Below are 144179 nucleotides of genomic sequence, written 5' to 3'. Positions count from 1 at the left end.
TTTTATTGGCACCAAAAAAAGTAAAAACAGAAAATAATAAAAATGATTGTAAATTAAAAACTGAACATAAATTATTATACTAATAAGGATGTAGTGTAGTGTGATAATGGGTCCCGGTCTCAGCATATGCTGGACATCGAGGTCCAGCGCTGATTTTCAGACAGGGTCCTAGACAGACCTCGGGCGGACGCAAGGACTACTCATACTCCAAGTTCATGTCTTCGCCATGCCTGGTTGTCCTCTACAGAGCTAGCTATTTCTGCATTTTCAATGCAATACTACAAAGATTAACTATATAGTATAAGTATATACGGGACGAAAATCAAATTCAGCTAGGTCTCATCTCTGGAAAACCGCGTTTTAGGTAGAAATGTATTTTAAACCTACTGTTTTAAACTTGGTGTGTGTTGCCATCTTTTGATGGACGGCTGAACTAACCCGACACCTAAATACGTCGCGACCACAAAATATAAAATGCCTTAAAACTGGCAAAATGGTTTCAGGAAAAGGTGTTTAAAAACTGCAATAAACTGGTTATGTTGGTTGGCGTATGGTTTATTATACTGCATGTGCTTCACGGTGGTCCGGTAATGACTGCCTCGTAATGATAGCAATAGAATTATAATGCTACAACTGGCGGCTTACACACAGAACTAAAAATAAGAGGAATAGAATTCTTATTTTGCATATTACCTTCCAAAATCAATGTCGGCACTTTTTTGCCTTTTCTGCTATTATGACGCACATTAATTTTATTTTTCTATAAGTAGGTTTAAATAAATTACGGTAGGTACTCACCAATCATAAGAGCAGGTATGTACCTAATCTTTTTATCCATAATCTCAGCAATCACACAATTTATTAATCAATTAGCTACGTTGCATACCGCGACGAGGAAATAAATATATATGGATTTTTAGCGATATAGCGCCTTGGCTCGAGTGACATTTATATTCCACTTATTATTAGTTCTGTAGGCTTGTGCTGTACGCTTACGCCACTCCCTGGAACAGTATGAACACGCTCTGCAGGAGATCGGTTGCAAATCGGCATAAACAAACATTACATTAAATACATTAAATTATGTTTATGTGCAACTGGACGTTTCTATTTTCCTTCTAGGGCAAACCTAGTTAAGTTTATATAGGTTCTGGTGCCAGCTCTTTGAGAAAGTTTCGTTAAATTACATATTAGAAATGTTAGTTAAATAATCCTTCAAAGTCAACATACTTATTTACGTTTAGTTCAAACGAGTAAACCTTGATACGATGCCTTTTTAAATTTAATAGTAAAAGAAAAGAAAAAAAAGAAAGAAAGAAAGGTGTTGTAGGTGAAAGGATTAATTGAACTATTTAATTTTCAAACAAAAATAGACAGAAAAGTATTTCAAGAAGGCAGGAAGCGACATGGCATAGGCTATGGGGTTGAACTGCTGTAGATAGGATCAGCGGGCTATTTAGTAAAATAACGGAGATCGGACATAGTACAGCTAACCAAAAATTCAATTTATGAAATAGGTACTAGCGCCCAGTCCCGGCTCCGCATGGGTACAGTTTTCAAAATAACTCTCCTGTGGACAGTAGGGTAAAAAGGTCTCAAGGGCACTTTACACACATTTTTCAGCTCCTTTTCCCAAAAACTGTATACTTAGTACCCGCGCGAAGCCGGGGCGCGTCGACGCGACGTATAGAGTAAATAGTATTTCATAATATCTTTTAAATGGAATGTCCGATTTCAATAATTCAATAAGTAATCTACATGTATTGAAACAGTCTTGAATATGAAAGATTTATTATGATTAGGATTAATGCAAAGGTATGGATATCATGCATTATTTCATCGGAATATTCACTTGATTTGATTAGATTAGGTTATTATTTCTAAATGTAAGGTATAATGCAAATTATGAAGGAACAAGAATTTTGCGTTTCAATGAATTTTAGTTCTGTATTTTGCCGTCGTATCGCAATGATGAATTCAGGGAAACGAGTTTTTTTATCTAAGTTCTGTACTTCAAGAACAAAGATCGACGCATACGTAACAAGACATCATAGAGGGAAGAGTTGCAAGAATGTGCAGCTATAAGCAGTAAATAATATTCTAGATTCTTCCGGAAGCGCTAGAGTACCTAGTAAAGTAAAAATGAAGGTAGGTAAGTACGTACCTAGAAGTGGTTGACGGAGTGAAGTGCGCAGAGTTGAAAAATATAATATTGTATAGGTACTTAAACCTCTTTTCCACTGACAAACTAAACCGACATAGTTCGAGGATTATTATTCTGCAAGTTGAAATGGCAATGGCTGGAACATTTGAGAGAGAAAAGTCCTCGAGTGACGACCATGAACCGGAAGACGAAGCGTTGGCAGGCTTCTCACTAGGTGGACTGACGATATCGCAAGAGTCGCGGGTATCCAGTGGATGCAAGTGGCTGTCGTTCATTATGTACGGCGTTCTAAGAGGGAGACCATTGTTCAACCGTTTCCGGCTGAAAATTATGAGTCTCTTTTTCAGTTTTTCAGAATTTTCCTTTACCAGTGTTGTGAGGTTTTCATTTTTCCCAATTTTTTTTGCCAAATTTCGTCAATCATGTCACCTAGAACTAACCGTATATGTTTTAACGTCCTCGATATTAGTATGAAATACACTTTCAAAAAAATGGTCTTGATGTGCTTTTGATCGCAATACTAAGAAGTTAAGAATAAGAATGGTTTATTAGCTGATAAAATAGATACACATACAGAAACACTGACTTAATATACACATCCATGCCTTGCCTATTCCTACCAGCCACTCAACTAGATATGTGTTGCAAAAAGATCTGAAGATGATTTCTTAACGGTTGCAAAAGACCATTAATTCATACCTTTCATTCATTCTACACGCGTCCGTTTCTCTTACCTAAATACGGATGTGTAACGTTTAAGTTTTAATTATAATTTATTATAATTAAAAAAATGTCATGCTAACCTTATTGTGACAAAAACAACTTTGTCTAAAACGCAGATTTTCGTCATTTTAAAAATAACTTGTTTTGTCCCGTTTTCATACTGCGAGTGAGGAGTCAAATTATGCAAAATACAGAAAATAAGTATTACGGTATAGATCACAGACAAACTATAATACCGGCCAAGAGCGTGTCGGACACGCCCAAAATAGGGTTAAGTAATATTTTTCTAAGGATTTCATATTTTATAACGAAATCTTCCAAGTTTAGGTATATTTTATACCTTAGGCTGCTATTTAAGAGTAAAACAACTAATAATTCTCAAACAAACTTAGCCGTTGTAGTTCTCCTTGAAAGTTTGATATACTTACTACCATCCTGAATTTTTTCAAATTTTTCCACCCACCGGTTTCGATTTTAGAGGGGGGGGGACGGGGACGCTCGGTTTTAATGAAAATTTGCACTTTAAAGTTGAATATTTCGCAAAAAAAATCAATGAATCGAAAAATCATCGTAGCGAACCCCTAATGGTTTTAAAAGACCTATCCAACAATACCCCACACTATTGGGGTTGGATGAGAAAAAAAAAATCACCCCCACTTTACGTCTATTGGAGGTACCCTAATACATTTTTTTCAGTTTTTTATTGTACCATCAGCCAAAGTTACTTGTGACTTCTATCAAATGAATATGTCGCTTAAGTCGAACTTTCAAGTTGACAGACACGTCTATTTGGCATTATTGTTTTATGGCATGCAAACGATTATCAGCTTTAGGGTGGTAGACCACATATTTCTCCTCCTCCTTTGTTTTGAAGTCGGTTAACAAATAGAGACGGCGTCACATGTAACCGTCAGTTAACACTAATCAATGGATGGTGAAACAGCCCCTTAAAGTTAAAATAAAATTTGACGTAACTTAGATATAACTTAGTCTCTCAGCATTATATATATAAATATTATTTCACAGCACGGTGCCCTTTAACTCATTGGGCATGCATTCAGTTGAATATATTAGTCCTTATCAGCGGTATCAGGACGCCAGCTCCAAGCGAGTGGGTGCGTATCGCCTCCCGCGCCGCGGCACAGTTGTCACCTATCGATCCTGTGCACATCACTATTAATTAAAATTCACAATTCATTTAATTTAAAATAAAATACCCGTTAATAAAAAAAGTGGACCAATTTCTAGTGAAACCATCTATGTAGATATAATGAATATCACTCTGAATTAAATAACTGCTATCGGTATTGCTAAAATTATCTCGACGTCTCGGCTACATTACTTCAATGGCCGTGGTCACGAATAGACAAGACTCAGTAAGTAGACCACGGCCGCTACAATGCAGTCCAAACGCCGACGAAGTTTTAGCAGAAAAGGTAGTCGTGATTAAATTTCTAAAATTATTTATTAATTATATAGTGAGAATCGCGAAAGTTTTTAAAATATTGTTTCAATGTATGATAAAGAACCTCAATCGTGGGCAACTGATTATACAGTTACAGAAACTCTAATTACTGCGCTCCATTGACATTGACAATGTTTTGAGTGAGTTTTGAGTCAACACAATGTCAACATAATCAAAACCAAAGCAACGTTATACAATTTTTATATTTAGTGGTTTACATAATCAAGATGAAGACAATTAGTGTACAGCAACCGATAAATTTAAAAGTAGTGCCCCTGGAACTGGACTTTACGACGCTAGTTTCAGAATCACCGAGACAAGAGAAGAAAGTTAAAGAAATTAAGATTCCTAAGATAAATTTTGGTAGGAGAGCTTCTGTGGTGCCGGCACCTCCTCCCATCAGAAATTATTCCAATCAGGTAATACTGAACAGAATGTTCTATTTTATTTCTGAAGTACCTAATTGCGCTATTGTTATACATAATATTCACTTATTATACAAGTGGGTTGAACTTGGACATCTTATAGCGTGATATCGGTAGCTAAAAACAAAAACTTATGACAATTTTCAGTTGTGACATGAAAATTAATCATTAAATTATATGAGTAAATTTTGGTAAGACGACGAAACTGTTCCTTGTTCGTCATTTTGTATGATTCATCTAACAGTTAACGTGGTTGAATTTTTGAACACTCTTATACACTCGACAATTTTTGATTTTCAATACTAAAAATTAGTCACTTTTATTTTATCTTACTTTTGTTAATAATTTTAAATTATTGACAAAAGTATTTTGGTAAAACATATATAAAAATAAATAAATATCATGGGACACTTGACACCAATTGACCTAGTCCCAAACTAAGCAAAGCTTGTACTATGGATACTAGGCAACGGATAAACAATACATACTAAAATACATATTAAACACCCAAGACCCGAGAACAAACATTCGTATTATTCATACAAATATCTGCCCTGGCCTGATAGATACATACATATGACTAATTATTGCATTTGACATTGAATGAAATATAATAATATATCTATAATATCACTTCACTTTATTATTACTTCGTCTATTCGCTGTTTGAAATTGTATTGTATCTATACCTACGTTTGTCCAATCTCTCAGTGTTGTTAAAAATAATTATGTATTACTTATCTTAAAATGTGACATCTTCATAGAATATTTATCAGTCTTTTGTGAAATGTTATTCTGAATTTAATTTTGAATTGTATATGCATGATTTAGGCTAAGTTTTATTTTCATTGTACACAATTTTGCATGATACTTGTATCTGTTGAAAGCAAATAAAGAAACTGAACTGAACTGATCGACTATGTACGAATAGAGGTATGTAATCAAATAACTGCAATTAAGGTAGGTATAACATTCCAGTAGATAGGTATATAGAGAAAATTTGGACAATGTCCAAATGAGGGCTAGACGCCCCTCAGAGTTTAGGACTCGATGGCGACACAGTCCGACTTCGAGGTCATCCTTTGTTCAAGACTGAAATAAAATGATTCTTTGCTGCCTATTTTAGAAGTAACTTTGTCCGTCTGAAGTTTATTTCTGTTGTTTATTTTTAGATGTAAAAATTTCCACATTAGTACATAAAACAGTTTAAACTTAAATAAGTATATCGACGAAACTAACTCGATATGTTGAACACTGCGGGAGATTACTTTTATTTATCGCAGAGTATGAAATAGTTAGTACAGTCACCAGCATTAATATCTGCCACAGCGGAGCGTGCAAAAATATCTGACACGTCCTTCCGGCCCTAGAAATAGAGTCGTATCAGATATTTATGCACGCTTGTTGTGTTAGATATTGGTGCTGGTGACTGTACAAGCTTTTATTTTAAATTGCTTTAAGTACCTACTCTTCGTATCGTTGTCCCTTATGGGAAAGGAACATTATACTATTTCTTTTACACAAATTAGTAAAAATCAAAACGTTTTGCAAAATACATAGGTCCACATTTTTGTTCCTAAATTATAGGTAACGAAAGTAGGACTTAGGTATTATAATATTAAAAAAAATCAAAGTAACTACAGTACTATAATTCCGTGATGGGTGTTTCACCATACCCCAACCTAAGCAATTGTCATTTACATTTTTACCTACTGCGAAATTTGTCAATGTGTTACTCGAATCAATAATTTTCCATTAAATTCATTTTTATTTATTTATAAAAAAAGATTCTCTTGTGGACTTACAGTAGGTAGAGACCGAAACATCCACAAGCGAGTAAACTTATATCTACAAAAATACAAATAAACAATAACAATAAAATAATAAAAAAACTTACACTAGTCTTACGACTATTTAAAAAGCGGCTGAATTTGCATACGAGAGTTGGCCAGATATTAAGTATCTACCTAAATCCTAAAAATTGTTTATACACAGAAGCGAGACGTAAAGGAATTAGTACAAGAGTTGTTAGACGATCTCTACGCAGACCAGCGTGACTGGAGCTCCACTAGTGGCGTCGAGTACAGCCATGGGTAAGGCTTATCAGTTCACATTTTATCACAAAGCACTAGTTATATAATTATCTAGTTCAATTTATGATTATTTACTTCATAATTGAGCTAAGTAAATAGATAACCGCTCATATATGCAACTATAAAATGAAAGCGTTAACGGACGTATAATAAAACATAAATAAATATCATGGGCCACGACTCTTAGCTTAGTCCCAACATTTAACGCCAAATATTCGTATTTTTCATACAAACATCTGCCCTGACTCGGGATTGAACCCGGAACCTTAAGCTTCGTAATCAAGTTCTCTGACCAGTAGGCTACACAGTCGTCAAAATGAGTTATATTCAGCGCCTCGGCGGTCTCCTCGAACATTTTAACAAACGTAACGTATCCATATAATCGTTTATGTCCAATATATTTACTCGTACGAGATTATCTGCTATAAAAATAGTATTCAATCTGAAACCCATTTGAACCGTCATTTGAGCGATAAAAAGCTTATTTCCCGATGGACGTATACCGCGATGAAAAGGGATCTTCCCCCTGTATGTTTACCTATCCGTCGGGTCGGTACAAACGTGACTTATGAAGGTATTAAGCCCATATCAATTCTGTGCTACGAAGGCAATACAGGTGAATGCCTGAAATGCCTCGGATATTAATAAAATGGTGGTAATGACTTGTCAAGGTGACACCTGCGTCTACCTCCTGTAATCGGCAGTGGTGCAACATAACAGCCGCAACTAAGGGGAATAAATAAATGTAATGTGACTAGTTTCTTTTTGTTTTAGATCAATATCAGCAGCGTCTCTAGTGTCATCGCAGTCGCTTTGTAATGATCAGAATGATGCGATCGAGCGCAGTTTCTTGGAAGGCTTAGGTATTTCATGTTCTTTTACTATAGTTAGGAAAAAAGCTGGCCTAATGCGAATCGGACTTATGCCCCGAGAGTTTAGTACCCAACAATAGAGCATTTTCAAAATGTGAATTGGTGTTTTCTTTGTACCCACTCTACTTTAAAAACAAGGTTTTTTTGCACCCGACACAATAAAATGATAGAATTCTCATTAGGATTGTTAACCTAGGCTCATTTTGCGGTCCGTCTGTCTGTTTGGCTGGCTGTTTCGGATTGCTTCTCTATCTATCACCAGCATGTTCTGGGGAACGGGTAAAGGAGAATATTCGAAAGTCACTGCGGTGTTTTAATTACGAGTAAGTCACCTGCATTAAGACAAAGTGGAGCGTGCAAAAATGTCTGACACTTCCTATTGGCCCTAGAAATAGAATCGTCCTTATCAGATATTTATGCAAGTTGTTGTGTTAGATATTAGTGCTGGAGGTACATCGTAACCTTAAAAAGTTTTTAATCCTTTTTAAAACGGTTTTTTTAAAGATGTATTCGACCTCCGGAAGCAAGCGATCGAGTGGGAAATCAGGCTGCGAGTGGCGGGCGAGCGGCTGGCGCGATGCGTCCGGGCGCGGGACCGCATGCGGCGCCAGCAGAAGAGGCTTTGTGCGGCCTTCACTGTGCTGCTACGACACATCAGTAATTGTTAACTCTTGTTTGCCTTGCATTATATATTGTCCCCTTATCATAAAAATTGACCACCATGACTGGAAAAAGCTTGTGGAAAACGCACTGATTGGCACAAACGTGTATTTGAGGGTCGCAACAACTGTGATGAAGCCTGGTTAAAGACACTTGCGGAAAAGAAAGAAAGAAAGAAAAAGTTTATTCGGTAAACTTGTAGGTAGCATACATCAGGTACATATAACTTAACAATTAATTAAGGTCAACTTAAAGCTAGCCGAAAGGGCTGGCAGCTCAGCAATGCTGAGGTACGGAACCACAGCGCTGATTTTCAGCTGCAGCCAAATAAAGAGGAAAAAAAAGAGAAAAAAAAGAGACAGAAACGACATCAAGGGGGTTCTGTACCCTCCGCAAACTTTATATTGTCAGGCCTGTGGACGAATATATCGCTCTCACATCGGTCAAATCAGCCACGAATACATCCACGTCTGTATTGTGTACAGGCAACACTCCGAAATTCGTCTGAAACAAGCACTTGAAATGTGAACTTTGCAAATGAACAATAAGTATTCTCGACCTGGTCCATCCACCGGTATCTAGGCGGTCCGTCTGGGCGTCTTCCACCTGGCCATCAATATACCCCCGCGTCATAGCTCGATCCTCATCCTCATCCATATAATGTAGCTCAGCTCCAGCAGCCGAAGTGGCGAGACTTGGCCCAGTGCGGAGCTGAGTGGCGTTCATTGGTATCGGAGGCCAAAGACTAATTCGGATCTTTGAGCCATCGTAGTAGGTAAATTATAAGTAGGTAGTATTGTTTATTACCGACGGGACGCCACAATAAACGACCACTTGTCACTTGCATTCACCGGTTGCCCGTAATTCTCGCGATAACTTCGTTTCACCAGATGTATTTTAACAAGCTCTTATTTATCTTCACGGACACATTGTAAGTATGTTTATTTAGTTCAAATCTTGCAAGTCAAATTTAACCCACTTTTAGTGGTCTTATTTGGTATGCATATGGTAGGTAGGTTGGACGTTGATGACAATGCAAGTACAGTCAGTAAAAATGCTTGAAATCAAAATGTATGTATTTGGCTAATTCTTTAACTTCATTTTTGGGTTCCGGAGCCAAAATGGCAAAAACGGAACCCTTATAGTTTCGCCATGTCTGTCTGTCTGTCTGTCTGTCTGTCTGTCTGTCTGTCTGTCTGTCTGTCCGTCCGCGGCTTTGCTCAGGAATTGTCAATGCTAGAAAGCTGTAATTTTGCACGGATATATATGTAAACTATGCCGACAAAATGGTACAATAAAAAATTCAAAAAAAACATATTTTTAGTGTACCTCCCATAGACGTAAAGTGGGGGTGATTTTTATTTCTCATACAAACCTATAGTGTGGGGTATCGTTTAATAAGTTTTTTAAAACCATTAGGGGTTTGCTAAGACGATTTTTCGATTCAGTGATTTTTTTGCGAAATATTCAACTTTTAAGTGCAAATTTTCATTAAAATCGAGCGTCCCGAAAATACGAAATCCCGAAATCCTTAGAAAAATATTAAGTACTTAATTTTTTCGTTATGGCTACGGAACCCTATTTTGGGCGTGTCCGACACGCTCTTGGCCGGTTTTACGTTTAGCTTACGTACATCTTGGAAGTCTAATTTGAGCCACTTCTAGTGGCCAGCTTGTTTTGAAATATAGATTTGACAACTACTTGCGTTGCAGTGAACAAAACGTACAATCTGGAAAAACACACAAAAGTTGACTGGCAGAGATCCCTTCAAGGATAAGTTCGCTTTGTACTAACCACTATTTTTGTAACCTTTTTGTATTTCCTTTTTGTACAATAAAGAGTATAAGTATAATAAATAAACAAACAAACAAAAGCTAATACCAGTATTTTTTAGGTTAGAATTATCGCCTGTAGCAGCTATAGCTTAGATAGATCAGCGTCTTATAAATAGAGTAACAGTTACCACTACGAATTCATTCATTAGGGCTTAAAATAGCATTACGCACTTCAAAGGAGACTAGGATCGGCTCTTCACGCCTCTCATCCAACACTGACGTACACAGGCAGAATCGCGAAATCGATACACAACACACACAAACATGCTGCTTGCTATCCTCACGGCGCATGCTCGACCCAGGTACCACGAAACGCTCAGCAAGCATCCTTGTCACGCAGGAAGGCCTGAGAAGTGCATTCGTATCCTGTGATTCAATCGTTCCGTGCGATATTATGGTACGGGGTGAGCGGTGCTGTCGCTTTATTTCGCGACTTTCCCAGTAAACATCGCATCAGCTGGTCGAATACGCAGTCTCAAATGCTTTCGAGATATGGCTGATAATTATTCACAATTTCGGACTCTGGCACTTTGTGTATCGAGTATCGGGTTCGGGGATAGTGTGTTGTCGGCGAGCACGAGGATGGACTGCGACCGCTCCGCAGCGACATTGCATCGAGTCGGCTTTGGCCGTTGACTTGGTGCTTTGTGAGTTGTCAGAGTATGCGGTGTATTGTCCAATGAGTGCCTCGTGTAACACAGATGAGTGCCATCCTAAACTCCCTCCGGAACTTGGCTGGCTCGTCGAGGGCCGGCACAGGTGAGCTGAAACAAATTTAATTACGAGAAAATCCCTTACCCTTTGAAGCCATTCAAGTTTTTTATTTGATGCCTGGTCACGTAATTTGTCTTTAGATACTCTTATAAATATACCTATTTATTAATTGACGATATTTACTCGTATTGTACTCTATACTTTAAATATTCATAGAAGATTTTGTTTAACAAAGCAAATAAAATAAGAAAAAAATGTTATACTGTGAGGCATAATTTTTTTAACTGATATTGAAAAGTGAAGATGTTTTAAATTTAACTGTTTAATTTTTAAATATGAACTTAACCAACGCTTCAAAAATATGTCCCACAGGTTCATATTCCGACGTATTAAGACCGTAGTAATATATTTGAGGGTTCAAATTTGGTTCGAATAGACACATATTTTGACACTTGACTGTATGTATGATTGTGGATAACTTCACTGGGTGTGAACAGGCCTCTAAAGTTGGTCTTCTCCGATCAACGAGTACTAATCGTTGATCGGAGTTGGTCTTACGTGAATTCATTTAAATCTGATCAGCAAAAAAAATGTCTTAATTATTTTAAAAATTCTTCTGTTTTATATAAAAAGTATTAAATATTTTTCGCTTTTGTATAATCTAACATGTAGATAATAATATATTTTATATTTATAACGAACTCACGTTGGTTCTAAATTCAGTTCTCATTACAATTTTAAAACATTGTGATTGTGAGGATATTTATAAAAATTTACAATGTCCTACGAAACATGAACAAAAAATACAAAATAATTTAAACTCGTGTTCTTTTCAAAGTCGTTGTTACGAAGTTGGTCTATAAAACTGATATTATTTATATCACTCTTAAACCAAGGTGAAAAGATCTAATTTAACTGATATATTTCATTTCTTGCAATATAACAATCGACAATTTAAAAAAATATCAAAATTCAAATACTTTCAAGAAAATCTCAGAGGACCTACTACGAAACTCGAAAATCGAAGTTCATATCGCACCGTTACTTTCACTCGCGTAAGCGTCACTTTCACTCAATGACATAAGCGTCAGCAGGACGGCAACGCAACATACGAAGTTCGAGTTTTGCACTTCGTGGTATAGAGCCAGTTCTGTCATGTCCTTCCGTCAGTATGTCATGGCCACTGTACTCGTACTCTGGGGTTGTGTACTGTTTCCACAATTGTGTGCTGATTTATTTCTTCACGACGACCAGCGTTTTTATGGCTCCCAGAGTTCGCGGAATTATAGGCAAAGTTGAGTACGTATTTTTTAAAACATTCTTTAGTAAGATATAGCTTGTTATGAATAAGTTAGGTACCAAAAACTTAATTAAACTTAACTTAATTAAATTAAACTTAACTCATTTATCTATTTTTTATTTATCAACAAAAAGGTTATTGACACCAATGCGCTGTAAATTTAAAACGCACAACCTGTAAGAGCTGGAAACTAGCTAGGATAGCTACTGAGCATAAACGCATAAACTAATAGTTTCTATAAATTTACTTCAAATGCCGACTTTTAAAAGTAAATAATGTCAATAATGAGGATAACGATCAAACACCGAACAACTGAATTAGAAATAGAAGTGAAAGAATAAACATTGATTAATGAAGTAGAACTTATGAAAAAACCATATATCTACACACATATCATAAACCCTCGATAATACGTTTAAAAACCTAAAATTATGATTAGCACAAAAATAAACTGTGTGTTAGAACAAATTTCTTGAATATTCAATATTCTTGTCTGAAAAATTGGATATCAATTCCAATATCAGTCGAGATGGTGTTGGTGTGTTTTATTCGAAATGAAATGTCGATTGCGATTAATTTTGACAAATCTAGTACGTTTCTTGATATCGAACAATATGAGAGTTGGGGCTCCGAATTTTAACAAAAACCGTTGCCTGGTATGCATCTGAAATTTTTTCATTTACCGCCATTTTTATTAAAGTCCAGTTTGTCTTGTTACAAAGATTAGCTTGTTTGTTTGAAGATAAAGCAGTGTATGTAGCTGTACCTACATAATTACGTATTAATAAAATTGTGTAATGTTATTAATATTATGAAATTCGCCTGTTATGTTGGTATGTTTTATAAACTCACACTCGTATTTTAATGCTTCTTATTTTGTAACAGTCACATAAACTAGATACTATAACTAAACTATCTTTGAAAAGCTTAACATGACAATTAGAGATAAACAATTGTCTTTCCCAATCCGCACTGGGCCCGCGTGGGAACTATGGCCCAAGCCCTCTTGTTCTGAGAGGAGGCCTGTGCCCAGCAGTAGGACGTATATAGGCTGGGATGATGAATTGTCTTTGTCGTCACGTTTAGCAGACGTCAAAATTACACTCTTTTAGTCGATGTCCCGGCTTCCACTTAAGCCTCAGAAGAGCTAGTAAGAGTACCTACTAGATCACGGGCCTCGTTATTTGACCATTTCTAAGATCCCTTACATTCAAATTTCCCTTGAAATGCAGGTATAAAAGTACAAAATCTATACATATAAAATGATTTGTCCTGAATGACTGACGGATCAACGCACAGCCTAAACCGCTGATCGTAGAGACCTGAAACATGGAGGGTGTGTTCTTTGTATGACGTAGGCATCCGATAAGAAAGGATTTTCCGAAATTCTACTCCTAAGGGGGTGAAAAAGGGGGGCGAAGTTTGTACGGGACAGCGTGATACCTTGGTCCAATCTACTTCAAATCTAGCATAAACATTCTTTAACAGAATTGATGGAAGACGTGTTTGGTATTTTATTGAAATTCAACCCCTGAAGGAGTTAAAAAGGGTTAGAAAGTTATTTTGGGGTTGATTTGCTCTTTATATCAATACTAGTGCTTTTTATTTAAATTACATTTTATTTTGACATAAGTAATATGTCAAAAATAGTTTGAACTCACATAAAAGCTTTGTGCAATGCAAATAAAAGTCTCGAAAGCCACCTTACTATATTAGTACCGCATTTGAAGGTTTCTAAGCTTTAGAGAGGTCATAATTATACACTTTTAGGATACAGCCTCATAAGGACGTAGAGTTCGAAATCTAAACTAATAAAACTAGGGACTGGAGATTCTAAAATTCCACATTCCATTCCAAAGTTAGCCTTGGGGGAGGCCTATGTCAGCTAGCAGTGGACGTCTTTTGGCTGACATGATGACGATGATTCCAAAGTTGGTACGAATATGATTACAAAATTTGCACCATCTGTCTCAATCTAAAATAACGTCTGCCAGTTTTTGTATTTCCATATTATCCTCCGAAAAATCAATCAAAACACGGAAAAAAGGATCGCAGAAAGTAAATGTATGTTACTCCAAATTTAACGCGAGCGAAGCCGCGGGAAAAAGCTAGTGTATGTAGGTATAAAATGTGACGTATTATCCTCGCTACTGGTTTTTTACCAACTACAAACAGTTACAAGTACGATTATCTCCACTTTGACACTCGGCAATTTTACGATGATCGAAATCAAGTTTGGTCATGGCCGCGACAACGTCTTTAATCCGGCTTTGTATATTAATTAGACAAGGTAAAAAGCTTTATAGTAAAAAACAAAACAAATACACATTTGACATAATTTGTTTGTAATTTACCTTTACGATTGAAAACCGAGACATTACGAGTGTCACATACATATTTAGTAGGTATCTGTAAAATCGTCAAGCGAGAACAGCGATTTGAACAGGCTCAGACTGTGAGCCTTAAACCCGCTTCGTACGATTCAATTCTGAGGAACCCAAAATCCACATCTCCCGTATCGCTTACAGTGACTGCCCCATCCAAAATCTCGCCAGGAGCCTCCTAGAGGCTCTCGGCACGAGTCTTGGCTGGTAAAGGCTGCAGGAGTGCTAACCATCCACATTCTCCATTTATTCAGTTACTTTCCTCTCTTTTGATTTGCACCCGAAAAACCGACACAAAGCGGAACGACAGCGAAGCGAAGTGAGGGAAGACGAGAGGACACGAGCGCACCGTCCTCACCTCACACTCGCGTTCCCTCGTGTAACCTTGTGGAGAGTCTGGATGGGGCATAAGGTTTGAAGAGGGTCTATGGTTTGGAGATCAGCTTTCGTAGGCCCTGATGATTCTGTTGGTCGGTAGCGGGCGACGCCGGCGCGCGGTTCGGCGTGGCTCCGGCGGGCGAGGGCGCGGGCGAAGGCGGCTACGCGGAGTGGCTTCACGCTATGCGGCTCGTAGCCCGACTGCCCGCCGGCGTGCCACATCATTTTCGCAAAAAGGTATGGAATACACATAGGGTAAATCGTCGATTACTGACCACCTTTCAATAACTGGCCACCTTATACTAAAACTGAATTCTATTTATATGTGACCACAATTAGGTTACGTTTCCACCAAATATGTGCGAGGATGTGTTGCGAGGAATGTGTTTTTCATGAACCAATAGAAACGGTTCATTTACCTCGCCTCGCTCCGCTCGCCAGTTTCCACCAGAGATGTGCTGTGCGAGGATAGGTAAATGAAGCGTTTCTATTGGTTCATGAAAAGCACATTCCTCGCACATCTGTGGTGGAAACGCAGCCTTAAGCTGGGATTATTGTGAATTAACAAAAAGTAAATTAATCGTCTCTACTTTAAAAAAAGCTCGTACCTAAAAATCGATAATTTTTGTGGGTGAACTTGTTGAATATTATTTCCAGGGTCCATTTTGTTGACGTATTGATTTGAGCTACGATTATAGGTCCTCGTACAGCACATCTCTGGTAGAAACAGCTGAGCGGAGCGAAGCGAGGTACATGAAGCGTTTCTATTGATTCATGAAAAACACATTCCTCGCAACTCATCCTTTCATATCTCTGGTGAAAACGGAGCCTTAATTTTAGTATAAATAAGGTGGCAAGTTATTGAAGGGTGGTCAGTAAATACCTTATACTAAAAATTAACTCTGTTTTTAGGTGACTAGAATTAATTTTTAGTCTAAGGTGGCCAATTTATTTATTTTTTGTCCGACACGCTCTTGGCCGGTTTTTAATATTTAGAGCGATACATATTGCTCCATATTTATTTACAGTAGGTAAATGAATTTGTCGTTAAAGACTCAGATATAAATTGTACATTCAGTCAGATTGCGCCTACGTAATGGCGTGGATTACGTTATCTGAGTTTTATATTGGATTTACAAGGGATTTACAGATCGCAAACTTTGTGCACCAACGCCGCGAACGTCAGGCCTTTGATCTTTTTTCTGAATGGTTTACGAGGAGATACCCAAAACAAAAGCCAAGTTTCAAATTCTCAGACTTGCTTTATTTATTCAAAGTCTAAGTGCTTTTCTTGGAAACAGTTTATCAAAATGCCTACATTATACTGATTTACGAATCTTTTTTGAACAGAATGATGAATAAAAGGAAAAGGTGGACAGAGACATCACGGACAGAGATATTTTGAAATAATTCCCATCCGCATTGCCGATCCCTTACTTCAAATAGCGAATCTACTGTGTTAAGAATGAAGTTGTGTTAAATACTTGTGATGTATTTAGATTTAATAATACTTATTGTAAATCTGTATAAAAAATATTATATAAACCTCGTTGAGTTTCTTGCCGGATTCTTCCCAACAGAGGTTTTTCCGAACCGGTGGTAGTTTTTTTTTTGACGTTAATAAGTGCTTGTTATAGCCTAAATTGAATAAAGATATTTTGACATTGAGTTTGAGGTCAATAAGTGGGTAGAAACGTGATTAATCAATATTTTCTTTTGCTGTTGACGTTTGACATTAATCCGAATTCTATTGTAGTATTTCTATACACAAATAATTAAATTACTTTCAAAGCTTTGAGATCAAAGTCAAAGTTAATAAAGGTCGCCGAATAGAACTTTTTCCTGGTGTAATATGAATATTTTTGGTTAATGAAAAAAGTATGAATACTTTTTACTGCAGAGGTCTTTGCGTAACGTAATTCGAAATAGGTTGTTTATTTAAGGATAGTGATATGCGTGGGCTTGTTTCCTTAAGTAGGCCAAGCAATAAGTATGATTTCGCTAGATTCTACTTCATAAATCCATACTAATATTATAAATGCGAAAGTTTGTGTGTTTGTGTGTTTGTCCGTCTTTCACGTTGAAACGGAGCGACGGATCGACGTGATTTTGGCATAGATAGTTTACGGGCCCAGAGAGTGACATAGGCTACTTTTTGTCCCGCCCGGAAAAAATGCACAGTTCCCGAGGGAACAGCACGCAATAACCGAATTCCACGCGGGCGAAGCCGCGGGCAAAAGCTAGTAATAAATGCTTTACGGAAAAAGTTTTTATCTGGGAATAATATAATAGTAGTAGTAATAATAATAATTTCAGCAAAAACAAGCGACTACCTAAGTTTTCTGAAGGTTTGTATCGTAAAGCATTTAATGATAGAGTCAAAAAATCATTTACTTAATTAGTTTACAAAATAATTCGCTAAATCACTAAGACGGGCGCTGCAATCTTAATTTGCCAAGGTCAAGCAGAACCCTAAAACTGGGTACGCAGTTATTATGACTTTATGATCGGTATTTATTTAATTTTTTTAGTCCTGTGACTTATTAATTATTATTTTTTTGAATAATAATATAAGTAACTAAATTGGCTTTGCTCAATGAAGAGAGAATAAAGGACAGACTAATACCGAGAAAACTAGTGCAAGTACGATGCGATGACCAATCACTAATGTTTTACAGAATTAAATAGCTCCATCTGTATTAGGTTTTCTTGAAGTGCCGGCTTTAGGTATTTTTAGAGTGACCGTGGTCACCTGTGGAAGTTTTAAAAAACTATGATTCTTTAATGTTGTTTGATTGGTGTTGTAATTGTTAAAAAAGTTCTAATCAAAAACTTAATTACAGCTATGGATAACTCTGGCGGACCGGCACCTAAGCGCTCGCGGCATCGACTGGCCGGTGGCAGAGGGCGCCTGCTTTCGCGGCACGGCGCAGCCCGACGACACGGAGCTAGGGGCACAGATTATAAAGGTAACCAAACCACATCTACATATGTATTAGTGAGCTACAATTTCAGTTAACCATCAGCTGAGGGCTGAGACATGTCAAGAACTGGTCACTTTTAAATTTAAAAAAAATAGTAATATTAGAACAGTGAAAAGTTTTGTGAGTGTGATTTTTACTCTATCATTCTAAAACGGCTGGACCAATTTGAATTATACTCGGGGTTAACGCATAAGTATTTTTTTTTATTCTGATATTCCCAAGTGTTGGCGATGTACAGTCAGCAGCAGAAGTAGATGAGCAGTTGTGGTCCTCAAAATGATCTAAACAAAACAGTGTCTTATTACCTTGGCAGTAGAGTCGTGCGTGTGTAGATCATTTTGTGTACCATAGCCGCTCATCCACTTCTGCTGCTGACGTATGCAAAATCTCGAATCTCTGTTCAAGCTAAAGACGTGAAAATTTGCGGGTGTGTTCTTCATACAATATAAAAATGAAACATAGAAATTAAAACTACGATGTCATTTTTGGGGATTCCCATCGGAATTGAATAAAATCTCAGAATTTCAACTCAACTATCAGACTAGCAGGTTTGAACTACGACTTTCTGCTTATAATTTTTATCAAAAGTTTTTCTTTTATGGCGACGGGTTACAGAGATCATTAATATAGTACATAATTAAATTAAATAATAAATCTGTGTTATGTAGGTATGACTAAGAATACAAGTAAGAAAATTTTGTGTCCAAGCAGTGTGTACTCTTCCATATCATTCGTGTTGATAAAGTATTAAAGAATGCTAATTTTATATTCTTTGACGTAAAGGATTACGGCTAGCGTCGACCCCAAGTCGTTTTGATGCAAATCATCAATGAGAGTAAAACAGACGAACTCACTCAGTAAAACATAAGCACTAGTAATAAAATGTTTTACTATCTTTACTCAAACTCAAACTTAACACGGATAGATGGACGGACGGACGGTTTCTTTATCAACTTGACACGGAAATATTTTATATCATAAGTAGGTGCGCATTCCCCTTAACAATTTACACAAACCCATGTACAATCTTCGAGTACAAACGAAGGTAAGGTACATAATACTCGTAGTATTGGATCAAGTTTAGAACACTTCTAAGTTAAGCTATGCAATGCTAAGTGTACCTATGCTTCTTTTTAAAAAACTGACATGCTTTCATTGTCAAGATTTAAACTGAAGTGAGGACCGAATTTTAAATAATTTACGCCCGTGAAAATACAATTTATGCAAAAATCAAAAATCCATATTAAATTTGAAAAATGGATGGTGTTTTACTTAAGCAAATTACCGCTCTGCTGGCTATTTTATACCAAAACAGACTACTTACTGTAACATTCTCATAGTTTTTCAACAGATTTGCTTGATTATGAGCACCTGCTAAAAGACTGCGTGCTCTGAAGAAAAAGTGACGCCTACAATATTTCTCTCAGTAGTAATTTACTTTGTAATTCTGATAGGTAAGCGAAAAAAAATGTTGCTCGAACTAGGTAGAGAATAACGAACACACACCGACACCACTGTGGCACCAAATTAAGTTCACCAAACGCCGCCAGTAAATAGAGCGATAAAAACTGTCGTAAAATCGTTTATTTGTTAAGGCGCGCTTATAGAAGAATTTTCGGTATTTGAGGGGGTGAAGCAGACGACGCGGTGGAGGCGAATGCGGGGCGTCCAGCGCAACGCCTCGCGCGTCTGTCACGCAGCCCGTTGACGGCCTTATTCTGTTCGTATCCGTATTCTGGTTAATGTGAGTTCCGGATTTTTCGTTAAAATTATAATTACACAATTTTCGGTTTAATTAAGAAATTCTTCGTTTAATGTAAATAGTCTTGGTAATAAAGAAATAATTTATCCCTCTTCATGCCACAGTTTAATTTGTAATGTAGGTAATGGATAGACATTAAGACTGAATAGGTAGACAGACGAAATAAAAATACATAGGTAAATCAATACAAATAAAAAAAAAAAAAACAATATCTGAAAATCTAGATTACAAGCTAGGCAAATCTATACATATAATAAAACAGTAAAGAAATAGTTGTCTGTTCACTTTTAACAAATCAAATCAAATCGTTTATTCAGTAAATAGGCCGCAATGGGCACTTTTACACGTCATTTTTTAAACTACCAGCGCTTTCGGAAAGACCATCATTGCCAGGAAAAATGCGCAGCAAGAAACTTGGCAGAGAGTCACTTTTTCAAAATGTAATACTTTAAAACTACAGTATACACCCCCTTACCCAAACCATACAGTCAAAAAAATGAATGTAGGAACCATGTTCTTAGTACCCATAACACAAGCTTTGCTAAGCTTACTTTGGGACTAGGTCAATAGGTGTGAAATTTCCCGTGATATTTATTTTATTTTATTTATTTTATGTTCTAAGAAACATGTGCGAGCTGTAGCCAAAGATAAAAAATATGTCTTAGCGCACAGAACAACTTTGACAGATATAAAGATTATGAGTATGCGTAAAGTAGTTATTGCATCAATACAAAAATACAAGTCAGAACACCAGAAACCAGAAGCAATAAGAGGTTGCATGAAAAAACATTTTTTGCAACTCACACGTAGCTGTTTTCCACGACTTGGCCTCACTAATTCGCGGAGGAGCAAGACAGATATTCCATTTTTTTTTTTTTTTTCAATAAGAGGTTTTAGAAACGAAGTTAAGAACTCCGAAGTTCAGAACTACATCAGAACTGCGTAAGAACTGCACTCCGATTGCCTAAAATGGCAGTCCTCTGACAGTCGGGTGCAGTGCTGATGCAGTTGCACTAACTGCGCAATAACTCCCATTTTGCAGCCGGATTCCAGTTGGAGTGCATGTTTTTGACAATAATTTACTAGTGCAACCAAATGCGACCATCTTATTTTATTAAAATAATTTATGTAAAATAACTGGGCTGAATGCAAGATATTAACCTTTGCCTGCAATCAAATGAGAAAATTGAAACTGTTGTGTCACTATCAGAAATGTCAGTGAATCTGACAAAGGGATCAAGCAAGGCTACTACGACACTTGAAACTCGAAGTTCGTGTCGTGCGGTCCCTCTGACACTTATACTATTTAATACGAGAGCGAGAGAGACGGTACGATACGACCTTCGAGTTTCGTAGTAGCCGCAAGGTTCGCCGAGTGTTCGCCGTGAGTAGTATAGGTTATACAACGTGCCTACAATTTGTACCTATGGCAGTCGCGGTAGAATCTGGACGAAGCCGTCCGCATCCGTGAGCGCCAACCAGCTTGCGGTCGTAGTACGAATGTGAATTCCGCTCAGCAGGGCTACTACGAAACTCGAAGTTCGTGGGTTGCGGTCCCTCTGATACTTATACTATTTACAGTGCAAGCTCAGGGGCCCTCGAAATTCTGCTTTATAGCTGATGATAAAGTTGCTTAGAAAGTATTTGTATATATAATGATTTTACTTCAAAAAACCTTACCAGTTTTGATAGCAGTGGGCCCCATTTTTTTATTTGTCCCAGGGCCCTAGGTTACCTAGCTACGCCACTGACTATTTAGTACGACAGCGAGAGGGACCGCACGACACGAACTTCGAGTTTGGAGTTTCGTAGTAGCCCTGCTGACTCGGCCCGACTCCGGCCGGTCGATTAGTGTGTGGTAGGTACTTACCGTTTAGGTACTCTAATGCTTCTCATATGTGCTCTGAGTTCACTTATGCGTTTCCTCTTTCGCTTAACTTTTTTAATACTGCGATTACCCATATTATTTGCTCTCAAAAGTAGTACTAGCGCGTTAAAATGTGCACAGGTCCGTCGTCGACTACGTACACGCGTGTACTGGCGACTGGGCAATACTTCGCCGCCGCCGCGCGCTAGAACCGTTTTATTTTGCCAAAGACGAAATAAATTGGTATGATTGATGTACACAACCTATTGAAAATCTATGAAGCATAAATCTAAATATACTAAAAAACTATTTAATAAAGCAAATTTTGTGTTGATATTCATAATATTTTTCATAATATTTGGTTTACCGTGTAAATGAAGGCTCTTTTTCAAAAAAATAATCTATCGAGGTTTTTGTCAGCAATCGTGTTTTTGATGAAGTCAAAAACTAGCTAATAGACTGAAAATACACATATAAAAAATTGCAGTTGTAAGTATTGTGTAAGTATATTTTAAATATTTTCTAAAATTGTAGTTTTCACTACGTACAGCGCCTTAAGGCATGACAGTTTGCTCGGAAAGTGCACTAGAACGTTTACGGCTCATCAATATATTTAAATACAGCCTTAACTTTGTTTGCTAAGGGAGGGGAATAAAATAAAGTTCCATTTGCTTTATAGGATTTACATCGGACGGGGTGCTCTCTTTTCTGCGGCACCGAAGGCCGAGAGAATCAAGCCATGTTACGTCGAGTTCTTTTGGCTTACGCCAGGTACCTTCATTATTATTTTTACAACATTTCTCGTTGTTGCCTGGTATCTACATTATTATTGTGATTTGATTGTTTTCAGATGGAACAAAGACGTTGGTTACTGCCAAGGTTTCAATATGTTAGCTGCAATAATTTTGGAAGTAATGGACAAATCAGAATCCGACTCTCTAAAGGTAAGCAATGCTTTTTACCCGACTGCTCGAAGGAGGGTTATTATATTGTGTGTATTATATGGTGCCTTAAAACATTATAATCAGTCTTTCAGTTAGATCATCGAAGAATTATGAGACACGTATTTGTCAATTAAACAAAAATTATGAAGATATAGCCCGTTTAAGTTCACGTGGCGTCACACTGTGCGACAGCTTTTACCACGGCGTGACGTCACGCCCCCCCCCTCTCCAGCTTTGACGCGCTTCATCTTTGTATTTTTGATTAAGAAAAGTAATTCCTATGACAAAAAATCCTTTTACTGTCTCATATCTTCGCTAGGTGATGATATACCTGGTAGAAGCGGTTCTACCGGAAGGCTATTTTGCCGATGACCTTCGAGGTCTGTCAGCGGACATGGCCGCCTTCCGAGACCTGCTGAGACTGCGTTTGCCTCGGTTAGCTAACCACATGGACCACTTGCAAAGGATATCAGACGGTCAGTACAATGTATAAGTAGCATGAAACATGACAACAAATCGTACCTTTCATTATTAATCCAAGTGGAAAACTAAGAACTTCTTCTTCTTCTGTATTGCTTTAACCCTTTAGTTAAACTGAATTGTATGAGTCAGATAATATTTGTTCCATTTTTTTAACCTTATTTTGCCTTTTAATATATTTTACTACTTGTTATACTTTGTTACTAATTTGTAATTCAAGGTCAAACTTATAAATCAAGCACTATCAAATGGCGACTTTAAATGATAAAAAAAGGAAGAAGTTCTAAATATACTTCTGATGTAAAAGTAATATATTTGCCGATATTTTTTCTGGGAAATAACCATTCGATGATCACAGGATTCGATGTATTTTATCACATTTCATGTCGGTTATTATAATCTATCTTGAGAAATAATAAGTTTTTGTTAAAAAATACATTTTTAATACAAGATTTTATTGCTAACTGTACTTTTTGTTGACTGTACTTGCATTGTCATTTTAACTGCATATCCGTAGCAAATTTCAAGTCGGCACTATTGAGGAGTTCCCTCCTACGGATACGATCCTGGCAAGACCACCAAGATATCACTACCAGATTAATTGTATTGTCACCAAATTTACATAAGTAGGTATGTCAAACTTCAAGTCAACTGGACCGCAGGAAGTTGGTTAAATTTAGCTTCCAAGATTTGGCCCAAATAAATAAATAAACAGGGCAAGCTAAAGAATAGCTTGTAATAATGTCGTTGTCATTATCTATTTAATCACATTGTTTCCTAGGTGGAGGCGTAGAACCTCCGTTGCCTGATGTGTTCACGATGCAGTGGTTCCTCACTCTTTATGCGACTTGGGTCCCGCGGGAATCTCTTCTCAGAATATGGGACCTCATTTTGCTTGACGGAAATGAAGTTCTGCTGTTAACTGCACTCGCTATTTGGGATATGCTTCAAGAGTAAGTATGGCTTCATTAAGTCAGATCTTAACGAAAAAACATGCGGTTAACGTTCATTGTGATTAATTCAAAATACAGTAGGTACAACAAACATTTTGAGATTTAGGGGCTGTTTCACCATCCATTGATTAGTGTTAAGTGACGGTTAAATGTGATGCCGTCTCTATTTGTTTTGTTCGAATAGACGGAGACGGCATCACATTTAACCGTCAGTTAACACTAATCAATGGATGGTGAAACAGCCCCTTAGCGTCTAATAGTCTGGTCTGATGCTCCGATATGATGACGAAGACATGGAATTATGAGATGGCAGCTTAAAGTCCTATCAAACAAATTTTTTTTCATGCGCATTGACAGCACTCATGCCTTTTCGAAGTCTTTGAAGATTTTATGTATTTGTTATTGTGGTATACGTTTTTTCTAGCCGCATCCTATCGGCTCGATCGGCCGATGAGTTTTACAGCTGCATGGGCGGTGGAGTTGGTGCTGTATGGGCGGCTGGGGAGTCTCTGGTGGCAAGAGTAGTGGCCTTTGGGTCAGTACCCGAGTTACCCCGATTGCGTAGCTTGCACAGATACAGAGTGACCCCGCCAGCGCCGCCCATTACTGCTCCTGTTTGCCAGCCACCACTACATTCTGCGGTAGGTCTAATATTCATTCCATGATTAAGTGAATTTGAGTTTTTGATTATTAATTAATAGTTTTATTGAGTTTAAATATCGTCAGATAAAACAAATGAAGTTTAAACTATTCCCTGTAAAACAACAAGTAGTAAAATACACTGCATAGTTGATAAATGGACTATCGCCGACAATACATGTAACGTACTTATACAAACACTGTTTTACAAAATGAACTTGGCACAATTGTTTAGGGGGTGTCAATTTAGCTTTTTGTTTTTGTAGATGCAATCGATGACAAAGAAAGGATTACGCCTATTTTACTCTGAAGATGAAGGTGATTCGAGCGATGACGGGAATAAAATGGCATTAGCTACGGTAAACATAAAATATATATTAGCGACAGCTGTAACATAACATAAATATCACTAACAAATACGAAATAGCAACGGACATTATCGGTTTTCAGGTTATTCCGAGACGTGAAGATCGTGTAGGAGCCGGTGACAGATTGTCCTTAGATATTGGTGCGCTTAAGCGGCAATACGCAAGACTTCGGGAGCGCCAGAGACAAGCGCATGTTATCCTAGCAGCTGCTTGTGCCAGACACGCTGCAGGTATATTACAAAACACGTTATAAATAAAAAATAATTAAATTTGAGTAATGATTTCAGTTGCTTTGAATATCTATGTCATTCATCATTTATCATTTAATTACAGTTGGCGTACCTACTTCACCCACTTCACTCACAGTTAACAATCTGCTACTTGGTAAAAGTGCTATTGTCAGCTCCCGTGGACGAAGACTTGGTCCGCCGCCAGGTGCAGTGCCACCTTCTCGCCAATCTACTGCAGCTAGGGAAAAGCCTACATCTCCGCGAGCTCACTCAAACGAAACCATGAGTTGGAATGAGGAAAAAAGTCGTATGACACTAAGCAGGCGCAACTCTGTCAAATGGAAAGATATTAAAAAAGATAAACCCATAGAAAAAAATAGAAAAGCATCTATTGATTTAGATGAAGTAGGCGACGGAATAATTGTTTCTGAGCGAGAAGCAGATGAGATGATTGCTTCGTTGCGATCACGAAGCTCCAGTGAGAGTTCTACATATTCTTCACATTCAGCATCCAGTACTGATACTAGCCTGTGTGATGAAAACGAGCGTGGAAGTGACTCTGAGCCTGAAATACCAACTGACAATAAGGGAAAAGGTAAAACCAGTACAAAGGAGTCAAAACATTCATCTACGTCTCTTATAAGCGCCACAAATTTATCTCATTCATCCATTATAAAAGAAAGTAAAATTTCACCGTGTTCCTTTCCAAAAGAAACTAAATATCCATGTTCACCTAAAATAAGAGAATCAAATATTTCTCCTATTACGCTAAAAAAAGATTCTCCCCTTAACCTTTCTGAAATTTCACCTTTCACTAACACTACAAGTTATCTTAATTCACCTATACTAAAAGACACCAAAATAAGTCCCGTTGCAAAAGACACTACGTATTTTCACTCACCCGTTATTAGGGAATCTAAAATAACATTATGTACAGAACAAGATCAAATGGCGCCGGCCGATGTTACGGTCAAAAATATATCCGATTATTTAGATTCAGCAGCTGGGGAACCACTTAGAAATTATATAGATGGGTTTGAAAGTAAATTAAAAGACAATATGCTTACTTGTACTGAAATAGACACTTATAAGCCAATAAGTCCCTTTAAAAGTAAATCTCCATACTCAGATGTAGGTTCTGAGAAGGGAGAAGTCCTGATGAGACTAAAGTCTGAAGAATATTCGAGAAGTTCTGAGTCAGTTCGTTCTGCAAAACCACCAAAAAATCTTACCGACCTTAGTCCCATTGACTTGTCACCATGTAATTTTGCCCTCGGTTATAAGTCTCCCTATAATTATGATTTTGAATCTAATTTTAAGCGCCCTACTACTCCTAAATTAGATGTAAGTACTAGGCCACCAGATATTATTGATAGTTTGACGATGTATCCAAATTTTGTGCCTGATATAGATTTATCGGAAAAACATGTATCAGACATCGATAGCCCACAGAGAAGTCCCGGTGCAGAGAGCATAGTTATTAGTGAAGATGAGCCTCCTATACCGCTAAGAATTGATAAGTATTTTGAACATAGTCCAGAATTTTTTGGAGCTCGTGTTACAGATCCCAACAATTCTGAAATACCCAATCGGAGAGCGGCTAAGAGACTGTTACGAATCCCAAAAAAACCTGACTCCTTGACATTACAGAGCAGCCACAATGACAAAATTGAAAAAAGTGAGGCGGAAAGAGCATCATCGCTGCCACAAAGTCATAGTTTTTCAAAGCAGATTACCTTGAGTCCCGAAATAGACAAACAGCACACATTTGATCGCATCGAAAGGTTATATGAAGAACGAAGTGAGCCGCAAACAACGAAACCTGACTCGTTAGAGAAATCACCTGAGAGTAAAATATTTTCTCCCAAAGGTTACGTTATTCGATCCGGTCGCAAAAACAGCGAAAGAGCTCTACAAATTATTCAAGAAAATTCTAAAATATTAAGCAGAATTCTAACAAAACAAAATGTTCTTACCGCAGCTAACAATACTCAAGAAACTAAGAGCTTTGAAAACATGATAGATGCAGTCAAACCTTCAACTAGTGGGTCTATTTATGAAAAGCCAGACGAAGCAAAGTTTACTGATTGCTCATTTCTTAAGGAGTCAACATCTGATTCATTAATAATTCATAGAAAAAAGACTACCAGCAATTATGCAAACGACAAAAACCATTTTGTAAGAATCAGACCAATCTCAATAGACGATCCTTTTTCACTCGAGATACGTGACGGAATTTCACGTAATCCAGAATTTGCAATGAAATATATTAAATCTCCCAGCAGCGAATGTTTAGGTAACAAAACTGATTTATACGGTTGGGAGAACAAAGGTTTTTTTGCAAAATGCGACTCAAAAAATCTTTTAAGTAAATCAGACAAATACGAATTTGCGTACACAAGTAATGCAAATATCAAGATAACTCCAGATTCAATAGTTCAGAAGGATGTTTCGAATAATGATCCAAAACCGACGTCGATTTCTGAATGGGCCAGAAACTCAGCACCTGGCGAATCAAAAGCCTCCGTGACGCTGCCGTCATCATCAGAACAGAAAGATACTTCGACGTATGAACGTCGATTTACATCTGAAGACTACAATTATCCGCTTTCAAGCAAATACAACGACTTTGTTTTATCTAAAGCTAGTGATATTTGCAGCAAAACGGTGGGCCAAGGGCCGAAAATTTGCGATAGTTTATTAAAGACTGACAACAGCCAAGTTAGTGAGTTTGCTCATATAGTTACTTCCTCTATTAGCTTCACCTATGAGCCATCAGCGGAGGATGATTCCCCTACCGGAGGAAAGAGTAATTCGAGCGATACTTTGTGTCAAATAACCTCCCTGGATCAAGTGTCTACTCCAATATCACCGAAAATCTTTCCAACTAGAGAGACTCCTTCGTTACCAAAGGAGTATTTAGAAAAGAGTGATAAATTGAGATTGGAATCTGATGACACTTGTAGTGCAATAACATCTCTCTACGAGACAGACACTCTGTCTTCGTTGTCTTATCCTCGCAGCCCTTCGACCGGCTCCTACCACCCGTTTCCTACGCGTCCAGCGATGCGTATGCCTAAAGAGCTCGGAGTCAGACTAGGAATGTATCCTAAAGACACCGTTAATTCACCCCCAAAGTAAGTACACTACCAAATTTAACGTAACACTATAAACTGTAAAATTACATTAATTGATAAGTCGTTTCGTTTCAACTTTATTTTGTAGGTACTGACATTTGAGATCAATGTTGTGTTTTGAATGATTTTCTGATCTTTGAATGGTCCGTTTTAGATTACCTATGTACAATTTAATTGTTTCTACTAAATAAATTGAGAACCTAAATTTCCTCATTGCTTTTATATTTCTTGTTTTAAAATTTACAAATAACTAACTAGTAACGAATAATTTCTGAATAAAATTGCATTAAGTACCTAATTAAGAGATGGTTTGAGCGTTACAGTCTTTCGTGTAATATTTCAAATTAGTTCCCACGAGCTGGCACGTAGGTAGAACCCAGCTCCTCTAGTCTGTTGTTATGCCAGGAACTGATTATTTGCCGGTAATAATAAGAGCACTTTAATCTTTACTAGTAAAATTAAACAAGAATGGCTTCGCTTGTGTGAAAAAGCGTAAAAAATCTGTCTAAAACATAGATTAGAACAATAAGCCGTTCACGTATTTATTGAGCTAGAAACAAACAAACACGTTGCCTTGAATCTATTTTAAAGTATGAGTACTTATAATAATCCTTTGCAATATTAAAATGTATATTAATAATATAGATAGATTACATGTTTGAAGTCAATGGAATTTATAGCAATGAAATACATAAAATTGTTTATACCGCGAAGACTATAGAGTGGAGTCCTATCAATGCAGAATAAGAGATGTTTTGTTGTTATAGGAAAATATTTATTCTATGACAATATTGACAAAATATACATTATGCGAACGCTAGTGGTTTGTTTTAATCTTAAATATAATAACAATACAGATAAACATATAATTTAAAAGTCATCGAGCACAGGTGGGCAAGTGCAAACTAGATGCTTGTCGCCATACATGTCGTCTATGCGGCCGACTGTTGGCCAAATCTTAGTCTCGCCCTTTACAAATGGCTGAAAATAAAATGTCATCTTAGTGCAAACATATTCCGTAATGCAATTGCTTTTAACCCCCGACGCAAAAAGAGGAGTGTTATAAGTTTGACCGCTGTGTGTGTGTGTGTGTGTGTGTGTGTGTGTGTCTGTGGCACCTTAGCTCTTAAACGGGTGGACCGATTTGAATGTGTTTTTTTTAATTTGAAATCAGCTTTTCTAGCGATGGTTCTTCTTAGATATGTTTATTCAAAATCGGTTTAGCCGTTTTTGAGATATTGAAATTTGAAGTGACGAAGTCGGGGGTTACCAAACTTTTTGCTGGTTAGGTTATATTTATTAGGGTCAAAAGTATGAGATACTTACAGCCGGGAAAGCAGCTTGAGCACGACTGTATGGCCTACTCCAGTCTTCAGCTATTACTTCTTCTTGTGTATGGGGTGCCATCTAAAATTAAGCAACAATAATGAAATATATGAAAGTTCAAAACTATTTGGCTACAGGCTAAATACGAACCTTCAACGGGTTAAGCCGTTTATCCATGAGTCCATCTTCGATATCTTTTATTTCTTTCCTAATGGTAATCAGCGCATCGCAGAACCGGTCCATTTCTTGAAGATCCTCGGATTCGGTTGGCTCTATCATAAGAGTCCCAGCGACGGGCCATGACATAGTGGGTGCATGAAAACCTATAATAATCGAGATTAGATTTAATCAGAAATAGTTGACAACTGAGAGATTTAATTACAATACGACTAAGGGACTAAATACTTACCACAGAATGGCGCGGGAAATGGGCATACCTTAATCTACATACTCGTACTTCGACATTCATTCATCGTGGATAAGAAGTATTCTGATTAAAGCCAATTAAAAATACCTAAAAAATAAGTACCTGGATCATATGTTGAAATTAACAATTAACTAACTCTTACCAAAGTCCATAAGACGTTTAGCAATGTCAACAGGTTCGATATTAGCAGTTTTCTTGAGATCACGCACGTCTATGATGAATTCATGTGCCACCAAGCCCCTCTCGCCCTTGTACAAAGTTTTGTAATGGCCGTCGAGTCGCCGAGACATGTAGTTGGCATTAAGAATGGCTACTTGCGTCGCACGTTTTAATCCCTTCGGTCCCATCATCTGGAAAGTGGAGTAATGGTGTCATAACATTTTAAGGCCTAGTTTAGACTTACAACAAAACTCGTGCAAGTCTCATTACATTGCGACGCTCGAAAGACCACTTCAAACTCATTCGTTTTATGGCCTCGCAATGTACTGCAACTTGCACGAGTTTTCTTGCAGGTCTAAACTGGGCTTAAGGAAAAAACCGGCCAAGAGAGAGATTACGAAAAAAATAAGTAACATTTTTCTACGGATTTCGTATTTTATACGGAATCTTCCAAGTTTAGGTATATTTTATACCTGCTATTTACTCTTAAACTACTAATAATTCTCAAGAAAACTAAACCGTTATAGTTTTCCTTGTAAGTTTGATATACTTACTACCATCCTGAATTTTTTTTAATTTTTCCACTCACCAGTTTAGATTTTAGAGAGGGGGGGACGCTCGATTTTAATGAAAATTTGCACTTTAAAGTTGAATATTTCGCAAACAAATCACTGAATCGAAAAATCGTGAAAAATCGTCGTAGCAAACCCCTAATGATTTTAAAAGACCAATCCAACGATACCCCACACTATAGGGTTGGATGAGAAAAAAAAATCACCCCCACTTTACGTCTATGGGAGGTACCCTAAAAAAATTTTTTTTCAATTTTAAATTGTATTATTTTGTCGGCATAGTTCACATATATATCCGTGCAAAATTACAGCTTTCTAGCATTGATAGTCCCTGAGCAAAGCCGCGGACGGACAGACAGACAGACAGACAGATATGGCAAAACTATAAGGGTTCCGTTTTTGCCATTTTGGCTCCGGAACCCTAAAAAATAAGAATGTTGGTACAAAACCCTACCCATACATAAGTAGAACGTATTTGCGATTTTGATCAACTGGCATCTTTACCTACCATTACGACATATTAAGGTAGGTATAATATAAAATAATTTAATAGATTTCAACTTACTTTGATATAGGCCCATGATATAGGAAGAATGGCTGAGGATCCAAACGGTGCAGCGCTCACTGATCCAAAACTATGCGCCGCATCCCCTAAGTCCGCTAATGGGTCGACAACGGGGTGAGACGGCAGGAATGGGGCGAGGTGAGCTTTACTGAAAAATAGGTATGTCGATTTTAGAGTGAGAACGTGCGCAAGGTGTCAATGGTTAGTACGAAATTTCGTATATCCTCCTGAGTCCTGACATTTTTTGACAAACTTAGTGCTTAAGACCTAGACGTGGTTGACCTGCTTTTATATTTTGGATATTATTTCAAAATTCTTATAATTTTCTTTATTCACTGAACAATTTGTACTTATTTGTACATTTATTGTTTCACCATCCATTGATTAATGTTAAGTGACGGTTAAATGTGATGCTGTCTCTATTTATTTTGTTCGAATAGACGAAGACGGCGTCACATTTAACCGCCAGTTAACACTAATCAATGGATGGTGAAACAGCCCCTTAGTGTTAATTGGTCCTTTATAAAGTACGCGAGGACTCAGGAGGGTATGTCTGAATTTAAATTATATCATGCTTGACTTACACTCCAATCGGACCCATACCAGGTCCACCGCCTCCGTGAGGAATGCAGAATGTCTTGTGTAAGTTAAGATGAGACACGTCGCTACCGTAGTCACCCGGTCGACATAAGCCAACCTAAAATAAATTTTAAATTTATAAAAATTTGGTGCCCATAAGTATGCCTCTATTTATACGATTTGACAAAATTACCGCGTTTTGTTATTGCTCAAAAAACGTATACATTGCAGTCCATTACATTCAGTGAGAGATAAAACTGGCATGGTATTAACCTGAGCATTCATATTAGCTCCGTCGAGGTACACTTGTCCCCCGTGTTTGTGAACTAACGCGCATACGTCAGCCGCGCGTTCCTCGAACACGCCGAACGTACTGGGGTACGTTAACATCAGACACGAGAGCTTTTTACTGTGCTCCTCCACCTGAAATTAGCAAGGATACAAATTAATGAATGATTTTTTTCATTCTAGACGTAAGTTCTAACGTAACATCCTAAGTTATCAAATGTTTTGTCATAATTTTATGCATGTAGTCACCTACACTAACTACATAGAGCATACCTAGAGATTTGTAATATGTAACTTGCAATATAAGATTTTAATAAGATAGACTAAACAGGATCGCTGTTTGGTTGATCCGTTCTTCAAAGTAAAACAACTGGCTATATTAGACTCGTAAAGTTAGAATCAGTAATTTCGTGAAAATTGGTTCTAGGAGTCATAGACTCACCTTGTCCTTAAGGTGTTCCATATCAATGTCGCCAGAAGGCGTGACACGGATCGCGCACACAAGCATGCCGGCCATATGCGCTGATGCAGGGTTGGTTCCGTGCGCGCTCACGGGGATTAAGCAGATATTGCGTCCCGTGTCGCCTCGATATTCGTGGTAGCGCTTTATCGTTCGTAAGCCGGCATATTCTCCTTGAGCTCCACTGCAAACAAATTACCAATACTAAAAGTAAAAGACTGACGACAACAACAATAACTAATGATAAAACATATGAGTGCATAATTTCTGTTTTGACACAATAACAAAGGCATCATCTAAAGATATTACGTTTTTGTGTTTTTATGCTGAAAATACTAAGGTAAATGTCCGAGTGCTGGAAATTGACACGCTAATGCCCAATAGACGACACCCTGTTGTCATTGCTATTGCTAATAACATAAGATTAAATATGCCAATTATTGGGACAGTGACGAGCACTCTCGTACGTTTACCTTAAATATCCTTAGTTAAATATTGCTGTTTTGAACTTGCCTGTTTGGTTGGAATGAGACTCTGTCGTAACCGGTGATAGCGCATAGATCGTTGGCTAACTCTTCAAACAATGTGTGGTAGCCCTCACACTGGTCTAGTGGCGCAAATGGATGGATGTCAATAAAGTTCTTGAAGGAGCAAGGCATCATCTCCGTTGTAGAATTTAGTTTCATGGTGCAGGAGCCCTATAAACAATTCAAACAATGCCTTAGTAATCAAGTACTCGTAGTTATAAGATACGTAATCAAGTGTGTTGCAAAAGTAGCATACTTGGTTTGATACTCCTAACTTACCAAAGGTATCATCGAATGAACCAGAGAAATGTCCTTATTCTCCAAACGTTTCATGTACCGCACTAGCCTTGTTTCGGAGTGATGCATATTAAAAACGGGATGAGTCAGGTACGGAGATGTTCTTTTGAAAGGGCCCTTTAGCACGCTGCGACTTCTTACAACCTCGCTACTTTGCAATACCTATAAGAGTGTTTTACACAAAATAAGATTTTGTTTATAATACACCAATCCGTGGTTATGTCCGTCAAATGTACCGTATTTTTACCTCGTCAACTCCTTGGCAATCAAAAATCCATAACAGATCATCAACATCTTGCATGTTTGTAGTCTCATCTAATGCAACACCTACGGCACCGTCATCGAAGTACCGAAGATTGATCTTCTTTTTTTCAGCTCGCGTTTTAATGGCACTCGCATCGTGAGTAGACAGAGGTACAACGTGAAGCGTATCAAAGTATACGTCATTAGATTGTTTATGACCTCGTTGCCGAATTCCTGAATGTAAAACAACGTAAAGTTTATCGAAAATACAAACTGAGACATGGATGCAAAGAAAAACCAGAAAAAGAGACCAGCGCTGGGAATCGAACCCAGGTCCTCCGCATTCCGTGCTGCGTGCCATACCCCTACACTACCACTGGACAGGAGTACAGACACGAATTTTTCCTATGCACATATAATATCTCAGGTTGCTTTTTTCTACTACGCTACTTAAGCAGCAGCACAAGCGTCTATGTTTTGCTCTCATCGAGAGACGTAACACTCGTAGCAGGAGAAATTCGTGTCCATACTCAAGTACTCCTGTCCAGTGGTAGTGTAGGGGTATGGCACGCAGCACGGAATGCTGAGGACCTGGGTTCTATTCCCAGCGCTGGTCTCTTTTTCTGGTTTTTCTGTGCATTCATGTCTCCGTTTGTATTTTCGATATGGTTTTACGGCATGACCGTAAAAGTAACAAATTTGGAGTTGAAAAAAAATACACAAATACTCCAAATAACCAATCATAACGTAAAGTTTACTCGTAGCTTTAAGATAACATTAAATCGCTGCGATCTCAAAAAAGATAATTAAGACATTTACCAACCTTGATCAAGGACGAGCGTGGCATTGTGAACGCGAGTTGCAATATCTCTCAAGCCTTGAGATCCGTGGTAGACTGCATACATAGCAGAGATGTTCGCAAGAAGCGCCTGGGCAGTGCAGATGTTCGAAGTGGCTTTGTCGCGTCGAATGTGTTGCTCTCTGGTCTGAAGTGCTAACCTGGAAAATAAAAGCATATATTGGTAATCTTTCATCCACTAGTATTTAGGATTCAGGTTCACATCGACTACCTGTAGGCATCTCTTCCTGCGGCATCTCTGGTCACACCCACCATACGACCAGGCATAAGGCGTACCAGCGCGTGTTCGGCTGCGAAGAAGCCAGCATGAGGACCACCATAGCCCAGCGGGACTCCCAAACGTTGGGAAGTGCCAACAGCGAGGGCGGCCCCACATTCCGCTGGAGGTCTAAGCAGTGCCATTGCTAGCAGATCTGTTGCCACTACAACTAATGTCTGGAAAATAATACTATTTATTTATTCTATGTGTAGTTTTGGTGGTCTGCGGAGGGATTCCGGTGGCGTGGTTTGGAGGACATGTCGTGTCCCTCTTGACTTGCATGTTTCCACAATTGTGCGATGTTAGATTTTTATAGTTTAAGGCTTGCTGGAACTGGACCGTTTATTGATCAAAGTTCAATAACAAAGGAAGATACAAATCAATTTTTAATAAAGTTATTAAATTTACTACCTACCTATATGTATATAGGTGCTCAGTAAATACTTACCCCATGTTCCTGAGCAGCAGCAGCTAATCCAGAATAGTCATAAACTAAGCCCCTAGTATCGGGGCATTGTAACAGGACAGCAGAAATGTCCCTTTGCGCGAAATCCACCTGACGTACGTCTGGGACAACAATCACTTCCAAGCCTAGGGCATCCAGACGCGTTTGTACTACTGCCAAAGTTTGAGGATGCAGACGTTCAGACACTACGAACTTGTTTCTTTTGTTGTGCCTGTAGATTCGATATAAGTCAGAAATTAAATGACAGATACTGATCAAAATACGTAATTAATTGCTTTATAGTATTTCAGACATACCTGTGACATAAAGATAATGCTTCGGCTGCTGCTGTGCCTTCGTCAAGTAAAGATGCGTTAGCGACATCCAGCCCAGTGAGATCACTAACCATTGTTTGGTAATTAAGAAGCCCTTCTAATCTCCCTTGTGCTATTTCAGGTTGATAGGGAGTGTACTGAGTGGTCCTGAAATTCCAAAACAAAGGCTTACCTATTGAAATATGTTTCCTTAAGGCTGCCTTACACATGCTCGTTACTAGCATGCTAATGAGCATGCTAGTACTCTGATGTATATAACAGTAGGTATTCCATTCCACTAAATAAGCATGCTTAATGTGTTAATAGTAGCAAGTGTCCTATACACACATGCTAGTAGGTAGCATTTGCTCAATAGTAGCATAAAGCTTTCGGGCTAGTAGGTAACCAGTATTTGTTTCAGTAGCTTTATTATTATTTCTTATCATTAGAATATTCTTACCAGCCAGGATTTTCGAACATATTCCTCATGATGGTATGCGGGACACAACAATTATGATAGCCCATGCCAATGTAAGAACGCCAAATTTGATTGTTTTCTGCTATTTTACTTGCTCTTTTAATCAGATCATATTCACCTGTAAAATATTAATATTAGAAAACGCTGTTTTACTTACTCCCTAAGCGATTGTTGTAACAACAACAATGAGAACAATATTTCGCAACTTACTCATAGGCTCAGATATGTTCATGAGGCCTTTCATCTGGATTTGTTTAGGTACTGCATCATCCGTTAATTGGTCCAAACTCTGAAATCATAAATAACCTGTTACCTAGTATTTAAATCAGAGTTTGTAACGAAGTATGTTAACATAAGACATATTTTCGGACTTAACAATTTTGAACATGAAACTACCGTGAGACTCACTCATATTAAACGATATTGTAACGGATAATTCATGTCTTAAATCGAATTTAGCTCGACATGTTTCGGGCTATTGCGTAGCCCTTCTTCATAGGAGCACGCGACTCGGCGGCTACCGCAACACACGCGCCACCGCTCTGCTCGCGCTTATTGTGTCGTGCGCATATCGTTTAATATGACTAAACAATTCGCATATTTACTTGATGATAATAAATAAAGCTGAATACAATCAAGTGTCCGCTTATGTATGACACAATAATAAACATAAATGTTTCCACCTATCTTCAAGTACACAAAGACAACAAAAATGCAACAAACCTTGTACCCCAACAAATCCAGCATGGTCACAACATCCTGTCCTCTGGGCCCGATGTGCCTGCTCGGGAAATCAACGCGCTCCGGGAACAAATTGTCAGCCTTAGCATCCTGGGTCGTCAAACAGCGGGTCCCCTTCCAAGGATTTGGCGATTTATAACCATTTAGAACCTTCCCAGCGACCACGCCTCGTTTCAGTAATCTGTGCATTTTTATTATTTGATGAAAGTCAGAACGTCTTCATCATTTTGTCCGTCTTAGTAAAGTGACTGTACCACACTGATAGAGAGGTCAAAGCGCTTCGTTCAATTGATAAGATGGACCTATATGCAAACATCGCTTAATAATGTGTTGTTATTTAATCATTTGTTTTAACAAATAAATGTTATCATTACATTAGTTAGTTAAAATTCACCAAAAAGTAGATATGTTTTACATGACTCTACCCTACCTGTAGCCTAATTTTGTCTAGTTTTTCAGTAGTTTTTGTGTAGTTGTTCAGTTTTTAGGGTTTTGTAGCTAAAATGGCAAAAACGGAGCCTTTATAGTTTCGCCATGTCTGTCTGTCTGTCCGCGGCTTTGCTCAGAGACTATCAGTGATGCTAGAAAGCTGTTGTTTTGCACGATATACTCGTATGTAGCAACTATACCGACAAAATAGTACATTTTTTTTGATAAAATCATTTTTTAGGGTAGGGACCTCCCCTAGACGTAAAGTGGTGTTTTTTTTTTCTCATCCAACCCTATTGTGTGAGGTATAGAAATACAAACTAGTAGGCAAATAGTATCGAAAATACAAACTGAGATATGGATGCACAGAAAAACCAGAAAAAGAGACCAGCACTGGGAATCGAACCCAGGTCCTCAGCAATTCGTGCTGCTGTGTAACCCCACAGGAATCTAGACACGAATTTTTCCTATGCATACATCTCAGGTTGCTTATTTCTACTATGCTACTTAAGCAGCAGCACTAGCGACATCTATGTTTTGTCAAGAACATACATTGTTTGTTGTGTCGCTAGTGCTGCTGCTTAGTGTTGCTGCTACCAGTATATAAATAAGGTACTCTGTGGCTGCTACCTCAAGTGCCAGTAATTTCACCGGCTGTATTACTTGCAAAAATTTTTTTGGAAGTATTTCGGTTCTGTGAGGGTCGCAGTTCTAACCTAACTGGCTTTTCTGGCTTTTTTGTTTTTTTTTCAGTTTCTTATTTTGATTTCTTGCATTTACGTATGGATAGATTAGGAATAAACAAATGTATGTTTTAAAATATTTAAAATACCAAATGTTATTTCCTGAAATTGATATGTTAAATAATAATATATATGTCGGCGGCCGATCGTAAAATCCGCCAGATCACGAAATTCCCAAGGCATATCGTGAAATGGTGCCATTTCATGAATTGGCTAAATGACATCCGCCATATCGTTCAGTACTCACCGTTTAACAATTTGCCTTGTGACGTTTAGGCAGATCATGAAATGCCTAGGCATATCATGAATCGTCGCCATTTCATGATTTGGCTAGTTTAGGCAGATCATGAAATTCCTAGGCATATCATGAAACGCCGCCATATCGGTTCTGGCATTTCGCCGGCCGCTACCGCGGCACGCTCACTTCGCTCGCTCGGCTCGTGCGTAGTGGTCACTCACAATTCATACTAACCACTCCTCGCTTCGCTCGTCGTACCTATATTTTTTCTTTTTTTCAGCATATCACGATGTGCCCGGTATAAAGCTAGGAATATCGACGAATGCATTGCTCTAATCGATCTGCTGTATTGTTTCTCAGGCACATCATGATATGCCTGGCCAACTTTTAGGCATATCATGAAATGGCGCCATTTCATGATGTGCCTAGGAATTTCGTGATCTGGCGGATTTTACGATCGGCCGCCGACATATACATAAATTGTAGTAATAGATGTATTTATGTTAAATGACATTATGAATATAATAAATTCGGAGTTCCAATGATTATTATCTAAAATAAAACTGTATAATGATGTATGAGATACATTTTCGAAGTTTCAATAATCGAAATTGCAATTTTATATGAACTTTGGCACACCCAAGAGTTTCAAAGAACACTTTTGACGCAATTACTGTTAGTTTAACGTTGACCGGCCTCCCACTAGGTGGACGGACGACATTGCGAGAGTTGTAGGTAGATGAGGTGGATGCAAGTGGCGAGTCAAAATCAAAATCAAAAATCAAAATCATTTATTCAGTAAATAGGCCGCAATGGGCACTATTACACGTCATTTTTTAAAACTACCAGCGCTTTCGGTTGTTGTAAGGGAGACCTTTGTTCAATAGTGGACGTCCTGCTGATGTCTGGCTGATGATGATGATGATACTGTTAGTTTGGGTACCCAAAGCCTTGATTAACTATATAAACTTTTTGAGAATACAAAAGTAAATAAAATATTAAGTAGGGAAATAAATACGAGTACATATTTAACTGGAAACAGCGACATAGCTGGGAAAATATGCAAGTGGAAGTGGCAATGGGCAGGCCACATTGCTCGAAGAACAGATAACCGTTGGAGGGAAAAGCCCACGAGTGGCGACCACGAACTGAGGACGATGCCTCCCTCCAGGTGGACTGACGACATTGTGAAAATTGCGGGATACCGGTGGATGCAAATGGCGAGTTGCCGTTCATTGTGGCGATCTAAGGGAGAGGCATTTGTTCAGCAGTGGACGTCTTCCGGCTGATGATGATGAAATGCATAACCAACGTGAGTTGCCTCACATTACTATGGATAAGCATATCCAATAGAGTTCAGCTTAGGTTGGAGGGAGTTAAGGGCGCCGCGCGCCTGGTTCTCTTGGCCCTCTTAAAAGAGATTGTCGGCGAATACAAAGAAAACACAAGACGTCTCCATAAAGTAGAAGAAACTAGCATCGGTACTCCGATTTTGTGTTCAGACGGTGCTTTATTCAGGCACCGTTAAGGACCTGAGTGTCACCATAGCCACGGCTCTCTCATTGAAGTAGCATATCAAGAGGTCATTCATCACAAAATATACGCGCACCTGTTTCCGTCCAGGCCATCCAGCGCAATCTCTTTTGGAATAACCTGAACTGCTTCTTCGGCCACTCCGCTCACGTTATGTTTGACCGCAATGGCAACTCGACACAAGACAGCCACTTATATACACACGCTTCACTATATATAGATACACATCTCGCCCTACCTTCTAGGTAGGCTGGTGCCAAGGTGGAGTCTCCTGTCTGTAAGGCCCTGGTTTCTCTGACCACCCGCCGCCGGCGACCGGTGACCGACGCGTTTCCGCGACAGAATGTTTTGTTTGGGAATGTTCGAGGGTGGTTTCTCTGAAATGTCACCGGCAGCGGGTAGGCACCGTTAATTCGTGTGATGCGACGCACATCCAGATGCCACCGGTCGCGTGTGACGGGCCTGAGAAATCAGGGCCTTGTGGTAATAGGTAAAAATAAACCCGTTGAAAAGCCACCAACCCGTCATGCAGTTAAAAAAAACAAAATGGGATAGAAGTTGCAGAAAAGCCACCCGTGTAGATAAACTAATCGGTATAAGTCCACAATCACAGGTATATAATATTATTCGGTAACTATGAATAAGAAGTGAACATTTTGGTGACGTTGTATCTTTTGTAAGCTGCTTGCTAGGCAGTAAAAATAACTGACTGAGACTGAGATAAATCTAAGTTCACGCGGACGAAGTCGCGGGCACAGCTAGTTATTTAAATAAAACCCCCATACTTTTAAGTGCTTTTAATTGCATTGACCATTCACTTATGAAGTAAATATATAATTTCATACGTACTTTATGTTTGCAAGCAACGTTTAAAAAAATTCATCATCCCAGCCTATATACGTCCCACTGCTGGGCAAAGGCATCCTCTCAGAATGAGAGGGCTTGGGCAGTAGTTCCCACGCGGGCCCAGTGCGGATTGGGAACTTCACACACGCCGTTGAATTGCTTCGCAGGTTTGTGCAGGTTTCCTCACGATGTTTTCCTTCACCGTAGAGCTCTTGGTAAATTTTAAATAAAATTCCGCACATGAATTTCGAAAAACACAGAGGTGCGAGCCGGGGTTTGAACCCGCGATCCTCTGCTTGAGAGGCCATAGGTCAAACGACTCGGCCACCACGGCTTTAATTAAAAAAAATACTTTTATTAATCTCACTCACTATCTCACATAATACTGATAAGTACGATAAGTATACCTAGTACCCTTAAACTATCTGAATTACGAAGGTATTGGTCCTGCTCACGTATCCCCAATCACCTTGTAATAGCCTCTTGAGTGTAGGTACCATGGCCATGTCTAGTGTGGTTTCAGCCTAACACGTTGTCAAACTAATTTTAAAGAAGTGCATTCCTACAGTGAATTTATAGTAAATTCGTGGTTTCTCCGTGGCTATCCAGTTTTGCCACAAATTAATCTTCTTATGTGCTTTTGTAACTGTGAAAGACGAACGAAGTACAAAAGCATTCATTGTGTTATTTAGACTTTTCTCGGGATTTTCTAGCAAAAAGGGGTTTTCTGGTCCATGCCGTCATGCTATTACGTAACATAAGAGGTATTTGTAGGGAAATCCCCTTCAGGGAGACAGTATTTACGTTCCTTTTTTAACTCGGTTTAGTTTTCATGACCCAAATCCGTTAGTCATTTAAAGGCTTTATTCACTCATAATTTTCTAAAAAATATATGGTTATTAATAATCATCATTGTTTTCTTTCGAAAATGCTACAGCTGTTGATGTTGAATTAGTAATAAGTGAGCTATTTGGCAGTAATATTTTACACCTACGAAACAAAAATGTGCAAAACGGAACTTTCCAATATTGACATTGACATATTTGACATTGTCAATTTGTCGTCAGGTTAAGGTTAGTTTTGGGTTAGTTAAGTGGGTCTGCTCGTCGCTGTGTTGGTAGACACACGCGCTCAGGTGAGTAATTTTGAAAAAAAACCGTTTTAGGTGGGATTTTCTGGGTAGTTTTGCTTTCTTTTTGTATGTTAGATAGTTGTTGTTAATTACATCTATTAAATAGTTCTTTCCAATCGGATTATTTCCCAAAATGTCCGATAAGGAACCTCCTGATCGAGGGAGGCCATTGTCAAATATAAATAATGAAGGGAATTCTGTGACGTTTTCCGACGCCATTGACGATTCTCTTTTTTCTTCATCACAATCAGACAATAATGGGGCTATTAATAATAATAGGAAACGAATGGCGTCGATTATTTTCCAGTCCCAGAAAAACAAAAAATCCAGGAGATAGCTATCAAAATTTATATGTATCCCCTGAGTATGATCCAGATGACCCCCAATTGAAATATCGGGAAACTGATAAGGGTCCTTTCTTGATCCATATTAGTAAGATGGAACCGGAATTGTCATCAGGCCTGTCCTTACAGGTTTTAAAAGTGGCCCAATTACTTCACAAATATAAGGTTCAGGCTATTGTGGAAGGCTCGATTAAGTCAGTTGGTCGCAACAAAGTAGCTGTGAATTTTAAATCGGCTTTGGATGCCAATAATTTCCTTTCTGTTAGTTTTCTACCAGAAAACAAATTATCGGCTTCCATTCCTAGATATCATGTATCTCGCATGGGCGTGGTTAGAGATATCCCCACGGAATGGTCTCTGGAAGAGTTGGTTGAAGGATTGCATTTTCCGACCGGCTTAGAATCAGAATTTAGTGGAAGAATCATTAAAGCCCGCCGTTTATCAAGGAAAGTTCACAGAGATGGTCAGCCTCCGGAATGGATTCCCTCAAAAACCGTTGTACTAACATTTCACTCCCAAATATTACCGGAAAGAATATTCATCTATAACTCATCTATCCCGGTATACACTTACTCGCTCCCGTCGATTCAGTGCAGAAGATGTTGTAGGTTCGGTCACATTGCTGCAAAGTGTAGGTCCAAACCTATCTGCTATCGTTGTGCCCAACCTCATTCCGGTGAGTCATGTTCCATCTCTGACGATAATAGTAGTTGTGTTTTATGTCTCGGCCGCCATAATGCTACAGATCAAACCTGCCCTGAACATTCCCGCCAGAAAGCTATTAAAGTGGTCATGTCTGAAGAAAATATTGGTTACATAGAGGCATCTCAACGTTTCCGTCCGGCTCGGATGTCCTACTCCGCTGCTGCTCAAAAAGTTCCATCTCCTCCCCAAAGGTTAATCCCTTCTCTTCCTCCGATTCCCAATTACATCCATGTTGATGCTGGTTCCTCGGCGCAAAAATCTTACAGAAAAACTATTTATACCCAAAGAAAACCTCGCCGTCTACAGTCTCAAATGTATGATGTTCAAGCTCACAAAGAAATTACTAGTACGCCCCGTTCATCGCTTCCTAATGGGTGCGCTCTGAATGATAATTTTAACGAGTCCCCTAACGACAATTTCTTAGACCATCTTACTGGTTTATTAGTTAATCTAATTCACAAATTTAGTGACACACTACCGAACAACGTCCGATCTCAACTTCAATCAATAGTTCCCTTAATCACTAATAATGGACATTCTGCAATGGAATGTTCAGAGCATTTCTAATAAAAATCAGAACTCATCTTTTTACTAAACAAATATAAACCCATCGTTTCTGCCCTCTCGGAGACATGGTTAAAGCCAGGTCGTCGCTTCAGGGTTCCTGGCTTTGCTTGTTTCCGGGATGACAGAGATGATGGGTATGCTGGTTGTGCTCTCCTTATAAACAGATCTTTTACGTATTCCGTTCTCTCTCTTCCCAATCATAGTCCTGGCTTAAATATAGTTGCTGCCAGATTACTTGACTTTTCTTTTATTTCTGTATATATTCCTCATCCAAACCTAAATCTACTAGTTGAATTTAAAACTATTTTATCTCCATCCCTTCCCTTTCATTATCTTAGGTGACTTCAACTGTAAAAACACTTTATGGGGTTCAGCTTCGTGTGACCCAAATTCATATACGCTTCTAGACATTTTGGACGATTTAAATTTGTATGTTATAAATGACGGTTCTCCCACTAGGCGAGTATCTCCTATTCAAAACGCTAGTGCAGTAGACCTAACTATTGTTTCTGCAAATCTGGCTACTTCTTTTTCATGGAAAATTTTAAATCAATCATTTAGTAGCGATCATTTTCCTATACTTTCTTCGATCCAAAAATCCTTTCCTCCTCCCTTCATTACTCCCCCTTTATTAAAATATAAAATTAATCAGGCTGACTGGGGTGAATTTTCTTCTAATTTAGATAAAAATATTAATACCCTTCCAGATATATATGATGATAATTTTGTTCATGTTTATGATAGTTTCGTTAAATGTCTTCTCGCTGCTGCAGATGCAGCAATTCCTTTAAAAAATTCTGCTCGTAATAAAATCCCTTCTCCTCCGTGGTGGGATTCAGAATGTACTAACATTGTTCGTGAGCGCAATTTGGCTGAAAATAGATATTCTGACAATCTTACCATGGATAACTATTTGTTATTCAAAAAATCCTCTGCAAAAGCGAAGAGACTGTTATCTAAAAAGAAAAAAGAGGGTTGGTCTAATTTTTGTAAATCTTTATCTCCCCGGACCCCGTCCACTTTAGTCTGGAAAAAATTCAAGGCATTTCGCCGGAGTTTAAGTGTCAATGATGCTATATCCAATGATACAGATCCGTGGCTAGCTGAATTTTTAGATAAACTCTCTCCTCCTTTTGTTCCCTCTGAGGACCTTTTTCCTCCAGTTCCCCCATCTCTTCCCTCTATGGATAGAATGAATGACTTATTCTCTTATGCGGAGCTGTTATGTGCCCTAGACCATTTAAAAGACTCTTCTCCTGGGATCGACGGGATCCCATATTCTTTCATTGTGAAATCCTCGAAGTCTGCTAAACTAATCTTTTTAAAAATTATTAATCATATTTTTATAACTGGTATAATTCCCTCCTCCTGGAAAACTCAAATCATTATCCCTATCTTAAAGCCTGGAAAGGATCCTAACGATCCTTCATCTTATCGCCCAATAGCTCTATCCTCAGTGTTAGCAAAAATATTGGAACATCTGATTAAAAATAGATTAGAATGGATCGTGGAAAACAGAAATATTCTAGCTAAGTCCCAGTTTGGTTTCCGTAAAGGAATGGGTACTTCTGATAGTCTCAGTATTTTAACATCTGATATACGTATTGCTTTTAGTAAAAATGAAAGTGTTGTGGCTGTGTTTTTGGACATTTCTGCTGCTTATGATAGTGTCAACCTATCCATTCTCAGACAGAAATTACTCCAGTTGGATATTCCAACTAGATTGGTTAATATCATCTGTAGCTTACTAATGTCTCGTTTGATTCGTGTACGCATTAATGGAAATTTACTTCCTCCAAGACTTGTGTGGAACGGGTTACCTCAAGGGTCGGTGTTAAGCCCATTACTGTATAGCCTTTATACTGTAGACCTGGAGCCTGCTGTATCCTGTTTCTGTAATATCTTACAATATGCAGATGATATTGTATTATATTGTAATAATTCCTCCCTTACTCACTGTTCTAATAAATTAAATTTGGCTCTGTATTATCTAAATGATTGGCTTGATCATCATGGTCTTTCATTGTCAATTCCTAAGTGCAATGCAGTTGTTTTCTCCAGGAAAAGAAATTTACCTGCTCTTAATCTATCTATCAATGACCAACAGATTTTAATCTTGGATAAAGTAAAATTTTTAGGGGTTCACCTAGATTCTAAACTTTCAGGGGTTTATCACTTGAATTATATTATTAATAAATGTGAGAAAAGTATAAACGTCCTTCGCTCTCTATCTGGTGTGAGATGGGGAGCTCATCCTTACACTCAAAAAATTCTTTATAACGCAATAGTTCGCAGTCATTTTGATTACGCCTGTTTTGTTTTAGAACCTTGTAGTAAACTGTCGTTGGCAAAACTGGATCGAATTCAGTCTAGGTGCCTGCGCATAATATCTGGTGCTATGAAGTCATCCCCTATAAATGCATTACAGGTTGAATGTGTTGATCCTCCTTTATTTCTTCGTCGTCAGTATTTAGCGGACAGGTTTTTCTAAACATATCTCAATATCTTTCTCATCCATTGATGGCTAAATGTAAAAAATTGGCAGAACTCTCTTCTTCCTCTAGATATTGGGTGAATAAAGCTCTCCCTCCCCTTGTTAAATCTTATAAAAAGTATGCCCATATTCCTACATTTAAGTTGTGTAAAAACCCAATTTTTTGTTTTGATTACGACAGTTTAATTTTCCAACCAAATGTTATCTTTGATTTAGGAATTCATAAAAAATCTCCGAGTGCCAACTCGGAATTTCTTGAAATTATGAATAGTAAATTTAAGAACTGGCTAAGAATATTCACGGACTCCTCAAAAATATCTAATGTTGATTTTGTAGGGTCAGCTGTTTGGATTCCCAAATTTAAAATTATTCTAAATTTTAAAAGCCCTCCTCATTGTTCAATTTTTTCTGGTGAAGCGGTGGCTTTATATGAAGCTGTATCTTACATTAAATCTCATAACCTTAATAAAACTATAATCCTGTCTGATTCGTTAAGTTGTTTACAAGATTTGGTGGCTTTTCCTTTTCATTCTAGAGATAACTTTTATTTGACGCTAAAAATCAAAGATGCTCTTCGTGATTGTCATCTAGCCAATCTTGAAGTTGTTATTGCGTGGATTCCGAGTCACTGTGGTATTGTGGATAATGAGATAGCTGATTTGTGTGCTAGACAAGCAATTCATCTAGGTTTGTCTGACTACAATGAATGCTTTAGCCGTGACATTAAGGCCCTTGTGAAACCTCAAATGTTTGAAGTTTGGAATGATTTGTGGCAATCATCTCGGCTAATTAAGGGAAGACATTTTGGAAACCTTCAATCATCTATTCCTACGAGACCATGGTTTTTTATTAATAGAGAATTTTCAAAGTTAAATACCTCCATCATTATTAGGTTAAGACTGGGTCATTTTTGTTCTCCTGTATTTTTAGCAAAGCTTCGAATAAGGGACAATGCCATCTGTGAATGTGGTTTGGCTGATGGAACTCTGGAGCATATGTTTTTAGAATGTACAAAAATATCTGTTCCTTTATATAGTATCCTCCCTCGTGATGTTATTCGTCCTATTAATATTAATTTTCTCCTAACTTTAGTGTTCTCTCCATTTTGTGAAATTTTAGACAAATTTTTGACTAAAAATAAAATAAAATTATAAATGTAGTCTTTTTTTTTTTTTTTTTTTTTTTATGTTCATTCTTGTTTCAATGTTTTTCTACCTGTAGTAAACTGTCATATCTTAGCTTACTGTATCTCATCATCTAATTATTTCATGTATTTATTGTTTAGTTCAACCTAGTGTATCGTATCCTTATTTCAGATAGTAGCTGGTAGTTATCCCACCGAAAACTGGCTGATTATCAAACAAGTCGTCCACCTACCCACCGTGTCTCTGTCAACCTCGACACTGGCAGAATCATCAAAAAATTGATGGAGCCACTTTTCCTAAATTTGAATTGAATTGAATTGAGTTAGTTAAGTGAGTGGTTAGTTACTAGTTAGTGAGTGAAACCTAGTTAAACCTAGTGATTTAAAACACATAATAATATAAATTATCTTTAGCCAGTACTGAATTACTATACTGATTTTAATCCCTATTATAATTATAATTATTGTATTCTTGTCGTGGAATAGCAAAAATTTGTTGGTGTTGAGTGATATTTCCGATAGATAAATCTGTTTGAATCGTCTTAACGTCATTGACATGAAATTTTATGAAAAGATTAAAGTAAATTCCATCCAATAACAATGGTGCGTATTCTATATAATCCATTGTATACCGATAATTCCCAAAGAATGGTATCGCCCGAGTATGTAAAACTTAAAGATTTGATCACGCTCAAGGTTGGTATGAGCGAAATGCACAGTTCAGTAATACAAGCAATGAAAGTTTTATACAAGAAACAAATCAATTCCATTAGAAGATTTGAGCAAATTGAAACAGTTGGTCAACTATTGAAGGTACTGGAGAAAAGAGATGTGCTATCTGAAGAAGATATTCTGCCGTTAAAAGTATTGGCACAGCAGCTTCCCTACAACACTGATATTCTTAAAGATATTGCGGAGTATGAGGAATCTTATGCGCCCAGAAAACCTTTGAATCAGTATGGTAAGAATCTTACTAAATGTTCTGATACATATTTTCATCTATGTAGACATAGAAGAATATTTTCATGTTAAGGTGTAATATTAATTTAACAATTAATCTGAATTTTAATCAACACTCAAAACAAATATCAATCAGAACTTCTACCTACTTGCAATGGATTTTGATAAAACTTTTAAATTTCAGTTGTCAAGAAAGAACAACAAGTTGTGGAACAAAATGAACCACCAGCAGTTGTTGGGAAATACAGCTCATTTCGGGATGGTTTAAGTGATGCCCGACGAGACAGGGTAATAGAAACTGTAACCGAAGAAATCGGCCCATACTGGCGAAATCTAGCCAGATATCTAGGCATACATGAATATAAGATTGATGAAATACAGTGTCTAAGTATAACACAAGCTGAGAAGGCAATGCAAATAATGGAAATTTACAGGGCAAGAGCTGACCGTCAAAAATGGTTTTTTGATCTAATGGATGCACTAGAAAAAGCTCACAGGCGAGACTTGAGTGATACAATTAAAAAAATAGCAACAATGAACATTTGACGCTTACTTTACTTAAATATTTTTATTATTACTGGCTACTTGTCCTACTTTACTTAAATATTTTTATTATTACTGGCTACTTGTCCTCTACTGCTGATGCAAATTTACAACAATTGTCAATTTTCAATTTTCTGTACTTTTCCATCAGTGGTCATCAATGGGCGGATGATGGATGCAATTTACGTCAAAATCATGTTGAATGATATAAATAATATGGATGGATATGACTACAATTAGTTTAAAAAAGAGAACATAATTGAAAAATAGTTCATTGTTGTTGTAAATAATCGTATTTTTTTCTATATTAAATATTTTCAGTGAAATTCCTTTAATAGTTCACTATCCTTCTAAATGACCTCTTTACATCTACTGATGTAAGAGGTGCATATTCATAAAGTGATACTTCACCATTATTAGGAATTATCACCATCAAATTTCTATACATTTTTATACAAAAATATTAATCGAAGTTTAATAAAAGTCTTATCCATCTTATGCTTTCGTCACCATATTGCATCCGTCATCCGCCCTTTAGTGGTCAGGTCATATTACATTGTATCATGGAAAACAGTTGATGCTTTATTAATATGTGCAAAATATAATGGGACGACCAGATGGCAAAATGGTTAGAAAGCCTGACTATGAAGCTTGAGGTCCTGCGTTCGATCCCCAGTTTGGGCAGATATTTGTATGAATAACACAAATGTTTCTTCTCAGGTCTTGGATGTTAAATATGTATTTATCTACATAAGTATGCTTATCAATTGCCTAGTATCCATAGTACTACTGCTCAAGCTATTCTTAATTTGGGACTAGGTTGATTGATGTGAATTTTATTGTCCCATGATGTTTATTTATAATTAATGCATAATCTTTATTTTACATGTTTAGAACATTTCTTGTTACTTTATGTAAATTATGGGTGGTAAAAATAAAAAAGTGATGAAATAAATTTTAATAATTTTGTTTATTTCAATCTTTTAAATGATTACAAACATGATTTGCTTAACTACAATTTCATAACCACTTTAAAAAAAAAGTAATACATAAATATTTAGAAAATATTTTCACTTTCAACTTATATTTCGGAATGTTTATAATGGCATAAAGAAACATACATACTTTTCCGTTTTTTTATTGTACCAAAAAAGTAAACACGGCATCTTTTTATTGAACACCACTTTAAAATGAATAACTGTTAGGTACCTTACCTATGATACGGAACAAATGTGACTTACCGCTGTTGTTGCTGTTCCTTATTTTGTAAAAGTATTTTTTAATAAAAAGATGATTGATTATTCACTTTCTTCCTAAAGTAAAAAAATAATATATACATTGTATATAGATGGTATCAATGTGAAGTCAAAAAAGGTCATATACAGACTTAATCTAATAATAACAATAAATCAGACGGATTCTATTCGAGTTAGTTTTAATGATTGACGGTTATTTACTTAATCGCGCTCCAGATGGTTGCGAACCAGCCTCCCAACAGAGTTTACCTTGGTTGGAACCTCTATACCGCGCTTTACACTTCATATTTTTACGGGTTGCAGACCCTGATTACTTTTAATGGGCTGCCGTAAACCTAGTGTGTGTAAGGTTGATTGATAAAATATCGGCGACACTGATGTAAAGGCGCTTAATAATTCTCATTTAATCTACTAATTTACGCTTTATACATACTGAATATATTGTACAATGGAAAAAAAGCGCGGGGTTCCCCGATCATAGTTTGTTAAAAAAGAGAAATACACGAATAGTATATGCGTTTTGGCTAACTTTTGCAGCACAAAATTTTGAGTTTTATATTGACAAAATGGTATTGAATGGATCCCTACTGCAATCCTATATACATATATTTATAATCTATAATTTCCAAGTAAGGCACAGGTGGAGTAAATACCATAACTGGTTTAAAAAATATATAAAAATTACATTTCAGCATTTGAAAGAAAGAAAAGAAAGAAAATGCTTGCTTTACCTTCTTGAATATAATTAAATACTAGTACCATAACCGCATTATTTCACCATAGTTGATAGGTACCTAACTTAGACATTGACACAATTTATTAGCTTTTCCCCAATAGAGGGCTTAACAAACTAGCATACATCGCAGGTTAAGTACCCATCAAAGAATATACGCCATTGTAGGTACATATCTAACCAATGCGCCACACCTGAGGGACCTTTCCCACAGGCGCAATAACTATAAAAAGACAACAATACTTCTACTACAGTACAAAAATAATATCCATACGGGAATGATTCCAAAAGAATAACTTCTCACACTTAAAATATTTAGACAACGCAACAATCAAAAAAAAAAATCTGGTGCGGCCACATGCTCGCTCATGCTCTCTCTCTCTGCTCGACGCTCATTTCGTGTCAAATTTGGTCACGTGACATAAAAAACCTCTTCAATTTCGGCAAAAACACTGTTATTTTTTTTCATTCACTCTAATTTATTTTATTTGTACCACTGCTACTTTTTTCACATTCAAAATGGGGTCACATGACCAGATTTATCGCTGCAAACGAGCGACTGCATGTGGCCCCACCTTTATACCGGATAAAAACAGTTTGTATTCCTTTACCTTTTCCCTATTCTTTACCTGCGGCTTCGCTCGCTTAAACCATTTGTTTTGAATGATTGAATTCCCAACCCCCCGCCCCAACGAACAACGAACGTTACGTAACATAATGACAATTTCCCACTTTTGAGGACATTATAGTATGTACTTGTTACAAAAAAAACTAACGTAACACGTTGTTTGAACCCAAACAAGACCCTCCTCCCCCCAAATTGCGTTACGTAATACTTGAACGCTCCCAAAGTTCCAAGGAGAATATTGGTGTCTAATGTTGCGATGCCCACATATACGCGTTTTGGAATAGTCTAAGCCACGGCGAGGCTTGGCTGGCGGGGTCGGCGGGAGCAGCAGCTTCGGCGGGCGCCACCGGGCACTGCCACTTCAGCACGCATCGCTCCGGATGCGGCATCATAGCCACGTGTCGTCCGTCGGTGGATCGCACGCCCGCTATACCATCTGAAAGACAACGGGTTAAGAATGTCATTGATGTCCAATGGCAAGTGTAACGTGTGTAGTATAGCCTAGGCCTGGAAGTAGCTAATTGATTGCCGAGTACTGATTGATTGATCACAAGCTCATCCGTTTAATAATACGAAGCCAGAAATTTCTGCTCCAGCTGAGGCGAATATAGTGCTCATCTTAAAAACCTAAAACGAAACCAACAAATAATAATAAATGAAAATGTAATTTCACCTACTTGAAAAAGATATTGCTTTGTTTATCATTTTAGATGGTGTTTTCGTTTTTATAAAAAGTTGATACTCGTAACTAGACAACAATGGAATTTGTATGCATCAAGATAAAAGTATCCCAAATGATCCATGTTTTAAATGCTTCACGTTTAATTAGGTACGTCACGATTAATTTTCGTTCAGGTATAGACCAAAAATCTTTCGTACAAAATTAAACTACTCACAAGGACTGCCATTGGGGTTCATAGGGTACGCTTCAGTGGGCAAACCATCATCATCCACGTATTGCATAGCGATCTGCTGGTTCTTATGCAGTTTAGCGAGCACAGAAGTCTCGGACACAGCGAATCTTCCTTCCCCATGGGCGACCCATACTCCGAGCACGCTGCCACCCATGCCGCTGAACCAAACGTCCTTGTCGTCCACGCCTTCTGATATTTTCACTGCGCTCCAGCGGCATTCGAACCTGTTTTAGGGTATAATATCAAATTACTAATGATATTTTATGTGACTAACCTAAACTAAGTAGGTACTCGTGTTACTTGATTTAATTCCAAAGACTTTTCATTCAATTATAAAAGAAGTAACTTTTTTTAATTTTAAAGTAAATAAATAAAAATCGCTTATTAAATCGAGCATTAATCGATTTTTAAAATGTCAAATTTTCCACCATCTACGCTAGTCTAGGCTACTACAGATTATACCCATGTTTTATTCAAGAAATAACATCAGGTTTTGACGAAGATTTTTCAAATGAAAATTAAATATTGAAATCAAGTGAATTTTGGTGAAAAAAATGATTTATACGTTATACTCGTAGATGAATGTGTTATTGATGTGATCCTCTGGGTGTTTATACAAGAATTTTGATAAAATCGGTTTGTTTACACTTTATATAAATTGGATTAATATAAACCATAGGGCCGGTCGTGCGTAAGGTAGAAAGAGTGGAGCGATAGCTCTAGGCACCTGGTACCAAAGGCGAGCCAAAATCAGATGACAAGAAATTAAATTTAGAGAATTTTGATGGTGGTTACTTTTCTTGTGGCTCCAAAGACAGCCTTCCTTTACCCTGATCAAAAGCTAGGACCGACGCTGGTGGTTTGCGCACAAATTACATGCATGTTTGTCATTGGTCAGAAAGTGGCATTTTCAGCAATAGCAGCAAAGATTTAGTATTCCTTATGATCTTCTAAACTATAGAAATTGACACTGATTTGTACAACCACAACAACAGAAGTTGCTAATCTAATCATGCGTAACTAATCTTTGTTCCATATACATATTTTCTAGTACGCAAAAAATACCTTTCAGATTTATTATGGTCCAAGAATATCTGAGTCCTGTTTAGAGCTGCATTTGATTTTTCTGGGTCGATCCATCCAAGCAGAGCCATGAGTTGGCAACCATTGCAGACACCAAGCGAGAATGTGTCGCTTCGGTTCTTGAAACTGGCGAATTGTGAGCTCAGAGAGTTCGAGAATAGAATACCCGCCGCCCAACCCTTAGCGGAGCCGAGTGTGTCTGGCAAACAAAAACAAATATTATAAATGGACGGCATTAACCCAAATTTTGTCGTGTTTTATTACCTCTATAATCTCGAGCTTTAGAAAGTAAGAAGACGTGTGCATTTAAACAGTTACAAGATTATGTTGTGATTACGCAACATACCTTAGGCAGTGCTTTTAGATTAGTGGCTTATTAAAGTAGTCCTCTGACTGGATTGCATTATATGCCGTAACGTAAGATGACCAGGTACCTCATTTACATTCAGCCAACTTCCCTGGCAGCGGACAGGAGAGTTGGCAGGGTAATGTGTAGCATGATTATGTAAAAACTTATTTTCTCATGCTTTTGCCACTTCCACTCGCGTTAGTTACTCTCGATCCTACCACTGTACAGTCTGTTCCATATAGGAATGGACAGAAGGAAAATAGGCTCTTTATAGTGCACGCTTTAGGAAGTCATTTAATCAATTGCATTTTTTTGCACACTGTCTAAGTCTCTAATATAAGTTTCAATTATTCATTAACTAACTGTTGCCCGCGACTCCGTTCACGTAGAATTCGTTCATTGCTATCCCGCGGGAACTATGCAATTTTCCGGGATAAAAACTATTCTATGTCCTTCCTCGGGACTTGTATACCGAATTTTGCCTAAATTGGCTCAGCGGTTAAGACGTGAAATAATTAATTAATTAATAGTTAATTATAAGTAACATTAGTGAGATTAACTTTGCTATTTTCAAATCATAATTTAAAAACAATAAAAAAAACTTCCTATTTTGTTAAACAGAAACGTTTTCCTATTAAATACCTAAAGGGGCAGAAATAAAGAACATTCTGCAAGAAACGGAACGTTTATAATATTGTAAACTCAAGAAATATTCTGTACATTATTTATAGTTTTGAATCGCCAGTTTGGATCAAAATGGATGACCTTTAATCATACGAATAGTAAACTTTTCACAACTCTAGCACCGCACCAAGTTTTATGAAATTTGGAATGGAAAAAAGCTTGAACTTCATAGCAGGAACTACGAGTAGAATATATTTGAACAGGGAATGAGACACAGTTATTAAATTATGTATAAATATGAATCGAATTAATATGTAGCAAGTTACGTATTAATATTATGTTATTTTGTAAGTATTTTATAACTTCATCTTATTACTTCTTTTATTCATCATCATCATCATCATCATGACGACTTCACAAAAAATGTTTAGAACCCCTTCTTCTGTGACCTTCTAGAGTCCAATGTTATCCTGAATGGACTATAGTAACTACGACAACGCAAGTAGTAGAAGATGACAATGACAATGTAAACGTAGCAGACATAGGAGACAAGTTGTCGCTAAAGCACTAGATATATCAATTTGAATATTTACTTTAAATGTAGTATGAAAGTTACCTAATTCAGTTTGAATGTTTCAGTGTGAAATGAAAGACTGTTTGCAAACGGAGTCAAAAGGACCATATTAATTCCGCTAAAACTATACAACCTCAGAGAGATAAGCAATGGTCGTGTACCTGCATAACTGAAGCCACCCGGGAACACCAATCCCTGGAAAGCATCCAGAGTAATCTTTTTGTTTTGCAAGTCGCTCATGGTCACATCGTACACTTCAAAGTTCGCCATCAGTAGTGAAGCTATCATCTCGCGGTCTCCGTTGGTGCCTGAAATGAAACAAAACATCGTGTCATGGGTTAATATTTTTTTTAATTAAAAAAAATTGAACCGACTACAAAAATCCATGAAATTTCTACCAGTCTGAAGTCAGTGCCTCAGCACGATTCAACATGAGTGGACCTATAGTCGTCTACCTCACCTACGCACTATACAGGGTGGATTTCGACGAGGGACCTTTGCGTAACTGGCAGATAGTTCAACCTTAGCACTATATTTCCCCCATAGAAACTATGGAAATATATGTTACCGTTTTCAAGTTATAGCCTTTTAAACATTCATACCAAAAACTACTTTGTGCCAACCCTAAACAGGTGGCTGGGTCAATGTTCTTACTTGTAAACAATCTTTAGACGTTGTTGCCATTTGTCCATTCTTAGGTCTGCGTGCAACGCTAAATAAATCGTTGCAGGATTTGCACAGGTGATTGTCTCTGGAGTATTTATGTAATTTCTTAGCTAATAATTCTAGATTAGATTAGATTTTTAGAAAAATATGGCTCTGTCCATTGGAGGACATACTAACCACAACAAATAACTCACATGACATGACATGACACTGACATTCACTCAAATCACAGACTCAAATGTACCCAATCGTCATAAACAATTAAAGAAGATAAAAGATATAAATAAAATCTCTCTGTTTACCTACCTAAACTGATAAAAAGGTTTTAGTTCGTTAACTCGCTTCATCAAATTATTTTCGAATTAATTGAAATTGTTCCCTGGTTAATCAGCAATTCATACAATTGGCTGTCCTTGTTTTTTTATTTTATTTTGATTATCGTCAAAAAAATTAATACTTAACAATATTTGACGGATATTGCGCTGAAGTTGTAGTAATAGGTTGTCATAGGACTCTTCATTCACCAAGCCGAGATAGAACCAACGCATTTTTTACAACTATCGAAACTCTTTGCATGATTGAAAATCGATCATAAACATATCATAAATACGATGATTGAAATGAAATTGGCATTTAAGTTCATTTCATTTGCTTCCAATACATGAAAATGCCTTTGTTAGATGCACGTGGATATTTAATTTGCTCATGTTATACGCGAGCTGCAATTATAATGCGGTTGAAGCTTTACGACGTTACAGGGAAACATATCCACCACCACACCCAACAGGTCGTAGGACAATTTTACGTGCTTGTGATCGTGTCGCCAACAATCAGCCCGTTGTACCAAGAACAGCTCAGAACGATCAACGTGGAGGACCCGGTCTTGCGGCTAAACTTGAAGAAAGAATACTGCGGTATTTTGAGCGGAATCCAAGAAAAAGTTCGAGATCAGCTGGTCGACATTTCGAAATAAGTCATACCGCAGTACTAAAAGTTCTTAAACGTCTTCACCCTTACAAAATACATACTCGGGCACGGGCTGCAGCGTGTATTAGACACGGAGGAACATTTGAACACCGTATGTAAAATTTTTAATAAAGTAACTGATATTCGTATTTTGCATTTTATTTGATTTATTTGACTTTATGTGTCATTTTTACATCAGTACGATGACAACAACTCTCGGAAATAAACGTAATATCCCGAGTTTTTCCGACGGCGATTCCTTAATCTAGCCATCTTGCCGTTATGTGCAGATGCAATATAGGGTTATCACCACAGTTAAAAATGAGTGAATTTTGTATTTCATTATTTCGTTTTTCATTATCAGTTTCACTACACCAAATGATGATTTTCAAGAGCAAATGCACGAGTTACTACTAAATACTAGGTGGTAGGACCTTGTGCAAGGTCCGCCCGGATTGCTACCAACATCTTGCTCGCTAATCCTGCCGTGAAGCAGCAGTGCTTGCACTGTTGTTTCGGCGTGGAGAGTAAGTCAGCCGGTGAAATTACTGGCACTTGAGGTATTCCATCTTAGGCCTCTAGGTTGGCAACGCATCTGCAATACCCCTGGTGTTGCAGATGTTTACGGGCGGTGGTGATCTCTTACCACCAGGAGACCCACTTGCTCGTTTGCCTTCCAGTCGAATTAAAAAAAATACATCTAGTTTACTATTGGTGCCATTACAATATTTGAAGATTTTCCTCAATTTCCTTAAGATACAGATCCTGATTTGGTGCCTATGGGACCTAATTGAAGGCATTCCTAGACAAACGCAGAAAGAACGGAAAAAACATTTAAAAAAATACAATCGAATTGATAACCTCCTTTTTTGAAGTCGGTTAAAAAAACGATTCCCTTTATGCGTTTCTGCGGGTACCTAATGCATCTCTGGACAGTTTTCTTATAATTATTTGCTTACTGACTGTCCGAATATCTTCTGTTTGAAGGACAGGCAAGAGTTAAAAAAGTTATAAAAGCTTGTAAAAAAAGTGACATCATTTATCGTGAAATAAAAATAGACAATTTATTACCTTCTTCACGCAGAACAGCCACACTTGTAGATTTGGACTTGATCACCGCAGCTGTAGGGTCGTATGTAACACTGTATGTCACTCCCTTGCGATTTTTGAGGCCTGAAACATTATTTTTGATTAAAAAGTACGTAGTTAATACACGAAATATACCTAGCAAGTGACAGTCAGGTTGACAAAAATATGGCTCGAAGTAGCAAAGAAATTCACTGAAGTTTATCTATTATTAACTATCCTAATCCTGCTAATATTTATAAATGTGACAGTTTGTATGTGTGTGCGCGCGTTTGTTACTCGTTCATTCTAAAATGGCTGGACGTATTTGAGTGAAATTTGATATGTAGATATGAACCTCTGGAATAACACATAGGCTACTTTTTATCCCAATTTTCCCACGGGTTCCATGTAAAATCTCAAAAATCTTAACTGCTACGTCAAGATTATACGATATTTTACATAGGCGTTCTTATAAAGATGAGTGTAACAACTCGACACATTAGCGCCAACTAGCTTGTCACAGAACCCTCATTATAATCATACCTTCCCATTCTTGTCTCACGCATTCAGAGTTTGCTTGAAGACACTCGAGTTGGTAGCTCGTTTCCTCCCACATTCTGTAGACATCTATCAACTTGACATTCAGTACTGCTTCACCGTTTACTTTCACCGAAACCTAGAATTTTAAAAGGGCATATTATCCATGCATACTTGCATAGCCTATGTACGATTTTTGTCCCACTGCTGAGCACAGGCTTCGCATCAGAATGAGAGAGCTTGAGTTCTTACATGGGGTTAATGCGGATTGGGAAGTCCACACAGACTATTGATTATTTCGTAGATGTGGTGCAGGTTTGCTCACTATTATCATCAGCGTTTATCGCATAAAATAACCGAGCACTTTAACCTCCAAGGTGCGCCAATCTGAGTAAGGCTTCCCAAGACAATCTGCCAGAGCGACCATAGGTTAAAGCACTAGATTATTACGGCTCTAATTGATAAGGATTCATTTACTAAGCAAACGTGTAATTTACCTGTCTAATATTAAACAATGCTCTATTTAAATTATAGTCATAGTAGGATTTTTCCTTGTTATTACGTTTACTTGTATTCTATTGTACCTATTAAATCACTGTGGAAACGAGGCAGCGTCTACAGTGGCTCATTAAATAACGTCCTAAATTGCATTACTACTTAGTCAGAACTGGTTGCAAGATAAAATAATACAAGTGGCAGTAAAATTATGTTCAAAAAACATAATACTTCGTCTACGTGCTTCGGCAAGTTTTTCCTTTAAACGCGCTTGAATTAGAAAGAAAGAAGAAAGAAAGAAAGAAAGTTTATTTTGGCTCCAAAAAAGTACCACCTAAAACTAAGACTAGAACTAGCACTAAAACTATGTTACTAGGTGACACGGCAGGATACCAAAAAGGGTCTCCACTCAGCATGTGTTGCCGCACATTATGTGCAGTAACGCTGGTTTTCTGTGGAGCCCAAACGTTAAATAAACATGTATGCATGAGCCAGTTCCTTTGCCCCAGTCAGACGGAGAAAAAAAAAATTAAACGGATCATTTACTTATCTATCACAAGTAAAGGAGTTGAACCGGCTTATACTCTTATATTTACTTATTCTTAATTGTTATATGTAGGCAATAATTATATAGCATTAAAATAATTTTCTTTAAGCAGCGTTTCCACCAATAATGTGCGAGAGGATGTGTTGCGAGGGATGTGTTTTTCATTGACCAATAGAAACGCTTCATTTACACATCCCTGCACAGCACATGTCTTATGGAAACAGCTGAGCGGAGCGAGGCGAGGTAAATGAAGCGTTTCTATTGGTTAATGAAAAACATTCTTCGCAACACATCCTCGCAACGCTGCTTTAGTGGAAGGCATCGTCGGTATAGGTAGGAGATTAGGTATAGTAATATTGTTACTATCTGCGTTAAATTTTGTAATTAACAAAAAATTCCTTTTACGATAGCGAGTTAACATTTTACTGGACTTCCTTTGCATAAAACTAAACACTAGTAGAAGAGTAGACCAACTTACATCAGAATTCATACCATATTTCCCAGTAACACCGATTTTCTTTGCACTAACACCGTTATCGTTATACTGTGCTAGGACATACTGTAAATGCTCAGGCGCCACTTCAACGACGATACCCAATTCCTCGTTGAACAGAGCTTCAATTACTGACACATTGGGTTCCACCGTAAAGTCTACATTCACTCCACGGATACCTCCAATACCCATTTCAAGGATGGTGGTTATGAAACCCCCTTCACTTACATCGTGGCCGGATAGCAGTTTCTTTTCTGTAAATTCGAAGAATGTATAAGGCGTAATGGAATTAAAATACTAGCTATAAAATTAGCCATAAAATTGTCTTAAATTTTAATGCGCGGCTTTATTATTGCTCTGTTCTCGAGTTGATATTCCTTCTAGATCTTCAATTTTGATTAAATGCATTTTTATTTTACGTAACAACATATCAAATACCTACCAACAGGTACCTACTAACAAATAATAATAAATTATAAAAATTTGATGGCATGAAAGTAACCATAATCACCACTTATTAGTAACATATATCATAAAATAAGAATATTGTACTGATGATATTAATTGATATTGTAAAGATAAAAGAAATAACCAGTTAAAAAAAATATAACCTTTTTTGAGTTGAGTCGCCTTAAGGGCCAAAGGTCCTTGCTTTTATTTACCTACTTGATTAGTTTTATTTTTTATATATGAGGTGCTTTATATGAGATAGCGACGTGCAGTGGGTAAAAAAAAACATTATGGACGACTGGGAAGGGAGGGCCCACATAGTGCCGGACTCTCGGAAAGAACCCGGCTGCATGTCCCCAACAAAAAAACCCAAATATAACATTTTAGTTTGTGTTTGATTTGTCTTACCTTTCAATAATTTCTGAGTGACTTTGAATAGTGACTTCAGAACTTCAGGCTCATCCAGATCGGGTGGGTTGTTGCCCAGTTGCTTGTAACACTGCGCCAGTGCTGATCCACCCAACCTATGGATTTTTAATACTCATTAGTAAATCGAAAATTGTAGCGAGCAACTGTAGACTTCCTATGTTACGTTACGCGAGCGTTGTTGAAATTGCGTTCCCCAACTCTTTTTACCATTATTTTATACCAATGACAAATGCAATTGGCATAGTGTGTGTGTTAAGAAATAAACCTACTGACAACATTTAGGCCGCCGCTCGTGTCGCGTCGCTGGTTGCTGGCGTCCAGTTCGCGGCCTAATAACTTGTGATGTGATCCTAGCAGTGACGCGGAGTATACGTTTTCGTTAGACAACCCAGAGACTCAGGGAAACGTGAATTACGTATATCTTTGCAACACCTCGCAGTTAGTGTACTCAATCTTTGTCGTAAAATCGCTGACTTTACCTAAAAAATTAAGGCAACCCGGTGGGAATCTAATTGTTATAGCCCCACGCCGGATCTTAGTGAACTGAAACAAGATAAATAATATATAATGGAATGCAAAAATATTAACCTGTATTTGCCCGCCGACACAGGGACGTGGACGAGCGCTGACTTTTCTGCCTTTAGAGCGGGTTCTATCTTGACGGTGATATCGGGGCACGGCGCGTAAGTAGAGACCACTAAAGTGCCTGGCGATTTTACTGTAAGGAAGAAGTTTCATTGTAATACATAACGTTTTTTTTATTATTGGTTACTACTATGATTCAAGGTAGGCACAAGTGTCAAAAAACAATAAATTTAAAAAATCAAAAACCCGACTGCCTAATAATATTATATACTAAAAAAAAGAAAACAAGTCTAGTGGGAGGCAGTCGGGTTTTGTTTTTTTTAATTTATAGTTTTTTTTACACTTTTCTGTGAAAATGGTATATTAAAACTATTATAACCCATATATATTAAAAACGGGCTAATTATTAGCTTTCATTTGATACCCTACTCGATAGGTTTGAATAAAAATCATTTTTTGAAACTTACAATTTGGCGCCAAAAATCCGCCGATTTGGTTTTTAAGAATTTCATGTACCCAGTGTCACTCGCGTCATTAAGACGAATCCAATGACGTATCATACATCAAAATCGGTTCAGCTGTTGAGTAGTTACGAGAGGACATAGGAATAGACATACATACATACATACATACGCGTCAAACAAATAAGCGGCTGCCTCGCGAGTCTAATCAAGGAATCCTTTTTTCTACTCGCGTAGTACAATGTCCTACTAACGATATCGTTATCGGTAGTCCAATTAGGTGCATTGTGTGATCGCAACGTTGACATTTCATGATGAAACGTTTCACAATGTTCTTTTTCGCACTGCAAATGGCGGGAATTAAAATAAAAAAAGATCACCGGTATATTATCTAATGACCAACAGCTATTTTATTCAGGTACTTAATTATTGTTAAATCGACTTTATAGATTAACTAGCGTTTACCCGCGGCTTCGCAGTTCGCACGCGTACATCATTAGATAAAGCAGTTGAATTAAATTTTTGGGATTTTAATAAATTCTCGTGGGAATTCCCTAAAATTATATCGTGGTTTTCATTGACGTTAACTTAAAACAGCCATGGATGCCAACTTTTATGAGTCTAAGTCCAGCCGTTCTTATTCCGAGATTTTATCCAAGTGGATGGAAGTGGATGCAAGTGGCGAGTTGCCGTTCATTGTGGCGGTCAAAGGGGGAGGCCTTTGTTCAGCAGTGGACGTCCTTCGGCTGATGATGATGATGATGATTTAATTTGCCTGTATGACCTAAAAAAGTTCCCGGGTCCATTCTAAGGTTGTGATTGGTAAAAAAAAAAAACGTTTCAAAATAGCGGGAATTGGTTTTGCTTTTGCATGGTGTTCTTGAAAGTTGAAACAAATAAAAGAGTTAATCACTATTTAAGAATTACGTGATGCAGAAATGCTGACGTTATAACTTCGCCACATGTCAAAAACTCGCACTCGTGTCACAATGGCCCTTATCATGATACAGTTGCATAAAATATTATTTTAAAATTCCACTAAAATTCTCACTAGTACACACTCAACGTTAGAATATGAAGTAGTGAAGATTGTCTCCCACTAATTCGAGCTAAAACAATAGGGTGCAGATTCCGCGAACAAATGGAAATAGTCATCCGTCTCCGTCGCCTTCGTCTCGCTTTTGCTTTCTTTTCGCACCCATGCTCAAATCACAGAATCCTCGTAAAGCGAAATTTTAATCCGCAAATTTGCGAGTGTGTGCGTGTTTTTAATTTGGTATGACACATAACACATAGGCTACTTATCGCGACATTCCAAATATCCAAATCATAAAATCCCACAATTGTAACTGTTAGGATTAAAGACATGAAATTTGGCGCAGGCGTTATTTATTATGCAACTTTAATGAAATCCTTATTTTACGAAATCCCAAAATTTAAATTGACGTCTAGCCTCAATGGATTACGCGTGCGAAGCCGCGGGGAAACACTAGTATTAAATAAGCCCACCTGTCTGTCCAGCGACGTGAGCGCACATCGACAACGAGTCCTTGCCACCGTCCACGGCGACTCCGAGCGTTCGCATGGCGCCACAGAGCGCATCGCATGCGACCACTAGTGCGGCGCCCTCTGCGCCCGTCTTGCCTGCCCACATCCAGTTGCCTGAGCATTTTACGTCCTCCAATTGGGATATGCCGGCAAATACCTGGTTGAAAAGGAAATTTACGTGAGGCATCTATATCATGAATCATAAAGTTATACTGATGAGAGGAAATTTGTCGAAAATCGTGTCAGTTTGTGGAGCTGTAGAGCTTTTCTTGGATATGGAAACAAAACTAATTTGAATTTAGAAAAGGTTTACAGATAGAACATATTGCTTGTCCTAAGTCCTAACTACAATTTGATGAGATCTCGCAGGACTGTTAAATTACTAAATTAACATATACAAAATGTAATATTAAAGTCATTAAGCGGCTAGTGATATCCAGATCGCATAAAGCTAAATCGTGTTCTAAAGTTAATTTCTTTTCTTGTCGTTCTAATGTTAATCAGATGACTTGACTGTTGACTGTAAAGTAGTGGATAAGACTGGCAGAGAATCCGACGAAGTGGCGTGCAAATTAAGAGGTCCTTCAGTATGAGGATTATATGCGGTTTGATTGTAGTTTTAAAATGTATCCCAGGTTATTAATACAAGTGTACAACTAAAAGTTTACATAACAATCACTTACTAAATTAGTGAGAGCTTCTCCAAGCGACAAACGCGCTCCTGCCGCAGGGTCCAACAGGCCCTTGACGTTCTGCGTACCGATGGAAGTAGCAGACCCGACGAGATCGGTGTGCGAAAGGGCGATGATGGCGCAGTCGGCGAGAGGCGTGTGTAGGGGCCCTACACACTGCTGCTGGGCCACTAACCCTGTTACGCAACGGTCCACCTGACAAATTGAAACAAGGGTCTTAATTTTTCAGGAAAACAATAGTTTATACTTTAGTCTTATATACAAGATGGGAAAATAACTGTCTTCACGCTTAAACCGCAGATCCGATTTTGAGATATGAAGGTAGTTTAAAACTAAAATCCTGGGAAGAACATAGCATAGTTAATGTCTCAAATATCATTCCCTGAGTGGGTGAAAAGGGGGGTGGAATTTGTATGGGAACTTCGTCATTTTTGAAATTGGAAACATGAATTTTAGAATTCAGTGTAAGCGATTTTATAAAATGAACCCCATAAAGGGGCTGAAAGTTGTATACATTCAGGACTTTCGTGTGAGCCATTGCCGATTATTTGCTTTAATCGATGAAATAGATGGAGGACCTTACCACAGAATATCGCGTATCCGAATCGCGCGGGCAAAAGCTATTTGTCATTTTAAAAAATCACCTTATTAGTCAAGTATCTCTTGCTGGCTACATTGACGAGCCTAAGGACCCTGTCGAGAGCGCTTTTCACGGTGACGTCCGTCGGCAGTGACAACGGTAATTTAGTCCTCTTATCTTGTCTTAAATCGAAAGTCTTTCTTGGCATGTTACCTACAAGAAAAAAGTGCTAAAATTCCATACAGACATATACGCATTTGAAAAGTTTTATCCTAATACATTTTGTTTTACAATACTTACCTAATACTGCTTCCAAGTGCAAGTCATAAGGTAGTTTGGTTTGAATTTCAGGCTTCTGTCTTTCGCTCCTATTGAGATAATTCTCACTAAATTTACCCTCTACAAGGCTCATGTAACCATCGCCTGTCACTTCACCTACGAATGACACCGGGCAACGTTCACGCTGGCACAACTCTGAAATGAAAATAAACATTGGAAATATATTGTACCTACTTACTATCCCAAGGACGTCGCTCAAGAAAGGGTTATTATGCTTTTTCGAATGCATAAAGATATTAGTTTCTCTGTTTTTTAAGATTCCTTTGGAATAACTCACATTTTATCGCAATTAATTATAGTTGCGTGAGGCACCTTATTGAATGGAGTTATATGGTATCAAAGCATTCCCTAAGCGGGCTGATCGCTTATTGAGTACAATTACCAGACCATTAATGTACAAATAAAATAAGTTACATTTATAATACGACATACCTTCTAAAACAGATCTATTCTCCTTAGAGCAGAGCAGCGCATCATTTTCTTGGTATTCCGCCCCCCACAACTCAAGAGTCGTGATTGTCGGGTCGCCCAGTTGGAATTCTTTCGTGAAAACTACAGCACCTTCAGGCTCCACTAATTCTTTTAACACGTTCCCATTGCCACCGGCTCCTTGGTCGTGGATTGCTAAAAATACAATTCACGTATGAGAGTACGATCTTAGATAACATTATCAAAACACAATAATGACAATACAAGTCATAACTAACTGTGTTGTATGTTGGTATTACAACTAGAGATGCAACGGATATCCGGCCAGTATTGCGTATCCGGCCTATCCGGCCACAATTTAACTATTCGGCCGAATACCGGATAGTTGCGTACTATATGGCGGGATACGATAGTAAAAAAACTTTTAGTTATGGTTATGATTAAAAACTGGTACTATTTATTCGTGTATTTATAAAAAAAAAACAGTTTATTAATTCTAGGTAAGTTAATTATACTGTACTGATGTTAAAAGCGCGCTTTCTTTCGTTAATGTCCTTGAACTAAGTTGCATTTTGCAGGGAGTGCCATGCCCGCGCTCGAATTAGCTTAATTTTATTGTACCTAAAACTTGGCCGAATGTCCGGCTATCCGGCCAACGGTCCCGCCGGATATCCGATATTCGGCCAAAAACTATCCGTTGCCTCTCTATTTACAACGATGAACAGATATAAAGTTCACACACCTACACACACGTACGTACGTACGGCGACATTTGACAACTGACAGATGACAATCCGACCTCTTTTTTTTTTAAATCAAACAGACCAAGGCCAAAATTAATCTCACGAAGCGTGTGGTTTGCCAAAATTAACTTACAATTTAATTTTACAAAAAAAAACGGAAAGAAAAAAAACTATCTACAGGAGTGAAAACTTAAGATACCCAATTGCTTTAAAACTTACATTCAACTGGATTGACGTCAGCTTCTAAACATCCTCTAACGACTCTGTTGAGGCGGTTTCCCATCTCAGCATCACCTGTTCAAAAATTTACTTATTACTAAAATTAATAATACGATCATGGTTTTTCTTGAAAAATAAATCATCAAGTTACAAGGCGTTATACATATTATTAAACCGAAATATCGTCACTACTTTGAAAAAATCTCGTAACTAAAATCAATATGTCAACAAAATTGAACCTTGATGTAATGACTATAAAGTTCACTCAGAAAAATTATCTATTTTGAGCTACGAGTTTTTTTAAAGTAGTGACGATATTTCAACAGACGATTAAACAACTTTGATTGCACAGAAGTTTTTAATCAAGATGAAGTCATGCCTATATGCCCCGATATACATACTTTGTTCATCGAACGATGTAAGGAAACATTCGTCAATCTCAATTAAAATATCCTGGAACAGGATTGTTCACTTTTGAATGATTCGCGGTTATTTACAATTGATATGTTTGTTACGGGATTACCTTTAATGAGTTCCCGATATTTCGATGCAGTTGCATGCTTTATGATCACGGGTAGACGAGTAGAGTGGGTAGACGGAAAGCTAACTAAAGGTAATCAAAGTAAGCACCCGGTAATAAAGTATACACCCCGTAATAAACATACCGGGATTGTCCAAATAGGGTTGAAGGATTGTTTAGTCAAACTTGCCCAGCCATCCATTTTAGCAGATTCAGGGGCTGTTTCACCATCCTTTGATTAGTGTTAACTGGCGGTTAGGTGTGATGCCGTCTCTATTTGTTTCTATTTGTAACCGTCGGTTAACACTAATCAATGGATGGTGAAACAGCCCCTCAGTATTAAATTAACACAGTGTATGCAAAAACTTAAGGGGCTGTTTCACCATCCATTGATTAGTGTTAACTGACGGTTAAATGTGATGTCGCCTCCGTCTATTTGAACAAAACAAATGGAGACGGCTTCACATTTAACCGTCAGCTAACATTAAACAATGCATGGTGAAACAGCCCCTAAAACTTGTAAATTACCTCTTTGAACAGCTCCAAAATCTAAGGCGGCATCTCTGGAGTCACCTCCCTGCACGGCGACCGATGACGCCGCGCCGCCGCCCACGCCTATACGGTACACAGGACCACCTATTTTGACTAGCAGCATGCCTGCAAAAAACTCTTAGTATTCAGACTCACTGCGAGAAGACTCAAAAAAATTCGAAAAGCAGGAATGTATTGTGCTGAGTTTCTAGTTGTAGGACGCTCGGATGTTCCCCAACCGCTGTCGGTTTTATTGCCTGCTTGAAAACGATTTCACGGGCGAGTAAATTCTTCTCACACTAAGTATGTAGTGGAAGGCAGAGGTAAAGATGAGGCACCGGGGGAAAGACGACAAAAGGCGATCAACATGTATAATCTCCCCGCACCTCACTTACCACGTCTCAATTAAGTTTTACGCCTATAGTGTGATGCCAGGGCGAAGAGTTTAAATAAATAATACTTCCCATATATTATATTCTAAGGAACTGTTACAATTTTAACTTAAGTAGTAAAATTCAAACTCATGTGAAATATTTCATTTTCTAGGTAAAACAACTCAGTGTAGGTTTTTTCCGTATTACTGAGACAAACTGTAGCCGCCTGAGTTGTCACCAAACGTGCACCCACCTATTGTGAGATGCCAGGAAACATTAATCAATAGGTATTTCTGCAACTCAGGCCATGAGTAGGTTGAACTTCCAATAAAAACCAGTAAATCTCACCTTTATCAGGTTTGTTCTTCTTAATCATTGAATGGGGCATGTATCCGATGCCGCCACTGAACATGATTGGTTTGACGAACTCTTCTCTTATATTGTCGCCGTTTTTCAAACCGTATGACTGAACGAATCCTGGTAAATTAAAACTTGTTAATTTCGGTCATTAAAAGCAACTAATGTTGTAGGCTGAATGAGCCAAAAGATCGAATTCTAAAATGCCGAAAATATACTCAGCGGCAGCGGCATAAAATTTGGCCCACTCTACATACAAAATTAACTGTTAAGTACTGCATAAATTTGAGGGCCAGATTTTTTGGTGCTCAGTTTATCTTTTAACTCAGCTCAGTTTATGTTTTATTATGAACAAAACGGAATGGCAGCCAGAAAAAAAAATGTTCAATTACTTAATGTCAAGCGCTAACGACTTGCGACGACCGGGCTTTGACTTTGATTTTGACTTTGAGCATAAAACGAGCCATTTTACCCGAGACGTTCAAATAGCCACCCGAGCCGTTACGACGAGGGTTGATAGACGCGTCGAGTGCAAAATGGGTTTAATGCTAGAGTTTTACACTCTGCTTTTCACTACGATGGCGAGGAAATGAAATAGCAACAGTGGAAACAATTGTTCACTACTACCTTTTACTGTTCACGCATTACTATTATAATTTCTTACTTTTATTGATCTATTTTGATTGATTTTTAGTTTTATATAAAGTAAAATTATTAAAAAAAATATTTAGAAACTTCTTTGTTTGTGGCTGTTTACGCCTAATTGCCTTGGTCTTAGACGAAGATTTTACTTAATGCACTAGAACATAAAAAGTTATTTTATGTCGCCTAGATCAAGCACAAACAAGAACTTTACGAGCATGAGAAGTGAAAATTATTTTTTCATCACACTTGCTCGTAAACAGTGTCGTAACATGCAGGCTACCTTGGCTTGTCATGAAACTCGTGGTCGGTAAATGAGTCATTTCTCGTACTAATTTTCTTGTTATGAAGCCCAAGGTCGGTAAATGAGTCAATGCCCGTACTGATACTGTTGCGCGCGCTGCTGCAGGAGCACCGGCGCACGCACGTCGGGCACATGCCAAGAGCGCAGTCAGCGGTATTGGCAATTATGTCGCACGGGGGTACTAGAATTACGAACATCAACTCATTAAAGCCCTCAGTCTTCGACTTCGGGCTTCTAATAGACTCTCGTTCTTAATTCCTTATTTACCGCCCTTAAGACACAATGTACTATTTTATGTGAGTTTGACGTAATGCGTCTCACGTTGCGGCTGCCGCTTTTATAATAACTAAAAAAAAAATGTAAAGACTTGTATTCATTTATAAAGTAGTGTTTACCGGTTATAACAGGTTCGCCAAATTTATTCCCATAGTCCGAAGCTCCGTTGCTGGCCTCAATGATGATTTGCAGGGGACTAGCGAAGTTACTCGGATACTCCCAAGTTTTCTCTTCCCATGGTAGATCATACCCTGAAAGTCACGTATTTTATTTGCTACAATATCGCCATCTATACTTATCCTACTAATATTATAAATGCAAAAGTTTGTGAAGTTGGATGTTTGGACGTTCGGATGTTTGTTAAGCCGCATTCACATTTATTTGTCGTGTTGTGTCGTCACGCATCAGAACGGTATCGGTTACAAACATTTTATATGGTTGCGTTTGGTTGCGTTCACATTTATCTGATGCAGTGTGTTGTGTGTGACGGCTTGAGTTGTGTCGCATCACAAGCTATAGCGCGAGAGAGACAGAGCATCACAATCACAACACAACACATAAATGTGAATGCGGCTCTACTCAATCACGTCTATGATATGGTACCTATATTTAGATGAGATTCCGTATACAGGTAGTTTGAGTCCCGGGGAAGGATATAGGATAGTTTTAATCCCGGAAAATTGCATATTTAGGTCCCGCGGGATAGCGACAAACGAATATAATAATACTAGGCGGACGGAGTCACGGGCAACAGCTAGTATTAATATAATAAAGAGTATTTGTATGAAGAGGTAATTTTTGGAACAACAACGATCGATTTTTAAAAACTCTTTCTAAATACAGTCCTTGATTAATATCTGAGTAGTTATACTAGCGTTTCAATACCTTTTTACCGCTATCATAAATATCGCATAATAATATAGATTATACGAGTATTGAAGAAATTATACAAGAATAAAGCTAACTGTAGTTCATTTCTTTAATGTAGGTACAGTAAATGAAATGAAAAATAGAGTTTATTTGTCATAAGTGGGTATGCAATGGTTGGTAGAATATAATAAGATCACCACTCAATGCCACGAAGTGGCGTACAAATTACAATTTGAATCTGTATTTAATGTACAGTAAACTGCAAAAAGATCAATACGGCCAAAGTTACAAAAATATAAAAATATATTCGACTTTATTGACTCAACATTAAGGTCGTGTATACATATTTTTGCAACTTTGGCCGTTTCAATTCTTTGTAGTTGGCTGTACAGGAAACTTTTAACGGTTGAAACAAGTAGACTACCCATTTAACAAAGGGTACTTTCAACCCGGGAAAGTGCAATGTTCCTGCAGGACTCAGACACTGTGCAGGCAATAGCTAGTCAGGTAGGTATGTGGGCAAAAATGTGAATTGGACCAGTGTTATGGTGATGGCGAATAGGTACACGAAACGATCAAGAATATACCCTATTTAAGATACGAATTTTATTGTGTCAATCGTATGCTTATTACCTGCACATAGTTACAAAATAATGTAATTAAGGTAATACGTTACGCTAAAACGTAAGTAGGGCATTTGCGATAAGAAACCCCTTGTTTCCATACCTTTGGAGTGACGACATATTTCGTGTAATGTTTTGTAGTACAGATGTAGTAAATAACGTTTTGTCATCGTATTTTGTCGGAAAAGTTAGTATTTATCTTGCTCTCTCAACTAGCGCACTGAAGAATACTAAAGCTGATTGAGAAAGCAAGATAAATACAAACTTATCCGACAAAATACGATGGAAAAACATTATTCACTTGATCTGTATCTAGGTATATTTAGTAGTAGCTCACCTGTAAGACCTGAGCCGTACAGGCCCCTTCTCAAAAAGTTAGGGTTTCTGTTGAAGCACCGAATAACAATACGGTATTTGACTATTTTTTATATGTTTTATAAATTAAAACTTCACAATGCCTGATATTTAACAGAGAAACAATTTTTAAGCTATCTTTACAAATAACAAAGTTATAAAGGTTTGAAATTTAAGATTAGACAGAGAAAGATATATTTGTATTTTTATTATGTTTTATATACGTGCGAACAGCGAATAAATATTTCTATTTTATTACTATTTATTTCATGTGACGTCACACGCAAATAGCGCCATACTTGCTGCAGAGAGAAAAGCGTTTGAGAAAGAGACAGGTTAAGTATATAGATTTTTAAAAAAAATCACTATAAATCCAATTTTCAACAGATTAAGTTTTCTCTTCGCTAAGGACTGTCTGTATAATCTATATTTTCATAATCCATACTCCATACTAATATTATAAATGCGAAAGTAACTCTGTCTGTCTGTCTGTCTGTCTGTCTGTTACGCTTTCACGCTTAAACCGCTGAACCGATTTTGATGAAATTGGTACAGAGATAGAATAGACCCTGGGAAAGAACATAGGCTATTTTTTATCGCGAAAAAGAGGCTTTCAGGGGTTGAAATAGGGGATGAAAGTTTATATGGTGGAAGTTCGTAGCTATCGAAGATAAAACCATGAAACTTGGCATTTAGGCACTTAATAAGAAATCTATATTTGTTTGAGATTTTTTTAAAAATCGACCTGTGAGGGGATGAAATAGGGGATGAAAGTTTATACGCAAGGTCGTCATTATTGAAGATAAATCGATGAATCTTTATTAAACTTGCCATTTCGGCACGTGAAAAGAGATAAATAGATATTTGTTCGCACGTTTTTTAAATTCTGCCTGTGAGGGGGTGAAATAGGGGATGAAAGTTTATATGGAAGATCGTCATTGTCGAAAATAAATCGATGGTTCTTTATGAAACTTGGCATTTGGGCACGTGATAAGAGATAAATAGATATTTGTTCGCGCGTTTTTAAAAATTCTTCCTGTGAGGGGTGAAATAGGGGATGAAACTTTATATGGAAGATCGTCATTGTCGAAGATAAATCTATGGTTCTTTATGAAACTTGGCATTGGGCTACTTATAAGAAATAAATAGATATTTGTTTAAGCGTTTTTGAAAATGTTACCTGCGAGGGGATGTTAGCAGAGGGATGGTGCAGTGTTAGCAGAGCCTTTTAAGCTCATAAGCAAAATGTACGCAATGTGGGGTCATTTTAGATGGTTTATTCACATAGACAGTCAGACATGAAAAATTATGATTTTCAGATTTTTCTTATTTATTGTGCTATAAGAGCTACCTTTATGCAAAATTCCAAGTTTCTAGGACAGCCGGAAGTACCTACCCTATAACTTTTTCTGTTGAGGCAATTTGTATGGAAACACCTTTTTAACGACTGTAGCTTTTGATTGCCTTGACTTAGAGGTGTGATTTTTCACAGCTTTCGGGACTATTGACCTGAGTTTAGGATTTAATTTCAACTCGATATATACCTTACTCCGCGCGTTTACGAGATAAAGGGTCTTGACAGACCGACGGACGGACGGACAGCAAAGTAATCCTACAAGGGTTCCATTTTTTCCTTTTAAGGTACGGAACCCTAAAAAACATTTGATCTGGCGCTTTTCAAATTTCGACCTATTTACTTGAAAATATGGGGATGAAAGTTCTTAAGGAATTCCAAAAAAGTTACTACGTATAATATTTATCGGAAATATGTGTAGCAATGCTTAGTAAAAATGCCTTGACTTACAATAAAGGACGTAAGGTGTCAATAGTTCACTATGAAGAATTAGTCTTTTGTGTTGGCAGGGTAGGATACACGTCGTATTGCTAAAATATGGCTACCCGCAAAATATTTATGTTTTACCAAAGAACATCGAATGGATGGATGTATGGAAGAACAAAAAAAAATAGTTTATATTTGTAGCAATGTACTAAAATAGGTTATTTTTGGTAAACCGTAGAAGTTTCTATGTACTATTATTGGCAGAATAGGTATCCTATATAAATTAAATACTTCCCAAAATTACTATTTCAAGCGGACGAAGTAGCTAGTAATATATAAGACATGGCAAATTCAGGAGTTGTCAAACCGTATTGTTGGTCATTTACATTTGCCAACAAACTTCTTGCACATTAAGCAACGTGGTGACGGTAAGTTCTAGCACGTACTTTAGTACCAAAAACTCAAGAAGTATGCGAGCAAACGCAACTGTAACAAATCTTTGAAACCTGAGCCCATATTGCCTAACCCGCAAAATGCTCCTAATCGCTTTCACCATCTATTCTTATCTTTATCCTACTATTACTGTTTCACAGAAAGTATGGTGAATACGATTCCGAGTGTGTTAGACACCATGTATGGTACATTTACTCGTAACAAACTACCCGAGGAAATGCACTCCTGTTGACGGAGAGCTAAAATATGCTAATATTTGCAGTAATGTCCAACTTTCTTCTACCCTCTATCCCATAACAGGTTATAATAAAAAACTGGCAAGAAATAACAAACCAGGTATATTGAGATTGCCGACGCTGTATCCGGCGGTGCCGGCAACCGTGTGGCCGCCTCTCCCGACTCCCTGCACATCCCGGATCCGTCCTCCGGTGCCGGTGGTCGCTCCACTGAAAGGGGCCACGGCAGTAGGCATGTTGTGCGTCTCGGCCGTGAATATTATGTCCGAGTCGGTCACTTCTCGGACCACTTTGGACGGCGCTCGGACGCTACGAGGCCGGAGTTTCGTATGTTTGAATCCTTTGATAGCGCTAAAAAATAAAAAGGGGTATCACCTGAAGGAAAGTCACCACCGCCGCTCGCCACACCAGTGGGATTGTGGAGCGTTGCCCGTCCAGAGGGCTAAGAAGGTACTCCTTTAGTTATCTCTTCGTCTGACTTAAGGCTTAGTTTCAATGGTCGATAACTCGGTTGATGTACAGCGTGCGGTGTCTCCCCGCAGGCAGTATAACGACTAGTGAAACTCATAAGTCGATAACTCGGTCGACATACAGCGTGCGGTGACTTCAACTACTAGTGAAACCCGAAAGCAGGCCCTATGGCATGCGTTATGGTAATCTCCCGTACCCCGCACTCGGGCCTTATCGACCAATGAAAACGGTTACCAGAATACCTCTACGCCAGACCAGAATTTGCAATGCTCTTGGTTGTAGGTAGGTGACCGATACGAGCATATTATTTTTTTCCGCATTACGAAATTAAGGAGTAGACAAATTAAAGCTTCGCCCTGGGTAAAAACTTGTAAAATGTACCTGCTGTTATCTCCAAATTTAATAACATTGTTGTTGTTTGAAGTAGATTGCGTGGAAGCAACCATATCAATCAGCGATTCGTCGATCTCTTTGCCATCCAAGATAATTTTGCCCTTGAAATAAAATTCGCACTTGAAGTATCTATACCAGTGACCATAAAAAACGTGTAATAAGTCGTAGCTGTTATATATAATTATATTTCGGTATATTATGTCACCTTGAAGAACCAATGACGTGAATGCTCACTGTTACTTTGAGCGAGATCAAATAACTCCACGCTTGTCGGGTCTCGCTTTAGTTTATTAACGAACAAATCCATATAAAAGTCCATGTCCCATGCATCAAAAGCCAAACCTGACACAAAAATAAAACACAATTTATGGAAAGCATAAGGTTTCAATAATACTCACGTATTTTATCAAAATTTGAAAAAAAAAAACGAAGCAAGTCGGATCAAACTATATAAACAAGAAACTGAAAATCTGAATTAGATAATCTTTAAAAGCAGTTATGTTTATTTTCAAAAATAAAAGAATGTGTCCTTTAACTAAATGAGCTAACTAAAGGACCTATAAACTTTTCCAGCCTGTATATAGTTACTGCCATCTCTCTCCAATGTCAAGGTCAGAACGAGACTGCTGCATCTTTGTGGCAGTTAGTCTGGCGCACAATAACATAATGGAACATCACAATAACATGAGGGAACAGGGAGAAACATTACTTTAACTTCAATAGACTTAAGTTAGATCAATCGGAATATATTTTACCAAGTTTTTGGTTGACCCTTTCCATAGCTGGCCTGCCTTCTTTCAACAGTGGCACAACAAACCATGGCTCTAAGTCTTTCGGTAGTCCCTCATTGAAACTGTTTTTAGGAAGGTTTTCTGAAGTATAAATGCATTGCGTCATCCTGTCATGAAGTACGGCGGCCAAATGTTCGAATTGTTTCTTATTGACATTCTTGGTTTTGTCGAAAGTGATGAGATGTCTGATAGACACCTCGAGGCGGACCACATCGCGCAAACCAACGCTGTCGCAAATCTGCACAGAGTTACTCGAGTCTGCTGTCGAGAAATTGAACCTAAAAATAAAAAAATAAAATGTAAGGTAAGGCTACGATTTACGTAAGTATTTATCGTAGTAGCCCTAGTAGCGATAGCTTGAAGAGGGACGGCGCGCTAAAACCGCGCGTTTAACCGCATAGTGCGTTCTTGCACTAAAGGTTTTGGCACACTACAGCAGGGCTACTACGAAAATCGAAACTCGAAGTTCGTATCGTACCGTCCCTCTCGCTCTCGTATTAAATAGACCGCACGACACGAACTTCGAGTTTCGAGTTTCGTAGTAGCCCTGCAGGTGCCATGCGATGAAGATTTGATTTTATAGGTAGGTACCTACCTACTACCTATAGATAGAGTCATTCACGATGACGCGTGCCGTGGTTCTTATTACAATGTCATTCATGGCTAATTTTGACAAAATCACGCGTCTTCGTGGATGGCGCTAGGTATATAGGTATAGGTAAAAGCGGGCTGTTCCTATTTTGCGTGACGAAGACTTGATTATCACAGTTCTAATAAACTATGCTGGACATCTTCCACATATGAATGTATAAGACCACATATTGTACAGTTAAGTGCACTTAACAATAAGGTTGTGTATACATATTTTTGTAATTTTGGGCATGTCAATATCTTTGCATGACTGTACCTACATAAATCAAATATAAATAGATTATTAGACAATACATAGTAATTTATTGAATCAGGCATTACATTGCCGAGGTCCATATCAATGAACTAAAATAATTTCTTTGCTCATCCAAGACCTTATGATAGCTACGTTTATGCAAGACATGCGTGTTCATGTAGTTCCTCCACCTTCACACTGTAAGAACACACACAAACCCATCTATCACCACCACCACACATCACACTGACGCGTTTCGAACTCAACCAGAGCTCATCTTCAGAGAAACACTACCATACACCATGCTAGTAGTGTGCTAGTAGCATGGTGTAAATTAAATTATTATTAATTTTTACCTGGGGCCAATTTCAATGATGATCTGATTGTTCCTCACATTAGTATAGCAGGTGTTATTTCTCAAAGCTTGAGGCTGAAGTGGGGAACTGAGCAGCCATTGGAGAATCTTTATCTGATTAATGTTCAGATATTTGCAACCTTCAGCAAGTTCCACATGATAACAAAGTTCAGTAGATAACGCAGACACATCTGTATCAATGGTTTTTAATTTCTGGAGTATTTCTTTAGTTTTGTGCACACTAAATGCTTCACACGAGAAAAATCTTATTATGCACATGTTGGAGTCAATATTTAATCAACGGAGTCTCACACTGTACTGGCTATAAAATTGATGTCATAGGCTCTTCAATTACTATCTTACATCAATGGCAAAGTTCAATACATCACGGAGTTATCTGGAACATATAGAGACAAACAAAAGCTTATGCAATGTGAATATGTAGATGACAACAACAAACATTTTTTGTTGATTTATTTCTAGTTGACCCTTTGAGGTCATATGGAAATTTACTATACAACACATTTATTTACTTCAATGAGGAAGTAAACCAAGGTACATAGGTAAGCAAAGCAAAAATTTAAATGATAATGGGAACAACAATTTCTGGCATATCAGCAGAGGAAACTTATAAGGAGGTGGGTACAAAGTGGACTTTCAACTAAGAGTCAATTGCTGCTATCCCAGAGTTAAGCGGTACCTATCAAAATATTACTGAACTGTATTACTAACCTAACCAAACCCAAGTTTAAGGATTTTTCTTTTAAGTTAGCCTAAGTAGGGTATATTCTAAATATGGTTTATTTAATGGTCATATTTAAGGTAAAGTACCTACATACTACTAATTTACTTAGCTCACCTGTTGCAGAATGTCTTAAGCACAACAATATAAATAATATAGTACAAAAGTGTGTTACTTCTCATAAGCTTGTAAACTTCGTATTTATTCGTATTTGGCTCTATGTAGGTGACATAAAATGTTTTTTATGCTCTAGTGCATAAAATAAAATCTTTGTCTAAGAATAAGGCAATCAGGCAACAATAGCCATAAACAAAAAGTTTGTAAATAAAGTTTTAATTTTTTTTTAATAATGTGTTTTATATTAATAACTTAATTTAAATATAACACAAAATATTAAAAATATAAAGTGTCTAGTAAACAAGTACTGTTTCAATTTCCTCACAGTCAAAGTGAAAAGCAGAGCAATACAACTCATTTTACCCTAACTTAACTGCCACCCTCCCTTGCTGCAGCTCAGGTGAATATAAATGTCTCAGGTAAAATTGTGCATTACTAATGTACTATTTTTTTGAGATCACCTATTACTTTAAGGGACAAGGAAAGTTTAGGGCAAGCGACCAAGGGGAAGGAGCCCAATGCACTGGACAGATCAGATCTGCAACTGTGACAACATGGTTACAGATGTCCACAAAGCCATACATGCTGCCGAAGAGAGAGAGTGATTATCTGGGAAATGATTCATGGGGGTTCACAACCCTCAGCAATGAACATGAAATGAATGAAGGAGGAGGATTACTTTAAGAGGGCAGAAACATTGGAGTTAAAAATATTGAACAATCTCTGTTTACTTATATGGCTTAGTCTCATTAAAATTATGCTATTTATAAAAGTTTAAAGTATTCATATCAAACCTATATCGGGCAGTGGCTAGTGGATCACAAATTTTCCAAAAAGCAACTATGTCATTTCTACCAGAGTTTATAAAAATAAATGGTTTCCTGAATTTAAATATATTTAAAATAAAATTGGTATGCATGATTGGCACCTGTAAATCAGTTTCAAAGTTTTCTTTTGAGTGTGAATAGTATCTATAGGTTTTGCCCAGTTTTTTTTATCAAAATTGGTTCAGCATAAATAATAAATCCATAGTTATTTTTAATAAATATGTTCTAGTCAAGTTTTTTTACAGCAACAACCTACTAACATAATATGTGTGCCAGTTACATGAAATAATGATAATATTATTATTATGTCCAATGGGGAATTTTGCCAGTGTCAAGGTTGAGAGCTACAAACAATCTAATCAAGCTTTTTTTAAAAGATGAAATTTTAATCACTTGACTACTTGGAAACTTCAGTACGAAAACTCACAAAAAGACACTTTAGTAGGTATTTATAATAAATTAACCAATATGCAGATTTTTGTAGACTGACTGGAAAAATATTATAATCAAGGTTTCTTTCATAGCATGGTAAGATGAAAGCGAACCCTAATCCCTCAATATAAGTTAATTACAGGGTGTGGACAGTTACTATTTCTAATGCATATAGGTAATTAAATAAGTATGAGCAAGGTTGAATATTCATTTAAATGTTATGTGACCATGGTTCGTTTTTGTCTTAGCATGCTACGGAAATTCAGAACCCTGATTATTCATTGCATTGCATATGGTTAAATTAGGAGTGAAATCACACCACCATGCATATGAATGAAATCATAAAAATATGTTTTAATAGAAACCTATGATAAACAAATAATAATATAAAACATTATTAGTCTGAAAATAACTAACTACAGTGCCGATAAAATTAGAATTAGCTCAGTACCACGTTTTCTCTTAACTAAGTTTTTGCTAATAAGTATAACCTTAAGTTTAATTTACTGATAACTTTCGGGCTACTTTTATAAAACTTTTCAATACCTACCAAGCATCACAGTTCTGAAGGCACTGTTATACCTATTTGATAAAATTATTCGTTACAAAGAAATAATAAAAACTCGTAGAGAACAGTACCAAAGCTTTACAACACAATAAATTTAAATCGTCGGACGCCCATACTCCTCAAACTGAAGAACAACATTAGTTCAGCTCAGCGACTTAAAAATAATTAGTTTTTTTAATTTTTATTACACTTAAGTTTATTCGAAGAAGCAAGCAATGTAAAGCAAACTGCTTGATGTTTTGTAGCGTAAGGTTGTGGGGTGACAGCCGACAGGCGACGTTTAGTATCTCTTAGTAGTCTGTGGGCGACGTCAGTTGGGTTCTTGGATGGCGAACATTGATAGCAGTATTTTAATTTTTATGAAAGGAAAATTCGTCGCTGAACTAATGTTCAGATTGACGAGGATGATCTGTTTTAATTTTTTGCTCGTATTCACAGCTCGTATTATTTTGCCGAAATTGAATACTTTTTTTTATTTCCAGCGATAAAGCTCAATATTTACAGCTTTATCGCTAAATGTCACGTGACCAGATTTGATTGGAAACGAGCGTCGAACGACTGCATGTGGCCCCACCTTAATTCGTTGACAATTCAAAGTTTAGACCGTAATAAAAATATCCAGCCACCATAGCGTTGGTTGGTTGGTTTTTACAAATAATTGCCAAATAATGGCTCTGTCCCATAGACTAATAATACACTACGTTCTACTGTCTACGCTCTGTCCAATTTTGCCAGTGTAAGTCGACGCCAAAGATATTATTCCACTAGATATGCTCAAAATATAACTGAGTCAACCGTATATAGTTGTACTCCTCGATCATTTAGCTAATGCCATTTGTTAAAAAAAGTCAACTATACTGCAAAAGCGACATCCGTTTTCAAGGATGTAACGTTTTTTGGTCAAACGTCAGTTTTTGTACGTGTGCTACTAGTGATGTATATTTCACTGTCAGTCACAGTTTACTTTGTCGATAAATTTATCGTTTGAGCAGAACCAGACGAACAGTAAAAAATGCATTTGGAATCATGACTGCTGTTTTTCGCATATTAAGAAAACCTATTCAACTAGCACCAAAAAAGCCCAAATATAGGTGAAAAACTTAAGCAAACGACCTGTTGTATGTAGTAGTGGACATAATTAATATAGAGCTTAAGTCATTTTTTGAATATGCGTGAATTGGCATTTTTTTAGACTATTTAGTTTACTGCATGGCTGAATGCGCCTACCTACAAGACATTTTGTAATGTACTAATGTAATGCTGCAGCATAGCGATACAAGTTTATGATTAATGTACCAACTATTTTAACCCATGTTTGACAAATAAATTATTTGTATTTGAATCAGGAACGTCATTTGTTTATACGGACACCGTTACTACTACTTACATACAAAAAGGTCACCTGCTTAAGTTTTTAACCTACAGTAACATTAAATTTGTATGTGATTGACGTCATTTAAGGAGAAATGTAAGGTAGCGTAAAGAGACGTGACCACAAAATATAATGTTCTAAGAAGAACAGGGGGGCTACTACGAAATTCGAAAGACAAAGTTCGTATCGTACTGTCCCTCTCGCTCTCGTGTTGGATGGTATTAGCGTCAGCGGGACGACAAGAGACGAAGTTCAAATTTTGCGCTTCATAGTATATACAGGGCCAGTTTTACTGCCTTTTCGCAAGTTGATGCAGTAATTATTCATCTTCAGCCTAGGGGTAAGTTCGTCGTCGTGCTTCAGATAGCGGAGACACATGCTGCATCGGAGTTAAAGCGGAGCTACGACGACATGATCACACTGAGACGGCCGTGCGCAGAAAAGTGCTAGAATAATACCGCGATTTATTTTAGCGACGACAGATCCGTTTTTACATCACCGCATGCTCTAATGCGACCGACGCCCCTCTCGGGTGATGAAAATAAAAATGAAAAAGTTTATTAGAGACAAACAAACAATCGGTAAAATAAAAAAATAACAAAATATAAAAAGGGGTATAATACAAAATGACAAACTATGTGGTGTGCCCTGGGCATAAATGCAGACGTCTCGGGTGGAGTCGGCGCTGGTCGTCCGGCGAGACCATGGCATCCAGTTGCGATCTTTGAGACCGCGAACAACAAACTCCACCCGTTTTTGCCAAACCGGACCACCCACTTCTGGAAATCTGAAACAATATAATTTATGTAATATCGACAGTTCGATATCAATTTTAACGCATTATTCTAACCTATGAGAAGAAATAATGAAAACGAATAAATAACATGTAATATAACGTACTTAGCGCTCTTTAATCATATACATAACAGTAACCTTATTTGTAAATAATTAGCAGAACGAACGCTTTCAGATCGAAAATCAATAAAATTCCACGAAAAATACCACTGACCTGTGAAAGCTTATATTTTGTCCATTTTCCTTGTTTTCGATGCGAGACTTGCACTCACAAAGTACACACAGCATGGCATCACTACTTATTACACACTTTTACCAAAAATCAAAGCTGTAATATCATGTTTTACATAAACAAAGAGAAATCCTGGAAAACTCTAAACGATGGTAGTGCTTTTTGACAACAAGTGACAATAAACTAGTACCCGACTAAATTAAATAATATTTTTATTTGAATAGCTGCTTAACGACAGGTGCCTTTTGAAAATGACTGGTATATTAGCCAAGGAAATCGGCCAATGAGCAGAGGTTCACTTGATGAACCTAGAATAAAACTGACACGACTCGAAATACTTATTCTTATTTAAAACTCAACCAGATTCAGTTCAGAACAGAGTTTATTTTGGAAATATGACTATTTCGAATTGTGGCAGTTCACTCCAAACTTGCGAATAGGCGCCAAATGAACCTCAGCCCATTGGTCAATTTCTTTTGCCTGTGGGCTGTTTATACACAAAAGTAATAACAGTAATAATCGGGTACGCTTGACATTTAGCTTTCTTCTCTCTATTGTCTCTCCTTCCTCTGAGGTCGACGCCATTTCGTGAGTGAGACTAAATTGACAAGTATTAAATTGACAGTTTAATTAAAGGGTTTACTAGGGTTCGACGAAATTAAATAGTGATGTAGCCGATATCGATATTCAGTGTCGATTAGACTAAATGGTGTGCTAAAACAAACTTCGTAACTTACCGTCCTGCTGACGTTAATATTGTTTAATATGAGAGTGAGAGGGGCGGTACGATACGAACTTCGATTTTAGATTTTTTTTTTTTTTTTAATTTATTTAGGAAACAAACGGTTACATTTCAATGCAGCAACGTACACAATATATACTTAAGAACCAACAGTTCCATTAATTATAAAATAAACTATAACTAATGCAAGCGCAAAACAAAACAGTTTAACCTACAAAAATTAAATTAGGTACATATTTATTAGAAATTATTAAACTAATTTGATATTGTCATCATGTCACCGTAAATAATGGATAAATATCACTAGAAGCCAATGCCGTAATGTTTTATTATATCGACACGAACAGCACTACCCTGACTGTGGCAACACTAGTGCACAGTGAATTGAATTGTCAATTTAGTCTCACGAATTATGGCGTCGACCAGTAGGTAGGTAGGTAGCAGGTTAGGCCGTTGTACGGTAAAAAAAATCTATTAAATGACAGTTAAATTAAAGGTCTACCAAAGGTGTACCGATCGACTAAATGAAATAGTGATGTAGCTGATATCGATATTCAATGTCGATTCGACTAAATGGTTTGCTAAGTGGTTCCAACGATTAAATCTAATGTGTGGTCAGATCTAATATTAAAATCGTCAAAATAAATACAATTTTGAATCGATTTTTGATACGATTTTTGTGAGATCGATTCAAGAGCATGCGATCCGATCCGGGAATCGTTTCCTATGCTTCGGCAAAAAAAATATATATTTCAAAACATCGATATTTTTGCAGCAAACAATCGATATATGTCGTCGCTATTTTTAATCTGAAAATATCAAAAATATTCGAAATTTATTTCCAAAAATCATATTCGTAATCCGGACAATTTAGTCATAAAATTAGTGGTTAAACGATGGAAAATCGAGCTGATAAGCACAACAAAAAATTATGCCTTCGATTTTGAAAATGTTGGTAAAACTTGCTACAAAACAATTATATCTTTTTTCTTTTGAATATTTTGATTTTATCGATATATACTTAAGGTATATATTTTTAAAAATATCGATCCGGTAAATACATTTTATATTTTCATTTGCCCATCCCAACCGCTTGGCGCATGGAAGCCATCTTGTTTCCAAAATGGCGCACGTTTGTAAGCTCGGTTCACAATCGTAGTCATTTTTTTTTGTGATATTCCACTAAAAGGAAATGAAGTTAATTTACAAAAGACTATTAGCTTGAGCTTAACGTAAATATTTCTTGGTGAAAGAAGAATTACTTTGGAAGCCACTTGGTTGAAGTGCCTGGCGTGTTCGCTAGGGCGGCCCTAGATTTCGTTTCCAAATTTATTGATTTTAAAACAATGCTGATGTACACGGTAAGTTAACTATAAAAAAATAAGGCATTATTGTACTTGTTTAATGATACTGCTTTCAGCCAGTTATGTTCATGAGTGGTTGTTTGTTTTAACCTGTAGGTATTATCGTTTGCTGGACCGGCTTGTCTGGATTCTTACTACTTCAAAGGAGCAGGCAGACTTCAATTACATGATGCTTCATGCTTTTGTCACACATTGTACTTAAAGTATCATAATCATCGTGCGGCCGAGCCCGTGGCCAGATTAGAACAAATAAAAACCATGGCATTTAATTTAACCTAATATTTAATTATATTGCGTAAAACGACGCTCAAGGTTGTGATAAGTGCACGATATTCTAGTAAACTTGTCGTTGGTGTTATCAGTTTAACATTTTGTCTGATCCCTGTTTGTTACAAGTGCTACAATTATACATAATTGTTAAGTTTCTCATACAAAAAAGTGTCAATTACGTAGAATTGTAGCACTTAACTTTTATTAAATAGGTGCCTGGCCAAAAAATATGTAGACAACTTTATTTAACTGCCTTTTATATTCACTTTTTTTTTGGATTGAGAACATGTTAATAGATGTAAGTACAGTCACCGGCACAAATATCTGACACAACAAGCCTGCATAAATATCTGATACAACTCTATTTCTAGGGCCAGAAGGATGTGTCATATTTTTGCATGCTCTCCTGTGGCAGATATTAATGCTGGTGACTGTACTTCTAAAGCCTAGAAGAATTTAATGAAAATAATACATACCGACGGTTGAAAGTCTAATTGATCTGTGCCATTTTTGCGAAAAATTTGAAACATACCTCAAATGACAAAAAAATTTACTGATTCCGAACATGTCAAATGACAAAAAAAAACTTATTCCGAACATGTATAAATAACTCATTTTCTCAAAAAATGATGCTTAGATGAATAGTCTTTCAACCAATACATATTATCTATGTAGGCTACAAACAACACCACCCAACAATGTTTTGATTGGTACTTAAGCAACAACAATGTCATACTCATAATGAAAGATAAAACCACTTGACAAGAGGTTGGCACTTTTCTCAGTGAGTGTCAAAATTCAAACCAACCAACTACTTTCAGAAGAAGAGACCCGAATTTACATATTAATTGGATGGGCCTTTGCATCCAGAGACGTGGTTTCAGTGCAAGGGAGAGTGTAATATCTGTCTGTAGTGTGGTGTATATATATCTGAGGCTCCCCATCAGGCTGACATAGTCAAGTCACATTTGGTGTGCTAAAGCCTCGTTAAAATATCAAAGGAAAAAAAATAAAAATCAAATCAAGCTTTTTTTGCGGACTGTGCTTTTTGTTACTGGCTTGCATTGTCCTTAAAACTGCCAAATTTCAAATGAATCCAATCAGTAGAAGCAAGTAGGTATAATTCAACTTGAAAAAAACACTGCAAGTTAACTAAAAGCTTGCAAAAATATTTATTGTCAGCTTGAAATAATGAATTATATTTATTTTTGAAAGTTTTATGGCACAAGCACTCTCTTTCTGAGAGGCCTGTACCCAGCTGTGGGACATATACAGGCTGTGATGAGATTTGATAGTTCAGATTACAATAAATTGCAATTAGGCTATGTTTCCACCAGTGATGTGCAAGGATGCATTTTTCAAAGTGTTTTTCATAAACCCTCGCACAGTGCAGCTCTAGCGGAAACAGCTGAGTAGAGCAAGGATAGGTCAATGAAGCATTTGTATTGATTCATGGCAATCACATTCCTCTCAAAGCATCTGGTAGAAACACGGCCTTAACCCTTAATAAGGCCTTATTTATTGGAGTATACTATCACAGAATCAAAAGCAGCTATTGAATGCATATGTGACAAAGGATATATTTAAAGCTAGTAGCTTTTTCAATAATTACAATGAATATTGTAACTTGTAACAAAACAATAAGGTTGAATTTCCAAGTCGATGTATGTGGTTGCTAAATCGCCTTTACCTTTTTAAGGGTTAATGTAAAAACAAAAATTTAAAAAAAGTCTTGTTTTGGTTGTTAAAGGGAACAAGTACAGAGCAGGACACGCGCTTCAGCGACAAGGAGAAGAAACTGATGAAGCAGATGAAGTTTGGAGATTGTTTAACCCAACAGGTAATTATAATTTAATGATACTGTATGTTGTTGGCTATGTTGTTGGTATATACAGTATACACGAATATTAAACTACATAGTATTGTTTATTAGGAGACCAATACCAGAGATATTTTAACAGTTTGTCTAGTCTAGTAGGTACAGTTGTGTGCAAAATAATAGCAGTTTATGACCTAATTACCTAATTTCTAAGATAAGACAGGTGCTCAGAAGACACCCTCATATTTACAAACCATTTACCTAAGGACTAGGTGTACTGGCCACTGAATTGATTATTTTTTCAATTTCGTACTTTTATTTTCGATTTTCAAAAAATGATGATCCATAAAAATAGCAGTGTCACTAAAATGTCTTCATTACATAATTTTCTCCGGCCACGAATAGATAATATAGAATTACGATAGTAGAATATGTAATTTGATGCTGTGTAAAAGTGATTACTGCTAAAAAACTTAAGAACTATGGGAAGGGGAAGGCATTGTTCCAAAGAAATGAGAAATTTGATTAAAAGGCTGATTCAAGAAGGAAAAACATAAAGTTGTTCAAGAAATTTTAAATTGTTCTGCTAAAATGATCAGCAATGCTCTGAAGTGGGAGGATAAATTTGAAACAAGAGGTAGAAAAAAGGCTACATCAAAAAAAGAGGACTCAAGAATTGTACGTTTGTCGAATAAGCGACCATTTCTGTCGTCAAAACAAATTCAACACTCGTTAAATTTTAAAATGAGTAGTTCTACAGTTCGCCGTCGACTCGTAGAAGCTGATCTGCACGCCAGAAGTCCGAGGAAAGTGCCACTGTTGACTAAGAGGCACATAAAACAGAGGCTAATTTTTGCCAAAGAGCATTGATTGGCCTATGGAGAAGTGGCGTAATATTTTATGGAGTGACGATAGTAAAGTGGTACTGTTCGGGTGTAAAGGTCGCCGAGAGCAAAGTCTAAGAACTTAAAGTCACTAAACTCAGCCGTCTAGACAGAGCAACGATGAGGTGCGGTGCGGGGGAGAGGGGCGTGGCCCCGCGGGCGTCCCGTCCACTCCGACGTTTTGTGCGCGATGCTGCTGGCTGCGAAGTGTCGCAATTTTTCGTGAATATAATTTAATAATTGTTCCCATACAGGAGTGGCCAATTTTTATTATAAATGCATTGTACATGTGAAGTATACGGCTTGTATGTCAACGTCGTACAGCCGTAGCCGTAATGATGGACAATTGAGATTTCATAAATTACGTAAATAAAATCCCTCGGTCTGTCCGTTAAGTGTACGTAATTACTATCTATTCAAAAAAAAATGTTCACGAGGAACTTTTAGACAATAAAGGGGATGCTATACGGTTGCCAATAAGCCTCCTACGGCGAGACGCGGTGCGGGGCGGGGCGCGGCGCAGACTGTGAGCGGTTGCTAGCAAGCTAGGCGGCATCTGTGGCGGCATTATCAAAAAAAAAAAAACAGAACGCCACCGCCGCGCGGCAATTCGCTTTTTAATTCCCGACAATCGCGACTCGGTATAAGTGTGAACCAAGGCATCGATACTAAGTATTAATATATCTACTTACAAACTAAACAAAATTACGATTTCATCGTATTACTTCTTTTATTCATCATCATCATCATCATTATTACGACTTCACAAAAAATGTTTAGAACCTCTTCTTCTGTGACCTTCTAGAGTCCAATGTTATCCTGAATGGACTATAGGCAGTAATGAATGCAGGTACATAATTATACCCACATTAATTTATACATACCTTACTATAGGAACATACTTGCATATTACTTTTTTGTGACAACTCTGATACATTTCCAGTGTCTAGCCGATTGTCGGCATTTCGCGCTCAGACAGAGAACATTAAGCACTGTACATTTTCTTACACTGTGCCGAGAGTATGTGAGAAGACCTCCCGGTGCAGCTTTTATGCCACAGTATACAATAAAGACCGTCAAAAGCATGGCGGACTCAGTTTGATGGTAAGGGGATGCTTTTCTTACTATGGTGTAGGGCCTATCATTGAAATCGTGGACATAATGAACAAAGAATATTATTTAAAGAAGGTGCTTCAGGATGTAATGTATCCATATGCCACTGATTGTATGCCACTAAAGTGGGTTTTCCAGCAAGATAACGACCCAAACCACACTAGTAAAGTTGTGAAAGAATGGTTTAGAACTGAGAAAGTCAATGTTTTACCATGGGCTGCACAGTCGCCGGACCTCAACCCGATCGAGAACTTGTGGACAGATATTAAAAATGCTGTAAGTGATCAAAAATCTACCACAAACTCCCAATTTCCCTGTAGAAAGGTGTCAATCATTAGTTGACTTAATGCCAAGGAGATGTGAAGCTGTTATTAAGAATAAAGGTCAAGCCACGAAATACTAATAAGAAAATTTAATTTTTGTTTCAAATTGTTTGTTTTTGAACTGTAGTTAATCACACTAATAAATCACACTGCTATTTTTTTGAAAATCGTATTTTAATTTTTCTTTGTTTAAGGCAAAGCTTAATTCGATTTATTATTATGAGAACAGTCTGGGCAGATCAATATATTCTATTTATAGTCTTATTTACATAATGTAATAATATGTGTAATTTTGCCTTTACTACTATTATTTTGCACACAACTGTAGGTATTTACTGAAATGGTAATGATTTTTTTTAACCAAGAATGTAAATTTTGACTTGAAATCTGGTATTGCAAATGTAGTTTGGGTGACAATGCCTACATGCAGTCTACAAAAAGTAGTCAGCAAAAAGCTTTTATTAAAATGAAGTTTATACCGAAAACTGCAGATTTTGTTCTGCTGTGGATTTTTTCGACAGCATAGGAACATGCAGACCCCATTTGTTGTTGGAATGTGTTTGAAATTCAGACTTGAGAAGAAGATTTCTTGGGGGTTTGGGTCCCATGCACCAGGTCGGCCAGTTCATTTGCGTATACCACTTCATTAATATGTCCCTTGTGTAGGGAAATAAACAAGCATCCATGAGGTTGACATCACCTGAACTGTTCAAAGCCTCAACAAAAATAAGAAAAAAAAAGAACATGCAGCCTTATAAATATAAAGCGCTTGTTGCTTGGGACCAGCCTGTGTACATTGAAATGAATTTATTTGAAACTTAGATTATAGTTAAATTAATTAAATGATTTTCCTTTGAGTTTTTCGAAATTCATTCATTACATTTGAAAATGTGCGGAATTACATTTGAAATTTACCACAAGCTTTACGGTGAAGCAAAACATCGTGAGGAAACCTGCACAAACCTGCAAAGCAATTCAATGGTGTGTGTGAAGTTCGCAATCCGCACTGGGCCCGCGTGGGAACTACTGCCCAAGCCCTCTCATTCTGAGGGGAGGCCTGTGCCCTGCAGTGGGACGTATATAGGCTGGGATGATGATGCTGAATTAAATGTTAGTTAATTACATAGGTAATTGTAATTTACAAAAAATACACAATATTATTTGAATAAAACAAAAGTATCTTTCTTTTGCATCATTTTGTCAGTACTCCAAAAAAAACTAAATGTTATCTAATAAATTAGTTTTATTTCTTAAATCATATACATAATACTTGTACCTCTCTGTTGTTGTATATTTTTAAATCAGTACCATTCATTTTTTGAAGAGGCGATCACGCGTAAACCTGCGAGCGAATATAATGAAATTAACTTCATAGATGCAAAATTAGCGGTGTAAAGTGTGTTAAATTCCAAATGTTATGTTCAGGTGGACATGTCCAAGGTAAAGCTGGATGTTCTGAAGCCATGGATCACCCAGAAGATCACCGAGATCCTGAAAATGGAAGACGACGTGGTCATCGACTACGTTAACAACCAGCTGGAGGAGAAGGTGGCTAATATATTCCTTATTTTCATAAACATATTTATAACAAAATGTAATCATTGCAGTTTCTTTTATTTGCTAATCTAACAACAAAACAAGTAGAATTGATTTGATACCAAGCAATGTTTATAAAGGAACTGCAATTGAAGTATGGTGTCATATGTATATTGATTGCGTATGGATATTTTTATGGTCCCCTCCGGTTAGCGAGCTGCCGCCGCCGCCGCCCGCCGCCGCCCGCCTGCCCGTCGCCGGCCGCTCTTACGGAGGCCACTTAGCATACTAAATCGGTATTTACGGGGAAATTAAGTACTTAACAATGCTAACTCAACATAAGAGAACATGCAATGTGGAACTCCCTTGCTTGCGAAGCATAATTCGAGAGTCGTAACTTGTAAAAGTCGTTAAGAGCTTGATCTGACTCGGGGTAGGGAAGTTCCGTTTAGGCTTTGCGTTCAGCATAATGTGGTTGTGTTCGCAACACCCTTACAGATGCAAGAGTTGAAGAAAGAATAAAGAAGACATCGTGGCGTCCCGCTCGGTCCGGCGTTGCGGAGCGTCGCGCGGCGCGGCTCGGCGGCGCGGCGCGGCGCGGCGTCGCAGCTGCCTCCGCTAGTCCGCTCGCCCGCAACACCTAACCATTTCATATAATGTACACGGCTTTCACTTCCCTACCAGAGTCATTTCTGTGCTACACTTCAATATCTATTGAGCTCTGATCAAATTGGCGCTCTTAACGGCTTTGTCAATTTTTTTTATCATTTTGTTTTTTTTTTCTCCTTTATGACTACAAAAATGTCAATCATCAAAAACATCAAATAATGAACATGTCAGATGATAGGGTGTTTTCCTTTTGTTTGACTGACATAGTTATCTAATTATATATTTTTTTCTTTCCCGATCCATTCCGGCTCCTAGTTCCCCTGTCCTAAAAAGATGCAGATAAATCTGACGGGTTTTCTGAACGGCAAGAATGCGCGACTGTTCATGGGCGAGCTGTGGGAGCTTCTGCTTAGCGCGCAAGCCAGCGACAACGGAATCCCAGAGTCCTTCACGCAGCAGAAGAAAGAAGAGATCAAAAAGCGTATGGTATGTTCAAATTGTAGGGTATTATGAAAAGAAAAAAATATCTTGGTCCTCAGCTCTGTGATCATTTGTTTTTCTGCTTATTGAAATGCCACCATCGTTTTTAAGCTTGAATCATTGCCACAAGACTCCATTGTACATACAATCAAAACATTTCCTGTGTACATCCTGTTGAGTTTTCCCACATCTATTCACACGAATTCGGCTTCAGCTGATGATATAAAGCTTATTGTCCACGCAATAAGAGCAGAAAAGACGTCAATCGACTCGGCTCTGGACATAAAGCTTTTTTCATCGGCTGAGGCGATTCCGTGTCGAGAGATGCTTAACCAAGAATGTAAATTGAGTTTGCTTACTTGTTTTCAACAGACTCCAATAAAGGAGGAGGTTCTCAATTCGTCTGTAGTGTTGTTGCCTAATGGAATCGTTGGGAGATGCACGTTTGACTACAATCACTAAAAACCATGAAAAAAAGTAACCAACTACAAAAATCTTAAAAATAATTTTCAACGAGTTTGAAGTCGGTGCCTGAGCACGAGCCAGCAGTAGTGATTGAAGTCCAATATCGTCGGTGATACTGCAATACCGCGTAACTAGCATTTTCCATAAGGCACAATATTAGTACTAGTCTGAATGTATATAGTATCTATGCTGGCTCGTGCTGAAGCACCGACTTCAAACTGGTAGAAAAATATTTTCAAGGTTTTTGTAGTCTGTTCCATTTTTTTTTTTTTGTAGACTGTTACCTAGCGTAAACAGAATATCGTATGGCATGTTTAAAATTATTTTCCAATAACAAAAATGTACTTGCAGGAAGAACAACAGAAAGACAAGGACAAGGACAAGGATCGCAGGCGGTCCCGTTCGCGGTCGCGAACCCGCGAGCGCGAGCGTCGTCGTTCCCGAGATCGACGCAGGTCGCGCTCAAGGTCGCCAGATCGTTCTTCTGACAGGAAGTAAGTGCGCTGAATGATAAGAGTCCGCAAAATAAATGAAGTCGTGTCCTGTCTTCACCCCACAAACAGTGGTAGATAATGTAGTGATAAGGACACATTTAATTTAAAAATACCGAGGACAACATATATATACATATGAACAATTTAAAAATAAATTGTTTTTTGTAGGCATCGCAATGGAGGCAGGGACGCAGGCAGCCCCAGGCGTTCGAGGAGGCGCAGTCGCGACAAGAGCAGCCAAACGAAGACATCGCATGCTGATGATGTAAAGGTTCCTGAACCGAAAGGTAAAACATGTGACAATAACTGTTAACAAGAGAAAACGACGTACAAAGGCGAACTTATCCCTTAAAGGGATACATACAAGGGGGAGTTATACTTCCAAGGTGAAAGTTTCAATGTGATACAAAATAAAGGATGCCACGTAGTACATTAATTCAACTGTTTTAATTAGTCTTATTTAATTTTAGGTGTCCATACATTAAGTTACCGATTTAATTTCAGCAAAGCAAAAATCTAAATTTCCTCACAAATTTTTACAATCACTAATTTCATATCACGTTTCAAATTTCGCCGTGTATAATTTGAAACTATCTCACGCATAGTGATGGTTCGTTTATCACGATTTCGAGGGTTGCATGCTCAAACCCGATAAAGATTGTTTTTTTTTGGAGTATTTTTGTGTTTTTTATTTCAACTCCAAATTTTGTTACTTTTACGGTCTTCCCGTAGAATCAATATCGAAAATGCAAAGATTTGCAGTTGAAATAAAAAATACAAAAAGACTCCAAAAACAATCTTAATTTGATTGCTTCATAGCGACATCTTGTCCGGGTGAGCGGTTAGTTCCAATTAAATGTTAAAAAGTTTCTCGGTGAGGGCTAAAAACATAGATGTCGCTAGTGTCGCTGCTTAAGTGACTAAATAAGAAACAAACAAGCTGAGATATGTGGTGCATAGGAGAAATTCGTGTCTGTACTCCTGTCCAGTGGTAGTTTAGGAGTATGGCACGCAGCACGGAATGCTGTGGACCTGGGTTTGATTCCCAGCGCTGGTCTCTTTTTCTGGTTTTTCTGTGCATCTATATTTCAGTTTCTATTTTTGATACAAACCCGATAAGTTAAAATAATTGACTATTGAAAAAAGATCATTCAAGTTTATGTTCGTGGTTTTTATGAAACATTACATCGGGTTTGACCATTTTGACCACACACACAACCCTCGATTTGTTCATAAGTATTCCATCTCATACGAGAATGAACCCGCTTTTGCATTTAATGTATATACCCTAATGTGCGTGCACGCCTTTGAAAAGTCAATCAATTATACAATTTTGTTTTATTTGATGCAGAAAACGGCAAGTCTCCAGAGAAAAAAGAAGTCACGGAAGCCGAAAAGGAAGAAGAGAACCACAACACCACCACTGAGGCAGCCACAGAGGAGACCACAGATACCAGTGTCAAGGAGGTGAAAGCTGAAGAAGATAGTCGCAAATCCAGATCAGCTTCACCTGCCAAGTAAGAACTTTTATATTGGCTATTATAATTTATCGATATAATAATCATAATCATCTTTATTTGCATAAAAAATGGTACAGTAAGGTGTTACATTTTGAAAATTGAACATCATTTTTTGCTAAGTAGTTTTAGCTTGCAACATTAAAAACTTATATCTATGAGTATGACTTTACTTAAACATTAATTTAAATTAAAAACAATTCACTCACTGAGTAGAACAGTTTCTCATGCAGCCACTTGTACATTTTCGTTTTAAATTTTTTTTTGCGGGAGTTCTGTAATATCTTTAGAGACAGCATTATAAATTTTGACTCACATGCAGTAACAGTTTTTCTTATTTAGTGCCGTAGTTGGTAATGTATCATAAAAAAAGTCGGTTTCCGTGCCTTTTGTTTGTGCGACCAGCATCTTTAGCCTTCTTAAATAATTCTGGATGTTTTTTCACAAATACCACTACTTCGAATATATACATGCAAGGTCGAGGTAACAGTTTAAATTTTTTGAATAGTGGTCTACACGATTCATATTGGGGTAGACCACAAAACGCTCTTATAGATAGCTGTTTGTCACTGCACTTCAGTCCGGCATTAGAGTAGAAAAACAAATGAAATATGAGCTACTTTTCACAACTGTTTGCTATATTCAAATATCGTCAATACTTAAAAAAAATCGTACCTCAAAATAGTCGTTTTTTCCAAGTTAACTTTATGAACACTGTGTCAAGGTTAAATTTTTTTGACATTGATTTTAGATACGAGATTTTTTCAAAGTAGTGACGATATTTTGAGTCAAAATGAGACTATTGTATTCCGATCCAATTTATGACAAGCGTAAACAAAGACGCCATTAACCCGACCATAGACATTTAGGGGCTGTTTCACCATCCATTGATTAGCATTAACTGGCGGTTAGGTGTGATGCCGTCTCTTATTTGTTTTGTTCGAATAGACTGAGACGGCATTCACATTTAACCGTCGGTTAACGCAAATCAATGGACGGTGAAACAGCCCCTTAGTGATGTGAAAACCTAGAACCTATTGCAAAATAATTAATCTGTTCAGTAAATCGATTATTTATTAATTGAATAGATCAACGTATTTTTGTCTAGTTTATTATTTACAATACTTGATTTCATTCCAAAGACTGTTTATTCAATTATAAAAACAATAACTATTTTTTAATTTTAAGGAAAGTAAATAAAAATCGCTTACTATTCCGCGCATTAATCGTTTTTTAAAATGTCAAATTTTCCACCATCTCTACGCTAATCTATGCTACTACCACACGGCGGTCACGCCGTACAAAATACGCGTTCTTGAATCTTCATAGGCACAACGACGTCTGTACACGCGTCAATGTGTGCGTAAGATACACAGGGCTGACTCGCAAAACCCTTATAAGTGCTATTACCAATGATATTTAAAAGTACTTATATGTAGGTATGGCTTATGTAATCGTTAATCTTACCTATTTATTTAAACCTAATTAAAATGTGTCTGTCTGTGTATTTAAAAGCATTATTATTTTCAATTACAATAGATATACGACTACAAACTTAAACGAATTATTTGGTAGGTAGTTATTTCATATATTAATCGCGATAATTTCAGAAATCATTATTTATTTAGAAAAAGGAAGTAGGTAGGGTACCGTTACCTTTTCGCAAAATTATTGCTACCTAACTTAGTGCCGTGCGCCCGACATACATCGCGTCGCGCACCCGACTGCTTTCCTGCGATCTACGCTTGAGGGGTGAGGTAACTCGAACCGGTGCGGGGCGGAGCGTGGCCATTCTGTACGTTAGTACCAATATATATTCTGTGCTACTACAGATTATACACATGTTTCAATAAAGAAATAACATCAGATTTTGACGAAGATTTTTCAAATGAAAAATAAATATTGAAATGAAGTAAATTTTGGTGAAAAAAGTGATTAGACATCTAGTTAAAAGACACAAATTATAGATAAATGTGTTATTGATTCGATCCAGTAGGTGTTTATCCAAGAATTTTGATGATATCGGTTTGTTTACACTTAATAAATTGGATAGGCATAATGTATATGTACCATCAGCCAAATAAGTGGTCTATAAATTTTTAAACAAGTTCCTATCAAATGAATATGTCGCTAAAGTTGAACTTTCAAGTTGACAGACACGTCTATTGGCATTATTGTTTTATGACTTTGCTCCCAAGTGTACTTGTTTAATTCAAACCTCTGATTCATGGCAACAATGATACTGCGAACCAAGTTTTCTCAAGGAGAGATCTCGTCTCATAATGTGCTTATTCGACAAGTCAAAACTGCGGAATTGTCTTAAAATATTATTAGTGCGTACACATGATAAGACAAGAAATAAGTCTTTTATTTTGTTGACATCTTATTCTCCTTTTTAGATCTACGAGTGCTAAAGTTGCAGAAGAAAAGAAAGAAGAGAAAGTCCACCGATCATCTAGTGATAGGCGTTCCTCGTCCGCTTCATCCCGTAAGTAATAATGGATTTCGTACCTAAAACAAAACATCTCCGGCTTATACGATGTGTTATTTTTGATTTACTTAAGAGCGTTTATACCTGCTGAGCTGGCAACGTTTTTTTTTTAGTTTTTAAAGATTATTTCATAAAAGTTTCATGAAAATTAAAAATGTCGCCTGATAGAACACTTCTTAATAAATAAGATAATGTGTCTACTCTGTACTGTAGGTACTGTCTACGCCAATAATTTTTAATTATGTTATTTTCTTTAAAAACCGTTCATAAACATTAATTCGTTTTTAAAGAATATCTCGAATACTACTGGTCCGTTTCTTTTGTGATTAACATTTTTATGTTACAAGACGTCTCTAGGTCAACATTAACTTGGTCATTTTTGATGTCAAATATTTCAAACTTTTTTTTTGACACTTGTGAGTCAGGGACACGGCCACCATTTTTTTACACTGATGTGACATCTCTTTCCGTACAAATATATATTGGTCTGAAATCAATCTGCTTGGAGCAACATGGTGATTTTTTAGGGTTCCGTACCCAAAGGGTGCCAATGGGACCCTATTACTGAGACTCCGCTGTCTGTCTGTCTGTCTGTCCGTCCGTCCGTCCGTCTGTCCGTCTGTCCGTCTGTCCGTGTCTGTCTATCTGTCCGTCCGTCTGTCACAGGGCTCTATCTCTGAAGCCGTAAAAGTTAGACACTTGAAATTGTCACAGATTATGTATTACTGTGGCCGCTATAAGAACAAATACTAAAAATAATATAAAGTTAAAAATTAAAGGGGGTCGTCATACAAGAAACGTGTTTTTTTTCAGCGTTTTTTGGTTGCTAGGCGTTATTAACTGTTGCTAAGGCGACCGAGTCGCCTAGCAACGGGTAGCTATGTCATTTGAATATTTTCCTTTAAGTTTGAGATTTTAATGATGTTTTATAAAAACTTCGATAATATAATTAATGTACTGACTGTATGATTGTGTGGTTTATTCGTTTTTGTGCAAAATTAATAAAACAATTTATGAACCACTAACCTCAATGAAGCCAACTTTGATAAAGCGCTCGCCAAATCCACACCGTATTAATCACTATGTTTACCTATTGTTTTTTACACTAAAAAAAACATACTAAGTATTTAACACTATTTACAAGGTTTATAATACAGTTTAAAATTTATTCACACTAGTCGAGCTTCTTATTATTTAATTACACAACATACGAAGTCCGCCGAATTTCCCGCGAATGAACTGTGCTGACAGACAGCAATTTTTTTTTGAGCTGCGCGCGGCGTGCGCTGGCAATGGTTTCAGAAGCAAACAGCCAGAACCAAGGAGGATGAGAATTCAAATTGTTTTTGTGCTTACATTTCGGCGATATTTTTAGAAGCTTTTCTATAGCTTGCCCTGTTTGTTTATTTATTTATTTATTTATTGTTTGTTTGGGTCAAAGCTTGGAAGCTAAATTTGACCCACTTCCAGTGGTCCGATCGACTTGAAATTTGGCATACTTATGTAAATTTGGTGACAAATTGACAATACAATAATCTGGTAGTGACATCTTGGTGGTCCTGCCAGGATCGTCTCTGCATATACGTGCGTGCGTGTTAGTGCGGTGGTAAGGTGGCGCTCGCCTTATTATACAAATACACGCACATTATACTGCCGCATCCATAAAGGTCATGCATAGCATATTTGTGAAATCTCAAAGTACCTAATAGAATTAAATTATATATTTTGTAGTGGCTAAATCATATCTTTTCAACTTGTTGTGAAGGTGGGAGCGCAAAGAAGCGCGCGTCACATAAGAAGCGCCAGTACCGCTCCAACCGAGACTCGTCCGGCAGTGTTAGTCCTCGGCGAAGCTCTCGTAGAGACAGGTATGTAGAACAACAGTCTAGTCTAGACTGTCTTTAGACTGCCATCAATGATGCAACACAACAACTGTTATATTTTGAGTACTCTGACAGCCCTCGCGCATTTGATAAGAATATATTTTTATTATATATATTAAAATAACGTCACTTCAGAGCTGCAGCGTAGTACATTATAATATTTAGAACAATTTTTTGACAATACTACACAAAACATATATTTCCCATAACAGAAGCAAGTCTCGTCATCGAAGCAGCCGTCGGCTGTCTGTGGACCGGCGCGACAGAGACCGCGAACGCGAGCGCGAGAGAGACCGCGAGAGGGAGCGTCGGCGCCGCGAGCGGGAACGAAGGGAGAGGTAACCATTATTCCTTAGTCCTGGCCTTGTTACAGGTCCGGTTATCTTATCACAACTCTCGGGACTACGAATAATAGACTAATAAAGATTTTCGATTTTTAATAGATTTTTTTTACAATAAAGAACTGTTCAATTGCCGTTTACCTAACTCTTCTTTCTAATTTAATGACATGAAGTGTCTTAAAAATATTTTTAGAGGTATATCTATAGTACTACCTTAGGTCTGAAAGTTAGCTTCCATTGGAGAACTATCCGGTAGGAATTAAAAAATCGTGTTGTTCCTTGTCAAAATCATAACTAGAAACTAGTAAATAAATGTTAGTACTGAGATTCCTGGACTCCTAGAAAATAATACATAGGCTACTGTTTCATCCCGACATTCCCACAAACGGGATGAAATACCAAAATTTCAACTCCTAGGTTAAGAGGCATTATAATTTGGTATCGGTGTTTTTATGAAGACTACATTTTTGGAAATTTCCATGGGATTTTGACAAAGGGTTTTCACAGAGGCGAAATATCGCTAGATGGCGTTAGTATCGTAAGGTCTGTTTGACGTTTGCTTGCGATTGGCTCATTTAGTTATTTAACCAATCACGAGCAAACGTCAAACGGACCTCACGATACTAACGCCATCTAGCGATATTTCGCCTCTGTGAAAACCCTCATTCTACTGCTGGGTTGACGTGTACAAAGTCTAGCCTTAGGTACCCGCGGCTTTGTATACGAACGAACCGGGTGTTTCTTGAGCATTTAAAAAAAGTTTCATTCACTTTATACTCGATTTATTTTAAAAGGTTTGAATCCTAATTTCTATTTTACACTTTTTTTAATTTGATTCAGAATCAGGCATATTAAAAATTCTGCTTTTAAAGGTCGCGAGAACGTCGCCGATCGCTTGAAAGGCGCAGGCGTACGCGTTCACGCTCTCGACGACGTTCAAGGGACAGGTAATTTGTTTCACAGGTCTTATGTTGCGCTTGCGTCATTCATTTCTATAATTTTGTCGTACGCTCCTTGCATGACTAACTTCGATTTTATTTTCCGAATTTCTTCCTGCTTTGTGTTAAATTTTACCTTTGACGCAGACCTATTTTTAATGAAATGTATCGTTCACTTTAATCATTGTTGAATACTTCAATGTCAATGTTGTCCATTCCATTATTTTTATTCGGAATTAAAGACATGGTTAAAATTTTGGGCTTCCGCTCTAGTCAACAAGTTAAGAAGTAAATATTATAGTCATTGAAGGGTTTTGTGTAACGCTTACATTAATATTCACGCCATCAACAGAAGGATGCCAGCAAAAAATATTTTTTCGTGCTCATTTGGGCGTGATGTTAAGTCGACGAATCGCTAGTGTTTGATTCTAGCCGTGCTAGCAGCTAGCTAGTGCTACACAAGCAGAATTTTGACTATTTCAAACATGTAAAAATTTAAGAAAGCTTCCAATCAGCCAGCATTAAAACTGGGAAAAGTATTAAGTTTCATAGATTGTTAATTGATTTATGTGTGTGGTGTTTAGGTCTCGCGATCGCCGGCGCTCTCGTTCGCGGCGCCGCTCGCGCTCCCGCCGCCGCTCGGGCCGTGGCTCGCGCGAACGCCGCTCCAAAGACCGCCGCTCCAGGGATCGTCGCTCGCCTAGACGCTCGAGGGAACGGTCCAGGTAAGACCATACCTGACATGACTATTCTGTCTAGTACTGATTTAGGGGGTCGTCCCATGAGACATGATTTCATAAAATTGTAGAAAGCGTCTTCAAAGATCAACTCAAAATGTGTTTGAGTGTACCCTGTTTTTAGAGATTAAGGGGCTGTTTTATCACCCATTGATTAATTTTAACTGAGGGATAAATGTGATGCAGTCTTCCTCTATTTGGACAAAACAAGCAGAGACGGCATCACATTTATCCGTCAGTTAAAATTAATCAATGGATGGTGAAACATCAGAAACACAACTGTTTTTCAGTCCATGTTAGGCCAGTTTACAGAATAATGAAGCATCAAGCCACCCAACTAATAAATCTCAAACATGCAATTTAGGCTCTCCTTGTTGGGGGTCACACTCTTGGCAGAGTGGTTGTGGTCGTCACATCAGGGGTGGTGGCAAGCTTTACAATCCGTCGCAATTCCTCCCGTACTGCAGCCCTTCTCGAACACTCGTGGAGTGGACTGTTGAACGCAGCTTTAACTTGGTCCGTCCAACGCATGGGTGATCTGCCGCGTGATCTCGTGCCTTCAACCTTCCCTTGAACCACAAGCCGTTCCACAGATGGTTACGTTCCACTGGTTAGGCTAGGGGGTGCTAAAGTCCTCTATTGCATGTCAAAGATCTATCAGTTAGGTAGTTAGGAGATATTGGTACTTCATCATCTGCATAATTATTTAATTTATTAAATTACTTATAAAATTGTGTTTATTATAGGGACAAAAAGTCCAGAGATCGTATACCGAAGGACCGAAGATCCAGAGACAGGAAGTCGCGAGAGAGAAGGTCAAGCGACATCATCAAGGAGCGATTGGAGAAATCCGTGTCAATCCCGAGAAAAGGTAATAAAAATAATGAGGTCGCTAATGAGGTTTTTGTGACAGATGGAATATCGCTAGTTGACCTTAGTATCGTCAGGGCTATTACGAAGTTCGAAGTTATCGTACCGTCCCTCTCACTATCGTATTAATAATATAAGCATCAGCGGGACGGCAAGATACGAAGTCTGGTCATTTTATAAAAGAGGGCAATAAGAGCAATTTACAACTTAGGGACATGTAAATCTTTAAGATCTTTTTTTTAAGTAATAGATTACCGAACCCTGTCGTCGTTTTATGTAAGTATGTAGTAAAAAATGCGATTTTACCATTAATGTGTATAAGCCAAAGGATATTAGAAATACAGGAAAGCTTAAAATTCCATCTTATAGATTGGCTAAAACGAAACAATCGTTTCTGAGAAAGTCAAACGTCAGATACGTAATTCAAATTAATTGCCAAGAAGACATTAATATCAAATGCGTATTATAAAATTTATGATTATATATATATCATGGACAGGGATGTTTGGAAATAATTTCGATCTGCATTGGCGATCATTTACTAAATGTACTGTGCTAAAAATGTAGTTCTCATGAAATAACATTGTAAATCTGTTTAAAAAAAATACCTCATTGAGTTTTTTGTTGGATCCTTCTCAACGGAAGTTTTTCCAAACTGGGTAGATTTGTTGACATCCATAATTGCTTGTTTTTTTATCTAATCTATAATACCTTTAAATGAGTTACTTTCGATTTCGATGATATTTGGTATGTGGGAGTTCTCGGAGATGATTAACCGATCTAGCTTGGTCTTATATCTGAGAAAATGCTTATTATCGTGTTTTAGTCCGAGCAAAGCTTGGTCGCCCCGGTACTAAGCCTAAATTGAATGAAGATATTTTGAAAATTAAATTAAGACACAATGTACTATTCCCGTCACGCTTGCTTCATGAACGTTTGGTGTTTAATAGCATTTATTTTTGTTACAGAAAATCTCGATTTGAAATTGCTTAAGAAATCCTCGGAAAGAATTTCCATTCCGCGAGAGCGCTCCAAAGAGAGAGTCGTATCTAGTTCTAGTAGGGAGTCTTCAGTTGCTAATGAAAAGTCTGCTTCACAAAATGACTCTCAGGTTAAACCTGCTAACTCTTCCGACGAAGAAGACAGGGAAGATTTTATTCCTGTTCCTACTTTGCGCGAGTATTCTAGGAGCCTTTCTAGAACACCATCACCATTCTTAAGAAAGCACGAGATTGAGACTGCCAAAAAGTCGGAAAGATCCGGAGATGACGCATCTGGCAAAGAGCAAATTGAAGAGGAATCAAAGCCCCAAGATACAAAGAAACTGAAAAGGAAGACTCACCAGTCAGAGTCTGAAAGTGAAAGCAGCGAGGAAGTAGCTAAATCTAAGACTAAAGCTAAAATTAAGAAGAAGGAAAAAACAAGTTCTAAACGGTCTAAAAAATCTAAAAAAGATACATCGTCCAGTGACAGTGATTCAGAGGAGTCGTCTTCGAGTGACTCTGAAGAAGACCGTAAAAAAAAAAGCAAAAAGAACGCCAAAAAAAAGTTGGCCAAGAAATCTAGAAAGAAGAAGAGTCGCTCTTCGAGCTCCGAATCCAGTTCTGAGGAAGAAGTAAAGCATAAGAGTTCTAAATCCAAGCAAAAGAACGTTCCAGATGATTCAGATGCTGATAAAAAGTCAAGTAAGAAGCGTAAAGAGAGTATTGAACGTCCGAAGACGGATAAAGTTGAAGTTAAGGTAAAGTCGAAAAAACTTGATAATTCAGAAGAATCTCGTGATGATTCATCTGACAGTGATGCCAAGTCTAACAAAAAGAAGGTTACTAAACGCGACTCTTCAAGCTCACCCGATAAAGAAGTGCGACGCAGCAAGAAGATGGAGTCAGCTAAAGAGAAGGCTGTTTCTCCTGAGGTTGCCAAGGCTAAGAAACCTGAAGACAAACAGTCTAAATCTAAACATATTGAACATGTAGAATCCAAAACTAAATCTCGTGATGATGAAAAAAAGGCCAAGAAACGCGAAAAAGAAGAATCGTCATCTGACAGTGATCAAGTTTCTAAGAAAAAAGCGAGAAAGAAGGTTTCAGAGTCCGAGTCTGACTCTGACAGTGATGAGCCGAAAAAGTCTAAGAGAGCCAAGAAACACAAAAAGCATTCTAAGAAACATAAGAAACATAAAAAACATAAGAAGTCATCTAAGAAGAAGGATGACTCCTCTGACAGCGAGGAGGCAGAGGAAGAGGAGGAAGAAGGAAAGGTCAACAACGAGGATCTCGAGAAAAAACTTCGCGAAAGAGCCTTAAAGTCAATGAAAAAGCAAACAAGTGCGTCTGGTTCCGATTAACTTGTTATATTGTGTGCACTGGACTCATTCAGTACCTAGTTAAAGTATTTTGAATGTAATTAATAATGAAGTAACGTATAATTAAGCTTACGTATGTGTGGACACTTGTTAGTAATTAATAAAGTTTTAAAAATTACCAATATATTTTATTGTTTAATATAATTCAATTCATATAACATTGTGTTTTTAAATATAACAGTTACAATAACTTTGGATTTAATACTTTGGTTAACTTAAATAAAACTTAACATTGAATCAATTATCTAGTGTAGCCTCTATAACCGGTGACCAAACTGGGCGTGATGCCACTGCCGTAAATGTTGCCGTATCCAGGCCTTTTGTTGTAGTAACCGTATCCCAGGTGATACGCTCCTTGGTTGTAGGGGTTATTGTAACCATAGTACGAGGTGAGACCTCCATTGCCTCCGTAGCCACCGTAACCGCCATTACCGCCATAACCACTGTATCCTCCATTCCCGAAGCCTGTGTAGCCGTAACCTTTGTTTAAGCCGCCAGAGTAGCCATTGTAACCGGGGCCGCTGTAGCCGTTATATCCGAAAGAGTTCTCGTAACCTCCGATGCCTCCTTGATAGTTATTGTACTTGTCATCTAGTAAACCGTAGCCGGTAACACCCGTGCCATGTCCCCCATAGCCTTGATTGCCCCAATCTGGATAAGTAAATATGACAAATTACAATCCACACATACATGAACGTACAGTCAGCTGCGAGAGAAAGGTGACCCCCCCCCCTACGATAATAGTATGTACCGCAGTGGGGTCATGTTTCTCTGCAGCTGACTGTACAAACATACATACTTCTGTGATTCTGTGAAAAGAAAGCAGGATCAACTGCGGCCTTAACTCGGTAGGCTCCGAGCGATAGATCTTTGCGAAGCCCTAGTTAGCCGAGCAGAGTAAATATAGGTATGAGAATTAAAATAAAAAGTAGGTTTTTTTGATGTTAAGCATTGAAAAACTGTGCTAGGCATTGAAAAATATAAATAGGTCTTTTGGGCTATAGCGCTTGGCCCTTGGCGATTGCTCTGATCGCTACGTCTGAGCAGAATCAATTAGATTACTTAATCATTTAAAAAAAAGCCGTGGTGCCCTAGTGGTTTGGCCTATGGCCTCTCAAGCAGAGGATCGTGGGTTCAAACCCCGGCTGGCACCTCTTGTGTTTTCGAAAGTTATACATATGCGTATAAATATATAACAGGGACCAGTCTGAAAACCAGCGCCTGGCAATCAAGCCCAGCATATGCTGAGACTGGGGACCCATTGTCCATTGTCCTTTTTATTTTTGTCCCACATTTTTTTTTAACAGTGTATAATTTTAAGTTGTGGGAATAAAGGTTTTATTTTATTTTATTTATTTATTTTTAAATTTACCATAAGTTTTACGGCGAAGGAAAACATCGTGAAGAAACCTGCAAAACCTGCGAAACAATTCAATGGTGCGTCTGAAGTTCCCAATCCACACTGGGCCCTCGTGGGAACATCGGCCCAGGCCCTCTTATTCTGAGAGGAGGCCTTTGCCCAGCAGTGAGACATATTATAGGCTGGGATGATGAATCATTTTAAAATTATTTCCAGTTTTACTGCCTGTTTGATGAAAAAAGTTTGAAAAGTTTTACTAACTACCTATTACTATCTAATGCGTTAATGGCCCGAAAGAGTTGGGGTGTGCATGAGGTTGGGTTTTTATTTCATTAGCTTTCGAAAACAATAAGTAGGTAAACTAATTTCTAGTACTGTCAGTATCAAATACAAGAAGTGCAATAGGTACATCTGAGTACAATACAATGCATCCGAATTGTAGATTCGATAGCGCAGTTAGAATTTTAAACTCACAGTTGCTGGCAGCAGTGTTAAGGTCATCCTTCGAGCTTTCACCCTGTGCAGCGACTGGCAGAGCCTTATCGGCTTGGGCTTCACTTGCGGGCGCCGCCAACGCACTCGTGAGGACGACCGTTAAAAAGGTCAGAGGTAATAACTCCATCTGTAAAAAAGGGTAAGATGAATATCTAGAATAACTGCGAAGGTACGTAGCTAGGTACCTACCTAATTTAAAAAAAATGCTATATTTAACCCCCACGCACAAAAAGGGGTGTGATAAAATTGACCGCTGTGTGTGTCTGTACGTCTATCTGTAGCACCGTAGCTCTTAAACGGATAGACCGATTTTAATGTGGTTTTTTATTTGCAAACAGGTTTTCTAGTGATGGTTCTTAGACATGTTTCATCACAATCGGTTTAGCTGTTTTTGAGATTTAAGTAAGTATTGCTGTCACTACAATTTTTTAATTATTTAACGTCATGGTTCAATATTTATGGACCAAGTTTAAGCAGGACTTGCGGCCAATTAGGTACGCATATTAAATTTCTTTACGGATGTGTGCTGGCTTGGCTCCTTCTCTAAAGCACATGGCTAACTTCATATTGTAGGTACCTAAGTATATAGTATATTTTAAGTTCAATGCGAATAATTAAAATTAGTATGAAAGTTTTCCGTTGTGACACAAAAACTACCGATACAATAACATGGCAGTAGTTTTGTACGGTTAGCTACCATTTTTTTGGTCTCAACCCTTATCTTACTGAGATTACAGCGACAATAAGTGGATACTTTCCTCATTTCCGCTTCTTCCTATAATTCAAAATGAAGTCCTTATTAGCTTTTGAGACAACATTTGAGTTAATTTATTCTGAAGCATGCAGCGCTCGCTCTCGAACTACCTACTGATTGATGTTCTCTACATTTGGTACTTGAATAGGCTATTGTATCTTGTGCGACGACCAAGGTTAATATTCATCATCCCAGCCTATATTCGTCCCACTGCTGGGCACAGGCCTCCTCTCAGAACAAGATGGCTTGGGCCATAGTTCCTACGCGGGCCCAGTGCGGATTGGGAACTTGACACAAACCATTGAATTGCTTCGCTGATTTGTGCAGGTTTCCTCACGATGTTTTCCTTCACCGCAAAGCTCGTGGTAAATTTCAAATGTAATTCCGCACATAAATTTCGAAAAACTCAGATGTGCGAGCCGGGGTTTGAACCCACGACCCTCTGCTTGAGAGGCGATAGGTCAAACCACTAGGCCACCACGGCTTTTTTATGTAATTTTTTTGGTAGGTAACCTATAAAATTTTTGTTAGAATTTTTTTATTGTACCATTTTGTCGGCATAGTTCACATATAATATATCCGTGCAAAATTACAGCTTTCTAGCATTGATAGTCCGTAAGCAAAGCCGCGGACGGACGGACAGACGGACAGACAGACATGGCGACACTATAAGGGTTCCGTTTTTACCATTTTTGCTCCGGAACCCTAAAAATGAGGCTGACAACGCTTGCTGTACACAACACATTAAACGATGTTGATACTTACTTAGAAATGATTTAAATTGGCCGGTTTTTTGTGGGAGGTCCATGGCTAGCAGTGGACGTCTTCCGGCTGACGATGATGATGATGACTTAGTTCAATCCTGATCATCAGAAACAGCTGATATGTGCTAATCTTCCGAGTAGGTACATAATAATTAGACGAAATTAATATTAACCTTGGTCGTCGCACAAGATACAATAGCCTATTCAAGTACCAAATGTAGAGAACATCAATCAGTAGGTACTTCGAGAACGAGCGCTGCATGCTTCAGAATAAATTATTAACTCAAATGTTGTCTCAAAAGCTAACAAGGACTTCATTTTGAATTATAGGAAAAAGCGGAAATGTGGAAAGTATCCACTTGTTGTCGCTGAAATCTCAGTAAGATAAGGGTTTAGATGAGACCAAAAAGACGGTAGCTAACCGTACCTACAAAACTACGACTTGAAAAAGTTAACCATGTTATTGTAACGGTAGTTTTTGTGTCACAACGGAAAACTAAAGGTTAACTGGAAGAGATCCCTTTAAGGGACAAGTTCGCCTTTGTACATCTCTTTCTCTTGTTAATTGTAATTTTCATATGTTTTATGTACAATAAAGAGTTACAACAACAACAACTTCATACTAATTTTAATTATTCACATTGAACTTAAAATATACTATATACTTAGGTACCTAAAATATGAAGTTAGCCATGTGCTTTTGAGAAGGAGCTAAGCCAGCACACATCCGTAAAGAAATTTAATATGCGTACCTAATTGGCCGCAAGTCCTGCTTAAACTTGGTCCATAAATATTGAACCATGACGTTAAATGAGTAAAAAATTGCAGTGACAGCAATACTTACTGTGACAAGTAAAGATCTCACAGAATTCTGGAGTTAAAGTTTCGCGGCTACTCGTTTTGTGTGTAACCCATTAACTTTGACCCTCAAAACAATAATCGCATGTTTGTTGATTCTCACGCCAATAATGCGCTGACCTACAACTGTTATGCATGCGTAGTACGGCAATTCATTACCAGAGTTCATTAACAGACACGACATTTTCCGCTTCTAGTAAATTATTAACATTTATCTTTTGAGATTTATGAGTACCTAATGCCGTTTGAGGTTTTAAATTACTGTAGGTAGGTACTTACATACATTAGGTCTTAATCAAACAAGTGAAAACCTGAAAGTAGTTTGTTCCGAATCGAGAGAAGGATCTAATAGGTATTACGCTTAACTATAAACCAGGTTTATATTGTTTTCTAACATAACATCACTATCCATCTTTCTATGCAGTTAGTACTGAAAAGTGGATATTTATGGTAGGGAACCGATCGTATAGGTACTTGTATGCTTGTACCTACAATGCTACAATAAAATATATAGTAGATTGTACAACGAGAGCATAAAACGAGCCATTTTGCCCGAGGCATTGTATAGATATCATTTAATAATATTGTAAATCTGTTTAAAAAAATACATACCTCGTTGAGTTTCTTGCCGGATTCTTCTGAACAGAGGTTTTTCCGAACCGGTGGTAGATTTTTTTTGATATTCATAAGTGCTTGTTATAGCCTAAAATTGATAAATAATGATAAATTTTTGACTTTGACTTTGAGGCGTTTATCATAGAACTCATGTTTGTCTATGTTTGAAAAAAGGTATTTTTGACTTTGACTTTGAGGCGTTCATATAGCCACCCGAGCCAGTGAGGGTGGATAGACACGTCGAGGGGAAAATGGGTTTCATTCTCAAGTTTTACATTCTGCTTTTCACTTTGATTGAGAGGAAATTAAACAGCAACAGTGGTAATAATCATTAACTTACTAGGTACTTACCTTTTATTTTCCATGCATTGCTATATAATTATAAATTTTTAGTGTTATTGATTTATTCTAATTGATTCTTATTTTTACAAAAAAATAAAATAATTAAAAATATATTGAAACTTTTTAGTTTGTGGCTGTTGACACCTGATTACCTTGGTCTTAGACGAAGATTTTACTTTATGCACTAGAGCATAAAAAGTCATTTTATGTCGCCTAGATCCAGCATAAACACGAACTTTACGAGCATTAGAAGTGAAAAATATATTTAACACGCTTTAATTTTAACATATTTTTTCTCGCCAATTGTACGAATATCAATCAATCTATAGCTCATGTTACTAATCGTGGTAAAAACTACAAAACATAAACTTTTATACTTTATACACTTCATAAAACTAAATAATTTCAAAAGTAAGTTATGCAAGCAAATATCGTAACTAGCGTGGTGGATCTTCAGTTACCATTAAATGTTTGCTGATTTTCTTCTCTTTCATGAGATAGTGCTTTAGGTACCTAGTGCTTATTATGCCGTGTAGGAACTAAAAGTTTTGTGGATTCAGACACTGCATTAATATCTGGAAGACTGTCATTGATAGAAAAATAGACTAAGACAAGGATCGTTTGCTTTTTGCGTTCAACCTTTAACTTAAAAGGCTTTGTTTATTTTACTTTTCAAATTGGATTACTAGTTAGAATGAATGCATTTGAACTTAATCCAATGATTCCTAGACGGCGGTAACTTCCATGTTCCGTCCATTCACTTTATTTTTTTCTTATTCAATCTGTCATCATCACTTCTGTCAGCCAAAGTGAGGAACCGCCTGCTGAACATTAGAGCCTCCCCAAGGCTCTCCACTCAGAATATTTTTTTGGCTTGGAACCCTTTATTAACTTGTTTACTTACTAATGTAATTGTGTTACCTTGTCAAAGTGAGGATTGCTACCACCATCTTGCTCGCTAATCCTGCCGATATGTAGATACTTGCACTTTTTTTGGCTTCGGAACCCTTGAATTAATTCTTGTCTACTTATAGGTTGTAATTGCAATACCCCTTACTTAGATGTTTATGGGCGGTGGTGATCTCTTACCATCAGGAGACCCACTTGCTCGCTTGCCATCTCAGTCAAAAAAAAAAAGGTACCTACCAAATCTAAAAAATATTTCACTGACTTATAACTAAGTAGAAAGTAAATAAGTTCCCACTGGATGAAAATTAAATTGCGGGCATGAGCTAGTCGTAAATAAAACGAAACGCCATGGAAAGAGGACTCTAGAACTGGGAAGCGTAAATCACTTCACGTCAAAGTTAAATTAAAGTTATCCGAGTTTAGAAGTTGAGGGTATTTAGTGTCATAATTATTCTCTCAATAATCTAACCAATGTAGAAAATAAAACGTTTTAAACTTTTGTAATTTTCACTCTTAATTACTGGCACCAATCGGAACTTATATCCCGCTAACAATGTGCTTGAAACGTCGAGGTAATTATTACTCATGATTGGTTTTTTGGAGTCTTTTTGTATTTTTTATTTCAACTCCAAATTTGTTACTTTTACGGGTATCCCGTGAAACCTTACCCAACCCCCCGATACCCGTAAAAGTAACAAATTTGGAGTTGAAATAAAAAATACAAAAAGACTCCGAAAAAAAAACCGGCCAAAAGCGTGTCGGACACGCCCAAAATATGGTTCCGTAGCCATTACGAAAAAATAAAGTAATATTTTTCTGAGGATTTCGTATTTTATACGGAATCTTCCAAGTTTAGGTATATTTTATACCTTAGGCTGCTATTTACTCATAAACTATTAATAATTCTCAATCAAACTTAGCCGTTATAGTTTTCCTTAAAAGTTTGATATACTTACTATCATCCTGAATTTTTTCAAATTTTTCCACCCACCGGTTTAGATTTTAGAGGGGGGGGGGACGCTCGACTTTAATGAAAATTTGCACTTTAAAGTTGAATATTTTGCAAACAAATCACTAAATCAAAAAATCGTCTTTACAAACCCCTAATGGTTTTAAAAGACCTATCCAAAAATACCCCACACTATAGGGTCGGATGAAAAAAAATCACCCCACGTTACGTCTATGGGAGTTAACCTAAAAATTTTTTTTGAATTTTTAACTGTACCATTTTGTCGGCATAATTTACTTATATATCCGTGCAAAATTACAGCTTTCTAGCATTGATAGTCTCTGAGCAAAGCCGCGGACGGACAGACAGACAGACATGGCGAAACTGTAAGGGTTCCGTTTTTGCCATTTTGGCTCCGGAAACCTAAAAACCAATCATAATTTCATTGCTTAATAGCGACATCTCTTGTCTGGGTGAGCGGTTAGTTCCGAAAGAATGTGACGTCTTTCGATGAGAGCGTAACATAGATGTCGCTAGTGCTGCTTAAGTAGCGTAGTAGAGAAAAGCAACCGGAGATATGTACCTATGCATAGGAAAAATTCGTGTCTAGATTCCTGTCCAGCGGTGGTGTAGGGGTTATAGCACGCAGCACGGATTGCTGAGAACCTGGTTTCGATTCCCAGCGCTGGTCTCTTTCTGGTTTTTCTGTGCATCCATGTCTTAGTTTTTATTTTCGATAATTATTAGGTACTCGTTTGTTAGTGTGATAAGGCCCGGTTGGTGGTAAAACACGTTGAAAAGTTGAAATCCTCTGGCAGTCATTTCAAAGTTAAATTTCTTGAAAATGGCAGAAGGAACCAATTCTAATAAAACATAGCTAAGAACTAGCATAAAGAAACTCGCATCCACGTGAAAAAAATCGCATCCAAATCTGGTTAGTCTGTTCGAGAGCTACGATGCCACAAGCAAGAGAGAGATTAGCGTTGAAATTATAACACCCCTCTTTTTGCGTCGGGGGTAAAAAAGGCACCATACGCTGTTATCGTAATTCCATTGTCACTCCTAAACCAGACTTACTTTGTTAAGTTAAAATACACATAAATTGATCACAAAAACACGTCTGAACTTACTATGCACCTTAGGTATTGTTCACTCTAGCACTGGCCGGCACAGGTGGTGTGTATACAACGGAGATGCGCTCTGCGCGTGCACGCGTGCTGGCAGACCTTTATAAACCGTGGGAGTTTTTGTCTTTTAATTGACAATGGTCACTGGGGAGGTAATAAGTCTGTTTGTAAGCGGCCCATCCTTCCACCGAGGCACTATGACGCAGCTCAGCGTAAGCGCCGAGCATTGTCGCCCTACACATAATAACATCTCTGGAGGTCTTGATACGTTGCTGTTGCAATTTTCCTTGTACGAATATAGAATATTCCATTGTTATTTTTCATTATACTACCGTATAAAGTTATGCAATGCCCATTGAGACAGATTAAATATGGATCAATTGTTTTTTTCAGGAAACGCTAATTAGTATTGCTTCAGGGAATGCGAGCAGGTCGGGCGGGCGGTATTTGTTTTTGCGGTACGTTGTACAGTTAGCGTCAATAGATAGAGGCACCTTGTCGCTTTACAGAGACGTATACAGCCGCCACCACCAATATCTGACACAAAAAAGCGTGCATAAATATCAGATATCTATCTGATATTTATAGGGCCAGGAGGATGTGTCAGATATTTTTACACGCTTCGCCGTGGCAGATATTAATGCAGGTGACTGTACGCAATGCCATTAAAGATTGGCAAAAGTGTTAATGCGACTAGTTGGCCGTTGACTGTAGCTATAGATGAAAATTAATGAATCAAATTGTTACGTTTATCCTACGATTTGCATATCCCGGAGCTCCCAGGAACATTCGTTTGAAGTTTGCTTTACTAACACTCAAAATTATTTTTTGGACTTACTTGAGTGGAATATTTTATGATAATAAGGGAATAAAGGCCTCATGACCTTCAGCTTAAATATCAGGAAATGACAATAACGATATCGCTTAAGTGCCTGACTTTGCACGGTTGTTTCGGTGTAATGATATTCATCTAAAGAATTGCATAAATGGCAATAGTGCCCAAATTATGGTTACCTTGGTTACACGAGGCGGAAGTATGTGAGGTATGACAAATTATCGGTGAAATGATTGCAGTGACGTCTTGAATTGCTCTCATGGTTCGCTGGGGCTAGAGGCCGAGTCGCAAGGTCACTTTTCATTCTTAGTTTCGCCAGTTTAGGACACACGTGGCCCTGCGATGGAACAAATAGGTATGGATTAGGTACGTACATGTGGAACGTTTTAAGAACTTTTTAAATATACCAACTGATTCCTAACTAGGTAGACATTTTTTTAGGCGATTTTCATGATGAGATTTACTATTACGGTGTTACTTAATGACGTTGGTTGATGAATCATTTAATTTTGAACATTAGGATTAATTCAAAAATTACGTACAGTCACCAGCACCAATATCTGACACAACAAGCGTGCATAAATATCTGATACGACTCTATTTCTAGGGCCGGAAGGACGTGTCAGATATTTTTGCACGCTCCGCTGTGGCAGATATTAATGCTGGTGACTGTACCTACTTACGTTATACCTACGAGGAGGAGATAGAGGTGTAGTAATTTTGTGACACGTAAACAATGTAATTGAATGCATGACCTTTAAGAAACAATTGCCATGTCGTTTTTAGGGTTCCGTAGTCAACTATTATTTAGTGTAGGTACCTCCCATAGACGTAAAGTCGGGGTGTTTTTTTTTCTCGTCTAACCCTATATTGTGGGATCTTTGGATAGGTCTTTTAAAACCATCGGGGGGTTGCTAAAACAATTTTTCTATTCAGTGATCTGTTTGCGAAATATTCAACTTTAAAGTGCAAATTTTCATTGAAGTCGAGCGTCCCCCTCCTCTAAAATCTAAAGTCAAATTTGATAAAATTCTGAATTTTAGTAAATATATCAAATTTACACGAAAAATTATAGCGGCTAAGATTGCTTGAGAATTATTAGTAGTTTAAGAGTAAATAGCAACCTAAGGTATAAAATATACCTAAACGTGGAAGATTCAGTACACAATACGAAGTCTTAAGAAAAATGTTATTTGATTTTTTCGTAATGGCTACGGAACCCTATCCTGGGCGTGTACAACACGCTCTTGGCCGGCTTTTTAAATTTAATGAGACCGCTTGTCATTTCAAAATATTGAATTTTAATGTGTGCAAGTCCCATTCATTTCTTAAATGTGTAGCATTAGGTAGGTACCTACCTACCTGTCAATCAATGTCCAGCACTTGGAATAATCGTTTCTTTGTTCTTAGAGATGTATCAATTAGTTTTAGAGCCTTCATTTGCATTATTATTACTTTGAATTGAATTATACGCGACGAAGAATTCAACATAATAATAATAACATTAATAATCTATCGAACGATCTATCTCTTTCTGTGGCAGACGGTACATTAGACTTAGTTGTAATTATTGTTCTTTGTGCTTTCATCTTGAGATTGGAAAAGTTTTTGAGCTCAATTGCATTTATAATTCCTTGTTCCTGCTAAACTAAAAGGTGTTTCACTTTAAAGCGCTTCTAGTCGACTATGTGTAGGTGTGGGTGGGTAGAACCTTCAATTTGCATCCCAATCGAGAGGAGACTATTGTAAGAACTGCTATTATATTTAAGCAATTATTCGTAAAAACTATTTTCTTATCATTAACCACCCCACTTATTGCTTAAATAACCAGAGATTCTCTAAATGGTTGAAAGCCTTTGTTCCTTCCTGAGCAAACGCTGTAATTTAATTTGTTGATACATCTGATGTAACTACGTTTCCAAATAATAGTTGAAGTTTCTCTTCCACCCCATGAGGAATTAATTAATTGCTTTGTTCTGAAGTATGGCTTGAGTATTAGGATAGGCTTTATTCAGCTTGGGTTTATTTTTGTAACCACTTCTGCTGATAATTTATCAGCATTTCTACGCACTCAATGCGCATTGACGGATTCATCGCTCATAATTTCTTGAGCATTAAGGCTGTGGCTAGTTTACCTGAAATCAACCAATTCTTTATACTTTAAAAACTTATTTTTTCACCGAGTAAAATATATGTTGTTGTTTAACCAGCGTTCTTGATTATTCAATGGTTCAAAATAGGCTAAGTGGGTAGGTAATTCAAAAATAGGTAAATCATGGACTGTTTTATTGGTTTTTCTTTAAGCTTATTAAACCTTTCTCACAAGAAGTATATCGACTAAACTAACCTAACCAACAAAAAGTTGGAAAAGTTTGTCACTTCAAAGTTCAATACCTCAAAAACGACTGAACCGATTTTGATAAAATATGTCTAAGAACCAACGCTAGAAAACCTGTTTTCAAGTAAAAAAAATCGCATTCAAATCGGTCCACCCGTTTAAGAGCTACGGTGCCACAGACAGACAGACAGACAAACAGACAGACAGACACATAGCGATCAAACTTAGTTATAACACCCCTCTTTTTTATAATCTCAAAAAATTGCCTCTAAATTCCATCGTTTATGCAAAATTTCTGTCTACTTATACTATATCTTCGTGCGGGAGAGTATCTAGGCCTGTGACGTATCTACATATACTTGGAACTAAAAATAATTAGTTCCTGACACTGACATAGAAAGAACTACTCTCATGACTCCACCATGGCATGGCATGGCATGGCATCCATATAATATCCATATAATAATCGAGATAATTTTCACGAGAATCGGTTGAGAAATCGACGTACCTATAGATTAATACAGCCGGTAGCTGAAACGGAGACGCTTCGTTAGTGGTTTGCGCTCGCTTAACAAAACTTCCTCCAAAGCCTTCCAATGATCGATTTTTGTTTAGCAGTAAATCTTAACACAGCAGATGAAAACAAAAACAGTGTAGGAGGCATACAATACGAGTATTGGCGCCTTCATAGTGTGTTCCGGGTGACGTTCTGTAGGTTGGAAAACGAGAACCTGCATTACGTGAAAAGGAAACACCTAGCTAGTGATGTGGATGCTCTCGCGCTTGCTGTTTAGGGGAAATTTACACCTCGTCTTGTCCCAAGTTTATTATCTACGTCAGGATAAAGTTATCTTTGAGGTACAAAAACATTTCCTCATGAAGGTATTGCAAAATGTTACACTGCTTCGACGCATGGAAAAAGGAAAACGTTTGACGTTATTTTGTAGCTACCTAATTGTATTCTTGTGTTACGTAGGAAGTTAAGTAGAGAATCTTGCTACGGACCATTGCGTATAGGCTCCAAGTAAATGCGATGAGTAAATCATGGTTGTTGTTTATTAGACTGCGTTTTGAGAAGAATGGATTTATTTTATTTTATGATTTTTTTTAAATTGAGTATAACATGGAATAGCTATCAGTTTCATGCTAAGTCTTAAAAATTAATAATTCTAGATTTTCCTTTACCACTTTGTCGATGTAGGTGGCCCATCGTAAGATCCGTCAGATCACGAAATTCTTAGGCATCTCGTGATATTATGCCTAGCCAACTTTTAGCTAAATCATGAAGTGGCGCCTTTTCACGATACGCCTAGGAGTTTCGTGATCTGGCGGATTTTACGATTGGCCACCGACATCGACATAATGGTTACATATAAGTATCCACGCAAAATTAAAATTTTCTAGCACTATTAATAGTCTCTAAGCTAAGCCACGGACGGAAGGACAGACAGACATGGCGAAACTATAAAGTTTATTTTTTTGCAATTTTGGTTCATCATCATCATCAGCCGGAAGACGGCCATTGCTGAACAAAGGCCGCCCCTTAGGCCGCCACAATGAACGACAACTCGCTACTTGCATGTATTTGGTTACGAAACCTTAAATAACCCGTATTGGCAGTAAAAAATATATTTTTTGTCTTTCTAATATATAACTACTTTATTTACTTAGCTAGTTTTATTTATTAATTAAGGTACTTATGTAAATGTGATGAAAAACATTTTATTTCGCACGGGCGGTAGGTACTGGATTTAGTAGAACATCGACTCATTAAACCCGCTCAGTTCGACTTCGGCTTTCTAATAGACTCTCGTTCGTAATTCCTTATTTACCGCCCTTAAGACACAATGTACTAAAGTATTTGAATGCTATTGCTCATATTTATCTCAAGAATTAGACCATAATTCATGAAAGGCATTTAGGCTAGGCGGTATTTAGCGTATATCTACAACATATTCAAGATAAGGCTTGGATGGGGTGATACTAAACTTTATGACGTGCTGCGAAATGGTTACAAATTACAAGGGAATGGGAAGGTTTCTACTTAATCGTGCTAGGCAAGCAATTAGGTATCTAATAGAAGATTAATAAACTAATAAACTTCGTATAATAAAATGCGATTTTTTATTTTTAAAAAAAATCATGATTCAACCTTTGCCTTATTTTTTTACTTTAAAAAATAAATTACTTACTTACATACTTTACTTAGTTTAAAACGGTGTGTGTACTCGTACTGTCTAGTGCAGGGGTTCCTTAACTTGAAAGATAAGGGAACACCAACCAAATACATACCTTTTATTTTCTGGTACCCCATATCAAATCATTGCATATCAACACTGAAATTTATGTAAGAACAAGTTTTTTTAATGGAAACACAATTACATAAAAGTAATGAGTTCTTATCATCACATATTTTGCGCTATTTCAAAATAATATTTTTGACCGTGGTTTTATTTAACAGGTATTATAATAAATAATTTTGGCGTAACCCTGATGACTATTCTACAGAACCCCTAGGTTTCGCAAAACCCAGTTTGGAAATCCCTAGTTAGTGAATATTATTAAATAATACTAACTACGCCAAATGTTAAGTAAAAGAGAGACGATTTTAATGGAAATAAGATGCTTCTGTTCAGTGCATTAGTGAGCCTATGAAAACGTAGGTACCGATGAGAGATGTGATAGGTGCAATGGAATGGTCTGCTTAGTTTAATATTCTTAGCTGATTGCTTAGGTATATGTATTAAATCCTTCTATACTTATAAAATAGTACCGTCTCTGAGACTCTTGATTTAAGAATTTTTCTTATTATTTTACCATTTAGCTTGATAATGATTGTTAACGTGATGTGATGATACTTCTGCAATAAAATAATAAAAAACATTAAATTTAAAAAAACAAAAAACCCGACTGCCTTAAAAACTAAAAGGAAGAAAATAAGTCTAGAGAACTCTGTCAAGAAGCTCATTTAAGGTTCAACAGTCGGGACCCATTACCAAGATTTTTTGAGCTGGTTACGATTTGAATGGGTCCCGAAAGTTGAACCTTAAATGAGCTTCTTGACAGAGTTCTAGACCACTAGACTTATTTTCTTCCTTTTAGTTTTTAAGGCAGTCGGGTTTTTTGATTTTTTAAATTTAATGTTTTTTTTTATTTTATACTTTTTTCATATTTCTGTGAAAATAGTAGATTAAAAGTATTATAACCCATATATATTTAGAATGGGCTAACTATTAGCTTTCATTTGATTCCCATATTTATTCCTTCGCCATTTTTTTTTTCGCAGACGCCATATTGAAATATTATATACCCTATGTCACTCCGACAGTTATGACGAATCCAATGATACCTCATATGTTACAATCCGTCCAGCCGTTTAGGCTGCAGCGAGGACCAAAGAAATGGACATACATACCCACATACATACATACATACATACATACTTAGATACATACATACGCTCGAAAAACATAACCCTCCTCCGGGCAGTCGGGTAAAAATAGATCAAGATAACCCCGGGTTATTAAGTTAGTGAGTTAGCTGGATTAGATAGGTACCTTCCCTGGTTCACCAAAATGACTACATAGTGACAATTGGGTGAGACAAAGCCGAAAGGGGATGTTTCAATGGCAAAACTTGTGTGATGTCATTTCAGTTTGATCCCTTGACATTACTATTTTCACTAAAATTACAAACTATTAATGAATTGTAGCGTTTCAAATTTATTGATATCTAGTACTCAAAGTACCTAAAGATTTGCTATGATACGAACATGAATAAAACATGGAAGTCATAGTAACCTTGTCATTTTTTCTCTGTGTATCTGTTTTCTGTACCGCTTACTATGTCTGGTATATAATAAAGAGTCTTTGTATTGTATTGTATTGTATTGTAACCAACGTGTAACCAATAACCCATCCTAACAAATTCTGTCAAAAAAAAGATACTTTTTATAATATTGCCTATATGCCACGGCTGACACCATTGCTGAAAAAAGTTGACTGTATGAATATTAGACAAAAAGTGGTGTATTCAGTATTCATTCATTTGGCAAAAACATAACATTTATAGACACTGTCTTGACTATTAAATTAATGAAATACTTAAGGTCAATTTCTTTTATAATACCAACATATCTGGGCGACTGAGCTTTAATCCGAAGTCCTTTTTTTACATGTTTTTTGGAGAAGATACGTGTTGAAATAAGCTCTAAAAGTATAAAATTGGAATAATAAATAAATAAAAAGGGAAATAAGAAACACTAAGTCACGTCTGACCTGAGTTAGGATCGATTGTCGGCTCCCAAAAGCTCATCTCAGCCCAGCCCAGAATTGCTCGTTTAATATATGTGTTGTGGACCAAGTGATAAATCGGTCATTTGACCAATATGATAGAGCCATGTGATAAAAAAATCAATTAATTACATTGCCCGGGCATTATACATAATGTCTATCCCCTATTGGGCAAAGTAATAAAAACATGTCTCATTTCTATTCTTTTTCTATTTCTACGTAAAATTTATTGAATTTTTAAACATCTATCAAAATCTGCAAAGTTATCTTAAAGAATTTTATTCTGGTTTTGGCCACAGTTAAACTTAACACGCTGCTCCTCGCTGCGCTCGTCGTCGCATCTAACTTTCTGATTGACTGATTCAGATTTCAGCAAGCCAAGAATCAGTTGTAATCAAATTGCCCAACGATCATGTAGCAATATTCATAATGCCCGGACAGTGTGATAAATAATGAAGTTTAGATAATAATTATCACTTTGCTCAGTATAGCTTGTCATTATTAATAATTTATATATAAGTAATAAGATGACAGGTAAAAAGTGGTCCTTGGTTGTTTTATATTTGTTTGATTTCGGCCATTTTTGCGTTTGGCAAATTAAAGTCGGTACCTAAACGCAGAAACAATAATGCTATAAAGTAGAATAGTGCCCTTTGTATATTCACTTAACACAGATAACTTTTAACACACTTAATTTCCATTTACTGAGGCTAATTATAACAAGAAGTTTTCTTGCTCACTCTTCCGTACCGCTAAACCTAGTTGCTGATTTAACAATGTGTAGGTATACATTTAAGGTGATAAATATAGATACGTTTACGCATCAGTATCGGGAAGCACCTCAGCATGAAAGTAGATAGATGCAAGAAGTATGCCAAAAAAAGCGCTCCGGCTTAGTATAAAGCCTTAAAGAAACATCACTTATTTCCTTCGCCTTAGCGTTCGTCCCAACCTACGCTCACGGGCGAGTTTTCGTACAGTAATCAATCAATGTTTTTTTATACGCTTCATGTATACCAGGATTTCTTTTATGTGAATACTATGTGAGATATAATTTATGTTTATATTTTGATCCCGCAAATGGTTAGGTCTATTCATCCAGGCTAAAGACGCGGGCGTAACATATGTACGAGGTGGGTCTTTGTGAAGGAAAACAATCAGGTGAGGTATTCAAAGGATTTTTATGCAAATTTTAATTCGAATAAATTAATTTTTCTTTGTTTCAGTAGTTTTCTTATTTTAGTTTTGTGATCTTCTGGTTTTAATAGTTAACGCGTGCGAAGCCGCGGTTAGGTAAACACTAGTAAGCATATAAAAATATTATTATGTACATGTACACAGTACATCGAAAACCACCACAAGATTTTGCTTTTAGTGCATTTTGCCGCCTGGCACCTAGAGCGAGCTCTCCTCGGTTTAGCCTTAGGCTATCACTGACTACATTTTGGTCAGAATTTATTTACCTACCTTAGGATCTCGGTTTGTTCGGTATTTGTGGAAATATTCCTAAGGGAAATTTAGATCATAGCTGACGTGCCAAATCTTGAGACGCTCTCAAGGATATTGTCGACGAGCTAAATTTTATGCCAATATATTGAAACCTATTCCCAAAGCTTATTCTTATGATGGAACAAAAATCAAGTGATCTTAATGGTTTTTTTCTTAGTTTGCCGTGGGAATGGCCGTCGCTTGTAACACATTGTGTCGCTAAGTTGATTATTGACCTACAGTTCCGTTGAATAGACTACTATGTCAGGGGCCGTACGGTTATCTAATTTTTCGCAGAAAATTGTTTCGTCAATCAATATTAGAGAATGGAAGGAGTTCTGATCTAGGTGCAAAAATTGGAATAACAATTTTTTAATCACACGTAATATTTTAATTGAATAAAATCCTGCTTCCTCATAACATTCTTGAAACTGTGTTTACAGCGTTTACTGCGCAGATGTTATTTTCACGAAATTAAAGTTAGTCTAAAAACATTCTCGACAGGCTATAAACTGGCAACATTAAACACAAACAGCGAGTGAAGTACTGTTTACATTCAATTAATCCATTAAAATTACTTCACGAGTTTCACGAGATCTATTGAACATCGAAGTGTCATGCTACTGGCACGATTTTACTGGAATAATGTAAACAGGACCTAAATTTCATCCTAATATAATAGCAGATGAATCGCATGATAGTTCACTATTCCACTTTGAATATTCCTGGATTTATCAGTCACGTTCGATTAGCGATAGTACGATTCAGTGTTCACTGCTATACGCGGTTATTGCATTGCAAGAGGGCAGTGTATCAATCACTCACGGCTGCAAATTATTGTGTCGGTCTGATTTAACTGCAGTGAGTAAGCTCTGACGCACTTTGACGCCTACATTACGTCACTGTACTCTAAGTTAATTATGGTCAATAGCAGTTGTGTAGCGTAAATCACTTAGTCCTTGCATAGTATAATTATGCTAAATATGAGGTTTGTATCGGACCCTGTGAACAGTTCCAGTATCTACTACCATATCGATAGGTGTCGCTAACATATTTTTGTTTATAGGGAGATCGGGGTAAGTTTTCTGTTGTCAAAATATATATGTCGGCGACCGATCGTAAAATCCAACAGATCACGAAATTCCTAGGCATATCATGAAATGGCGCCAGTTCATGATATGCCTAAAAGTTGACCAAGCATATCACGATGTGCCTGAGAAACAATACGGCAGATCGATTAGAGAAACGAATTCGTCGATATTTCTAGCTTTATACCGGGCACATCGTGATATGCCGAAAAACAGAAAAATTTAGGTACGACGAGCGAAGCGAGGAGTGCATAGTATGAATTGTGACCATAACGCACGAGCCGAGCGAGAGAAGCGAGCGTGCCACGGCAGCGGCCGGCGAAGTGCCAGAACCGATATGGCGGCGTTTCATTTCATGATCTGCCTAAACGTCATTAGGAAAATCGATAAACGATGAGTTTTGAACGATATGGCGGATGTCCCTTAGCCGATTCATGAAATGGCGCCATTTCATGATAATACCTAGGAATTTCGTGATCTGGCGAATTTTCCGATCGGCCGCCGACATATACAACGTGTCTCTACTCTCTGGACAATGACTGAAATGCCCAGTACCTACAGTTCCTTTTAAGGAATGTTTTGCTATTGTAAATTATTTGATTTTTGACGAAACTTGTTGTGAATTAGTAGTACCTTTTGTAATTTGTTTATTCCTTTATTTTTTGATTATTGTATTAAATAATTTTGATTAGATGAATATAATAAAAATATTATTTTAAAATAAAATTAATGTATATTTTGAGGTGAATGGCATGGGGTCAAACAAAAAGCTGTTTTTTTAGTAAAGCCGGAACAAAGTATGTTACTTTTCTTATATGTAGGTATGTGTATGTATGATGTTAGAGTGCTAAATTACCATAAATAAATAAGGCAAGCCATAAATGTGTGATCGTTTAACCTAATTTGAATGTTTAATTAAGTTGACGGAAGATCCTTTGAGATTTTATCTGCTTTCTTAGTAGATGTTGCACTAATAAATCCATAGATCGACCAGCCTCAAGTAACAAGTCAACTTACTCTGGGCACGGGATAGGGTGACTCGTTTTTCCTATGTAATAAGATCGAGCTTGAACACTGCGTTTCCCATTTGCCGGGTCGCGACCCGGTACCGGGCCATCAAATCAAAATACCGAGTCGGTAAAATACCACACCTTACGATTAGCTTTCATAATTTTTTGCGAACTTGGATTCTTTGGTAAAAAAATAAGGAGCAGCTCCATACTTCGCACTAAAATTTAGTGACTAAATAGGCGATAAGTACCAAAATATGTAATAAATATTAAAATTGAAAATACAAACTGAAATATAGATGCACAGAAAAAACAGAAAAATAAGACCATCACTGGGAATCGAACCCAGGTCCTCGGTAATCCGTACCGCGTGCTATACCGCTACACCACTGATGGTCAACGGTACCGACACGAATTTCCCTATGCACCTCATATCTCAGCTTGTGTTTCTTACTTAGTCACTTAAGCAGCGACGCTAGCGACATCTATGCCGTAAGTTTTCGGCATTCCTTTGGAACTAACCGCTCACCCGGACAAGAGATATCGTTTCTAAGCAATCAAATTCAGATTGGTTTTGTAAAAAATACAAAAAGATTCCAAAGAAAAAAACCAATCTTAATAAATATTAATACATTTTTTTTTACTATTAATAAATGCGTATTATTTTACTTAATGGAACCAGCTTGGGCTTAAAAGTATTAAGTGGGTTACGAAGGGGCAGTCTGAAAATTACCGGGTCATGGCAGAACAATGTTTGGGTAACTGCACTCAGTATACTCGTATCATAATTGATTGCGAGCTTTCCGCCAATTTATTTAAAAGCTGAAAAGTATACCTACCATTTGAATTACTTTTAACAACAAGATACATTACGGAAATGAAAACACAAATGGTTAAGCTAAAAATTGGTCAACTATCCCGTCTCCCTAGCCCCCGTCGCTGTAATACAACTGAAACGTCGATGTACCTAGAGGAATCATGTTTTAGCGCGATTAAGTTTTATTCCAGTAATAAAATGTAGTCTGACAATATCGCTGGTTTTGTAGATAAAGCATTTCCATTAGGCTACATAGATGACGATTTTGGTTCAATAATTATAAAAAAATACTAGTTAACATTATGTTGTATCCGACCCTCGCTAGCCATCGTTGGCACTATCACAGAGCTCGCATTTGAGTCACGGTCAAGCTATAACAACTGACTAACGGCCTGGCCACTACTACATGCGAACGACGTTTATCATGCAATGAACAGAGATTTTGCTAGATGCATACAATGAACAGAGATTTTGTTTGATGTGCCGCCGGTTTCGTGTGCTGGTTGTAATGTCTTTGTAGTGGCACAGCAAAGACGAACGTGTAGGTACCCACCTATTATGTGACATTAGTTATTTATGCAACTGTATCGTAATTTAGGGGTCCTTAAAACACGAGTGTGGTTTTATGAAACGAGGTGTAGCCGATTTTCATAATAGGGTCACATGAGTATGAAACAATGCGATTCAAAACGTCCCAACTTTTTCTTGCTAATGCGCGTGGCGACCACGTGACAGCTTCATCTTACGCTCGCGTTACGTCTCGAAGCACTTGCTTCAAGCTCATTTGATTTTCTTTATGTAAATTTATAACTAACTAAATTTATGTAAATTTATAACTAATAAAATTTATGTAAATTTATAACTAATAATATTTTAACTACTACAGTAAGAATAACACAATTTATGTTTAGCATTCTTACTTGGCAGTTAAATCGGTTAAAACTTGATATTAAAATTCATAACGCATACTCTTCTCATACCGTTCCCAAAAGGGGCTGAGTCTAATGCAGGGTCACTCAACAATTATGCATTGTTTATCAAGCACTTGTCTGTTGGTTCGTCTCATTAACAGCTTTATAACCAGGAACTGTATTTTATGCTTTATCTGTAAGTCTAACGAATTCAAATGGTCAGTAGTAGGTAAATGAAACAATTCAGTTTATTGTAAGAAATATTTTTATTATTCTCTTAGAAAAAAAATAAACTAAAATGGCAGCGCAATTTTCATTTTATAAAATGAAGCATTTTTATAACAAAAATATTTAATTTATGCAATGAGTAGAAAATTCCACATTGTAAATATTACATACAAAATGCGCGTGTCACTATTTTGGAAAATATCATTTATATTTAATAACTCATTACATTACGTGTAATAAATATCCTATGACATAATTCGCAATAAATATGAACCAATTACTAAATTTTGGGAGCGTCCAAGAACTTACGTTTATCGGGCAGTCCCAAAATTTCAACAAATAATCGCTGATCATCAGCGTCGTTATTCGATTGTCACGTATTTTTCTTAGTAAGACATTTATTGCGTCTATGTGTTCTACATCGATGAATCATCGAGTATTTTAGGGTGAGCTGCTATCCGCGGAAGACTTTTCTTCAACGGTTTGATTTGTCTTTTAATCAGATTTTCTAGCTCCTCAATTGACTTGATTTCCTTGAAATCGGTTAGAGCACTACGAGCTCCGCCCATTCTTCCGAAGTATCGGTAGAGGTTTTGATTGGCTTGGCACTGTCCGCAGTTGTAAGGGACGGGTACAGCGTTAGGGAAGTTTTGTTGAGCCGAGTTCATATCGGAGTTGTTCCCTGGGCAGAATGGCACGAATACTACGGGAACGAAGCCGATTATGCCGTACGGGGCATAATATCCTTGGTTGGAAGGTTGTTGAGGCTGAGCCGGTTGGGACATCGCTGTTGAATCGTTCTTGCCAGGATTCACGAGATAGCAGGGACACGATGCGGGGCTCGGGACGATTGGCAACGGGTACGGATAGACGTAGATGGGGAAAGGTGGCATTTGAGCGCCTGGTGGAAGCTGAGAAGGTGGCTGTACACCAGTGCCGGTTGGTTGACCATCGGAATCTGGAAAAAAATAAAATATATGAATAAGTCATTGTCATTTCATTAGATTATCTATAGGTGCCTATAAAAGACTGACTGACTAATTAACTAACTAATTGACTGACAACGCGCAGCCTGAACTACTGGAGCCAGAGACTCGAAATTTGGCAGACAAATTCCTCAAGGATTGTGGAGACAGGGCACAATAGAGAGATCTCCTATCCTAGCAGATGTTATGCCAAGGGACCGAAGTACGAAGGAAGACAGTTAAAAGTTGTAAAAATAAGGTGTAGTATAGAAGATAAATATATATTTCTAATTCATAACAAATTACAGCTTTCTAGCACTAAAATTTCTCAGATAGTAAACCCATAAAATGTTTACTACGGAACCCTAAGAACAATTTTACTTATATCGTTTTTCTGGTCATCATTCCAATTAACATTGTCGTGTTAATTGATTTACAATTGACATATATATGTTATAATAACAAAAATTACCTGTAGGGTACGCTCCAGGCTGTCCCGGTTGACCTGGTTGTCCTGGATTTCCTGGTTCTCCTGGTTGGCCAGGTTTACCAGGTTGTCCTGGCTGTCCAGGGCCCCCTGGCTGTCCGGGTTGTCCAGGGTATCCTGGTTGTCCTGGCTGACCAGGTTGTCCAGGGCCTCCTGGCTGCCCGGGTTGTCCTGGGTATCCTGGCTGTCCAGGTTGTCCAGGGCCGCCTGGCTGTCCTGGTTGTCCTGGATACTCTGGTTGACCAGGCTGACCTGGGGTTCCTGGTTGTCCTGGGCTTCCTGGCTGTCCAGGTTGTCCTGGGTATCCTGGCTGCCCGGGTTGTCCTGGGTATCCTGGTTGACCAGGTTGTCCAGGGCCTCCTGGCTGTCCAGGCTGTCCTGGGTATCCTTGTTCACCAGGCTGTCCTGGGGTTCCTGGTTGACCTGGTTGTCCTGGGCCTCCTGGCTGTCCGGGTTGTCCCGGGTATCCTGGCTGTCCAGGTTGTCCTGGCTTTCCTGGTTGCCCTGGTTGACCCGGCTGTCCGGGATATCCCGGTTGCTCTGGGGTGCCTGGCTGTCCTGGTTGTCCTGGGTATCCTGGTTGACCTGGTTGTCCTGGGCCTCCTGGCTGTCCGGGTTGTCCTGGATATCCTGGCTGACCAGGCTGTCCTGGGGCTCCTGGTTGTCCTGGGCCTCCTGACTGTCCGGGTTGTCCCGGGTATCCTGGTTGACCTGGTTGTCCTGGTTGTCCTGCGCCTCCTGGCTGTCCGGGTTGTCCCGGGTATCCTGGTTGACCTGGTTGTCCTGGTTGTCCTGCGCCTCCTGGCTGTCCGGGTTGTCCCGGGTATCCTGGTTGACCTGGTTGTCCTGGGTATCCTGGCTGACCAGATTGTCCAGGGCCTCCTGGCTGTCCAGGTTGTCCAGGCGTTCCTGGTTGTCCTGGTTGACCAGGCTGTCCGGGATATCCAGGTTGTCCTGGGGTGCCTGGCTGTCCGGGTTGTCCAGGGTACCCTGGTTGACCTGGCTGTCCTGGGGTTCCTGGTTGTCCTGGACCTCCTGGCTGTCCGGGATATCCAGGTTGTCCTGAGGTGCCTGGCTGTCCTGCTTGTCCTGGGTATCCTGGTTGCCCTGGTTGTCCAGGGCCTCCTGGCTGTCCAGGCTGTCCTGCCATTCCTGGTTGTCCTGGTTGACCGGGCTGTCCCGGATATCCAGGTTGTCCTGGGGTGCCTGGCTGTCCGGGTTGTCCAGGGTATCCTGGTTGTCCTGGTTGACCTGGCTGTCCTGGGGTTCCTGGTTGTCCTGGACCTCCTGGCTGTCCGGGTTGTCCTGGGTACCCAGGTTGTCCTGGGCCTCCTGGCTGTCCGGGTTGTCCCGGGTATCCTGGCTGTCCTGGTTGTCCTGGGTTCCCTGGTTGCCCTGATTGACCTGGTTCACCTGGCTGTCCTGGTTGTCCTGGGGTTCCTGGTTGACCAGGTTGTCCTTGGCCTCCTGGCTGTCCGGGTTGTCCTGGGTATCCTGGCTGTCCTGGTTGTCCCGGTTGTCCTGGGCCTCCTGGCTGTCCTGGTTGTCCCGGGTATCCTGGCTGTCCTGGTTGTCCTGGGTATCCTGGCTGTCCTGGTTGTCCTGGGTACCCTGGTTGACCTGGTTGTACTGGGCCTCCTGGCTGTCCAGGTTGTCCCGGGTATCCTGGCTGTCCTGGTTGACCTGGGTGTCCTGGCTTTCCTGGGGTTCCTGGTTGACCTGGTTGTCCTGGGCCTCCTGGCTGTCCAGGTTGTCCCGGGTATCCTGGCTGCCCTGGTTGTCCTGGGTATCCTGGCTGTCCTGGTTGACCTGGGTGTCCTGGCTTTCCTGGGGTTCCTGGTTGACCAGGTTCTCCTGGGCCTCCTGGCTGTCCGGGTTGTCCCGGGTATCCTGGCTGTCCTGGTTGCCCTGGGTACCCTGGTTGACCTGGTTGTCCTGGTCTACCTGGCTGTCCGGGTTGTCCTGGGTGTCCTGGCTGTCCTGGGGTTCCTGGTTGACCAGGTTGTCCTGGGCCTCCTGGCTGTCCGGGTTGTCCCGGGTATCCTGGCTGCCCTGGTTGTCCTGGGTATCCTGGCTGTCCTGGTTGACCTGGGTGTCCTGGCTTTCCTGGGGTTCCTGGTTGACCAGGTTGTCCTGGGCCTCCTGGCTGTCCGGGTTGTCCCGGGTATCCTGGCTGTCCTGGTTGCCCTGGGTACCCTGGTTGACCTGGTTGTCCTGGTCTACCTGGCTGTCCGGGTTGTCCTGGGTATCCTGGCTGTCCTGGGGTTCCTGGTTGACCAGGTTGTCCTGGGCCTCCTGGCTGTCCGGGTTGTCCCGGGTATCCTGGCTGTCCTGGTTGCCCTGGGTACCCTGGTTGACCTGGTTGTCCTGGTCTACCTGGCTGTTCGGGTTGTCCTGGGTGTCCTGGCTGTCCTGGGGTTCCTGGTTGACCAGGTTGTCCTTGGCCTCCTGGCTGTCCGGGTTGTCCGGGATATCCTGGCTGTCCTGGTTGTCCTGGGTACCCTGGTTGACCTGGTTGTCCTGGGCCTCCTGCCTGTCCGGGTTGTCCCGGATATCCTGGCTGTCCTGGTTGTCCTGGGTACCCTGGTTGACCTGGTTGTCCTGGGCCTCCTGGCTGTCCGGGTTGTCCTGGGTGTCCTGGCTGCCCTGGTTGTCCTGGATATCCTGGCTGACCAGGTTCACCTGGTTGTCCTAAATGAACAATAATAATACTATTGCAACTGTTCTATTACGAATGATATTTTGAACGCAAGTTTGGAGGGAGACATTTATACATTTCATGTAAAAGAAATCCTTTTAAGATCCGATGTCCGTTGTCTGTAAGATCTTTGTTTCAGCAACGCGTGGAAGTATTGATTTTATATTAACATGAAACATCAATAACCTGTTTTTGTATGTAGTAGTAACGTATCCGTTGACTTAAACTCCATATTCATTTTGTGCACTATTGCTACTACATACAACAGAAATAAAGAAAAAAAAAATTTATTGCGCATAAAAAAAAAACGCACCATATTAGTGAGCAGGTGTATATACTCAGCTATGAGGCAAAAGGTTCGGGCTCAGCATGTGCGGTGAGGACTATGCTTCACCGCGCTGATTTTCACCCTGCACCTTGATGACCTGTTTTTTTTGCATGCATTTGTTATAGACATGGGTAATCTCAACTCCGCGAAGTGATCTGACTCACTAGATCCAGCTCCTGTGTCGGTACCGAATCCGCTTATTGAATCCGACTCCTTTATTGACTCCGGTTCTTTCGAGCGATTATTAATTTATCTATGGCCGATCCGGCCCGGCTCGGTTCGGTAGGTACCAAGGTCAGGGTACTGAACTGAAGTACCGATTCCTTTCGTCCCTTTAATGCTGAAAAATTCTAAATTGTGTATTTTTTAAAGAACTATGAGCTACTTCAAGAACCTACTAGTTTTCTGTTTGACTATTTGAAGCTTGAACATAGTTAAATATGCGTCGCCCGCTCCGGTCATATTATATTGTGTTTTAATTCTATCTCATTTCTTTCCAATATAACCGAGCGAGAAGTCCGTCCGAGTACCGACGTAGGTACCGGCTCACTCAGCGCCCGACCAAACGTAATAAGATACGATCCGATCCGATCCGAGCCGAGAGTGAAAGCGGAGCGAGTGAGTGTGACGGCGATCACGAGCCGCTCGATCCGGCCGGACTTGGTCGGAGTTAGTACCTAACTCCGGAGTCGATAAGATTTGAAAGGAGTCATTAAGGGATTCAGATCCTCTTGAGGATCTGACTCTTTTGAATCTTTAGATCCGGATTTACCCATCTCTAATTTGTTAGCTTCACCTTGTCAACGTAACTATTTAAGTCAAGTCAAGTTTAAATTTACACAGCGTATGGACATTACACGAGACGGGTAGGACTTGACTTAAAGAGTTACGTTGACAAGGTGAAGCTAACAAATGCATGCAAAAAAAACAGGTCATTTACTTAACCGTGTGTGTAAAATTAAAAGGGGACTCGGATGACAGAGAAACATGAAATTTGGCAGGCAGGAAAACCTTCCAACCAACAGCTCTATTTACAAGAGCTGGCACGAATGGATTTAACGAAAGTATTGTCACGTAGACATTTTTGTAGGAAAATCTATGTCAATTTCACATTATACGTGTGGAGTATTATTCAAATAGGTAACACACGGATACTTTCTTTCAATCACTCAATCCATTCGTGCCAGCTTTTGTGAATAAACCTGTATCGAATATAATTGAAGTCAACGACTACTTGACGTGACTCACCTGGATATCCTGGTTGTCCTGGAGTTCCTGGCTGTCCTGGTTTTCCTGGCTGTCCTGGTTGACCTGGTTGTCCTGGGTATCCAGGCTGACCAGGTTTACTTGGCTGTCCTGGTGTTCCTGGGTATCCTGGTTGACCTGGTTGTCCCGGTTGTCCTGGTTGTCCGGGGCCTCCTGGCTGGCCGGGTTGTCCTGGGTATCCAGGCTGACTAGGTTGTCCTGGTTGTACTGGTGTTCCTGGTTGACCTGGGTATCCTGGTTGACCAGGCTTTCCGGGCTGTCCTGGTGTTCCTGGGTATCCTGGTTGACCTGGTTGCCCAGGTTGTCCTGGGTATCCTGGTTGTCCGGGCTGTCCTGGGTATCCTGGTTGACCAGGTTTTCCCGGCTGTCCTGGTGTTCCTGGCTGTCCTGGTTTTCCTGGCTGTCCTGGTGTTCCTTGTTGTCCTGGTTGACCTGGTTGTCCTGGGTATCCTGGCTGACCGGGTTGACCTTGCTGCCCGGAGCCTCCTGGCTGTCCTGGTTGTCCTGGGTATCCAGGTTGACCAGGATGACCTGGTTGCCCAGGTTGTCCTGGGTATCCTGGTTGTCCGGGCTGTCCTGGGTATCCTGGTTGACCTGGTTTTCCTGGCTGTCCTGGTGTTCCTGGCTGTCCTGGTTTTCCTGGCTGTCCTGGTGTTCCTGGTTGTCCTGACTGTCCTGGTTGTCCTGGGTATCCAGGTTGACCAGGTTGACCTGGTTGCCCAGGTTGTCCTGGGTATCCTGGTTGTCCGGGCTGTCCTGGGTATCCTGGCTGCCCTGGTTTTCCTGGCTGTCCTGGTGTTCCTGGTTGTCCTGGTTGTCCTGGGTATCCTGGCTGACCGGGTTGACCTTGCTGCCCAGGGCCTCCTGGTTGTCCTGGGTATCCAGGTTGTCCTGGGTATCCAGGTTGACCAGGTTGACCTGGTTGCCCAGGTTGTCCTGGGTATCCTGGTTGTCCGGGCTGTCCTGGGTATCCTGGTTGACCTGGTTTTCCTGGCTGACCTGGTGTTCCTGGCTGCCCTGGTTGACCGGGTTGACCTTGCTGCCCAGGGCCTCCTGGTTGTCCTGGGTATCCAGGTTGCCCAGGTTGTCCTGGGTATCCTGGTTGTCCGGGCTGTCCTGGGTATCCTGGTTGACCTGGTTTTCCTGGCTGACCTGGTGTTCCTAGCTGTCCGGGTTGTCCTGGGTATCCAGGTTGACCAGGTTGTCCTGGTGTTCCAGGCTGTCCTGGTTGACCTGATTGACCAGGTTTGCCGGGCTGTCCTGACTGACCAGGCTGTCCAGGATAAGCTGGTCCTCCTGGGCCACCTGTTGAAAATAGGATAAATTTGTTGAAGGAATAATAAAATAGTGTTAATTGCTTGGAAAATAAAGGCTAGTCCAGTACCTGGTCCACCTGGGCCTCCTGGTCCACCTGGTGAGCCTGGGGTACCAGGTGATCCTGGGCTGCCCGGGGTTCCTGGGTAGTATCCACCGGATGGGGGGCGACTGGGTCCGCCGGGGCCTGAGGGACCTCCTACAAACATTAACAAGGATTAGGTCAATAAGTTACATCATTATTTTATATTAGATAAAGCAATGTTCAAGGTTCTTCTACAAGATTGAATCAGAAATGAGTAGAACGAGGGTCACCGACACTGGCAAGCGAATTAGCAGCTTGAATAAATGTGCATATAGCACGAAGAACGGATGGCCGTTGGGGCCGAAAAGTTCTCGAATGGAGACCGCAGATCGGCAAGCGCAGCGTAAGACGTCCACCAATGAGATGGACGGATGATCTGGTTAAAGCCGCGGGTTTTTATTTTATTTTTATTTCTTGCAAGGCCTCTTCCAATCGAAGCATCTGGAGGCCAATTGGGGAGGCTTATGTCTAACAGTAGACGTCCTGTGGCTGATATGATGATGATAATTAGTTTATCCTACGAAGGAATGTCAATTTAGTTTTCCAACATTATTACCAAATTATTTAACTTTATAATCTCATGGCAGCTTATGACGGAGTCAAAAAACTTAAGCATATCAAGGTTCTTAGGTCCAATTTCTCACTAGGTGCCCAAAATTTATATACTGGACAAGATGTTATGTAAAAATACTGTTTTTCCTTGTTTTAATACACGAGCGTGAACTCGGGATAACTATACTTGACTTTCCTTTTTTTTGTACTTTTTTTTTGTCATTCTATCTAAGTTCGTTTTGGAGTTTTATGTATTTTTTATTTTAACTCCAAATTTTTGTTACTTTTACGGTCATCCCGTAAAATCCATATCGAAAATACAAACTGAAACATGGATGCACAGAAAAACCAGAAAAAGAGACCAGCGCTGGGAACCGAACCCAGGTCCACAGCATTCCGTGTTGTGTGCTATACCGCTACACCACCACCTGGAAAGTAGTACAGACACGAATTTCTCCTATGCACCACATATCTCAGCTTATTTGTTTCTTATTTAGTCACTTAAGCAGCGACACTAGAGATCTATGCTTTTAGCCCTCATCAAGAAACTTTCAGCACTCCATTGGAACTAACCGCTCACACGAACAAGAGATTTTATTTATTTTATTTCTACTTTTTTATACTATACTTTGTCACGAATAAACGATTTCTTTCTTTCTTTCTTTTCTATAAGAGAAGGAGAAAAAGATTTTAAAAAATACCTGGTCCACCTGGTCCTCCTGGGCCGCCCGGCCCACCAGGTGAGCCTGGAGATCCGGGAGTGCCGGGGCTGCCTGGAGCGCCGGTTTGTCCAGGGTAGTAGCCGCTTCCACCGGGGCCATTAGGGCCAGATGGTCCTCCTGGTCCACCTGGGCCACCAGGTCCACCGGGTGAGCCTGGAGATCCGGGAGTACCGGGACTGCCCGGAGTGCCGGGTTGTCCGGGGTAGTAGCCGCTTCCACCGGGGCCATTAGGGCCAGATGGTCCTCCTGGTCCACCTGGGCCACCAGGTCCACCGGGTGAGCCTGGAGATCCGGGAGTACCGGGGCTGCCCGGAGTGCCGGGTTGTCCTGGGTAGTAGCCGCTTCCACCGGGGCCATTAGGGCCAGATGGTCCTCCTGGTCCACCTGGGCCACCAGGTCCCCCAGGTGAGCCTGGAGATCCGGGAGTCCCGGGGCTGCCCGGAGCGCCGGGTTGTCCAGGGTAATAGCCGCTTCCACCGGGGCCGTTAGGACCGGGTGGTCCGCCTGGTCCGCCTGGTCCTCCGGGGCCACCAGGTCCACCGGGTGAGCCTGGAGATCCAGGAGTGCCGGAGCTACCCGGACCGCCGGGTTGTCCAGGGTAATAACCGCTTCCACTGGGGCCGGTAGGACCGGATGGTCCTCCTGGTCCACCTGGTCCTCCGGGGCCACCAGGTCCACCGGGTGAGCCTGGAGATCCGGGTGTGCCGGGGCTACCCGGACCGCCGGGTTGTCCAGGGTAGTAACCGCTTCCACCGGGGCCGTTAGGACCGGATGGTCCTCCTGGTCCACCTGGTCCTCCTGGGCCACCAGGTCCACCGGGGGAACCTGGAGATCCGGGAGTACCGGGGCTGCCTGGAGGACCGGGCTGTCCAGGATAGTAGCCGCTTCCTCCGGGGCCGTTAGGGCCGGATGGACCACCTGGACCACCTGGACCACCTTAAAAAAAAGCAAAATAAATGTTACATTTTTTACGTTACTTCGTACTTAATGTGGAACTGAGTGTAAAAATAGACATGGTTATCATTTATATTCAGTCATGGCGATACTGTAAAGCAGTCTTCCCCAAGTGGGCGATAACGCCTCCTTGTGAGCGCTGGAGGCCTAGAGGGGGGCGGTAAGGGCCCAGAAAAGATAATATGTTTTGAGGTTTTTAAAGAGACAAAAATGAGGGGCACTACAAAATAACTGATTTTTAAAGTAGGCGTAAAACGAAAAAATATGTTTGGGAATATGTGCTGAACATGGCAAAGCGCTACTTAGTTTCACCCCGAAGCAAAGACTGCTGCTCTATAAAGCGCAAGTCAGGCTCCACATGGAGTACTGCTCTCACCTATGGGCGGGCGCACCAGGATACCAGCTAAGTCCACTTGACTCGGTACAAAAACGCGCAGTTAAGATTGTCGACGATCCCAAACTTACAGGCGGTTTAGAGCCGTTGAGTTTCAGAGACTTCGCCTCTCTCTGCGTGTTCTACTGCCTATAACGGACTGTTTTCTGAAGAACTTTTTGACATGATGCCTACAGCAACTTTCTACCATCGAACCGCTCGCCATAGACAGTTAGTTCATCCTAACATGTTGGAGTCACAACGGTCGCGTACCGTAAAAGGTGTTTTCTCCATAGAACACTTAGATTGTGGAATGAACTTCCTGTCGTGGTTTTCCAAGAGAGTTACAGCATGGAGGTCTTCAAAAGGGGTACTAAAATTTCGAGTGTTGCAAGCGTTCCTAGGCGGCGGTAATTGCTTAACATCAGGCGGGCCGCATGCCTGTTTTCCACCGAGGTGGTATTAAAACAAAATTGTAATTTGTATAAAAATCAAAAATTCGTCTCTGTCAAATGACATTTGAAATTTTTCATGTGTTTTACGGTGAAGGAACACATCGAGGAACACTTCACTTCACTTCACTTTTGTGTGTATGAAGTTTCCGATCGGCATGAAGCCCGCGTGGGAAGTACGGCCGAAGCCCGTCTAGTTCTGAGAAACGGATTATACGCTGCAGTGATAGGCCGAGATGACGATAATACATGACGATGTGTATGTAATGTATGTGTTATTGCTGTTATAAATAAATTATATTCTTTCTTTCTTTCTTTCTTTAAATAACGTCGTCAAAATGTAGATAAGTATTGAGCAGGTACAAATAATACAGCGCCCACAGAGTCTATAAAAAGACTCGTGGAGCTGACGGTTGCGCGATCAGAAGCAGCTGCCCTCCCCTGCCCGTACCTCGCTACGCCCTTGTGTGTTGTTATAAATTATGTCCTTATTATCGGTGTTGATTGTATATTCTTCGAGCTACATCGGAGACTAGGTACTACACTGTATACATATAATAGTGTAGAAACAAACCTGGTCCGCCAGGGTATCCGGGTGTGCCAGGAGTACCGGGTGTGCCGGGAGAGCCGGGTGTGCCGGGAAAGCCGGGGCTGCCGGGCGTCCCAGGATAGTAACCTTTAAAAAAAATTACATTGTATACAGTCTATCGTCTGGAAAATGAAGAGTATTAATATGCATAATTTAAATAAATATATAGAACCAGTGCTAAGTTTTCGTTAAAAAAATCACGTTTATCTTAGGTATTTGCTAAGTGTACTTATCTTACTGCACATTCGTACCAAACTTCAAGTTAATCCGATCACCAGAAGTGGATGAAATTAGCCTATCAAGATTAGAAGACAGCTTACATACGAAAACTGAAACTCAGTGCAGGGAAAGAGTTAAATTGTTAAATGATGAGGACATGAGCACACGCGACTCCACTATACGACCAATTTACGTTACAGTCCGAGAGAAGCACTGTGTTCCGTACGTTTGCGTAAGTAGGAGAGAAAGTTTAGTACTGTACGGAATAAAATTTGAAGTTCTATTAATTTGGGCATGGTTACATGGAATAAAATGTTAGCGTGATCTATATCGACACCAGCGCAATTAGGGCTATCGTTTTTTGTCTCACTAGATGGCGCAAGGTTGCGTGAGGTTTTTAAGTATGGCTTTCAAAGTCTGTTATTACGGGCGTGAAAACAAAGTTTAGATTAAAATCATATTTAATACACCTTAAAACCGTACCATAAAAATATCGAGCTTGCCACAGTGTTCCATAGTCCCCGTTTTGTTCGGAAAAAAGGGAGGACAAAGGTTTCCGAAAGACAAAACTGTCTCAATCCACAGACATTCATTGCTCCGGAACGCATATTAGCCATAATTAATTTCTGATATTGCAAAATATTCACAAAATTATTCTAATTATAAATAAACCCGCGTAGCTCACCCAAAAACTATGAGATTTGACAATTCGGAGACCTCACGCTACACTAGCGCCTCTAGTGGCGAATTCATACGCGATAGCTCTCATTAGGTCAAATCATTGGGGTCCCTAGCAGTGTAGTTCTTCTACTTGCTCCTGGATGGCGTTAGTAGCGGTCAGACAGCCGCTGTTTTGTTTGCAAAGTTAAATAAAAGCTTGTTAGAATTTACTATGAAAAACCCATATTCCTACACTTACATATTATTTATGTAAAAAGATCATCAGAAATTTTGAGCATATTTTAAAAAGGGTTGTAATTGAATTCATAATCTTATGCAATCTCGATCTTTCTTTATCTTACCAGGGTTAGGGTTGCTAGCTCCGCCAGAACTGTCTGTAGGTGGCTTAGGTGGCCTCGGTGGTGGGCGAGGAGCTACAGGTATTGGTTTGGCCGGCACCCCTCCGGGGGTTCGTCCGCATCCCTTAGGGAAGTAAAGCTTGTCGTATGGCACTATCTGTCCGGGTATCGGTTTGTTGTCCACAGAGCTAAAACGAAATAAAAAATATCAAGTTAATTCAAGTTGTAAAGTATCTTCTTACAAATTAATGAAGGTAAGTAAAAACAATGCGTGTGTCAGCCGTGTTTGAAAATTTCAAAGCAAAGATCATGATAAAAACCTAAAAGATTTAGAGAGCTCCCGATAAACGATGGCACAGTTAAGTGATAATGTGATTAAAGTTAAACCACGCCCATTTATTTTGTATTTTGAGAATAAAAGGCTTCGAATTGAAAATGGGGCACAAAGGAATCCGATGGATCTTTAGTCTGAAAAATTAAGTACATATTATGCGGACGCCGTAACGAGTATTCAGTGGAAATGTAAAAACTGTGTTATGTACTGACTTTTTAACCCCCGTCGCAAAAAGAGGGGTGTTATAAGTTTGACCGCTATGTGTGCTTGTGTGTCTGTCTGTGGCACCGTAGCTCTTAAGCGGGTAAACCAATTTGAATGCGGTTTTTTTTATTTGAAATCAGAGTTTCTAGCGCTTAGAAAATAGCTTTTAGACATGGTTCATCATAATCGGTTTAGCCGTTTTTGAGATATTGTAATTTGAAGTGACAAAGTCGCGGTTTTCCAACTTTTTGTTGGTTAAGTGATAATGTGATTAAAGTTCACATAACTATTTACGAAAAAAGTACTTATTAGAATTTTACCATGATATCCCCCTGGCTGGGTATAAAGCTAACATAAAACAGTAACTTACTTCTCATCATACTCGTGTTTCTCGTCGGGGAACACCTCGACGGGTTTGCCAGGCTCAACGACACGGTAGCCGTGGGAGTCGGCAACGTAGTGTGTAGCCCGCAGTAGACCGTCGGGGTCGACGTAGCCATAGCAACCGTATGTCACGCCGTCGGGGCCACGGTTTTCGTGGTGGAACTGACCGCCCGGACCGACGTCGTAACCGAAACCATATGCACCTAGAAAAGAAGACGAATTAAATAAAAATATATAAACTACTATTTTATAAGCTATTGCTCGCCACTCCCTCAGTAGGTATTAGCTAAGCAGGTAATTTAATATTTGTAATTATCACGTCCTAAGAATTATTTTTTTTTATTGGTAAAACAGGTGAGGAATGAAATAAATAAATCGTGCTGCGTGCCTCGATTTCTAAAACTTTTTAATCTTGGAGATGGTTTAACGGAATGTGATTAAAAAGCATTCGTTTAGTGCCCAAAACTTTAGGTGTCGTCATTTTGCTTTGTTTGATCTTTATCCACACAAGTAGGTATACAACTTTAGGTCTGTGTCAACAAGAATTGGATTAGACACTGATGCCCACAAACTTTCGGTAACATCATTATTGTTTATTCATTTTAAAGTTTAAACTCCATTTTCATAAGCGAAGTTTGTACTCACGAGGATTCGTTTACATTCATGTGCTGTAAAAATACAGCGGGTAAAAAATTAAAAAGTCCCGTTAAAACATTTCAATGTCAGTTGGAAGGACACAGTTCGTATATTTGGCCTAAAACACTTTGAACTAAATAACCACTTTTAGTAAAAAGCCTCAGACAAAACGCACTTATTCCCCATTTTACGGGCATTTTACCCGCACAAAGGAATTGCCCAGAACGCCCAGATTTCCTCCGGATGTAACCATTGAAAGGTCTCATTTTATTTACGCAACGTACCTAAGTAGGACTATTTGGTACTAAAGTCTGGTTAGGACCGGGGTTGGTACACTTCTTAATAAAGTAAGTAATTAATTAATGTGAAGTTCAAGCTCAAGAATTTGAAATTTATTAATAAGTCAAAATATCCTAACTTTGTGTTAACTCACGTTATTTATTTTCAATAGGTATACTTTGCACTAATTTAATATAGGTAGGTACCTTTTTTAGCACAAGTAAAATCATATTAAAATTTCGGGAAGACTGGATTATCTACTAGTAAATTATCCTTAAATGGGATGTAACATAGTTAATTAATCATTTTATCATCATCATCATCCCAGCTCATATACATCCCACAGTTGGGCCAGGCCTCGTCTCAGAATAAGAGGGCTTGGGCCGTATCATTAAATTTATAGGTGCTGCAGTGCGATTGTTGTAACGACGATGTGGCAGTTGCCCAGAATTTGTGCTAATCCGTGAAGGTCACTAACACAAACATGAGTTTATGTAACATTGATGCAAAACGCATTAAAAGAATTTCTCTTTCTGATATTACAAAATGTACGCAATAAAACAAAGCATTAAATTATCTCCAATATCACCAAAATGTGGTGTAATATCTCGCTTTTGATTCACCGGCTTGAAACACCAATCCAAGAGACCAGGGATTAGCGACGAGTTAGTAAATTTGTTCGTTTACTTAAATTCTGTTAATTTATGTCATTTCATTACCAATTTATGACCTTCTATAACATCAGATGGTCACTAGTCGCTACTTATAAACTTAATTTAACTCAAGGACGACTCATCTATCGCTCAATATTCATTATTTTATCACTCATTAAGTCGATACTTAAACATTTAATTACATGGTTACTCGAAGTATAAATAACTTCCATTGTTACGTCAATGCCTATAGTTTCGCCATGCAGGTCGCGTGCAGGTACTTGGAAAAATATTGCGATTATTTTTACAATATTATTTTATCCTGTCATGTAGGCATTTCTATCATTCAAATGCTCCCGTTCTGTATTAGGTATGCAGCTTAAAATTAACGACCGTCACGTTAAGTACAAATTTCAGGACATTTCATTTTAATTACTCGTCGAATAAAATGCAAAAACCCGTTACAGGGAAATATAGCCCTGTAAATGTTTCGTACTTACTGGTGTCATAATTGGTTTCATAATACTGGCTCTTTTCGTCGTCTTCGATGTCGACTACTACTTCGTTCTTCCCCTGATCTACCGGTCCATAGTACTGACGGCCTTTGCGTCCGTTAGATGAGGAGGTTTTCTCACTGGAAACTGGCACCTCTTTTGGGCTGGCTTGTACCACTTCTTGTTCTGCTGGTACTTCTACCGTACCGCCGGGTGGCACTTCTTCGCTAGCTAACGTTAAGGCTAGCGATGCCTGCAAATAAAAATAAAATAAATTTGAGTGTTTACCTAAATGTTCTCAAGTCACGCATTTTTATGCCTATCATTTCAAACTTTAACCTCTGCCTACTGAAGAAGCGACTAAATAAGAAAATTACATTAAGGAAACATTTTATTCCATAAGGCGTTTCATTGTCGGATCCTTTTGCTAAATTATGGATGTAGGCGTTTGAGATTTTTACGAGCGTCGCTTCATCTTTGTGCGGACGGCGCGATAAATCTTTCTGTGGCTTGTCTTTAATTTAGTAGCTCTTATTTTTTTGCACAATTAACATCACAAGTTTATGATATAAATAGAGAGATTATCATGTAAGTTACGACCCGTTAAGATGAATACGCACTCGCAAAGCGCTTAAAGTAAATCTTATTCAATCGCAAGCTGGTATTTTGACTATGTAAATAATTATTGAAATAGAAAGATTAGTTTTAAATAATTTTGTTTATTATTACAGGAGCGATATTTTATGAGAGTGGTACAGCACCTAACTTTTAAAGTTTATCGATGTACTAAAAACACATTTAATGTTATTAACTATTGTGTTACATACTTTGGGTGGCTAAACATTTTTTTCGAAATTCAAAGGATACAATACAATACAAAGACTCTTTATTGTACCTACTCCAGAAATAGTATAAGCGATACAAAAACAGATACACAGAAAATTACAAGGTAAGCAATAAACGATCTATTTGAATGCCTTATATGAATTTCAGATGTCCTAGAAATCAGTTGTAAGTTAAAAACAACGAATGATATTGGGATAATTTATATTTTTTACGTTAAGTATATATAAAATATCGAATCAGGTAGACGTCCGAATACCGGTAATCGTCCCGGTAGTTGCCATCTTTAATTTTGTTAAAAAAAGAGGTGATAGGAGGGTATCATCTATTGGACTATGCTTGTTAAACAAGGCTGTGCATGTCAAACACTAGTACATTTATCTATTTCATGAAAACCGGTGAAGAAACGAGAATCAGCTCAAACTTATGTCTGCGGTTCCACTTATTAAATTCCGACCTTTGTCATTTGTTTCACGTATAACTTTGAAGTTTCGAAAATTAATAATGAAAAGAGTAATTTAGCACGTAACTGGGCCAATCAACTTTTTTACCGACACTAATCTGTCCGCGACATTTTTCAAACAATTGCAGATTTTTGTAAGTAACCATGTTTTTTCTGTAATTTAATAGATGGTGTACATGAATACATGCCATCCTATGTAAGTTTAACCTATTAAACCGTGAAATATCTTGTTGGAAGTACGATGTTTTGGTAACGCCAGAGACAATTTTGGTAACACAGGAGACGCCCAAAGTGTCGGTAAAATAGTTGATTGACCCAACTACACAATAACTTATGTACATCAAAAGATTTCAATATGCGCCAGCAGCGCACTTGTCATCTTAAATTAATAATATTTGTCTGGCTGTCAACGGTCGCGATAAGTTAAAGAATATATTATTTTTGACCCGGCAATGTAAGACAGTTGCATGTTGATTTTGTCTCAGTGGGGCTGTCAGATTGCTCAACTTCTATTGGGTTGGGCCTTTACTCAATCGATGTCTAAATATCATTGTTTAGGAGCGTCTTCATGATGTCATTTTAAACTTTCAAGTCCTTCGGCTTCAGACACTACCTGCCAAGCGTTAGGAGATATACATAAATAGCCGGGTAACTGAGCGAGCCGCCTCGCGCGGCAGCCATTTTCGGTGCTACATGTGTCGAACAGAATCATGCGTCATGCACTTGCCTAGGCGGGCACCCGGCTAATTACCTACTTAGCACATGTAGGCATAATCTTCAAAGGTTAGGCGCAACTTATAGGCAGGGAGAAATCATTTTTTTTATAATAACCTTCAGAACATAAACATAAAATTTACTTACACTTATTTTTGGGGTATTTTTATTTATTTTTAACCGACTTCAAAAAGGGAGGAGGTTCTACGTTACAATGTTTGTATTTTTTTTATGTATGTTCACCGATTACTCAGTCAATGGGGAATGGACGAATATTTTTCTAAGGATTTCGTATTTTTTATACGGAATCTTCCTTAGGCTTAATATACCTTAGGCTGCTATTTACTCTTAAACTACTAATAATTCTCAAGCAAACTTAGCCGTTATAGTTTTCCTTGAAAGTTTGATATACTTACTACCATCCTGAATTTTTTCAAGTTTTTCCACCCACCGGTTTAGATTTAAGAGGGGGGGGGGGACGCACGATTCTAATGAAAATTTGCACTTTAAAGTTGAATATTTCGCAAAAAAATCACTGAATCGAAAAATCGTCTTAGCAAACCCCTAATGGTTTTAAACAGACTAGACTAGACTAGACCTATCCAACGATACCCCACACTATAGGGTTAGATGAGAAAAAAATCACCCCCACTTTACGTCTATGGGAGGTACCCTAAAAATTTTTTTTTTAATTTTTGATTGTAACATTTTGTCGGCATAGTTTACCTATATATCTGTGCAAAATTACAGCTTTCTAGCATTGATAGTCCCTGAGCAAAGCCGCGGACGGGCAGACAGACAGACAGACAGACAGACAGAAAGACAGACATGGCGAAACTATAAGGGTTCCGTTTTTGCCATTTTGGCTCCGGAACCCTAAAAAGTAAATTGGCATTCGAGATAACATCACCATAGCGTGTGACACATGCAAAATTGAATAAAGTGTGTAAATTTTTCCGTCGTTGTTTTTAGGGTTCCGTAGGCCTACAAGTAACTCTTATAGTTTTGCTATATCCCACATTCCATCCGCTTGATTTAGAGACTGTTGTTAACTACGCCGACAAAAATGGTAAGATAACGTAAAGCGTAAAAGTGAAGACGATTTTTGTTTCATCTAAACCCCTTACTGTGGTGTACCGTTGGGTGCCGTGTACGGAACCCTACTGCGCGTGACCCAACACATACTTGGCCAGTTTTTAATGTTAGATTCTGTTCTCTTGATTTATTTCCAGATGTAGATTTTTTCTGCTCGCTGAAAGGTCGTTTTGTTTAGGCATATTTGCGTCACTGCACTATGAAAGTGCTAAAAGCTGTGATGTGTGCTTAGTGGTCCGGCACGCACTTGACATTCCGAAGCAATCAAATACTACTATTTTTAAATCAACTGATACAATCATGTGTTGATCATGTTACGATACTCTTACATTTAAAATAAAAGCATGCATCAAAAATCGTTTTTCAGCGTTGATCTGAAATGTAACGCAACTAATCTTTGCTTAATTTTATATTATTTGGGGCATCATCTGCAATAGTACATTATGTAATGGGACTTAGATACTTAACAAAAAGCGAATACCAAGTGTCTACAGAAATACAGCAAAGCGAAGCATTTATACAATAACACACTAAAGTAAAATTAGCTCATTAAAGCGTAAAAATAAACTATTGGTAAATGTGCTTTGGTTGAAGTAAAGATTTTCCAATAAGAAACGATATTGAACATTCTTTTCTGTGGTGTGAAAATAGTAACTTACATCTAGTAGGTATACTAGACCGTTGTCGCTGGAGTGAACAGACCAAAGTACGGTTGATTTTGCGGGGTGAAAGGGTAGGGCATTTATGTTTGTTGATTATAAACCTACTTATAATATTGAGTTCAGGAGAGATACTTAATAGTATTTATTAGATCATTTTTATCACGTAATTACAATTTTATTACTCTTTCCAAAACACTGAGACGTGTGAACAGCGAGAGGAACGTGGAAACACATTAAATTTACGGTTTTTTGACACGATAATAAAACGGCCATATTGTATTTATGATCAGGTGGAAAATTGTCTTTTCAAAAAGTTAATACGCGTATTACCAAAGGAAATAGCTGGAAAACAAAGAGGTGAGAATATTTCTGCGGCTGTTGCAAGTTGGATAGTTGGTTCGTTGGTTGGACGAGTAATTTTCTAGAACATTGGCTTCGAGCGGGCGAGGAGACGCGCATGATTTATTTGGATTACAACAGCCAGCCTGATCAAAATGAAGCACATCGTGAATAAGAATTAACTTACTTAGTCTGGATTCCCACTTTTGTTAAATCACGGACAAGCGGAGTAACTTACATGTCCAATGTGGGGTTCTTTAAGTCCAAGTTTATTAAAGCTTGAAGAAAAATAAACAAGATATTCAAGATAATGAAATCAATTCCGAGAATCCATATCTAAAAGCTATCGAATTACCAAATATTATTTCTCCACTTAAGAATGTAACCAAGATTAATGAAAATCATAACGTCCTGTCGGATTATTCGACGCTCATGCCATTATTGTTTCTTCCTAGTCGCGATTCTGCACAATATGGATTCCACACATTTGCTTTTGATCACATTCCTTATTCTTCGCAGTCATTAGTTTTATACAATCCGGTTTCTTCCTAGTCGCGATTCTGCACAATATGGATTCCACACAGTTGCTTTTGATCACATTCCTTATTCTTCGCAGTCAGTAGTTTTATACAATCCGGTTTCTTCCTAGTCGCGATTCTGCACAATATGAATTCCACACAACTTAATTTGCTCACATGCGTTATACTTCACGATACTATCTTTATCTTTTATTCTATCTATTTTCTATAATATCTTGTTTCTTCCTAGTCGCGTTTATAAATAAAAAAAAACAGACTGCGTGAGTCGCTTTTCCCGCGGTAAAAATTATCATGGTCGCGAGCTTTAAGTTATGTGAACGGAACACCTTGAGACGAAGCTTCCCGAAGGCAGCAGCAGCCTAAATAAAATAATAATAATAAACAGGGACGATTGAAATTAAAAAAAAAAAATTTTTTTTCTCCGCCCCAATTTTGTCCGGGTTCGATTCCCGGTTATGTATGAGATTTAAAAAAAAATAATTACAGAATCGTGAAGTATAACGCATGACGTGATTAAATTCAGTTGTGTGGAATTCATATTGTGCAGAATCGCGACTAGGAAGAAACCGGATTGTATAAAACTACTGACTGCGAAGAATAAGGAATGTGATCAAAAGCAACTGTGTGGAATCCATATTGTGCAGAATCGCGACTAGGAAGAAACCGGATTGTATAAAACTAATGACTGCGAAGAATAAGGAATGTGATCAAAAGCAAATGTGTGGAATCCATATTGTGCAGAATCGCGACTAGGAAGAAACAATAATGGCATGAGCGTCGAATAATCCGTCCT

The 144179-nt window shown here is 38.4% G+C and overlaps 8 protein-coding genes and 1 long non-coding RNA gene across 16 annotated transcripts; 3 read left to right on the top strand and 6 right to left on the bottom strand.

The window, feature by feature from the left end:
* The first annotated feature begins 4026 nt into the window (after positions 1 to 4026).
* Positions 4027 to 29044, top strand: LOC141433361 (uncharacterized). 3 transcript variants are annotated; one of them, XM_074095359.1, is made up of 15 exons: positions 4027 to 4148; positions 4367 to 4771; positions 6773 to 6870; positions 7645 to 7733; positions 8247 to 8399; positions 15114 to 15250; positions 17857 to 17982; positions 22306 to 22397; positions 22477 to 22570; positions 22890 to 23046; positions 23832 to 24003; positions 24428 to 24644; positions 24909 to 25001; positions 25093 to 25240; positions 25344 to 29044. In XM_074095359.1, exons 2-15 carry the CDS (start codon positions 4580 to 4582, stop codon positions 28379 to 28381), a joined length of 4806 nt encoding a protein of 1601 aa, XP_073951460.1. In that variant the 5' UTR covers positions 4027 to 4148; positions 4367 to 4579; the 3' UTR covers positions 28382 to 29044. The 3 variants fall into 3 exon arrangements, with proteins under 3 accessions (XP_073951460.1, XP_073951462.1, XP_073951463.1); XM_074095361.1 differs by lacking the exon at positions 4367 to 4771 and having other exon boundaries at positions 4027 to 4323; XM_074095362.1 differs by lacking the exons at positions 4027 to 4148; positions 4367 to 4771; positions 6773 to 6870; positions 7645 to 7733; positions 8247 to 8399 and adding an exon at positions 10002 to 10996.
* An 86-nt stretch (positions 29045 to 29130) lies between these two features.
* LOC141433363 (glycine dehydrogenase (decarboxylating), mitochondrial) lies at positions 29131 to 37182 on the bottom strand. The gene is made up of 18 exons (XM_074095365.1): positions 36899 to 37182; positions 36386 to 36464; positions 36158 to 36293; positions 35701 to 35865; positions 35387 to 35615; positions 34891 to 35114; positions 34644 to 34819; positions 33825 to 34054; positions 33560 to 33739; positions 33267 to 33451; positions 32736 to 32937; positions 32279 to 32428; positions 32011 to 32123; positions 31427 to 31574; positions 30273 to 30480; positions 29854 to 30026; positions 29704 to 29784; positions 29131 to 29358 (listed from the first exon to the last, which is right to left on the bottom strand). Exons 1-18 carry the CDS (start codon positions 37103 to 37105, stop codon positions 29248 to 29250), a joined length of 2997 nt encoding a protein of 998 aa, XP_073951466.1. The 5' UTR covers positions 37106 to 37182; the 3' UTR covers positions 29131 to 29247.
* Positions 37183 to 41795: 4613 nt separating this feature from the next.
* Positions 41796 to 50017, top strand: Fadd (fas-associated death domain protein). Of its 2 annotated transcripts, XM_074095371.1 has the most exons (3): positions 41796 to 41840; positions 47264 to 48052; positions 48236 to 50017. In XM_074095371.1, exons 2-3 carry the CDS (start codon positions 47692 to 47694, stop codon positions 48595 to 48597), a joined length of 723 nt encoding a protein of 240 aa, XP_073951472.1. In that variant the 5' UTR covers positions 41796 to 41840; positions 47264 to 47691; the 3' UTR covers positions 48598 to 50017. The 2 variants fall into 2 exon arrangements, with proteins under 2 accessions (XP_073951472.1, XP_073951471.1); XM_074095370.1 differs by lacking the exon at positions 41796 to 41840 and having other exon boundaries at positions 47150 to 48052.
* Positions 49546 to 79158, bottom strand: Pfas (phosphoribosylformylglycinamidine synthase). Of its 2 annotated transcripts, none has more exons than XM_074095363.1 (24): positions 78887 to 79158; positions 76220 to 76615; positions 74942 to 75255; positions 74392 to 74528; positions 74175 to 74287; positions 73420 to 73673; positions 69126 to 69257; positions 67776 to 67904; positions 67051 to 67179; positions 66003 to 66077; positions 65044 to 65235; positions 64573 to 64746; positions 64337 to 64485; positions 63684 to 63887; positions 62962 to 63157; positions 60995 to 61124; positions 60386 to 60501; positions 59513 to 59781; positions 57999 to 58131; positions 57459 to 57560; positions 54917 to 55063; positions 53191 to 53407; positions 52108 to 52349; positions 49546 to 51647 (listed from the first exon to the last, which is right to left on the bottom strand). In XM_074095363.1, the coding sequence occupies exons 2-24, from the start codon at positions 76495 to 76497 to the stop codon at positions 51457 to 51459; spliced, it is 4023 nt and encodes a 1340-aa protein (XP_073951464.1). In that variant the 5' UTR covers positions 76498 to 76615; positions 78887 to 79158; the 3' UTR covers positions 49546 to 51456. The 2 variants fall into 2 exon arrangements, with proteins under 2 accessions (XP_073951464.1, XP_073951465.1); XM_074095364.1 differs by having other exon boundaries at positions 78976 to 79158.
* On the bottom strand, positions 49546 to 112223 carry LOC141433368 (uncharacterized). Its single transcript, XR_012451923.1, has 2 exons — positions 112095 to 112223; positions 49546 to 49803 (listed from the first exon to the last, which is right to left on the bottom strand). It is a non-coding gene; the product is annotated as an uncharacterized lncRNA (long non-coding RNA).
* Srrm1 (Serine-arginine repetitive matrix 1) lies at positions 83150 to 102662 on the top strand. Of its 3 annotated transcripts, XM_074095366.1 has the most exons (14): positions 83150 to 83406; positions 85430 to 85519; positions 89244 to 89366; positions 90279 to 90449; positions 91260 to 91402; positions 91571 to 91689; positions 92754 to 92919; positions 95319 to 95407; positions 97176 to 97278; positions 97506 to 97631; positions 98507 to 98581; positions 99157 to 99297; positions 100056 to 100180; positions 101148 to 102662. In XM_074095366.1, the coding sequence occupies exons 1-14, from the start codon at positions 83392 to 83394 to the stop codon at positions 102524 to 102526; spliced, it is 2865 nt and encodes a 954-aa protein (XP_073951467.1). In that variant the 5' UTR covers positions 83150 to 83391; the 3' UTR covers positions 102527 to 102662. The 3 variants fall into 3 exon arrangements, with proteins under 3 accessions (XP_073951467.1, XP_073951468.1, XP_073951469.1); XM_074095367.1 differs by lacking the exon at positions 98507 to 98581; XM_074095368.1 differs by lacking the exons at positions 83150 to 83406; positions 85430 to 85519; positions 89244 to 89366 and adding an exon at positions 89580 to 89650.
* On the bottom strand, positions 102651 to 110828 carry LOC141433366 (uncharacterized). 2 transcript variants are annotated; one of them, XM_074095372.1, is made up of 3 exons: positions 110721 to 110828; positions 104379 to 104526; positions 102651 to 103195 (listed from the first exon to the last, which is right to left on the bottom strand). In XM_074095372.1, the coding sequence occupies exons 2-3, from the start codon at positions 104524 to 104526 to the stop codon at positions 102786 to 102788; spliced, it is 558 nt and encodes a 185-aa protein (XP_073951473.1). In that variant the 5' UTR covers positions 110721 to 110828; the 3' UTR covers positions 102651 to 102785. The 2 variants fall into 2 exon arrangements, with proteins under 2 accessions (XP_073951473.1, XP_073951474.1); XM_074095373.1 differs by having other exon boundaries at positions 110728 to 110821.
* Positions 112224 to 124436: 12213 nt separating the features above from the next.
* Positions 124437 to 130626, bottom strand: LOC141433692 (uncharacterized; the record flags this gene model as incomplete). Its single annotated transcript, XM_074095791.1, has 3 exons — positions 124437 to 124682; positions 125162 to 127867; positions 129451 to 130626. Coding segments are annotated over 3 exons (4029 nt in total), but the record flags the coding sequence as incomplete, so codon positions are not given.
* LOC141433691 (uncharacterized) lies at positions 130620 to 140718 on the bottom strand. Its single transcript, XM_074095790.1, has 8 exons — positions 140674 to 140718; positions 138738 to 138984; positions 136656 to 136872; positions 135827 to 135935; positions 134495 to 134596; positions 132121 to 133077; positions 130853 to 130981; positions 130620 to 130773 (listed from the first exon to the last, which is right to left on the bottom strand). Exons 1-8 carry the CDS (start codon positions 140716 to 140718, stop codon positions 130630 to 130632), a joined length of 1950 nt encoding a protein of 649 aa, XP_073951891.1. The 3' UTR covers positions 130620 to 130629.
* Between the last annotated feature and the right edge of the window lie 3461 nt (positions 140719 to 144179).

This window comes from Choristoneura fumiferana, chromosome 12 (assembly GCF_025370935.1).
Source record: "Choristoneura fumiferana chromosome 12, NRCan_CFum_1, whole genome shotgun sequence".
NCBI classification, from domain to species: domain Eukaryota; kingdom Metazoa; phylum Arthropoda; class Insecta; order Lepidoptera; family Tortricidae; genus Choristoneura; species Choristoneura fumiferana.
This window is presented reverse-complemented; position numbering and strand designations above follow the sequence as displayed.

Bases quoted from the DNA above. Each gene is read 5' to 3' on its own strand.
- LOC141433361 (XM_074095359.1), top strand. From the start codon at position 4,580: ATGAAGACAATTAGTGTACAGCAACCGATAAATTTAAAAGTAGTGCCC. The intron at 23,047-23,831 runs GTCAGTACAATG...ATTGTTTCCTAG, and splicing joins CTTGCAAAGGATATCAGACG to GTGGAGGCGTAGAACCTCCG. The intron at 24,645-24,908 runs GTAGGTCTAATA...TTGTTTTTGTAG, and splicing joins AGCCACCACTACATTCTGCG to ATGCAATCGATGACAAAGAA.
- LOC141433363 (XM_074095365.1), bottom strand. From the start codon at position 37,105: ATGCACAGATTACTGAAACGAGGCGTGGTCGCTGGGAAGGTTCTAAAT. The intron at 33,740-33,824 runs GTAAAAATACGG...ACACTCTTATAG, and splicing joins ATTGCCAAGGAGTTGACGAG to GTATTGCAAAGTAGCGAGGT. The intron at 33,452-33,559 runs GTAAGTTAGGAG...AATTGTTTATAG, and splicing joins TTCATTCGATGATACCTTTG to GGCTCCTGCACCATGAAACT.
- Fadd (XM_074095371.1), top strand. From the start codon at position 47,692: ATGGTGCGTATTCTATATAATCCATTGTATACCGATAATTCCCAAAGA. The intron at 48,053-48,235 runs GTAAGAATCTTA...TTTAAATTTCAG, and splicing joins AAAACCTTTGAATCAGTATG to TTGTCAAGAAAGAACAACAA.
- Pfas (XM_074095363.1), bottom strand. From the start codon at position 76,497: ATGTGCATAATAAGATTTTTCTCGTGTGAAGCATTTAGTGTGCACAAA. The intron at 66,078-67,050 runs GTAATTTACAAG...ATTTTTGAACAG, and splicing joins TTTTGGAGCTGTTCAAAGAG to GTGATGCTGAGATGGGAAAC. The intron at 53,408-54,916 runs GTACACGACCAT...TTTGTTTGCCAG, and splicing joins GGGTGGCTTCAGTTATGCAG to ACACACTCGGCTCCGCTAAG.
- Srrm1 (XM_074095366.1), top strand. The intron at 90,450-91,259 runs GTATGTTCAAAT...ATGTACTTGCAG, and splicing joins AAGAGATCAAAAAGCGTATG to GAAGAACAACAGAAAGACAA. The intron at 99,298-100,055 runs GTAAGACCATAC...TGTTTATTATAG, and splicing joins CGCTCGAGGGAACGGTCCAG to GGACAAAAAGTCCAGAGATC.
- LOC141433366 (XM_074095372.1), bottom strand. From the start codon at position 104,526: ATGGAGTTATTACCTCTGACCTTTTTAACGGTCGTCCTCACGAGTGCG. The intron at 103,196-104,378 runs GTGAGTTTAAAA...TTACTTATCCAG, and splicing joins TAACACTGCTGCCAGCAACT to ATTGGGGCAATCAAGGCTAT.
- LOC141433691 (XM_074095790.1), bottom strand. From the start codon at position 140,718: ATGGCTGCCGCGCGAGGCGGCTCGCTCAGTTACCCGGCTATTTAT. The intron at 136,873-138,737 runs GTAAGTACGAAA...CTTCTTTTCTAG, and splicing joins TGAAACCAATTATGACACCA to GTGCATATGGTTTCGGTTAC. The intron at 130,774-130,852 runs GTACTGGACTAG...TATTTTCAACAG, and splicing joins AGGAGGCCCAGGTGGACCAG to GTGGCCCAGGAGGACCAGCT.